Raw genomic sequence first — 144,179 nt, 5'->3', positions numbered from 1 at the left:
ACAACTGATTTCTTTCTATCAAGTATTTATCATGGCTTTTAATATGTTAATACATCTTATAACAATCAAGTGAGGTTTATATCATGCAATATTCTGCAAACTTATTTGATAATAAACTCGTTTTTTGGTGAGTATTTCTTGAAACCAGGAACTGGCTGAACTTGCTTTTGGAAATTTTCTCATTCACTGTGCTGTTTCCATTTGGTCAGGAGAACTGTCATATTTGATAGATAAAATTCGCTCTGCCAATATTCTTGACCATATAAAAATAAATGAATCAGAACCCCTACACTTAAGAACTTTATCCTCTATGAGTAGATGGGAGAGAGGGCAGACATTTACCATAAGGCTTAGCAAAAAATCATAAATATACACAGTTACCATTATTCTAAACCTCAGGTCATCTAACTACAGGCTGTGAGAGAGATCGATCTTGCATCGCCTGTTTTTGTAAATAAAATTTTGTTGGAACACAGCCATGCACATTCGTTTATGTATTGTCGCTGGCTGCTTTTGCAGAGTTGAGGAGTTGTGACAAGCCATCTGGCCCACAAAGCCTAAAATATTTATTATCTAGCAATTTACAGAAAAAGTTTGCCAACTAGAGAGATGTAAAAACTCACTTTTAGTCACTGATACTCTCACTGGAGGAAATAAATGGAGCCTTATGAAAAGTTTGCTAATTAATAGAGAATATTACGGTTTGATCAGAAATTTTGTATGTTCCATAAAACACAACCAATTACTCATGCATTCTAATAGGGTAGGATGAGCCCCTGGTCAGAAGTTAGGAAACTCACCTCCTTGTTTTCATCACGTATTGTGCTATTGGATTATAGACTCTAAATTTTCTGCTGGCTCGAATATGCTATAGTTATGTTCATTTCAGACCTACCTAGGCTAAAGCTTCTATGCATGTATTATGTCCACTTGAGTATTGAATTTTCATTTTATTGAGGGTAAATTATAAACAGTTGTGCTCTGTATGGAGCAGAATTCCAAAAATAAGAGGAAAACACTAGACTAAAATTGAGAAAGATTTAAAACCCTGCAACGTTTTTTTCTTTCTTTTATCTCATACAAAGAAAGTGATGTTTTAAAAAAAAAAAGTATTCTTAGTTCAAAGGCCAAGGAGACTTTTTTGGGGAACTTTTTTTTTTTTTTTGTATGAAGGATTAGAAGAATCTTTAACTATGTTACAGCAGTTGAAGTGCATTCATTTTTTTTTTCTTTCAAATAGCACTAAAGGATTTCTCCCCCTACCTGAAACAACCAGACTCATAATTTTTAATAATCAAAAATGCTGTTAGAATGAAACAACTGGTTTTATTTACTGAATTTACTGGCAATTGCACTGAACTGTAAATTTGTTTAAAGAAATCACTTTGGCATCACAATACTAAATCTGTGTTCTTCTATCCCTTGGTTGTTATGCTGTCACTTTTCATTTATTTTCTCTAGATTCAAAGGATCATTGTAAAAGCATGAATAATGCAACTTCATCTATGAAGGCACTTGGTTTCTTTAATTAAATTTATTTGCCTGAAGCATATGATAAGTTTTAAAATATCAGTAGTAACAGCATTCTACTTTAGGATAATCTAGTGCTTTAATTTTTCTTCTTTCACTAAACACCTCATGAAGGAGAAAGAGATTTCCTTCATATAATAAGCTCAAACTAATTTGAAGTCACTATCCAAATAGAGAATTTTTAAATATGCCTATCATGTCTTTCTGAAAGATTTATTTCAATCAGCACTTTGTTTTAAAAAGCTAAAATTTAAGGTTTAAATGTAGCATGTTACTCCTATTTTCATTTTGATTCCAATTATTATAAAATTAGAAAATACTGTTATTTCAACTGTAGCAAAATATTAATATATGGCTGATAATCTACCTATTTAATTCTAATGTCTTATTTATAAAATCCTAAGGCCTAAACTATGCTCTTTTAAAAATAGCATGAAGAGTGATATAGTTAGAGCATCCAAGATTGGAAATCTGTCTGCCTTCTCTCTATGCTTTCCTATCATGCCTTGGAAGATCACATAGACTCTCTGGGTCATTTATGTCATCTGTTAATTAAATAAATTTGATATTATCATATATTTTTAAATCCATAAGCCTCTCAGTTTTAAGGAACTTTTTCACAGTTCACTGGAGGTTCTATATTGACATAATTATGCATGCAAAATTCTGTAATTACATATCTTTCATATCCATTTTCCTATAAATGTATTTTGAATTATTCAAATTTTTACTTAATATTTTATAGCAATAGTCTCCATATGTTCATCTATAAGATATCTTTTCTCACAATAAATTTGAAATGCTGAAATATAGCTTAAATTGGCTCTTAGCCTTTTCCCCATCTCTAGGTTCACCTCAAACAAAGAATTATTAGGATAATAAATATAGCTTCTCATGATGTTTTCCTCTTAAATAGGCTGTATCAATCATTTTTCTCATTCTGCATCAAACACTTTCTATACTTGATAAAAAGATATAAATGCATAAATCCAAGAAGTTCAATATATCCCTAATAAGATAAAATGACAGGAAGTCATACCAGGCATATTATAGTACAAGTACCAAACACCAAAGATATAGATAAAAAACCGTAACAGCAGCCAGAGGAAAAAAGACACCAAATCCAAGAGAATAAACATGAGAACAAATGCTAACTTTTCATCAGTAGCAACACAAACCAGAAGGCAATGGAACATATCTCTAAAGGAGAAGAACACAGGTGCCTGGGTGGCTCAGTCAGTTAAGCATTGGACTCTTGATCTCAGCTCAAGTTGAATCTCACTGTTTCTTATCAAGCCCTGTGTTGGGCTCTGAGCTGATGGTGGGGAGCCTGCTTGGATTCTCTCTCTCCCTCTCTCTTTCTGCCCCTCCCCAGCTTATGTGTGTGCTTTCTCTCTCAAAATAAATAAATAAATTAAAAAATATTTAAAGGAGAACTGTCAATTTAACATAATCTACCCAGCAAAAAAATTCACCAAAAATGAAAATAAAACAAAAAAAATTTTTAAACAAAGGCTGAATTTGACAACTCGTTCTTCAGTTTGAAAAGAAATGGAACCAGTTAGTAAACATATATGGACAACCAGAATTGAAGAACATTAAAATGAAAAATATCTGGTTAAATATAAAAGAATTTCATTATTTTCACTAGTTTCTTTGAAAGACCTTTGAGCTTTAAAGCAAAGTTACGTTGTATTGTGGGATATATAATGGGACACCTGGGTGGCTCAATTAAGCATCGGACTTCGGCTCAGGTCACAATCTCAGGGTTCATGAGTTTAACGTGCCTCTCCCCACCCCCCCTGCCCCCAATCTGGCTCTGCATGGACAGCTGAGATCCTAGAGCCTGCTTAAGAATCTGTCTCCCTCTCTCCATGCCCCTCCCCCACTTGCACTCTGTTTCTCTCTCTCAAAAATAAACATTAAAAAAATAAACAAATACACATTATCCCTAGAGATTCATCTGAACACACACACGCACGCACGCACACACACATGCACACACACAAACTTATAAAGATGATTAGGTATGCTGCCAAGAGAAAAGTTTGAATTACCTGATCAAAATAAGAGAAACAAGGAGTATCAAGGAAACAACCAAAGAAGAAACAAACAAGATAAACAATAGTGCGACCATCCCAATAAATTGCAGTAAATATAAACGGATTAAGAAATTTAATTAACAGTCAGATATTAACACAACAAATTAAAAAGAAATAAGATTTAACTACAGACAGGTGAACAAGCATACACTTACATAAAGATACAGACTGTTTGACAATAAAAGAATAGAAAAAATGTATGCAAAGTAAATATCATGGGAAGGCTGGTATGCATACATATAAAAAGAAAGGATATAAACTTCAACTCTGGGAGTATTATCAGAATAGTGACTGCTACTTGATAATGACAAAAGGGCTAATTCACAAAAAATTCTAACAATTTTGGATGTGTGTACGTAAGACAAAACTTCAGAGAATGTAAAGCAAAACTCGATATAACTAATGAAGGAAATGGGCAAACCACAATCATGGTCAGAGAAATTAACACTTCTTTTTTATTAATTGTTGGACTGACCCCAAAATGTTAATGATATAAAAAAATAATAACATTATCAACAAACATGGCCAGAAGACATTTATAGAACACTACATCCAATATAGAATACACATATTTTTGATTGTATATAGAGCATTATCCAAGATAAACAAGATTATAGGCCATTAAATAAGTCTCAATAAACTTAAAAGATTAAATAATATACAACACATTCTCTAAAACATAATAAATATATTAATAGTAGTAAGATCTCTAAGAAAACTGAAATGACTAGAAAATAATAAATAAGTTCTGAACAATTCATAGATCAAAGAAAAAAATCACAAAACAAAATTCTAAATATTTTGAACTAAATGGCAACACACTATACACCATATCAAAATTGACAAGATGCAGCTTCACAGGTGCTTAAAAGAAAATTTGTGGTGTCAAACGCTTACATGGAAAATTTAGATAGATACACAGTTACATAGATATATAGACAAACACATGACCACCTTTGTTTTCCCACGCCTCTTTGAGAATATAATAATAAACAAAATTTCCTGCCTTCCTAGAGCTTCTTGCATAAAACAGACTAAAAGAATAAAAAAAAATGTGTATGATTAGAAAAGTGGTAAATGCTAGGATCAAAAATAATGGGGAAAAAAACAACATTGTTTAATTTAACACTTTTGGATCAATGTATACAGTAGATACTGGAAATTTTATCCCAATATAAAACACCCTTTTACTCTGGATTGCCACATGTAACTACTCACTGCATTGTTTTCATTGCTTTTTAAAAACAGTTTATATTTTATTTATTTTTCTTCCTATTTTATAATTTCATTAAAACAATATTTAAGAATTAAAAAAATAATGGATAAAGAAGATGTGGTATGTATATATATAATCATAATGAACATTATTCAGCCATGAGGAGGAAGGAAATCCTGACATTTGTGAAAACATGGATGGACCTTGAGGGCAATAAGCTAAGGGAAATAAGTGAGACAGAGAAAGACAAATACTGCATAATATCACTTATATCTGGAATTTTATAAAGCCAAACTCACAGAAACAGAGAGTAGAATGGTGGTTACCAGGAGCTGGAAGATAGGGGAAATAAGGAGATATCGGTCAAAGGGTACAAACTTTTAGTTATAACCCTTGGGGATCTAACATATAGCATGGCAATTATAGTTCATAATAATGTATTATATACTTGAAAGTGGCTAAAAGATTAGATCTTAAACATCCTTATCACAAGAAAGATATGGTAATGATGTGATGAGATAGAAATGTTAGCTAAGGCTATAGTGGTAATCACTTTGCAATATATAAATGTATCAAACTGACATCACACCTTAAATATACTCAATGTTATATATCAATTATATGTAAATAAAGCTGGAAAAATAATAAAGCCAAAATAAATAATAAACAAACACAGAAGAGGGGAAAAGATAAGGGTCTGGGAAGGATTGTTGTCTATTAAGCTTTAAATAAGGTGTCAAACAATGTTTCACTGAAAAGATCTAAAAGAATGAGGAAGGTATGCAAAATATGGGAAAGATCTTCCCAGGAGGGTAAACAGCAAAAGCCTTAAGGCAGGAGTGGCTTCAGCTGTTCAGGACAGGAAAGGGGACAATCCTCAGGACAGGTAAAACAGAAGGGAAAGTACAATCAAGTACAATCAAGGGGATAAAGGAGCCTAGAACCTGCAGGGTCTTGTGGGCCGTTCTGAATTTTTACTCTGAGTAAAAGGCAAAACCACTGGAGGCCTTTAAGTGAAGTGACATGATAGGAACTAGAATAATTTGTGTTAAGAATAAACTGTTACCAGGCTGACTGTGGTAACAGGAAGAAAGTTACCGAGTAACCAAAGTTAGAGATGGTAAGGTATTGGACCAGGGAACTGGCATAATGGAAGTGGGATGAAGTGTCTGGATGTTGGAAAAACTGTGAAGTTTAGAGACGATGATTAAAAGAGGGAATCAATGGATAGTGTGAGGAAAGTATGCTGATTTGCAGAAAGTGATTAAACATGATTATCTTGAGATGTGTTTCATGTAAAGTGGGATAACTAGGTAAGCAGTAGCTGAGAGGGAAAGTTATGGTGGGGTGTTGTCTGTTGTTTTTTTTTTTTAAGATGGGGGAAAAACATACTTGTATGCCAATGAGAAATGTTCAGTATATAGTAAAGAGTGAGATACTGATAAGCCATGAAATTGAGAGGGGCAAGGAATTCTTTGAGGAGGTGAGAGCACTGGGATACAAAAACACACATAGAGAAGATGTCCACAGACAAGCATGGAAAATTCCTCCATGGTCACGAGAGGGCATTAGCACATATGGGCATAGAGGAGGATGATGTGGATCTAGGAATCTTCTGCTCTGATGGTGCTTGTTTGTTTTGGCAAATAAGAATCAAAGGTCAGTCTCCCTGAACAATAATGGGGAAAAAAAACCTGTTGAAAATTTGAGGAGGCAAAAGCATGAAAATGCCATCTGGGAAGGCAGAAAGACTAAGCATATATTGGAAGATGATTGGGCAGCATTAATGGTCCACATGAGAACAATGGTCAGGAATTCAAAGTAAGGTTACTCAATATTCTTTTAAATTTTCTCCATGGGTACAGAAAAAAAGAGGAATCTCTAAGTAATCTCATAAAATTTTTACAAGAGGAAATGGCAATTTTGAGTATCTCCTAAGCCTGGAAAACACTATGGTCACACCATGCAAGGCCATGTCCATTCTTCCCTGATTCTTTCTACCTCTTAGCCTGACATTGGAGGTCAGAAATAGCAGCCAGCAAATTAGGAGGAGGTGATTATGGGCTGCTAAAAAACAAACAAACAAACAAAAAAAAAAAAAAAACAGATTTCCCCTGCTATCATGCCTGATGTCAGACTTTCAAAATGAAACAGACCTTACACAGGGAGAAAAGAGTAGGTTTAATTTTGAGATATTGGGAATTATGCTATTATATTAGACAGCATGAGTATTTATTCAATCAGAGCTTTTAGAATGACCAATAGAGTCTGGAAAAAACGTTGACCCTCCCAGAGCAGATCTGAAGGGATGCTGGATGAAAACCTAAAACTATAAATCATAGTTACTTAAAAAAAAAAAACAAAACTGTAGCACACATTTCGAATATTCAGTTATTTGAAAGTGATTGTCATGGGGAAAATGGTAAAGATTCTCTCCCCTGAAGATTCCTTTCCACTAGTTATTCAAGCACTCAATCAAGTAGTGCTGTGAAAGAAGTTTATAGAGGTAACAAGCCCCAAGTCAGCTGACTTTCATGTCAGCCCTTTAAAAGCATGGTGTTTCCTCTAGCTGGGAGCAGAAGAAAAAGATCAAAATATGAGAAGGACTAACTGTGTTATTGCTGGTTTGAAAAAGGAGGGACCACACAAGAAGGCATGACGGTGACTTCTAAGAGCAGAGGCAGTCCCCAGCTAACAGCACACCCACAAATGGGGAACCTCAGACCTAAGACTATAGGAAAAGAGCTATGGTTTTAAACTACTAAGTCTGTGGTAAGTGTGAAAGCTGGCTAAGTGTGCAGAAAACAAATGCAAAGGTATTTTCCTTTGTCTCACTGAAGGTAGTTGACTTGAAAGCCAGGAAAACTTTTCCTTTATAATAGTTGAAAGAGCAGCAGAATTTGGTTTTAATCTCTGCCTCACCATTAACTGCTCAACCTTACTGTGAGCCTCTTTGTCTGGGTTTCTATTTGATAAAATATGGATAATAATGTCTATCTTGCAGCATCATGGTAATAATAGATAAAAAGTAAACACTTCACACAAAGCCCTAAATACAAAATGCAAACATCGGCATTCATAATTATTAATAATATTAATGATATTATCATCTCCTTGAATAATACATTTTCTATCTCCCCTAAATATCTCTTCGAATCCAGTGTTTCAACTCAAACAGAAGCTCTGGTGTTCCACATTTGAGTCAAGGATTTCACACTCTGTGTAGTAACACTGAAATACCTTTTGTCAGTTGGTCTTTTAATACGTTCACTGCATCAATCATTCTATCATTCTACCTCAGTTATTTAATATCTTCTGAGCTCTTTGTTAATCTTAATAGTGTATTACTGACATTCATAACCAATTTAATTTAGATTTTAAATATGCCAAGGCTTCCAATGAGGATACTGATTTCTTTCTACCTGTCATTACTTTCTTTATAGCTAAAATCTCATCAGGAACTCTGCTTTGGAATTTTTTTTTAATGTTTTTCAGTTAGAAATGTACATGGCTTAACTGAATGAAACTGTCAATTGTGATGTACCTTTATTTTCTTAATGTTTAAATCCTATTTAATGTAGGGCAAAACTAGTCACAATTTCTGTGATGAGACCTTCTCCAAGATTCAATAAATCAATCATATTTCTTGATGGCTTATTTAATAAAACTGTATACAATATTCATTTATTCTTTCTCCTCATTATTCCTTATTGGATCTTTTCACAACACAACTCAGTCAAAACACTCACATGATTTGTGGACTGAAGACACAATTATTGTTCAGCGTTGACTTTACGACAGGGTATGTGGAAATGAGTATCAAAATGCAATTTTGACTGGAAAAGGAATATTTGCTGATCCACTGCAAGGAGAGTGAACATTTTAAGCCATGCTTTTGAGATTTAGGTACCTTGAATGCAATTCCACAGTCAGATTTACTGGCATGGTAACTTCTCAAATCAGATCACTAGAGCCAGGAAGAAAAATGAATTACAAGTGAAAACATCATTTTCTTAGCAACTTCACAATATAAATTTGTCTATCCAGTTAAATAGTGGATATTTGTCGATCTGTTGTTCTCTTTCATGTGCTTGCTATTACCATCAATTCTCACTCTCCCCCCTCATTCTATCTCCCCACTACATCTCTCTTTTTTTGTCCCCAGCCCCTCTCTCTGTTGCTCTATCTCCCTACTTCCTTCCTCCCCACCCCTCACTTCTTGCTCATGTTCTCACTCTCTATCCACCCTCACCCCTTTCTTTCTCTCTTCCTTCTCTTCACTTTCAGGTTCATTTCACCCTGGTAGAAAATAGGAGCCTTGCCGAGTCTCTCTGTCCCATGTTCTATCTGTATATGTCACCAACTACAGCCTGAATATATGACTTTAAATCATTTAATGGATTCATCTGTTTAGCTTCTTGACTAAAATAGTAGTAAGGACTCTTGTAAATACATCACCATGTATTGTTTTGGACCCACATCCCAAGGCTCTGAGTTACAGGCTGCAGTAGTTGTATGGAGTGTGCTCTATATTCCCAACCAGGACTGTACTAAGTTATTGTGGGATCACTTCTTTCCTGAGGTGAGCCATTACTCATGGTTTCAAAAATATCCATTCCTTCCCTAATTAAATAATTGTTGCTTAAAGAGCAGCCTCCACTCTCCAACTGAAGGCATTTTTTTCTGTAGTGTATGTTAAGAACCGTGAAGGACCTAATATTTTATCCTCCTTGCAAGGTAGCAAGTTAGCCTGCTACAGGATCCTGAATGCTGGCAGCAGACTCAGACTCCTGGGCCAGAGATAGAGGCCACATTACCACTCACAGCAAGAACAGTAGCCAGACCATCAGCATTTCTCTGAGTTTCTGAGCCCCAATTCCCACATGGCAATGCAAAGAGGGCCAGATGACACTTGTATACACAATGGATTACATTCCAAGAGAGGAACCCTGAAGTTAAGAATCCTGGTTCTTTCATCATGGTCAGTAACCACGTTTGCACTTTTTTTTTGGAAGAAGGTACTATCCCTATCTTACTAGGTTATTCATTATACAAATGCCCTTGAAAATATAGTCCAGACCAATGATAGTGTCTCTGCTCACAAGATATGCAGAAACATGAGACACCTATAGAGAATTGTCACCAAAAGTGTACTGAGATAAAAGCCAGGGAAAAGAAATAAAAGCCCACAATTTTAAGCTGTTTTTCCATATCAAGTAACTCTTCTCAAGAGGTGTTTTCTTTGGGGAAAATAATTAGATGTGCACTCAATATTTATATCATTCTAATCAAATTTCATATTTTTTGAACCACATCTCAAGTCACTACAACTTAGCATGGTTTTTGAGAAGTTTTCCAATTATTAAACTCTGGGTGCCAAACAAGGACTTAAAAATATTAGTAGATAGACATCTCAGATGTTTGACTTTATAATATAGACTATGAAGGTTTTTAGAAAATAAAATACACAGTTACTAACTTACTTCTTCAGTGTTTATTTGGCATTATGATGAGTTAGTTCTGACTCACAGAAACTGATAACAAAGTGATCCACGTTGCATACACCATGGTCATAGTCTATGAGAGAAGGCTCGTGTCCAAAAAGATAATTTATGATACCCTTGTAAATAGGCAGTCAATGTGATATAAAAACATCTAGAAAAAGATGGGTCAGAGAATGCATTTTTGAGGAACCAATAACTGATCTACATTTGAGAAATGAATAAGTACTAATCAGATAAATTTAGAGTGACTCTTTCTTTGGTCATGCAGGTCAAATGATAAACCCATCAAAGCATTCTTTGTTTCTGTTACTATTCTTTTTCATTGTTATTTCTAGCATTTCCTTTTAATTCTTTTTTACACTGCATCTCTCTACTCAAATTACCCATCTGAACTTACATGTTTCTACTTTTTCCATTACAGTCCTAAATATATTAATCATAGTTATTTTTTAAAAATTTAATGTTTATTTTTGAGAAAGAGAGAATCAGAGTGCGAGCAGGGGAGGGGCAGAAACAGAGAGAAACACAGAATCTAAAGCAGGCTCCAGTCTCCAAGCTGTCAACACAGAGCCCAATGCAGGGCTTGAACCCACAAACCGCAAGATCATGACCTGAACCAAAGTCAGACGCTTCATCAACTGAGCCACCAGGGGCCCCAAATCATAGTTATTTTAAATTCCCTGATAATTCTAAAATCTTTGCCTTATCTGAGTCTGGTTCTGATGACTGTTTTGCCTCTTCAGACTAAGGGGTTTTATTGCCTTTTGTTATGCCCTGTAATTTTGCTGAAAGCCAGCCATGATATATTGAGTAATAAGAACTTGGGTTAATAGGACTTTGGCATGAGGTGTCATGTTAATCTGGCTAAGGGTTGGGTTGTCTTTAATGTTTGCTGCAGCTATAGGTTCCAGGGGCTTCAAATTCCTCTAATGTCCTTGTTTTTCTCTCATTCGTTGTCTTGGAATTCCCCAAGAACTCCTTCTTAAATAGAGACTGGGCCTTACAACTCTTGTTAGAAAAATGTCTATTCCTGTCTTCTGCCCATTCTTAATCGAATTAGTTTTTTTTTTGAGTGTTGAGTTTTACATATTTTGGATACTAACCCTTTATCAGATATATCATTTGTAAATATCTTCTCCCATTCTATAGGTTGCCTTTTAGTTTTGTTGACTGTCTCCTTTGCTAGCCAGAAGTTTTTATTTTGATGAAGTCCCAATAGTTTATTTTTGCTTTTGTTTCCCTTCCTCAGGAGACATATCTAGAAAGAAGCTGCTACAGTCAGTATCAAAAAGGTTACTGCTTGTGCTCTTTTCTATAATTTTAATGGTTTCCTGTCTCACATTTAGGTCTTAAATCCATTTTGAATTTGCTTTTGTGTATAGTGTAAGAAAGTGGTCCAGTTTATTCTTCTGCATGTTGCTGTCCAGTTTTCCCAACACATTTGTTGAAGACTGTCTTTTTTCCATTGGATATCCTTTCCTTCCTTGTCAAAGATTAATTGACCATATAGTTGTGGGCTATAGACATATAAATTTAACAGCTGTTTACACATTGTCATGTTTGTTTCCATATTTTTTTCATATAAGTTTTTAAAAGTAAATTGCAGTTCTTATGACGTTTCACCCCTAAATGAGTATAATTCCTTCTATACTGGCAATAGTATTATCCTACTTAACAAAACTGACAATAAATAATAAACATCTAATGACCATCCTATATTCACATATTCCCAGGATCTCCAACCAATATGGCTCATTAGTTTAAATCAGTAATCAGTCATGAACTATGCTTTGTGTCTGGTCGTTGCAGCATTTAAATGCATTTTAAGCTAGAATGGACCAACTTTTTTCATGGCATCCACTGTTGAAGATAAAAGGCCAGCTGTGCTGTAGAATGTCTCACCTTTTGGATTTGCCTATTTGTGAGCTGTCAGTACAGGGCCCAATGTGGGGCTCAAACTCACAAACCTTGAGATGATGACCTGAGCTGAAGTCAGATGCTTGACCGACTGAGCCACCCAGGCGCCCCCTTGTGATGTTACATTTATTTCCCTATTGGCTACCTTTTCTGTAAACTGTAAATTAGACCTAAAAATAATAATGATTCTTGATAAGAATCATTTCAGTAAGAATACTTCATGAATAATACCACGGATCATCATGCATTGTGTTGGAAGCCATCTAAAGCCAGCAGTCCTGCCATTAGTAATGCTATCATTGGTCAGTGTGCTAAGTTGGGAACAGCCAGTACTCTCCATTGAAGTGAAGTATTCTACTTTTCCCATGGCAACCAACAAGTAATCTGTCCCTCCTTATCCTATACCAAGAGACTAAGGCCTGGAAGGGAAAACTGCCCAAGTTCCCACTTTCCCCAGCTCATCCCAAGTACAGTTGTTTAGTTCATAGTCTACTACCTTCAATTCTATTTTCATTGAAGAAGAGGACTTCTTATCTAATTCACATAAAGGTACAGGGCAGTGTAGGGCAGTGGTAGCTCTAAGAATTACATATTCTGACTTCCAATTTGGAAAAATCACCCTTTTGTGAGGTAGAAAATAAATTTGTTTGGGATTAGGTAGAAAGTACAGATTCAAGTAAAATATAATTAGGCCAAATGAAAGATGATGCAAGCCTTGAGTACAGAAGTTGTTATAAAAACTGGACAAGAGAAGGAATTTAAGAAATATTTAGATGGTAAATGGATAGACATCTCTGATTTCTGCAACCAAAAATATTTGTATTTGAATTTAACATCAAATATCTCTCCATATTTCTAATGAAACAGACAAAAGCAAAATATCGTAGAGAATAAACTAAGAGCATAATTTCTGAGTGGATCATAGATATTGTATTTGTGACACTAATTTCAGGTTTATTAATAGCTTTAACCTTACTATGAAAAGTAACCCGCATTCACTTCAAGTACAGAATGAGGCATATTCATGCAGATGTCCTTACTCATAGAAGAACCCCAAACAAAGGGCCAGAAAAAATGTGAAAGAGAAAAGTTGTACCAGACAGTTGTTAAAAATGGCAAAGAAGATTTTATTCAAGACTATTGCAATAGGGGAGAGAGCCACAACTCAACTGCCCTGAAATAAAGGCAGAATGATTTTTAAAAGTTGGGATAAGGGAGCACCCGGGTGACTCAGTCGGTTAAGCATCCGACTCCAGCTCAGGTCATGATCTCACGGTTCATGAGTTCAAGCTCCATATCAGGCTCTCTCCCATAAGCACAGAGCCCACTACAGATCCTCTGTCCTCCTCTCTCTCTGCCTCCCACCCCTGCTTACACACTCTCTCTCTCTCTCTCAAAAATAAATAAATTTAGAAAAATAAAAATAAAAGTTGGAATAAGATAATGGAAAAGTACTAGAAGACCCTGGGGAGGAGCGAGATTTGTTCAATGTCATTAGGCTGTCTGCATTTCCTACTTGTTACTTGCAGAAGTTGGGCTCCTACCCTCACACACGAAGACTGGAAGAAGTCTAGACTAGACTAGAAGTCCTATCTTTCTAAGGATTACATTGCAATAGGATATCTCCAAGGTCCTTAAGAAACACATTCCTGGCTTGTAGAAGATTTACATCTCAGTAGGGCAGAGAAATAATTTACAATTGCATGTTTTCTAAAGTAAATTCTCTGAGAAAATGGGTAGTCAAGGGCTTTTAGTTAGGAAGAAACCTGTCTAAAGTTTAGTCATGCAGAAGCAACAGTAAGACCATCTTAGTCAAAACTTACTCAAGAAATAGAGGTCAAAAGCAAAATAAGTTGCCTGGAATGAGACATTCTGAATAAAAATAATGTAATTTGCATTTCTGTGTTTAGCTGCATTAGTAAAATATCATAAAGTAAATGAAAACATACTATTTTTTATAATAATGAGAAAGACAAATGACAATAGGGGAAAAAATGATCTCCTGATTTTCAACTTAGAAATTTTGCAGCTACTAAATCACCTTGAAAGACTTTAAACATAAACAAACTACAGAAATATGCAAAGCCTAGCACGGTGTTCAAACAGGGAGACTACTGTTCCCTGTGTCTATGAGGCAGAAATAGCTATTTGACATAATCTTTTGTAATTATTGGAGTGGATTTTCTCAGTCTAATCATATGCCTTCTGTCTCTGCTCTTAGTGAGCATAGATGAATTGTAGAGTAGACTGTGACAGAGAAACAGACCAAACAACTAGATAAAGGTAGATAGCCTTCTATGAGGGAAGCCTCTGCTACTATCAAAACTAATGTAAAGTGCTACATCAAGCCACTAGCTAACTTGAGGATTTCTGTACTTCGTAATGGCAGACAATATTATGTTTTAATGTTTCATTTTAATTTCCTAAGACCGTTGTTGTGACTTAAATTGTGTCCCCTCAAGAAAAGACATGTTGCAGTCCCAACCCCTAGTGCCTTAGAATGTGACCTTATTTAGATCTTCGCAGAGGTAATCAAGTTACAGTGAGGTCATGGGGGGGGGGGGGGATGGCTAACTCAATATGACCGATGTCCTTACACAAAGGGGTAAATATGGACACAGATACAAATAGGCACAGAGAAAAGATGGTGTGAAAAGACATAGGGAGAAAACACCCATCTACAAGCCAAGCAGAGAGGTCTCGAATAGATCTTTTCCTTACAACAAACCACCCTCAGAAGGAATCAACCCTACCAATAACGTTTTCATTCCAGACTTCTAGCCTTTAGATCTCTCAGACATTAAATTTCTGTTTAAGCCACCCAAAATGTGGTACTTTTTAACAGCAGCCCTAGCAAATGAATACAAGTACTGAGACTGACAAACTGTATTTTTTTAAATTTTGAAGTTACTATTTTCTCCCTAACCTGTCACTTAAAAACCGTTTTGCTTCTCACTTCTTTTGACCTTTATGACATTTTTTATGTCTACTTACTTTGATTCAATCAGTCACTTTTTTCAAAAGAATTTTAATTTGGTTTCTAAAAATGAAACTATTATGTTTCTTGGGATTTTGTATAAATAAATATTTTACTCAATACAACTGGCTAGTTGAGTCAGAATTTTAAATCTTTTTAATTGGCTCAATAAGAACTAATACACACACACACACACGCCCCTCTAAACCTATGATATACAATAAATATGCCCAGATCCACACAAAATAATCAACTATTGTATCATAATCTACGAATGGCCTAAAACAATTCCTCTTCCAAATGTGAAAACTCTCATCATAGAGACTGATATGTGCCAATTTAAATGCATATCATCACTGAGAACCAAAGTCAGCCTGAGTATGTGGTGTACTCAGTGACTTTATAAAGAATATATACATGGGTTTAATTCATATAGTGTGTATGTGTTTTATATTTAAAACTCAAAAGAGAAAAATTATGCTTAATAAATAAATGTATAGAAATTTATTGAAAAATACAAGTTTACCTTTAAAATAGCTGTCAAAACAACCACTGCATTTTTCATAATGCAATCTATTTTTTATTCCCTATTCTGAATGTGAAAGGTTCACAAATTATTCTAGCTTGTTACCAAGACAGAAAAAAACCTCAACCCACTAGTATTAAATTATGATACTAATCAGTCCTAAGATAAAAGCCTAGAGGAATGTATTTTTAATAAAGAAAATGCTAGGCACACAAATTATTTAATATTCAAAGTCTCAAAGTTATATTTCTTTCATAAATGATACTACCTTCAGGTTTCTCTTACTTCCTAATGTTCTCAATGAACCCTAAGGATACTGTAGAAACCTAAATTTTGAAGTCTTTAAATAGATGAAAGCCAATCATAAATAATGCATTTTTGCATTTAGATAAGAGATTCTGCTTGGCTATTTCAAAGTTAAAAAAACAGGATCTATTCTGTTTAGGTGTTTTTGCAACAAATCAAACACTAATCATCATTTTGCTTGTATTTTACTATTTGCCATCAGGACTGACCTACCATAAAATGATGTACAATAATCTCTCTCAGTGACAGATTAATTGGTTTTCTCTGTGTCTCATTTTAGACTGTTTAGAGTGCCACACTGGGCTAGAAATCCTAGTATTTATTCTTGGAGAGTGCCTCCAAAGCGTTATTTTATAGAAGAGTTCTGAGAAGCTGAGGCAGTTTCTGTAAACACTTGTGACTCCCTCTTCCCAGCTCCCTCTGGGCAATAACAAAACAACCAAACCAGAAACCATGTCACAGCCTCTATCTCTAGGGAGGCAGGGCTGACCTCCCAGACCTTGGTGCCACGGAACACAGGAGGACAAGTGCCTTGCCTCAGAGCCTTAGCTTCTACTGTTCCCACCCCTGGATTTTTCCTCCCTCCAAGGTCACTTTAATCTCTCAATTCCTTCAAGTCTTTTCTCACATATCTCCTCTTCAAGGAGAACCCTAACTGCCCTATGTAATACAGTATCTCCCTGGAATTAGAGGTTCCCCTTATCCTCTTTTTCTTTTTCTGAAAGAATTTATCATTTCTAACATTGCATAGTTTTAAATTATATTTATGTTTTATCACCCTTAAACCCTGATAAACATATACTTCATGCATGAGGAAATCTTTTTCTGTTTGTTTCCTAGAATATTCTAAGTGCTAGGAATACTGTCTGACACACAGCAGACATTTACTAAATATCTGTGAGTGATGGAATAAATGAGCAGCTACGGAGGAGAATACCTGCTGCCTAGTACCTACCTTCCTTGCTGCCTGGATAAACAAGCCAACAACTCCCAACCACCCACCATCCCACCACCCCCGTGAATTATTTGAGAAGCTAGGAGTCTGCATTTGCCTGCCTGCTGTGGATTTGGAGAGAAGCTGCTGGGGTAAGCTAAATAGCTCCCAGAGCCTGCAGCGGAGCCAACTGCCCCTCAGGGAGACCAGAGAGGGTCTGGATTTCCAGTTCACTGGCTGTCAGTCCACAAGAGAAGAAGCCACTTTGCTTTCTGCTACCTACTGGTTTCCTGCTACAGGACAGAGGCCAAAAAGCCAAACTTCATGGATTCCGAAGAATCACAAAATCATGAGCCAACAAATTAAAAATGCAACTCACTAAAGGACACTCAGTTACCTAAAGGAGGAAGACCAAACTAACTGAATTATCTAGGATGAGGTAGCTCCTACTGAAATGGAACTGAAAAAAAGGCAGAAGAATGCTACTAAGCAAGACAACAAAGATGTCACAAAAAAATGTTTAAAAGCAAAACCATACAAGTGGACTATACTCATACTCTTTCAGAAAATAATAAAGAAGAAAGAGTTCCCTCTCATTTTATGAAGCCTGCATTATCTTTCTATCAAAGCGAGCAAAAAACACTATATACATAAAAACTACAGATATCCCTCATGAGCATAGATGTAAAATTTCATAACCAAATATTGGTAAATTGAATTTAATAATATGCACCACGACAAAGTCAGATTTATGTCAAGAATACAGATGTTTGTTTCTTTCTTTTTTTTTTTTTTTTTTTTGTATTTACTTATTTTGAGAGAGACAGAGCATGAGTGGGTCAGGGTCAGAGAGAGAGGGAGACGCAGAATCTAAAGTAGGCTCCAGGCTCTGACCTGTCACGGGCCTCAAATTCAGGGCCATGAGATCATGACCTGAGCTGAAGTCGGACGCTTAACTGAATGAGCCACCCATATGCCCCTCAGGAATATGGGTTAATACAACATTCCGAGAGCAATGAATGTAATTCACTGTGTTTTCAGACTGGAAAATTTTAAAAAAAGAAAAAACAAATGACCATCTCAGTAATTGTAGAAAAAGTATTTACCAAACTCCAACATCCACTCCTGCTTTTTTTTTTTAAAAAATTTTTTTTTTCAACGTTTTTTATTTTTATTTTTGGGACAGAGAGAGACAGCATGAACGGGGGAGGAGCAGAGAGAGGGAGACACAGAATCGGAAACAGGCTCCAGGCTCCGAGCCATCAGCCCAGAGCCTGACGCGGGGCTCGAACTCACGGACCGCAAGATCGTGACCTGGCTGAAGTCGGACGCTTAACCGACTGCGCCACCCAGGCGCCCCCCACTCCTGCTTTTTTAAACTTCTCATCACTCTAGAAATAGAAGGGAACTTCCGCAACCCAATCAAGAACATATATGGAAAACCAAAGCTAACATTATATTTAATGTTGAAACACTGAATGCTTACCTATAACATCAGGAACAAGGTGATGATATCTGTTCTTACTACTACTATTCATCTTAATAACAGAGGTCCTAGCCACTGCAATAAGAAAAAAAATGAAAAAGATATATAATAAATATTGGAAAGGAAGAAATAAAACTGTCTTCATTCACAGATAAGATGACCACACTTGAAGTAAAAAAAGCTATCAGCAGTAATAAGTAAGTTTAGGAAGCCAAATAGTCAAGGTTGGTATGAAAAAATTACTTTATTTCTATATATTAATCATAAAATTGGGACTGAACATAAAAATACTATACAACTTAGAGATAATCTTAAAATATGTGAAAGGACTATACACTGAAAACTATAAAATATTTTGAGAGAACTGCTAAAAGACACAAATACAGTATCACTTGAATGGAAAAATAAATTAAAATGGCAATTTTCCCCAATTTAATATATATATAGACTTACTGCAATCCCTTTCAAAATCATAGCAGGGTTTTTTTTGCAGAAATTGGCCAACTGACCCTGAAATATATATGAAAAGACAAATAACCTGGAATAGCCAAAATACTGAAGCAAAATATTGAAACAAAAATCTAGGACTTACACTTCCCAATTTCAGAATTATTATAAAGTTATTGTAATCAAAAAGTGTGGTTCTAACAAAAGAAGAAACACAAAGGATCAATGGAAGAGAACTGAGAATCCAGAAAAAACTGTTACATTCATTGTCAATTGATTTTTAGCAGAGATGTCAAGGTAATTCAATGAATAAAGAATTGTCTTTTCAACAAATGGCGCTGAGACAATTGTGTAACCACAGGAAAGAAGATTAATCTAGCCTCAACATATGCTAAAATAAACTCAAAATGGATCAAAGACTTAAATGTAAAATCTAAAACTATGTTAAAAACTGGGCAAATATGTGAATGGGGAATGGATGCTTTGCCAAGGAATATTTACAAAGAGCAAACAAGCACATGAAAATAGGTTCCACATCTTTAGTCATCAGAGAAATGAAAACTAGAACAAGGAGGTACCACTACAAGTTATAATTAAAATACCAAGTTTGGCAAGAACGTGCAGCAACTGCAATGCTCATACATTGCTGGCAGGAATGACACTATGGCCATGTTGGAAAGCAATTCGGTGATGTCTTATTAAAGTTAAACATGCATTTAACATGCAACCCCATCTATTTCGCTCCTTGGGAAAATAAAAACATCTGTCTACACAAAAAAATGATACTTCAATGGTCATAGCAACTTTATTGCTAATGAGATAAGACTGAAAACCAGCCCAAGGCTTTTGAACTGGTGAATGGGTAAACAACGTAAAATATCCATTCAGCAGAATCAATCACAAAGGAATCAATCAAAAGTAACTACTGACACAAACTACTGATATACACACGATACATGAGTATTTACAAGGATAAATCTTAAAAGCATATGCTAAGTGAAAAAAAGTCAGACTCACCAAAAAGCATATGCAGTATGATTCTAATTACATGAGATTCCAGACAAGGCAAATTTGCAATAACAGAATGAGCAGATCAGTAGTTAACTTGTTCTAGGAGTGGTAGGAAATGAATTGTGAATGGTATACTTAACTTTAAGGAGTGATGCAAATGTTCTTATATCTTTACAAATTTTTGAACTGTGTCCAAATTATAACCCATAAAAGTGGTTTTGAAAAAAATCTGAAAAAATGCAATGGGAGTATCCCTCCCTATTCAAACTCACGTTACAGAAATTATCATTATCTCAAAGTAGTGACTTGCATTCCACAAAGAGCTACTTTCCCAAAGACCAGGAGCCGAAGGGCATGGCCAGCCTGGAGAAAGGCAGCATCCCTGAGCCAAAACGCCAGCATAGGCAGCTAGATCTCTCTCTGGAATGCACTTCCCCTGCAAAATTTCCTCCCCACCAGAGCTTGTGAGGTCTTCACCCAAATACTCAAAGATCTAGGGCAGCCTTTGCTCTCTGCTCTGCCACTACCACCAAAAAATTCTCATAGACTTGTCAAAATTGGTAGGCTCCTTCAGAAAGGAAGCAGTATTTTCCTTCCTGGAGCTCCTATAAATTGTGTGTTTCTAACTATAAAACCTCTTAAATTCAATGTTGAATTATTATATTTTATTTATTTTTGCCCTCTGTTGGACTGCTCCTTGTTATGAATCCTATTTCTGGTGATTAATTTTTGTGGCCTCACAATGCTTTGATGTATTGACATTGACCCAGTAGCAGTCTGTAAGGATTCATTTTTAAATACAGCATATTTCAGCATTTTGTATGTATGTGTGATTGGTCCAGTATTCCACAATCATCTTTAGGAACTTCTTCCTATGAACCAAACTACTAGATATAACCATCTTTTCTTACAAGCTAATTAATTTCTTACTAGCTGAAGTATAAGAATCTAATGCTATTTTTGTTTGGTTTATATTAAATTTGAATTCTATTATAGATTAGGAAGGAGAAAAGTGTCTCTGTGTGTTTGTGGATCTTTATTTACAAATTATACCATATATCCATTAGATTATCAATTACTTGATTATTCATTACAAGGCCTCCTGTTAATGTGAAAACAATCATGAGTGCTCAGTCGGTTAAGTGTCCAACTTCGGCTCAGGTCATCAACTCTGTGCTGACAGTTCAGAGCCTGGAGCCTCCTTCGGATTCTGTGTCTCCTTCTCTGTTCCTCCTCCCACCCCCTACCCCCCACTGCTGTCAAAAATAAAGATTAAAAAAAAAACAAGAAAAATAAAATAAAATATCAAACCTATCCTTTCAAAGTCATATTATCAAAGACATCCATGCTTGTAGAATTCATAAGCACTAAAACAGTATACATATAAACTTTAAAAACAACTATTTATTAAAAGTTCTATGGTGATGGGATCTTTTTTCCCTATTCCTGTTTGAAGGGGTAGGTACTCCCAAAATATTAATCAGTGATAATTCAAATTATTCATACATTCAGATAATATATTTATACTTTATATATTGAAAAGCAATAAAATTGGAAATGTGTTAAATTGGTATTTTTAAAAATCAAATAATAGATTTCTGACTGCAAGTATTAGTCATGGTTGAAAATTAATCATGAATGTCACCTAGAAATAATCAATAAATGCCTCTTTGCTGCTCATAAAGAGCTTATTCTTATATATATTAGTGCTGTCTTCAAGCACTTCCAAGTGTCTAACAATATGTAGATACACTTTTATTTAGGTTTGTATTAAGAGGGATAGTTGATGTTAAAGAAAAAATATACTTCTTAGAAGTATATAGCAATTTTAGTCCACTCTCAATGGAAGGAAAAACTCTATTCGACTACAAATGTCAAATTGTAAACTAGCAACATTCAAGGTTGTTCGTGTTAGTTATCCATCAACTTCAGTTATCAGAAAATGAAGTGAATTGTTTACAGTCTCGCATTTATAACTGTGACCCAGAGACTATGTTTGATCTCACCAATAAGAATTTCAGAAGTTCAAATTTGACATCTCTAATTTCTTTGCATGTATTTTAGTACCATTTTTGTGTGGACTGTTCAGTTTCTTTTAAGAAGAAACTCTGCGTTTGATCCTTATTTATGAAAGCAGCAAAAAATTGCAGTTAATAAAAATATAAAGTTAAATACTTTTTCTATCTAAAACACTGGTCTAGGGGCGCCTGGGTGACTCAGTCGGTTAAGCAGCCGACTTCGGCTCAGGTCATGATCTCACGGTCCGTGGGTTCGAGCCCCGCATCGGGCTCTGTGCTGACAGCTCAGAGCCTGGAGCCTGCTTCAGATTCTGTGTCTCCCTCTCTCTCTGACCCTCCCCGCTCATGCTCTGTCTTTCTCTGTCTCAAAAATAAATAAACATTAAAAAATAAAAAAATAAAAAATAAATAAAACACTGGCCTAGAATTTTATGGGAAATCATAGACAATAACAAGCACTGCACCAAACATCAAGTAAATCATTGATAATTGTCAGTTCATCCCATAGAGATCATCACAGGGTTGGTATGCTGAATCTGGACCCTCTATTTCAAAGGGAAATACATGTATAAAAGGGACATTTTACAATAAAATTTCCCAGAAAAAAAAAAAAAAGAGAGAGAGAATGAACAGAAAGAAACATGCACTCAAAAGCATTTCTGTTGAATAATTTGCTGTTATTACTAGCACCTTCAGCCTATTTAATTAATAATGTTCAAACAATGTTAAATATACTCTGTAAAAAAGAAAAGAACTATTTTTTCAACCTACCTATTAATACTCATTTTGAAATTGACCCTTCACAATTTTCCTGATCTCAAGGAACCTCAACTGCTCTTATCTATACTCACTAGTGTAGAGCAATTAACATATATCCCAGCAGCTTAGATTCTGTTTGAATGTGATTATTTCAAAAGTGTCAGGGGACTGAAACCATACTCTTAGAAGACAGGCCATGACATGATAAAACAGGGTTCCTAAAACCATAGGCACTCTCACAGTTCAACTGGTTTAAACTGAGAGGCAGTTCTCCAAATACCTTTACCCTAGTTGATGCCTAGCAAGGATTTACTTATCTATTCTTTACTGTATTACTTTGACCTGGAGATTTAGCAAAGTACGTAAGAAAGATGCTTCAAAAGTGGAGGGGATAAACCAGAATAAATCCTTAGCCTTAGGAATTAGAGGGTTTTAACATAGAAATAACATAGTTCAAACATCTCTTTTTTACAGATAAACAGAATTCTAATTTAGTTATCTATTCTACATATACAGTCTATCTAATCTACCTATGTTTCTACCTGTCTATCTAGTTATCTATTGCTATGTGACAAACTACTCCAAATTTAGTAGATTTAACAATAATTTTGTATCACACCATTCCATGGGTCAGAAAATCGGGCAGGGCTTGGTTATGCATTTCTACTAACTTTTAAAAATTTTTTTTTAATGTTTATTTATTTTTGAGAGACAGAGCATGAATGGGGCAGGGGCAGAGAGAGAAAGGGGTCACAGAATCCAAAGCAGGCTCCAAGCTCTGAGCTGTAAGCGCTGAGCCTCATGTGGGGCTTGAACTCATGAGCTGTGAGATCGTGACCTGAGCCCAAGTCAGACACCTAACAGACTGCGCCACCCAGGCGTCCCATGAATTCCTACTATTATGCAAGGCATTGCCTCTATCACTCAGTAGTATTAAGCTGGTGGCTGAACTGGTCTGAGGAATCTAAGATGGATACAAGCATCTGCCTGATCATTTGACAAGGAGGTTGGAAGGCTGGAGACAGCACTACTCTTCTCTCAGGGACTCTTTTTGGGTTTTCCCCAGCAGGGTAGCCAGACTTATTATATTTACATGGAGGCTGAGGACTTCCAGAGACTGAGGTAAGAATTGCCAGTTCTGGGGCGCCTGGGTGGCTCAGTTGGTTCAGTGTCTGACCTCGGCTCAGGTCATGATCTCACAGTTCATGAGTTTGAGCCCACATAGGGCTCTGTGCTGACAGCTCAGAGTCTGGAGCCTGCTTCAGATTCTGTCTCCTCTCTCTATGCCCCTCCCCCACTCACGCTGTCTCTCTTTCAAAAATAAACATTTTTTTTTAAAAATTAAAAAAAAAATGAATTGCCAGTTCTTTTGAAGTCTAGGCTCAGAATTAAAATAACATGATTTATTGCATGATTCAAAGTTTTCATATAGAGACCTACATTTAAATGGTGGGGAAACATACCTCACCACTGATTGGAATGACTGACAAAGAATTTTTACCATTTTTAACATGCCATAGTTCCCTCTTCAGCTAAAATTATTTTTGTTTCTCCCACATGGAAAATACACTGAGCTCTTCCCAAGATCCCCCAAAGTCGTATCCCATTTCAATATTGATTTGATGTTTAATATCTCATCATCTAAATTAGATCCAGATGTAAATAGGATTCCCTGTGTAAGATTCCTTTCAATGCAAAAACTGTGAATTAAAGAAATAAAGTTATGTCTCCTTCCATGTACGCACATAACACAGAATGATAACAAAGGAATGGAGAAATACTAATAAACATTCCTTTTCAAAAAGGAGCACTAGGAGGCACATAAGTTAGTATTCTACAGAAATTTTCAAATCCATCTGGCCAAAGTCCTTAGTCCACTGGTTAGGGCCCAGTTCTCCCTAGGACTGCTTCTCTGCATGTCTTGGCTCTGATATCTGTATGTATTCTGCCTTCTGAATCATCTTTTCTTTTCCAACTCAGCCTTGCTTTGCTTCTGATGTTGCTGTAGAAAACCCCACTAAGAGTCTTAAAGACATGGTGTGCAGAAAAGAGGGTCTGAATTCTTACCAAAGGTTGTTACAGCTTTACATCTATCCCTAATGTCATACTTTACTGCTCTGGATTTTATCTTTTATCTGAAGCAACTACTTAATTTGGTAATCTTTTGCTGTGTGGAAAAACTGTTCTGAACTCCTTACATTTCGTCAAAATTCAACTTGAAAACTCAACAGCTTTTTCTTTAATATATCTGTGCTAGGCCACTAGAAACCAAGTGGCCCTATACAATTTATGCTTGGAAATATGCTTATTTTATTTTAGTAACCTCTATACCCAACATGAGGCTTGAACTCAACCCCAAGACCACCTCATTTCCCTCCTCCTCTTGAACAAACACTATAATGAGTTGATGGTATCTGTATGCATGTATTTATCCATATCCACATCTATATCTATGTTTCTATATGCAGTATTTTTTTTGTGTGCCTTGCTATTCTTTATCTTTTGCCCATTTTATATGCAAATCTTGGTTGAACATTTTTTTATTATTAATTTATGTATTCTAATTATTATTGTTAGGCATTTGTGTATCCTGCAATTAACCTTTCCTGGACTATGAACCATCGGATTACCATTTCACTTAGTTTACTGTTGTCTTTTAGAAAACAGATGTTTCCAACTTTGACATTTTGCTACTCCTGATTAGATTTTTGATCCCTGTGGTTTCTGGGCATGGTAGAAAGTAAACATATATTTTGTTTCATATGGATAACACATTCTACCATCATCATATACATACAGTTAATTGTTTACCTCACTGATCTGTAGTGCTTCATAGATGATAAAGCCAGGTTTAAAATTTGTTTGCTCTGCTCTGTCCCATTAGCCCATTTATCTATCTCTCTACACAAATGCCACAACTTTATTCTTGTGATCTGGATGGCAAACACCCTCAGCTTATTCTTTTTCTTAAATCTTCTCTTAATGATTCCTAACCCTTTCAATGACTTTGTAAGTAATATAATCACCTTGTCAATTCCATAAAAACTATGAAAGGATCTTGATTGCCACTGTATTCAGTTAATTAGGATTGAATTATCTTATACATACAGTTCAGATTTTTCAGCCATGGATATGAATACCTCTATATTTAATTCTTTAATGCTTATCAATAAAACTTTATAATTTTCCCCTAAACATTTTACACACTTTCTTCATATTTATTACTTAGTGCTTTATAGTTTACATTGCTTTTATAATGTTATCTGTTTTTGCTGTGTATACTAACATAATGGATTTATGATCTTATATATGACTATCTTGCTGAACCCACTCATTAACTCCAAATATTTCTCTCGTATGTTTCCTGGGTATACAAACACATAAGTGAGGATATTGATGATTTTGTTTCTTTTGAAATTTTAGAGCTTTTATTGTTTTTATTGTGTTCCAGCACTGCTTAGGGTCTCAAGCACAGTGTTTAATAAAAATGGCTGGAGCAGGCATTCCTGTCTTTTTCCTGATTTAAAAGAAAACACTTGTACCTATCACCATTAAGTTTGATATTTGCTGAGATTTTAGGAGACATTTTTCTAGTTAAGTCCAAATTTACTAAGAATTTTCACTTTTCTCTTAATCATAAGTAAATATTTAATTATATAAAAATATTTCCATATGTAAGATGAATATATTGCTATATTACAAAATATAATTTATATATTTCATTAATTATTTGCAAACATTTAATACATCTTAAAAGACTGCAATATGTCTAACTCATGTTTCATTTAATATACTACTAGATTTGGTTAGCTAATATAATCTAAAGTTATTTGTACATTTACTAATAAGTGAAAGTAACACCACTTCAGTTGGTTGGTAAAAGATTAAATGAGTTAACATTATAAAGTCCTTAAAACAATGTTTAGCACATAAATACTGCATGCTGCATTCTTTTCTGTTTTCATTACCAAATATATATCAACCTCTTAAAATGAGATCAATAAAATTAATGTTTTCCTACTTTCTAAAAGAATTTTAGTAGGATGTCAATAATCTATTAATTGAATATTTTAACAATGGTCCTGGTTTGGAGTTTGTTTGTTGGTTTGTGTGCTTTTTTGGATGGGGGTATATGGGTTATTATTTCAAGTTCTTATTTCTTGAAGTTCTATTCAAGTTTTCTATTTCTTCTTGTATTGTTTTTGATAAAACAAGAAAATACAGTCAAAGTACTTCTACCTGTGGAGTTTCTATTTTGTGACAAGGAGACAAAGAATACAGATGCTAAGAATAAATAGTACAAAGGTGGGGTAAAGAGTAATAAAATAATAGTGTTATTTTATATCAAGTAGAGTGAAGCTTTGTTTTTTTTTTTAATTTTTTTAATGTTTATTTATTTTTAACAGAGAGAGAGAGAGAGACAGAGCATGAGAAGGGGGGGGGGGGGGCAGAGAGAGAGGGAGACAGAATCCAAAGCAGGCTCCAGGCTCCAAGCTGTCAACACAGAGCCCAACATAGGGCTCAAACTCACAGACCGCAAGATCATGACCTGAGCCAAAGTCGAATGCTCAACAGACTGAGCCACCCAGGCGCCCCAGAGTGAAGCTTTGTTTAAATGAAGGTAAGAGTTTCCGAGGCTATTGTAACAAAGTACCACAACCTGAGTGGCTTAAACAACAAATGTGTTCTGTATCCTATTTCTAGAGGCTGTAAGTCCAAAACCAAGATGTCAGCAAGTTAGTTCCTTCTGAGGGCTGTGAGGGAAAAATCTGTTGTTTGAGGCCTCTCTCCTTGGTTTATAGACACCATCTTCATGTTCAAAGGTGCTCTCTTTATATGTATGTTTCCAAACTACCCCTTTTTATAATAATACAAATCATACTGAATTAGGGCCCATCCTAATGGGAATTTCTGTGCTGACAGCTCCTGGGTGGCTCAGTCAGGTTAAGCATGGATATATATATGACTATGATGGTCTCACAGTTCCTGAGTTTGAGCCCCACATTTGTCTCTCTGCTGTCAGCACAGAGCCCACTTCGGATACTCTCTCTCCCTCTCTCCGCTCCTCCCCCCACTCATTCCCTTTCTCTCTCTCTCTCTCTCTCTCAAAAATAAATAAACATTAAAAAAATGAATTTCTGGGGAAAAGAGTGATCCAGGCAGAGGGAATAGCCAAAGGCCATGAGATAGGAACTTACCCAGTTTTCCCAAGAAAAATGCATTTCCAGTGTGTGATGCAACGTGAAGGAGGAGAAGGGTGGAAGGATGTAGATGAGCAATGTAGCCAGGGACCAGATCAGGAGGACCCTGGAACAAGGTGCCTGGAAGACTATGGTAAGGACACAGAGTTTATTCTGTGTGATACAGGAAAACACTGAGTTTTGAGCAGATGAGTGGCATAATATGACTTTGTAGAGAATAAACAGAAATGTCAAGTGTAGAAGCAAAGTAACTTGCCATGCAGTCATCATGATAATGTAGAGGAGAGATTATGGTGGTGGCTAAGAGTAGGACAGTACTAGGACATTATCATGAGAAATGAGTCAGTACTAGATATATTTTGAAGACAGATCTCACATATTTTGCTAATAAGTTGGAATACTACTTAGGAATACTTAGGTTAGTATCTCAGGCTATAATTTTCCAGACCAAATGGGTAAGATAAATTTGAACCTTAAATTTGGAGACAGGGTCAGCAAGATGGCAGAGTAGGAGGTTCCTAGCTCACATCTTCCCACACAAACTTGCAGTGAGACAGGTCAATAATTAGACATTCTGAAGCAAGTTGTTTTCTTTAAACTCCTAGAGCTCAGATTGAATTAAACTACTTCCAGCTTCCTTTCCATTGATAGGTTGGTAGACTTCTTCTAGTCCTATTTTACTAAAGGCATAGAGTTTAGAGTATACAGTTCTCCATGCTGAGAAAATGCAAGGAGCCTTAACTGCTCCCTACTCCCAATCTATTCTACTTTCACCCTACTGAGGGGCTGTTAAGATCACAGAAGACCATGGGGGAGGGGAAGGGAGAAAAAAAAAAAAAGAGGTTAGAGAGGGAGGGAGCCAAAACATAAGAGACTCTTAAAAACTGAGAACTGAGGGTTGATGGGGGGTGGGAGGGAGGAGAGGGTGGGTGATGGGTACTGAGGAGAGCACCTATTGGAATGAGCACTGGGTGTTGTATGGAAACCAATGTGACATTAAATTTCATATTAAAATAAAATAAAATAAAATAAAATAAAATAAAATAAAATAAAATAAAATAAAATAAAATAAAATAAAATAAAATAAAATAAAATAAAATTTTCAAGGGGAACAAGGGGAAAAAAAAAAAAAGATCTCAGTCTCTTGGTCATACAGCCAACATATCGAAAGAGCCCAGCTTCACAGTTAGCTCATTACTACAGCTTACTCTTCACATTTGGTGCCAACAGATTTTTCATTATCTTATTTAAACTCAACCTACTAGCATTCCTGGTAGTTTGAAGCTAAGAGGATTTGTATAGATATATGTTCTAATAAAGAGACAGAAACATATACACAATGTTCATGATACAGTAAAATGGCATGCCCTACTTGAATTCACAATGTGACTCAATCAATTGAAAATTAATGATGCTAAATGACAGACTTGATTGGTTTCCTCATGAAAGTGCATATTCATATTGTTTCTTGGAGTCTATGCTTATGATTCTTTTGTTCAACAGGCCATGTTTCCTTTAATTTTAAAACTTTCTCTTGTTTTGACATATCAGGCTTTCATATTGAGTTATTAGTGTTTGATGTAAATAATAATACTGAGATTAAGTAAAAAATTGGTGCAATACCTTCATTTTAATACTCAAAAGTATTTTGTTTTTCTTTGGTATCAGTACACGAAATTGAAAACTGAAGTTGCTGTTAGTAAATTAAAAAAAGAAACTTTTGATAATTCGACTCTTTACATACAATCATAAGCATTAACCATAGTGGTAGTACTGACATTAGACTACTAAAAGTATACAATTCATAAATGTAAAGCTCTATAAATTTGCAAAGTAGGCATATCATTTTAACACAACTCATCAAAAAACAGAATTTCACCAGGGCCTCCAGAAACCTGCTTTTGCACACTTAGATACTTCTTCCATGGGACACCATGGGTTTAAAACTCTTTGGGTTTAAAACAGCATAGATACAGATTATATTTTTGAACTTCTACAAATACAGTCATAGAATATGTGGTTTATATTATGTTTCTGAAAATTATTCATTATTTTGTGCACAGTTTAGTTTATTTTTAATGCAGTACAGTATTACCTATCACGCTACTGATAGGCATTTCAGTTATTTCCAGTTTGGGACTATTAAAAATACTTCTTATATAAACTTTATTGTGCATGTCTTTTGATGGTCATCTATGTATACATATATTTCTTTGGGGCATATACTTTGGAATGGAATTGCTACCATGGTTTTGCCAACTACAATACCTTGTCACCATTTTTTATGTGTCACTTTTCTCTATATTTTGCATCTTTTTTATCTTTTCCAGACTTCAGTGTGAATACTCTTTATTAGCCTGCCTTCCAGTTCCCTAATCCTGTATTGTACTAAATTCTTAATACTAAATAGTTCCTTTTTCATGTGTATAATTTTTATTTGACCCTCTAATAAATTCACATTCTCTGATGAAATTCCTTATATGTTAATCTATTTTCTTTCTTTTCTTGAACATATAAATTATAGTTCTTCTTAAATTCTGGTTAGCTAATTCCAAAATCTGGGTCAATTATGGGTGCTTTGATTCTCTTTTTTATTCTCTTAATTTCAATTATATAGTCAAGTTCCTTATATACTCAGGTTTGGGGGGTGGCTTTTGTTTTCATTTTTACTAAATGCTGACTATAGCATAAAAATATAAAGAGTCTCCAGATAATATTAATTCCTTCCAAATAGGATTAATCCATCTCTCTTCTAGCAGATGTACTGGATTATTATATCATTTGATGTACTAAACAACACTCTGTGGTAGGTAATATTATCATTCCCATTTTATAGGTAAAATCATCAAGGTTTTGACTAACAAGAGTTAACCCACTACTGCCCCTGCTTATAGAGATATTCTCCCTGGTTAAGTTTAGTACTTCTTATTCAAGTTGATAATCCAACCATGTTCCTCTTGCCCCCACAATGTTAGAGAGGTTTGTAAGTGTCAAAAAATGCTAAAAGGCATGTTGCACATGGGTTATGATAAGAAACATTCATACTTGAGGCCATTTCATCACCTGGGTCCCTTCTAACCTTCCAACCTGGTCTTCTGCAATAAAAACACTAATACTGTTAATAATAACAATTAATAAGAAGTCTCTATTTTTTTAATGTTTTTTATTTATTTTTGAGACAGAGACAGAGCATGAGCTGGGGAGGGGCAGAGAGAGAGGGAGACACAGAATCCGAAGCAGGCTCCAGGCTCTGAGCTGTCAGCACAGAACCCGATGCGCGGCTGAAACTCACAAACCAAGAGATCATGACCTGAGCCAAAGTTGGACGCTTAACCGACTGAGCCACCCAGGCGCTCCAAGAAGTCTCTATTCTCCCTCTAAAATGTATTCCCTCTCCAGTTTAAATCCTGTTGCTACTGGGGCACCTGGGTGGCTCAGTAACTTAAGTGTCCTCTTTGGCTCAGGTGATGATCTCATGGTTTGTGAGTTTGAGCCCCATGTCAGGCTCTGTGCTGACAGCATGGAGCCTGAAGCCTGCTTCAGATTCTGTGTCTCCCTTTCTCTCTACCCCTCCCTCACTCACACTCTCTCTTACTCTCCCTCTCTCTCTCTCTCTCTCTCAAAAATAAAAAAGTAAACTTTTTTTTTTTTAATTTTGATGCTACTGAGCATTATCCCTCCTCTTACCTCGGGCCACTCCTTTGTACTTTCCAAAAATCAGCTCTGTAAGAAAGTATCTAAGGAGAGAATCATCATCTCGTATTTTATTTGGCAATGTCCTTTAATCTTTGCATCTACTTTAGTGTGGGTTGTGGTGGGTGGGAGTGAGAAAGGATAATGACACGAAAAAATAAAGGTGGAGAGAAATGTTCAAACTGACTCTATCAAACTACCTGGCCACAATAAATTAAGTAAATTGCCTAGAACAGTATTGTGCAGAAGAAACTGAATTTGCCTCATCCAGGTGGACCCTTTATTAAGCCTGCGCCTACCAGAAGGCTCTCCTTGATCACCAATGCTTCCCCTTCAGTATAATTAATTTTCCCTCTCCATATTCTCAAAGACTCCCAGGCTATATTTCTCCTAGCATTACTACACTGTGTTTACAACATCTAAATATGTTTCTGTCTCCCTTTGTACACCAGAAGTCACTCTAGAGGCCAACAGTAACAACTCATTTATCTATTTACTATGGTGGCTCTATTCTTGCCTTCACGAAGAAATCACTGAAAGAGAAGTTGACATTTGTTCTGTATTTTCTCTTCGCCCATTCACTCCTTAGCCCAATGCAATCTACCTATGCTGTCTCATTACACCAAAAGTCCTTGTATTAACAATACTAGCTATTATCTTATATTGTGTCAAAATAGCCCATATTACCAAGTCCCATAAGCATAGTGTGGGCTATCTAATTTAAAATCTCTGGAACAAATAACTGCTAATTACTGTCTCTTGAATTGCTCTCTTCTGTTTCCATGACACTTTTCTCCTTTGATTAACCTCCTATGCCTCTGACTATTCCTTTTCAATTTCTTCCGTGTGCTGTAATTTCTCTATTGTGTCTCTGTGTACCTGTAGTCATTTACATTCCTCATTTCATTCTGTATACTTCACCTAAGATAGCATCTGTTAGGGCCATCTGTCCCTAAAGAGAATTATACCAGTCTACCACATGGCCAATTGATCCATTGATTTCACTGATGACACCTTCCTTTATCTCTTTTCTACACAACAGGTGTGCTTACTTATCTTTTTCAGGAAAAACAACAACAACAATAACAACAAAAACTATGGCTGTTGAGGAAAATTGACTTTCTGGCAAAGTGCTATCAGGAAATCCATTTATCTGGAAAGGGAAACAACTCTATCTACATGGTAAAGATATCTGCCAGAACCACAGGGAGAAAGTCAAAAGAATGTCAATCTGTGGGGTTTCACAATTCCACAGAAGAATATTTCCTCTTGTTCTTGTATTGTCACCTATGCTTGAAGTATACATTATTGAGTGGGTTCCATAACATCTAAATCCTACTGTAGACAAAGAGAATCCATTCTTGCACATCTTCAGACACTAATTAGCATTTTGTCTAATTAAAACTGGCAAAGCGTGTTTGTACTTGTCAGTAACCTCCTTATGCCACTTTGAATTTATAGAGCATTCCCATTCCAAACTTCCTAATGTTCCTCAAAGCAGGGGGAAAAAATGACTATACTTTTATTCCTGAAAGGACCACCAAGGAATACTGAGAGTTGAGGATACACATAGTGCTAACAGGAGAATGAGAATGAATTCCTCCATTTCCTCTCAGGGTGCCACTCAGTGATCAGCTTAAACCCGGGAGCTATCCTGCACATCATATCTGATGTGCTTAAAATTCTTATTTCTTAAAAATGTTCTTGGAAAAGATGGAACTGTCCCATTCTTTGTGAATATTCTGACCCATTTAGGATGTCAACTTATGTATTAATTTCTCTATTATTTAGAAGATAAAAACTATTTAAGAGAATAAGAGAGATTGTTTAATGTGAAATCTTCAGAAATGAAAAAAGGAAAATGAAATTTCAGGAGGGTTTTAGAGGTAAAGCAATCTTCTCAGTTGCATCTTATAAGTGGAAGGAAAATGAAGGGGACAAAAAGGAAGTAGGGGGTAGTTGTGAGGAGCCTGGAGAGCAATGACAGGAGGAATGAGTCAGAATTAATCTTCCCCAATCAATTCTCACTGAGACCACATCCCTTTAAAGTCTGCACTGCCAGTCTGATCAAAAGGAGATTACAACTTTCTACAGTCTTCGCACTTAGCAAACATTACATTTTGGGGACTAGAATTATAACTTGAAATGAAATCAGCTGCTTTTATTTTCCCTTAAAAAAAATGATGGGAATAAAATTGCTTATGGACCAAAAGCCCAGTACCCAACTTTTATAACAATGACCTTAGTGCTTATGAACTTGAAATTCTGAACCTCTAGAAAATGAACTTATTAACTGCATGTAAATTACTAACAACTGGGTTGCTTAAAACGACAGAAATATATTCTCTCACAGTTCTGGATGCTGGAAATCTGAAATTAAGTTGTCAACAGGGCCATGCTCCTTCTGAAGGCTCTAGGGTAGATTCCTTTCTATCTCTTCCTAGCTTCTGGTGGTTGATGGCAATCCTTGGCATTCCTTGTCTTTACTTAAATCATTCTAATCTGCCTCCATCTTCACATGGTCTTCCTCCCTGTGTTTATTTATGTCCTCTCCTCTTCAGATAAGGACACTAGTCACTGGAGACAGGGTCCATTCTAACCCCATATGACCTCATGTTAACTAATTAACATTAACATCTGCAAAGACTCTGTTTCCAAATAGGGTCATATTCTGAGATTTCAGGTGGATATAAATTTGGGGGAAATTTTATGTATGTACAAACCGGTTTTTCTTTTTCAAAGAGATATTTTGCTATATTGGGGGGGGGGGTTCTATATTTTAATCCATGAAGAGCAGAGGGTCTTATCATAACATTAGTTATAAAAAACACAAGGCTTCAATATAACCATCTGTGATGCTAGCAGACTTCTTAGCTGTCTTCTCATCCAGTGTGTTATGTATCATCAATATTATGAGTCACATCAATAGAAAAGACTGACATCCATTATGCCTATCACTTTACTCTGTGGGATGGACTGCTATAAAGATGAAGCTCTACATTGTACTTGGCCACCTATTTTCATGTCATGTATGTCTAGAGCCCAACAGTCAACCTGAGATATTCTTTTCACCATCATTCTAAAGGTTCCTTGTCTGCTTCTTTTGTTGGATCTCCTGTTTCCTGCCCGTGTCCCTCTTTATATTCACCTTTATTGGTCAACTTCCCTACTTTTGTGGAATATATTTTCTAGTACCGTCCAAAGAAAGGGAAATAGGAAATTAAATTTTCCCTTTCTTGAATATGTAAAATAAAACTTGGTAGCTGGGCCAAGTATAGACCTGTCAGTTAAGAATCATTTATCTTCAGATATTTGAAGGCATTATATTGTTTCTTGCTTCCAGTATTGCTGTTGAAAAAACCCAGACTTTTATTGGCCTTCCAGTTTGTTATGCTTTCCCTTCCCCTCAATCTTTTTTTTTTTAATATGTTTTAATCTCTGGAAGATTTCCTCAACTTTATAACACTTACATAAGTCTTTTTCCCTGTGATCATTTTTTAAATTTTTATAATATTCTTTGAATATTCATATAATCTTTTGTTTGTTTTATAAGAAAATAGTCTCTGTGATTACTGCTAGGATATTAATGTTAATTTTTTTTTCTTTCTGCATAATATTTTTTCCCTCTGAGCATCCAGTGAGGACTGACAATTTGGAGGGAGATCTGGACAATTATTAGGAAAATGTGGATGTCAATCTTTTTGCTTCCTATTTTATGGGAAGGCAAATTTACCAGAGACAGATCTTCTCATCTCCTGTCAGAGAATAAAATTCTGGTTGTCCCCAGTCTGGGAGCCAAGTATACAGGCAAAAACCTTAGTGTGAGTGTATGTGTGTGTGTATGTATGTGTGTGTGTGTATATATATATATGTATATATATATATATATATGTAATATATGTGTGTATATGTATATTATGTATATATGTACATATATGTACATATAAATATATATATATATATATATATATATATATATATATATGATCTAATCATTCTCTTTACAATAATATACATTCACTCTCAACAGTCCAGTCCAGGAATACCTTTGTAGCAAACAAATCTCCAGAGCACTGTCAGAGTAATGGAAAAACAATCTAATTAAATGGAGGAGGTTTTCTAGGAATTTGGTTTTTAATCATCAGACCTTCTTTAACAGCATACTGTTTCACTCCTAGTTCCTGAGTTTTTTAGAATTTTTAATTTTGGCTCCTTTTTTCTACTTCCAGATTAGTGTTTCCTAAGTGGGTAGTCCTTGTTCATCTCCTTTCTAACTTCTAAAATGCTGTTGCAATTGTTTTCTCTCCTGTCTTTGTGGGCCTACATCTTTAATATAGCTTTACTGAAGTTTGAAAGGATCAACGTTAGATACATGTATTTAATCTGTCTTCAAAGCATAAAACCTCCAGGAGAAATTTTATTGAATAAAGAACAGAAAGTAAGAAGGTAATTTTCAACCCAGAAAGGTAGGCTATTATCTTGATCCAAATACTACAAAATGTGAACTTGACTCAGATCTGTAACAATGGTAGATCACTGTCTGAATGTTGTCCCAGAAGAAAGAAAGGGGTCTAGAGTACTAGAGGCTAAGATAAAAATTTAATAAGCAGTACTACCTGCCATAAATATATTATGATTATACAGGTAAGAATGACATGAAAAGAAAAAAATTATGAAAGTCATGTAATTAAAATACACCATTTTATCAGAACTAGGCAATGATTATCAGTGACTAGTAACAGCATAAAAAATGACCATCAGATTTTATGAACCTCCTGATGTAAGTGCACAAAAAGCTATATAGTAGTTTTGGCAAAATAGTGAACATAAATCTATCAAGAGTCTTAGATATAATTATCAATTTACAGGAAATACAGGGACCAGAATATGTCAAATGACATACAGGGGTGTCATCAAAAATAAAACCTTTACTGAGAAAAACTCTACAGAAGAACATTCCAACAGAACTTGTGATGACAATGGAATTGTTCTACATCTGCATTATTTAATATGGTAGCTATAAGGCTACTGAGCACTTGAAATATATTTAGCATAGCATTTTAAATTTTATTTAATTCTATGTTAAATTTTTACTTAATTTTAATTATTAAAATTGAAATAACTACATGTGGCTAGAAGCTACTATATCAGAACATACAGCTCATCAGGACATTTCTATAATAATTAGCCAAGAAAACAAGAGAGAAAAGGGGATCTTCTAGACAAGAGTCAAAATGTGTCTTCTAATTACAATGTACAAATGCTTTTGGATTCTAATTAAAAGACATTGTACAAAATTATATTACTAAACATTTGGAGAAATGTGAGCGCTTAGATGTGATAATATTAAACAGTTAGTGTTACTTTGTATAGGATAAGGAGGTTATGACTGCGTTAAAATAGTTTCCATCTGAAATATTTATGTAAACTATTTACAGACAAAATTATCCGATGACTTAGATTTGGTTCAGCATAATCCAAGGTTGGGTGGAGGTAGAGATGAAACAAGGTTGACCGTAAGTTCATTGTTAAGGCTGGTGATCAGCATGTGGAAGCACATCATACTATTCTTTTTACTCTGGAGTATGTTAGAAAATTTCCACATACTTTTATAAATTTTTTTATTGTTTGTTTTTGAGAGAGAGAGAGACAGAGTGTAAGTGGCATAAGGACAGAAACAAAGTAGACACAGAATCCCAAAGCAGGCTCCAGGCTCCGAGTTGTCAGCACAGAGCCTGACACGGGGCTCGAACTCATGAGCTGTGAGATCATGACCAGAGCCAAAGTCAGATGCTTAACCAACTGAGCCACCCAGGTGCCCCACCACACTCTTAATTTTTATTTTAACACCTACATTCCGACTCTATAGACATCCAGACTCTAATGTCAACTGTGGATGAGATCCCTAGGAAGAAGAGAGAATATAGTCAACTTTTTAGAAGAGATCTAAATGAAAAGAGAAATATTTAAAGGATATTGTATAATGTGGGAGATCTCTCATCCTTACCCTTCAGGAAATTTACAATTACTTCAAATTTACTTGAGGTTTTATTCTAACTCTAAGTGAGGAATCAATTTTCAACTTCAGAATTTTGGTCCATGTTTAAGACCAGAACATAAAGTTGAAGAAGCAATTGATACAAATAGATACAATTTTTCAAGGCATTCTTATCATACTTCATGTGAGGCTAATGAGGACTTAATTCAGGAGGGATGAGAATCTCTGCATGTGTCCCCTGTAAGTGTCTTCAGAAATAAAACCTCAAATGTGAGCACAGAGTACAAATAGAGACACTTATCTATCATTAAGATCACTTTAGGAACCCATAAGATTATAAGTATGTTTTAATAATTAGGATCAGTTATAACAGAAATAAACTAACAGAAAACTCCAAGGCTATGTATAGCAGGTATAGCCTTTCTCTTACCATTAGGTTTTTTTTTTTTTCCTCTGACCATAAAACATCTTTTTGTACATCTAAGTTTAATAAATAGTCTTTGGGGAAAAAATCCTTAAATGAATTCCCTGGGGCCATAAAGATATGTATCTATATAATAGCAGGTTTTACAATGACTTTAAAAGATCCAAATTTCTGATAAATCTCTTATAAATTTTCATGTGAATTAAAACCATTCTAGATGTTCAAAATTTGCAAGCACGAGTTCATGATTACAGAGCTACTCCTCCTATCCATAATGTTACTACTGGGATAAAGAAAAAGGAGGAAAATTAACAGGTACCATGTCTGCCAATTTGTAAATATTTTCTACTTTAATTCTCTTGTCACCTTTATTATATTTACCTTATAGTTAAAGCAAGTAGATTCAGAGAGGTTAATTCAGTTGCTCAATGTCACACACAGTTAGTGAAGGAGTAGACTTTAAACCTAGTTTGAATCAAATCCTGGTAAGCTCTCCATTATGGTACTCTGTCTTCTACTCTACCTTGCTTTTGTTTAGCTTTGACAAGCACATATGAAAAGGGGAGAGGGAGAGAGGGTGGGAGAGAGAGACAGAGAGACAGAGAGACAGAGAGAGAGAGAGAGAGAGAATTGCAGACACATTGTGTTGAAGATGATTAGCTAAAATAAAATGCAAATTATACCTGCAGATTTCAGAAAATGTGAATGCATCTGTTTGCTAGGGCTGCCATAATAAATTACTATAAACTAAGTAGCTTAAAACAATAGAAATTAGTTTTTTCATAGAAACTCCAGCAATATTAGTGTCTCTCTCTTCCTCTGCACCCACCTGTCTGGCCTCTGTCTCTTGAGCTCTACCCTTGGAGTCATTCTTCCTTTTCTTGAAAGGTAGCATATATTTGCTGCCACTGATCTCTATCAGTCCATTTCCTGCCTATAGAATCTCAGAAGTCCAGCAGCCACCCTTTATTTTATCCATATCTGTCCTCTTCTGTCCAAGCTGGCAGTGTTTCTGCTGGCATAGAAGTCTCAAAAACCTTGCCTGTCTCTCACATATATTAAAGGAATCTACACCATTAAACAAGAGGGTTCTCCACAGATCCTTCCTGGATAATCCTGTATCTATTCCTGACTTTTTTTGAGAGAAAGAGAACAAGCATACACATGAGCAAGGGAGAGGGGCAGAGGGGGAGAGAGAATCATAAGCAGGCTCTATGCTCAGCATGGAGCCCGACACAGGGTTCAATTCCATGACCCTGGTATCAGGACCTGAGTTGAAATCAAGAGTCAGATGCTCAACCGACAGAGCCACCCAGACACCCCTATACCTGAGTTCTGCTGAGAGAGCTAAGTGGATCCATGATCATACATACATCCAAGTGATCAATAAAATTATCTAGCCACACCCTTGAACCTCTCCTGAGCATGCTTTCCTAATGGTAAATAGTCTAATAGTAGCATCCTTTGCAATATGGACAGGCTAGGAACTCCTCAAAATAATCAAGTTCTGGTTCCATATTGTTTAACAGATCTTTCCTTAATTTGGCTCTTTCCTCTTACATTTTGCTAAATACAACAAGGAGAAATCAGGCCATACCTCTGACACTTTTCACGGAAATCTCTTCAGCTAAATATACCCAAGTTCACTGTTTACGAGGTCTGCTTTCCACCCAAGAAAAGAAAACAATTAGGCCAAGTTTTCTGACACTTTATGATATGGAGCACTTCTCCAGTTTCCAATAACATGTTCCTTATTTCTGTGTGAGATCTCACCAGGATCACCTTTAATGTCCACATTTCTAAGAATAGTCTTTTCAAGGAAATCTAGGCTTTTCTCTATTATATATCTCAAAATTCTTCAGCCTCTCTACCCATCATCAAGTTCTAAAACCACTTCCCATATTTTTAAATAATTTTTAAGACAGCACTCCACTTTCTGGTACCAAAATCTATCATTAGTTTCCTAGGGCTGTCATAATGAACTACCCCAAAACCTAGTGGTTTAAAACAACAGAAATTTACTCTATCACAGTTATGGAGACAAAAAGTCTAAAATCAAGGTACTAACAGGGCTACATTCCCTCCAAAATATGTAGAAGTAAATACTTCTTTGTCTCTTCCAGCTCTGGTGGCCACCAGTGATTCCTGGCATTCCTTCCCTGCCTAGTAGATACATCACTGCAATCTCTTCAACTGTCTTTATATCACCTTCTCCTCTGTGTATTCTCCCCTTGTCTGTATAATCTACCTCTGACTCACTCTTGTAAGTTACATGTGGTGTTACATTTTACGGCCATCCTTTTACATCTGATGAAAATACTGTATTCGCTAAAATAAGTTAATAAGAGTAAAGACATCTTCCCCCAAGGGAGTGGCTGTCAAACTGAAAGCAAATATGAAACTTACTAAAAACAGCTGATCCTGCAGGGAATAGTGAATTTATATCTGCATCCACTGTTTTGTCACTGTTTATAAAAGATATCAGGTACTATCATCAAGCCAATTTTTAGAGACAGATAATGTTAAAATCAAGACATGTGAAAAAGAATTGTTTTTTATAGCAGAGGGTTAGATGAACCTAAATGTATTCTGAAACTAGAGGAAATGTCTTGATAGTAAAAGAAGTTTGCCCATGCTTCCAACTTGAATCATAAAGTCAACATGTTTTTTATTTTCCTATTTATCCTGGTTTGGAGTTAATATGTAAGCACGTATACATTTTTGATTCACTCTTGTTTTCAGTAGTCTAGGTATCCAATATTTCACACTTGGCTTAATACTACCACACAGCTGAAGACTCCATCACAACTACTCTGTAATAAGGCTACTCCTCTACAGAGAGGATTTATCTACAGTGTTGGCCTTACAAGGATTATATTTGGGTCCCTGTATCAGGTTGATAATGCTCCCAGGACAACCCACCAATTCTTTAAAACTCATGAGCAACCATTGCATCCAATTGTTTTGCTAGGAATAACTGTATTATAGTACCAAAACTTTTCATTTTAGGTACAAGAATCATTTATATGTATATGAGACTTTTATTCTCCCAAAAAACACGAAGAACACTTTATTTTCTTAGTTATTAGTATAATATTTTTCTGTGTGGAGACTGATATTCATTCAGAGAGTATACTATGCCTAATTAAGCCTGAGCACCCAATGCCTGAATGTACTTAGAATACAGAGAGCTCTCTCAGAGCACAAAAGAACAGCTCATCCATGAGAGAGAAACATATTTGCTCCTGGGAAACAGTAGGGGAAGAAGACATAGAAGGCAAGATAACAATTAAAAGATGAAAGGATGCTATCAAGAATGTGAAAAGACAACCTAAAGAATGGGAGAAAATATTTGCAAACTATAGGTATACATAATATAAGATCCAATACGGATTTGTAACCATAATATATAAAAAGCACATACAACAAAAAGACAACTCAATTTAAAAATGGGCACAGGACTTGAACAAACATTTCCAAGGATTACATACAAATGGCCAACAAGCTCAACATTATTTGCCATTTGAGAAGTACAAATCAAATCAAAATTACATAATGCTTCACACTAGGATGGCTTTAATTATAAAACAAACAAACAAACAAATAAATAAAAATAGGAAATAACAAGTGTTGATAAGGATATGGAGAAATTGGAATCCGTGTATGTTGCTGATGCGAATGTATAATTATTGGTATGACTGCTGTGGAATATAGTTTGGCTGTACCTCAATAAGTTAAATATTGAATTATCATTTGATACAGAAATTCCTCTTCTAGGTATTTATCTAAAAGATTTGAAATCCAGTGTTCGAACAAAATTTGCACACAAATGTTCACAACAGTACTATTCATAATTGCCAAAAGATGGAAACAATCCCAATCCAAATGCCCATCAATTAGTAAATGGGTAAATAAAATGTGCATATGTATACATACACACATACATGTATTTATATGTGTGTGTACATATAGACACACAATAACATATACATCCAATGGAATATTATTCAGTCATAAAGAGAAATAAAATACTAAGACATGTTAGAGCATGAATAATCATTGAAAACAATAAGCTAAATGAAAGCCAGAAACAAAAGAATGATTCCATTCTGGGCAATTTCATAAGGAGAAAAAGATGATTAGTTGCCAGGGTTTAAGGAAAAAGAAAAATGGGGAGTAACTGCAAAAAAATGGGTTTAGGGCTTCTACAGGGGTAAGGAAATGTTCTGGAATCAGATAGTGGTGATGGTTGAACAACAATGTAAATGTACTAAATGACACTAATGATAAATTGTTTTTTTCAGGCTGTTATCTTTTTTTTTTTTTTTAAGTAGGTTTCATCCCCAAAAAGGGGCTTGAACTTAAACCCTGAGACAAAAAGTCTCAGGACTAAGCCAGCCACACACCCCAATGATGAATTTTATATGTATTTTATCACAATAAAAAAGAAATGAATATAAAAATAAAAGAACTAGGGAAGAGGCGCCAGGGTGGCTCAGTCAGTTGAACATCCAACTCTTAATTTCCACTCAGGTTATGATGCCAGGGTAGCAGGCTCTGCATTGAACGTGGAATCTGCTTAAGATTCTCTCTCCCTCCCTCTCTCTCTCTGCCCCTCTCCCTCGCTCACTTTCTCTTTCTCTCTCAAATTAAAAAAAAAAAAAAAAAAAGTACTAGAGAGAAAGAAGGACCAGGTAAAGAAAAATCTTGGAAATTGCTGCATGATCCATGCAATATCTTCTTTTACCATGACATTAACAATACTTTGGTCTTTTCTAAAGACTAGAAAAAATCACAAATTTACAGATGTGTTTCAATTCCTTTTAGAAACTGGTGTCAATCAGTCGGTTAAGCGTCCAACTTCGGCTTGGGTTACGATCTCGCGGTCTGTGAGTTCGAGCCCCGCGTCGGGCTCTGTGCTGACAGCTCAGAGCCTGGAGCCTGCTTCAGATTCTGTGTCTCCCCCTCTCTCTGCCCCTCCCCTGCTCATGCTGTATCTCAAAAATAAATAAAAACATTAAAAAAAAAAAAAAAAAAGAAACTGGTGTCAAGGCTTAGTTCTGTACCCTGGTTAGTAATATGTCAACATAACCAGCCTATGCAGGTGGGGTAGAAAGATATTTGATATCCATTTTTAATTTAAAGATATTGATAGGCTACTCTATCACTGTTCTAGATCTTGGGAGTTTTAAAGCAATATAACAAAAATTTTTCTTTATAGAATATAAGAAACTGCTCCCGCACACATGCTTTTCTTAAAATTATGATTAATGTTCTCCCTGCTCCTACCCCATGTGACACACAAGATGTCCCCATCTAACATGGGGAGGGGACTCCTTCTGACCAGTTCCAGGTACTTCAGCATATCAAGAGATTCATTATCATGTCAATCCTATCCCATTTAGTAACTGGGTATCTGCCACATTAGTGCCTTTCACCCATTCTAAATTCTAATTACCAGACTGGGGATAACAGACTGCCCTGGTTTGGAAGGGCTAGAGACAGATATATGAATCTTGACTTAACTAAACCTTCACAAAGACACCAAGAGAGTTTCAAAGAATGTGCACTATGAGACATGTTGTAGACTATTATAACTCAATGATATAGAAGTACTGTCAGGATTCATAAAAAAAATTCTTGGGTGCATTGTTTTTGATAAAGGTGGGAGTGAAAGAAATCTGATAACTGACTTCCTTATGAAGGTGTTTGCTCAGGTCTTCAAGTAGGTACTCAAAACACATGGAATTGGGATATCCCTAAGAGTGCCTTTTCATCAAGCCATATTGCATATAGAATTCATATTTATGGAAAATTTTTATTGATGAGACTATGTTTTCAAATAAGAGATTTTCTTAAGTCATATTATATTTTTGTTCAAAGCAAATTATTTATTTCAACTCTGTAAATGTTCACAGCTTTGGGGAATAATTTTAAATTTATCTTTCATTATATCTTATTATATCCAAGTTGCCAAAGTATTGATAACTTAAATAAAACTATTCATAACCTCAAAATAATTTGCTGAAGGATTACTTGGTTACAGAATATTTTTACTCTAGGTCTCTCTGTAGAAGAATTCATTAGTTGCTAATACTGTTAAGGCTGCATAGATTTGGAGGAAAGTATTATATGAATAGTGGTCACATGTGATTAGGTTTGCACCTGAGGGAATAATTCCATACATTAAGGTAATAGGAGAATGAGCTCACCTGCAATGCTTTGTCAGTGACGAATTTCACTCTCTGCTAAACACGAAACTTCATTTTTAAGGAGGATACAAGAAGCACATGCATGCCACATTTAGAGGTGAAACTCTTCAATCTCACACTTCACTATAAAATGTATTTCAGGTCTAATCACTGGGCACCAGAAAATAGCCCTTGCTGTTAAAGGAAGTCAGTAATTTATGTGACTCGACAATTTAAAATTGCTTAGCTTGCACCTCTGACATGAAATTTAAAAATTAGTAACGGGAGATGATATATTCCTGTCAGGAAAAAAAATAAACATTGTAACTCTAACTTATACATGACATATTCATGATGACTTTGGGCTTTTTTCTTTTTTACCTTTTTTTTTCTTCTTCAGATTTTCAAGGGAATTTATTAGTCCTTTTTCTTTTCCCCTATGCTTAAAATTTTCAAGGAAATGTAATTATGGGCTAGGATTCCATCTATTATTTTAGTAGGAATAGCAAGAAATGACTTTAGGGAACAGAATGCAGAAAAAATAAACACGTGTTTTATGTTATACCTTTTGTTAAATGATTGATTTACCTTATCTCATTACACATTTACAACAGCTTTTCAGGGTAGATGGAATAGGATTTCAAAATAGAACTATTCTTATCTCAAATTTGACTGGGGCTCTGATGGCAAAAGAGCAAAGCAACAGGTATGAGGCAAATTACTTGACCTACACAGAGTGTCTGCCACAGTTTTACAAATCTCAGTTCATCTAAATCAATAATATTCGTAGAGAGGAGTTTGGGAGGGAATTTCTTTGGAGGTAGTAAAGAGCCATGGAATCCATGTGAGAAAGAGATACTTATTCCTCATTTTAAGACAGGTAGAAGGTACCCTAAGTCTCAGAGAACTTGACTTTGTACCTTTGGACAGTGCCAGACTGATCTGTAAAAAGGTCCAAATATATGAGCTTGTGGTTACCTAGGTGTCCGAAGAGTATTGGGGGCTGAGTATAGAGGGCTACTTCCCAAAGTAGCTGCCCTGTCACTTATCAACCGTTAGTGTTCAGGGTAACTAAGTGTGGCTATTTTGACAGGAGCCAGCTAGAGCCTGTTTTGGATGACAGCAAATAAGGTACATAAACAGACAATGAGACTCCACTACCAGGGATCTCCCTCCAAATGTTCACTTATTCACTCATTTTCCATCAACAAATATTTACTGAATGTCTACTACATATTTTAGGCACAGGAAATACAATAATAAATAAAAAGGTAATCTCTGCCTTCTAAAATCTCATATTCTGTTGAAGGAAGACAGACAATAAACAAATAAGTATGTCAAACTGTGAAAAGTGCTTTGGAGAAAAATAAAGCCATGAACAAGGATAAGAGAAGTCAAGGAGAAGAAGATAGCCAGGAGCTCAGAGAGGGAGTACAGTTAGAGGTTCACAGTGAGGGAAAGTCTGAGAAGCCAAAAATGCCCAGGCAACAGTTAACTTTTAACCTCAACCAAGCTTAGAAAACACAAATACCATTTCATAAGAAGGTATTTTCTCACACCTCTCCTCTCTCCCTGGACCCACCCTAATACTGGAGGAGCAGAAGCAAACTAACAGGGAACAAATCAAATGCTGGGGGATAGGAAGAGGAAAATTAGCAGAACAGGACATCAAGAAGGTGATCACACTCGTCTTCCCTATTGTTGGTTTTTACCCTGCAGAATATTCAAAGTGTGAAAAGGGTGGTGTTTTAACCTCAAGATAAGGTTGGAATTTGGGTTATTCAACTGTGCCAACATTTTAATGAAATGAAAACAAATATTCTTTTGACTAGAAGTGCCCTCAGGACTTTTTTTTTTTTTTTTAATCAAAGAGTGACTACAAAGTCATGGGACTTGTGAGTTTTCAAGCAAGGAGAGACCAACAACTAATTCACCAAGGTCATGAATGGAAGTGGGAGGAAAATAAAAATGCTTAATGACTGTACGCTATTGAGTTCTGTTCTTTCAACTTAACAGTGCCAGTTGGCATTACCATCCATAGAGGAGAAATTGAAGCTTAGTAACTAAATTAACCTATTGAAGTTTATACAACCACGAAGTGCTGATGCCAGAAAGGAAATATGGGAAAATCAAAGCTGTAATTGACAGCTTCCACAATTGTGTGGAAGAGGCACTCTTTGGCCTCAATGCCTTCAAGAAGATCATTCAAGAATAAGTATTGCTTTGTGAAAGATTCCTTTTTCTTAAGGTTCTTTAAGGGCCATACAGATTGACGTTCAATTTAAGTTCTGTGTTGAGGAAAGGAATGTTTCTTCACTAAACGTATGGTCCTGAATGTGGCAGCATCATTCTCCCACTTCTATAAAGATGATTAGCCTATCTTCTCTTTTGCTCACTCATTTACCCAACCTGATCATAACTCATTAGCATTGTATGGTTTAGTTCTAAACTAATATTAATATTGGCATAGTGCTTAGATTTACAATGTACTTTCATGCAAATAATTATTTGATCTCACAATAACTCCAAGAAGAACAATTATTATTACGATTACTTTATCCTAGTACTAGAAAATAAAACTGAAGCTAAAAGAGCCTGAGTGAATTGCTCAAGAGTCACAACGCTACTGTGAGACCTTGAACATGACTCTTCTGGCTCATAGTTTAATGTTCTTAAGGGAGACTTAAGAAGATTAAAGAAAGCACTTTTACTGTAATAGATAAAAGGAAATTAAATTAACCATTTGTTTTGGGAACAGACATGCCAAATAATTTGCAGTTTTCACCACTTTTAGATTTAATATCTGCTATAGTCTTTTCTTCCTTTTGCTATACAAATGTCTTCTGGGACTCTCCACTGAGAGCAGTTGTTTGTTTGAAGGTTTTGATTAAATTGTCTTTGGGCTGTCCTCATTTCTAAGTCAGAAAAAAGCTGAACATTCTCTAGTTAACTTTTACAGCATATTCCCAATGTTTCACATGTGGTGGGAAAATTCAGTTGCTTATTTTTATTTCTTAAAGGAAAATAAGGCTTTGTCTACAAAATTCTAACAAGTGATAAATATTAAAAACAATTCTGTCAATGAATTTCACACAATCATGTTAAAATTTTCCTGTTTTTAAAAAATTTACATATATTTGAAATGTGTTAATAGATCTAATATGCATCATTCAAATATTCATCAAGTATAATTAATATGATGAGCTTCAAGACTGTAATGCTATTGAAATATCATAAGAATCTATTATCTATAAATGTAGAATCATTTATTCATTTGAATAACTGCTCTTCACTCAAGTTATATTTAATGCCTCCAAGTAGAAGCCATTTGCTATATCAGATTACTGCTATAGAGTATTCAAAAAGCCTACAAATGTGTATTTTTATAAAATTGAACATAAAACATTAAAATGGTAAATCCGTAATGATTAATTTATACATGTTTATTTACTTACTTACACATTGAAAATATTTTAGTGCATATGTCCTTGAAAGGCAAATATATTCCATCAGTTGACCAGAAGAGTGTTCAAGGACAACAGTGCTTTCTGTGTAACAAAAAAAAGTTACATATTACTAAATTCAGATTAATACTTTACAAAGGATTTTATAATTTGTTAAGTATGCTCAAGTGCTCAGAATCTTTTCCCAATAAACCTCTGTAAAAAGAAAATCAACCCAGGGCTTTCTCTCTATCATAGCTTCTTAACATGTTTAATAAAAACATTCTAGATTTGAAGAGGAATTTGAGATTACTTTATCTTATACATGAGAAATATAAATGGTTAGGAAGATAGTTACAGAACCTGATATTCTGACCTTTAGGCAATTATGCTAAATGCCTCTGTAACATCATGTGAGGCCGTTTAAATATGTCATTGCTCAGTGCTGGTTATAATTCAGCAGCAGTAACACACCAATGTACCTTTGACTATAACACTGAAGATTCCTTTTGGAGAGGGACATCAATGCAAAATTTCCATTTTTTTTTTTTTTTTTGGAGTGAATCAGTGTAAATAAAAATGCTCTAGTGCCTAAAATATGGTACTAACCAACTTTGTTTAATTTTTATAGGTATAGGTTAGTTTAGGTATAGAAAATTTATGTAGGTTTCTCCAAACCCCATGCTAAGATTAACATTTTAAAAATAAACACAGGAGTAGAATCATTGACTTAATAGCTATGGAGAAACCCAAAATATTACCCCTAGAAAGCCAGTATTCTACAAGACAACTGGGTCTTTCAGTAGGTTAAACATCTGACTTCGGCTCAGGTCACAATCTAGTGATTGGTGGGTTTGGGCCCTGCAGGTGACTCCGTGCTGACAGCTCCCAGCCTGGAGCCCCCTTTGGATTCTGTTTCTCATGCTCTCTCTCTGCCCCTCCCCAACTTGCACTCTGTCTCTCTCTCAAAAATAAATAAAAACATAAAAATAGGAAGGCCAATATTTTGCAATCCTATTTGGGCAAATATGTGTGCATGCATATGTATGTGTAAATGTGTGTGCTTTAGACTTCCCTGTCAACCATTTAATTAGCTAACAGTGGAATTTATTGTCAGGTAAAGAAACTATTATTTTTTAAAATTCATGAGTACACAAATGTCCTATTAAATTTTCAAAACCTGTAATTAAATCAGAGAAGGTAAGGTGGCTCCAGTAGGCCCTACAAATTATATGGAATCCAGTCAACAGTAATGACCACACATAGATCTAGCAACATGAATACAATTCTCCAACGTTATTGCTGCCAAGTTAGATAAATTTACAAATGATTCATCATTCATCATGTCTAAGAGCTACTTATTCCTGAGTTAAATAAACAAATATAAGTTGATAGGTCATTATTCAAAAAAAAAAAAAACAAAACACCAGTCATCCCACTTTGCTGAAACCCATTTTATATTCCTCTGGAAATGACATTTGTATAATATAAGCTAAAATTATGTTACTCTCTCAAATGACTCAGAACAACAATAAAACAACAGCAAAGTCTTCATTTATATTAAAGACATTTAAATCTCATAAAGATATGAGAAACAATTTAATGAACTATTCTTTTTCATCACATACATATCTTCTGATCATCTCCTATTCACTATATTGGTGAAGTAGGGATCTCATTCACTAAATAATACTAGATACCCAAACATTTAATACCCAAACATACAAATACCCAAAACTGGTCAGACAAACTTGACAGTAGTTTATCAAATATATTCACACACACTTCACAGTAGTTTGCCAGTCAAATATATTCACAGTCTAGGGGAGAAGGACACTGCATGCCATGCAAGGCCACATGGAGTTTACAGTTGGGAACAGATCGAACAGGGATGTGGACGTAGGTGCTGGCGTAACAAAAGGATAAGGTGTGCCTGGTTCCTTTGGGAGGATGTGATTGATTTGTTTGAGTAATTCCACAAGCTGGAAAAGTCAGGACCAGGTAGGGCACAGCTGGTAAGGGAACTAGCCAGGCGAGGAGCCTTTCCTGTTGGAGAGGGGGTAGTGGGAACGTGTATTTGCCAAGAGTAGGGAAGTTCATGGTTAGGCTTTTGGGGCCCTGTGAGATTCTAAGATGTCACAGCAGCACTTGGAATTTTAGACTTTACAATACAGTGTGTTTACTATCAGTTTAAAGGTGTTGGCTTTTCAATGGGTCGCTGAAACTAGATATTAAAAAGATACATGGAATGAGAATAGCCCTATTTTTTCCTGCAGTAATCCTTAATGGAGAATTCTTAAGCTTGATACATCAGATAGATCTAAAACGAAATCAAGTGGTGCTACTTTGGCACCAAGATATCAAATATAGATTTCCATTTGAATTGAGAAACCTAAATGCTCATGTGGAAAGCTGCATTTATTGATACTACAGTAATCCTTGTAATACTATTATTATTCCTTCATTTTGTTTATTCTAATGAAACTTTCTATCTGCATACTTCTAAGAATCATGCCTCCAAGAAAATAAGATGTTACTTAAAAAGGTAGGTGATAGGTATAACAAACATAATTACTGAGCTTTGCTAATTTTTTTTTGAAGATTATTTATTTTGAGAGAGAGAGAAAGAGCAGAAAAGGGACAGAGAAATCCCCAGCAGGCTCCGTGTTGTCAGCACAGAGACCTACACAGGGCTCAGTCTCACGAACCATGAGATCATGACCTGACCTGAAATCAAGAGTAAAACACTCAACTGACTGAGCCACCCAGGCACCCTGAGTTTTGCTCACTTTAATCACAAAAAAAAAAAGCCATTGGGGAAAAATTTTCAAATATTATACTTAAGAGCAACTTAAAATTATGCAATATCTCAGTATCCAGAGCGAATGATATTAGTACAGTTAGCAAGAACACTAAAGCTATTCCAGTTATTTGCTTTCATAAAAAATACGGAAACTTTATATCCTACTGTTGATATATCACACACAGGTCAAAATATATGCAACTATTTTAAATAAATGTATGTGTTTACCTGTGTATAGACTTATAAACAAAAAGACATTATGTTTTACAATAATAATAATATGTTCCAACTTCTGTGATACAGCTCATATTGACAACGAGCAGAGATAATACAAGCTAAGGCTAAACTCATGTGATGGGATTAATTCCATTAATTTCTGCTTTATTTTCCTGGTTGGACATCTTAGACTCTTGCGACCTTACTAAAGTTCAGACTAGGTGCAATGTGGAAGAAGTCAGGTTAAGTGAAACACTGATTTGATGAAATCTGGTCTATAGAGCTCACACTTGCCATGCAAGCAGAAAACATTAAGTGTTCTATATTGGAAATGGGAGAATATTTTAATTCCCATTCTCTGCAGGCATTCATTTTTCATTTTTATTACTCTTTGGATTAACATTCAGATTTGAGTTTTCCACGTTTGTTTTGATATGTTCAAAACATTGTCTAAATAAATAAACATATCATAGGTGGTGATATATCACCAGTAACATATTAAGTACATATTATATTTGTTTTCTAATCATCTTTCACAAATTTTAAATTTTATCATATTCTTTATGTAGCAATAAAGCCATTTCCATTGCAAACTTGTAACAATAATGGATGGCAACCTTCAGGGGATACATTTCTGAGAAATTTATTTCCCCTCATGTTGCTCAGCCACCCAAGGAATGAATTTGTTTCCGTGACAGATAAGGACTACACTGATCATTTTTAAAATGGTCTTGGGGCACCACAAATCAATAACAGAAAAAGAAAATGCAAGATAATAATATTTCTTTTCATTAGGTTGATAGATAGCATTCCAGATTTATGTATCGAAATTGTCTCCTTAACAGTTATTAAATAACCTTAAGCATATATCTTGGCTGTGAGAGTCCTGTTTTATGGTGAATAGTCAAGACAAAGATAAATTCTTTTGGTTGCAATGTGGTTACTTTACAGAAATATAATAACAAAATATATATATAAGAAATTTAAAAGAATATATTTACCACAAAGCATAACATTCTACATTAAAATCTAAAACAGCCACATATAACTTTAAATCATTTTTTTAGTATAAAATAGATATGCAATAAGATATTCCCTAAGAATGTTTTGTTGTTGTCGTTTTGTCTGTTTTGTTTTTTAAACTCATTTAAATGATATGTACTAATAATTGTGTTCTACAAAGTTATCATGGAAGAAGATACACATTTCATAGGCTATTTTAAATTCGGCAATGTTGAAATTTTTGTTGCAAAAGTATGCATTTAAAAGTAATTTCAGACAAACTGAAATTATAGCATTTTAAAGGGATTTTTTTCCTGAATGCTCTCATTTTTCTCTAACAGTGTTATATATGCCTGAATTACATGTAACAAATGGAAAAATGCTTCTTTTAGATAAATTTCCACAACATTCCTTTAGAAATGATTTTTATGTTTTTCTTATGTAAAGAACTCTTTATATTCTATCCTACCACTCAAATATGAAACTGGAATATCTTTTGAAGTGTTACTTTTGCAAAACTTACCAATGACTTTGTTGAAAAGTGAAAAATTTAAGTAATTCAGTGAAGAAAAAAATCCTATTTGATGTAAAACTCCATTTGACTGTCTAAATTTTTCACCCTTCATTGGTTTTGGTAGATGCATGCAAATATCTATCCGCACTCTTATGAATAGTTTGACACAGTCCTCATGAAATATGTCAAATCAACATCATTTGTACAGTTTGATAATAATGTATGATTTCATATGTAAAATGTATTTCCCATTTCACTCCTCAAAATATATGTGCAGAACAACCCAGTGAAGGTGGCAGGTTGCTAATAGTGTGTGACAGGATTCTCCCATGATCTTAAGTATGTATCATCCATATGGCAGAGTACTGGAAAATGCCTTATTAATTTGAGTTCTGATGATAATTTGTATCTCTACATATTAGAAATTAATAATCCAAGATGAAATTAAGAAAAATTCCATTTACAAGACTATCAAAAAGAATTAAACACTTGGAAATAAGTTTCACAAAGGAGGTTCAAGACTTACACAGGGAAAACAACAAAACAATATTGAAAGAAATTTTTAAAAACTTAAGTGAATAAAAAGATCTAACTTAATTAACTGGTACACTTAATTTTGTTAAGAGGGCAGTGGTACCCAAGATGCTCAAGAAATTCAATGATTCTTTTATCAAAAATCCAACTGCCGTCTTGCAGATATGGAAAAGCTAACCCTAAAATCCATATGGAATTGCAAAAGATGCTGAATAATTAAACAATCTTTAAAAGAGTGAACAAAGTTAAAGTACTCACAATTCTATATTTCAACAGTCATTATAAAGTTACTGTAATCAAAGACATAGCATACTGGCATAAGGATAAACACATAGATTAATGGAATACAATTGATAATTCAGAAATAAACCCATAGGGAGAGGAAGATGGCAGTGGAGTAGGAAAACCTTGGGCTTGCCTTGTCCCATGAATACAGTTAGGTAACTATCAAACCATCCTAAATACCTCAGAAATAAATATAAAGACCAGTGAACAAGGTTGCCTGGGTGACTCAGAGGGTTAAGTGTCCAACTTTGCCTCAGGTCATGATCTCACAGTTCATGAATTCGAGCCTTGCATCAAGTTCTGTGCTGGCAGTGCGGAGCCTGCTTGAGATTCTCTCTTCCTCCCTCTCTCTCTCTTTCTGCCCCTCCCCCACTTGTACTCTCACTCTCTCAAAATAAATAAATCAACTTAAAAAAAAAAAAAAAAAAAAAGACTGGCAGAATAAACTCCTCAATTAAAGTTAGAGAAGAAGCCACACTGAAGAAGGTAGGAAGTGCAGAGACACAGCTCAGAAAAGAAACATCATGGCCACTATGGTGCGGGGAGGTGGGGGGGACCATGGTCACAGAGAAGGGCAACAGACAGACAGGCAAGCACATAGGGGAATGCATAGGGAAAATGACTCCTCATAGCAATTGGCTTGGCATGCAAAAGGACCCAAATTTCATGAGTTCTTACAATCAGAGGAGTTTAAATCCTTAAGTTACAAAGGTCAGCATTCTTGGCTCTGAGAAAGCTCCAATGAATCAGGACTGCTCTTGAACAGAAGGCAGATCAAACACCATGGACATACAGTGTGGAAACAGCAATCTGAAGAGCACCTGAGGCCCACAGTGCAGAGGTTAACTGCTCATCTCTGAGCATGTCCTAGAGAGGCAGCTTTCATGGGGTGGCCCTTCTGGGAACAAAGGAACTGGCCAGTACTATTTCCTTCCTCTGTCCCTCAGCATAAATGCAGAGTGACCTGCAGGAACAGGCACAGCACCAACACTCCCAACTTAACTTGCTTACACCAAGCTCCACCCCACTGTACTCTGTAAAAACAGCCCTTCCCAGTCAAGTTTGCCTCAGTCCCAGCACAGCAGGTCCCCTCCCCCAGACGATGGGCCCAAAATCCTACCAACACCATGTCTCCCTCCTGAGGAGTTTTGCTAGGCCTTGGTTTCATTTGTGGTGGCAACAGCTCTCATTTCACAAGCAGACCAGAGCATACCCAGTTAAAACATACCACAAATAAGCCAGAGATCAAACACTGCCCACAACAGTCAAAGGGCGCCTCTTCAGATGATTGGCCTGAAGGACAAAGCATCCAGGACACAACAGCAGAGCACACACAGCACATATCAGAGATGCTCTGAGAAGCACCAGCTTGGGTAATGGGGGACACTACACTGCAGGGCCATTACCTTCAAGACAGGAGATGTAGCTGACTTTCCTAACACACAGAAACAGGGAGAGAATCAGACAAAATGAGAAAACAGAGGAATTTGTCCCAAATGCAAGAACAAAACAAAGCCATAGCCAAAGATCTAAGTGAAATATATATAAATAAGCTGTCTCATAGATTATTTAAAGCAATGATCATAATGATACTCACTGGACTTGGGGAAAGAGTGAAGAACATCAGTGAGACCATTAACAAAGAGATAAGGAATAACTTAGCAGAGACAAAAGGCTCAATAAACAAAATGAGAAACATGCTTGACAGAATAAACAGCAAGCTGGAAGAAGTTAAGGAATGAAATAATGACCAAGTAATGGAAAGTAATCAAGAGAGAAAAAAATTTTGCACAATGAGAACAAACTTGGGGAACAGTGACTCAACCAAATGTAATAACATTCATATTGCAGGAGTCTCAGAAGAAGAGAAAGAAAGGGGAACAGAGAATTTATTTGAAGAAATACCTGAAAACTTACTTAATCAGAGGAAGGAAACAGATATTCAGATCCAGGAGGCATACAGAACCTCCAACAAAATCAATAAAAGCAGATCCACACCAAGACATATTGTAAGTAAAATGGCAAAATATAGTGATAAAGAAAAAACATTAAAAGCAGCATGACAAAAGAAAACAATTTCATAAAAAGGAAACCCCATAAGGGTATCAGCAGACTTTTCAGCAGAAACTTTCCAAGACAGAAAGGAGTGACATGATATATTCAAAGTTCTGAGTGGGAAAAACATGCAGCCAAGAATATTGGGTGAGGCTATCATTCAGAAAAGAAGGAGAGATAAAGAGTTTTTTCCAGGCTAACAAAAAAATTAAGGCGTAGTGACCACTAAACCAGTCCTGTAAGAAACATTAAAGGAAGACTCTTTTGAGTGGAAAAGAAAAACCAAAAATGACAGAATGAAGGTAGGAAACACAAAGGCAGTAAAAATTAATATTTCTATAAAAAAATCAGTCAAGGAACTCACAAAATAAAGGGATGTAAAATATTACACGTTTACCTAAAATATGGGAAAGAGAGACATAAAGAATGGGTCAAACTTAAATAACCATCAACTTAATATGCAGAAGATGGTATATACAAGCCCAGTGGTAACCACAAATCAAAACCATGAATAAATATCAAAGAATAAAGAGAAAAATACAAATGTATCACTAAAGAAAGCCAGCATACTATGAAATAAAGACAAGGATCAGAGAAAATCTTCAGAAACAACCAGAAAAAAAAGGTAATAAAATAGCAATAAACACGTATCTGTCAATAATTAATTTTAATGTAAATGTATTAAAAGCTCCAATCAAATGACTCAGGGTGACAGAATGGATAAAAAACAAGACCCATCTATATACTGCCTACCAGAGACTCATTTTAGACCCAAACACACCCACAGATGGAAAGTGATGGGATGGAGAAACATCTATCATGCAAATGGATTTCAAAAGAAAGTCAGAATAGCAAAATTTATTTCTAACAAAGTGGACTTCAAATCAAGACTGTAACAAGACATAAAGAAGAACACCATATAATAATAAAGGGGACAACCCAAGAAGATATAGCAATTGTAAATATCTATCTACCCAACATAGGAGAGCCCAAATACATAAAACAGTTGATAAGAAAGAGAGAAATAATAATAATAATAATACAATAATAATAGGAGACTTTAACCCTCACTGACATCAATGGATAGACCATCTAAACAAAATCAACAAGGAAACAATGGCTACAAGTAACACACTGGACCAGATGGATTTAACAGATATATTCAGAAGATTCCATCCTAAGACAGCAGAATACAAATTCTCCTTTTTTTCCCCCCTTAGTTTATTTATTTATTTTGAGAGAGAGAGAGAGAGAGAAAGAGAGAGGGAGAGAACAAGCAGAGAAGAAGCTGTGAGAGAGGGGAACAGAGGATCTGAAGCAGGCCCCCTGTCTACAACAGACAACCCAATGCAGGGCTTGAACCCATGAACCAAGAGATCATGACCTGAGCTGAAGTCAGATGCTCAACTGACTGAGCCACTCAGATGCCTCAAAACACACATTCTTTTTAAGTGCACATGGAACATTCCCTAGAATGGATCACATATTAGGCCACAAAACAAACTCCAACAAATTCAAAAAGATCAAAGCCATACCATGCATCTTTTCTGACCAAACACTATATAACTAGGAATCAACCACAAGAAAAAACCTGGAAAGACCACAAATACATGGAGGTTAAATAACATGTTACTAAACAGTGAACAAGTCAACCAGGAAATAAAAGAGGAAATAAAAAGTACTGGCAACAAATGAAAATGAAAACACAAAAGTTCAAAAATCTTTGGGATACAGCAAAAGTGGTTCTAAGAGGGAAGTTTACAGCAGTAGAGGCACACTTCAAAAAGGAAGAAAAATGTCAAATAACGTAATCTTACACCAAAAGGGGATAGGAAAAAAAAAAAAAAAAAAAAACTAAAACCAGCAGAAGGAAGGAAATAATAAAGAGTAGAACAGAAATAAGTGCTAAAGAAACTTAAAAGAAACAAACAAACAAACAAAAAAAAAAAAAACAGGAGAAAAAATTAGAAAAAAAACAATAGAACAAATCAATGAAACAAGGAGCTGGTTCATTGAAAAAATCAGTAACATTTATAAGCCTCTAGCCAGATTATCAAGAAGAGAAAAGAGAGAAAGGACCCAAATAAATAAACAAATAAAAGAGAACACAATCACCACCAGAGAAATATTAATAATTATAGGAGAATATTATGAAACACTATATGCCAAAAAATTGGACTACCTAGAAGAAATGAATAAATTTCTAGAAACACATAACCCATAAAAGTGAAACAGGGAGAAATAGAAAATTTGAACAGATTGATTACCAGCAAAGAGATTGAATCAGTAATCAAAAAACTCCCAACAAACAGAAGTCCAGAGCCAGCTGGCTTCACAGGAGATTTCTACCAAATATTTAAATAAGAGTTAATACCTATTCTTCTTAAACTTTTCCAAAAAATATAAGAGGAAAGAAAACTTCCAAATTCATTCTATGAGGCCAGAATTACCCCAATACCAAAACCAGATAAAACCAACCAAAAAAAAAAAAAAAAAAAAAGAGATACACAGGCTATTACCTCTAATGAACATAGATGCAAAAACCCTCAACAATATACTAGCAATCCAAATCCAACGCTACATTAAAAAATCATTCCCCAATCAAATGGGATTTATTCCTGGGTTGCATAGGTGGTTTGATATTCACAAATTAATCAATGTGGCACATCACAACAGTAAGAGATAAAGGATTAAGAACCATATAACCATTTCAATAGACAAAGAAAAAACTTGACAAAGTACAACATCCATTTATGATAAAAACCCCAAACAAAGTAGGTTTACAGGGAGCATTCCTCAACATAATAAAAACTATCTATGAAAAACCCACAACTAACATCCTCAGTGGGGAAAAAGTGAGAGCCTTTCACCTTAAGGTCACTTTTATTCAACATAATACCAGAAGTCCTAGCCACGGCAATCAGACAAAAAGAAACAAAAGGCCTCCAAATCTGCAAGGAAGAAATCGAACTTTCACTCTATGCAGATGGCATGATACTATATATAGAAAACCCAAAGACTCCACCAAAAAAATGTTAGAACTGGTTAATGAATTCAGTAAAGTCATAGGATGCAAAATCAATTTATAGAAATTTGTTCCATTTCTGTACACCAGTAATGAAGCACCAACAGAAAGAGAAATTAAGAAAACAATCCCATTTACAATTGAACCAAAAATAGTACAATACATAGTAACAAACCTAACCAAAGAAGAGAAAGGCCTGTACTCTAAAAACTAAAACACTGATGAAAGAAATTGGAGACAACACAAAGCAATGGAAAGACATTCCATCATCATGATAGGAAGAGCAAATACTGCTACAGTATCTATACTACCCAAAGCAATCTACACACTTATTGTAATCCCTATCAAAATATCAACAACATTTTTCACACAACTAGAACAAATAATCCTAAACTTTATATGGAACTACAAAAGACCTCAAACAGACAAGCAATCTTGAAAAAGAAAAGAAAAGCTGGAGGCATCACTACAAAACCGTAGTAATCAAAACGGTATAGTGCTAGCACAAAAATGGACAGAGATCAATGGAACAGAACAGAAAACCCAGAAATTAACCCAAAATTATATGGTCAATTCATCTTTGACAAAGCAGGAAAGAATATTCAATGGGAAAAAGACAGCCTCTTCAATAAATGTTGCTGGGAAAACTGGACAGCAACATGCAAAAGAATGAAACTGGACCACTTTCTTACACCATACACACAAATAAATTCAAAATGGATGAAAGAAAATGTGAGACTTAACACCATAAAAATCCTAGAAAAGACCACAGGCAGTAATTTCTCTGACACTGGCTGTAGCAACCATTTTCTATATAAGTCCCATGAGGCAAGGGAAACAAAAGCAAAAATAACCTATTGGGACTTCATCAAAATAAAAAGCTTCTCCAGAGTGAAGGAAACAATCAACAAAATAAAAAGCAACCTATGGAATGGGAGAAGCTTTTTGCAAATGACATATCTGATAAAGGCTTAGTATCCAAAATATATAAAGAACTTACAAAATTCAACATCCAAAAAACAAATAATCCAATTAAAAAATGGGCAGAAGACATGAATAGACATTTCTCTAAAGATTTACAGATGACCAGTAGACACATGAAAGGATGCTCATCATCACTTATCATCAGGGAAATGCAAATCAAAATTACAGTGAGATATCACCTCACACCTGTCAAAATGGTTAAAAACAACAACATAAGAAACAACAGGTGTTGGTGAGAATGTGGAGAAAAAGCAACCCTTTTGCCCTCATGGTAGGAATGCAAATCAGTGCACTGTGGAAAACATTATGGAGGTTCCTCAAAAAGTTCTAAAAGTAGAACTACTCTATGAGCTATCAAGCACACTACTGTGTATTTACCCAAAGAATTTACAGTGTATTTACAAAACATTAATTCAAAGAAATACATGACCCCTATGTTTACAGCAGCATTATTTACAACTGCCAAAATACAGAAGCAGCCCAAGTGTCCATCATTGATGAATGGATAAAGAAGATATGGTGTATATATACATATAATGGAATATTTAATATTTTCAGTCATAAAAAGAATGAAATATTCCCATTTGCAATGGCATGGATGGAGCTAGAGAGTAAAATGCTAAGTAAATGCTAAGAAATAAGCCAATCAGAGAAAGACAAGTATCATATGACTTCACTCATATGTGGAATTTTAGAAACAAAACAAATGAGCAACTGGGGGGTAGGGGGGGGTTGAGGGAGGGGGGGAGGGGGAGAGAGGAAGAGAGAGAGAGAGAGAGAGAGAGAGAGAGAGAGAGAGAGAGAGAGAGAGAGGGAGAGACACGGAGAGGGAGAGGGACAGGGACACCAAGAAAGAGATTCAACCACAGAAAACAAACTGATAGTTACCATAGGGGGAGGTGGGTAGGGAGAAGGAGGAAATAGGTGATAGGGATTAAGGAGTATATGTGTGTTGATGGGTGCCAGGTGATTAAAATTAAAACTAAAACTAATAATAATAGTAAAATAAACCCATAATCTATGGTCAACTCATATTTGGACAAGACACCAATACCATTCAATGGGATTAAGAGCAGCCTCTACAACAAATGCTGAGAATACTGTATATCCACATGCAAACTTTTATCTCCTATCATACACAAAAGTTTATACAAAATGAGTAAAACACCTAAATGTAAGAGTTATAATTATGCAAATATTACAAGAAAATATAAGGATAAATCTTCATGACTTTGGATTTGGCTAGTGGTACTTAGATATAACACCAAAAACACAAGCAAACAAAAGAAAAAATAGATAAATTGAACTTAGTCAAATCAATATTAAATCGTCTTATGCCTCTAAGGACATCAACAACAGAGTGAAAAGAAAATCCACAACATGGGATAAAAACATTTGTAAATACTATATCTCATAAGGGTCTAGTATCCAGAATATATAAAGGATTGACAGCTCGACAACTAAAAGACAGTCTAATTTTAAGTTGGGCAAAGGATTTGAATAGATATTTCTTCAAAGGAAAGAGACGAGCAATGAGATGCCCAATGTCATAAGTCATTAGGGAAGTGCAAATCAAAACCCATGACAGACCGTATCACACCTACTCATATAGCTATAATTCTTTTTTAAAAAAGATAAACCAGTGTTGATGAAGGTGTGGAGAAACTGGAATTTATACATATTGCCAGTAGAAATGTAAAATCGTGCAGCTGCTTTGGAAAACAGTCTGGCATTTCTTCAAAAAGTTAAATATAGAATTACCATGTGACCCACCAATTTCACTCTTAAGTTCTTACCAAAGGGAAACAAAAACATGTTCAAACAAAAAATTAAATACAAATGCTTACAGCAGCAATATTCATAAGAGCTAAAAAGTGAAAGTAATTCACCATCCATCATTTGATCAAGAGACATGTAATGTATCCATACAATGGAATATTATTAAGTCATAAAAAAGAAAGAAGTTGTGACACAGCTACAAATTGGATGAACCTAGAAAATATTACACTAAGTGAAAGAAACTAGACACAAAAAGTCTGTGATTCATTTTACATGAAAAATAGAGAATAAGCAAATCCATACAGATGGAAAGCAGATTAGTCATTTCCATGGACTAGAAGGAGGAGAAGAGAATAACTTTCAGTGAGTAGATTTCTTTGGGAGGAGGCAAAAATATTCTTGAAGGAGACAGTAGTGATAGTTGCACAATACTGTGAATGCAATAAAACCACTGAATTGTGTGTTTTTAGATGATTAAAATGGTGAAACTTATGTGACATAAATTTTACTTCAGTTAAAAAAAAAATGGAGTGAAGCAGTGACAAATACAGCAGCATGGATGAACCTAAAACAGGTAATACTATATGAAGGAATCCTGATATATAAGAGTATATATTATATAATCCCATTAAATGAAGTTCTAAAATACTCAAAACAAACACATGATGACAGAAATCATATCAACGGTTCATTTGGAAGAAGAAACAACCGGTAAAGCACAAAGGAAATATTTTGGGGTAATGAAAATGTTCTGTATCTTGAGAAAGTTACAGATTATACATTTTTATGCATTTGTCAAAGGAGAACACAGTGTGATCAAGAAATATGCATTTCATTGAACAATCAGATCTTCTATAACACTTGTTTTAATAACATGAAACTTGTTCCAACATGATTGATATATTAGGGAATAATAGGAATGGAATTTTGTGTTTGTTTATGCATGATTTAGTACATGAAAAACACTCACTGAATGCAAAAAAGAGCAGACAATTTAACAGCGCCAAATAGTGCACAAAACACCCATACCTCAAACCTCTACCACCTGCTTTAGCTCACCACATGTTACAAGCCATTCCCATCCATATCCTATTTTAACACAATCCATTGCACTGAGTTGAACAGTGTCCTTCAAAAAGTCATGTCTACCTAGGTCCTGTAAATATGACCTTATTTGTAGATAGTCTCTGCAGATGTAATCAAGTCAAGATGAGGTCATACTAGATTAGGGTAAACCCTAACTCCAATATGCCTCATGTCCTTATAAGAGGGAGATATGGACACAAAGAAACAGAGTACACAAGGGAGAAGGCTTAGCGAAGACAGTGGCAGAGACTGGAGCGACTGTATTTACAAACCAAGGAATACCAAGGATTGCCAGGAACCACCAGCAACTGGAAGAGGTAAGAATTCTTCCCCAGAACCATTAGAGGGAGCATGTATGTACCTGCCAACACCTCACTTGCAGACTTGTAGCTCCCAAAACTATGAGAGAATAAATTTCTGTTTAAAGACACCCAGTTTGTGGTAATTTGTTACAGCAGCCCTAGGAAAGTAACAGCTACCACTTCAAAATAACTCATAAGCGGGGCACCTGGGTGGCTCAGTCGGTTGGGCGGCCCACTTCGGCTCAGGTCATGATCTCGCTGTCTGTGAGTTTGAGCCCCGCGTCGGGCTCTGTGCTGACCATGCAGAGCCTGGAGCCTGTTTCGGATTCTGTGTCTCCCTCTCTCTCTGACCCTCCCCCGTTCATGCTCTGTCTCTGTCTCAAAAATAAATAAACGTTAAAAAAAAAATTAAAAAAAAAAAATAACTCATAAGCTAAAACCCTTCTGAAGCCCATTTCTACAGGGAAACATTAGGTCTTTTTCAAATTAATGTATATTATTTTTTCATATCCATTTAACATGTGTGAAACTGTGCTACCATTTTTACTAGTCCCTATTGTTCTCCATTTCACCAGCAAATGACACTATGCATGTATTGTGCCCCAAAACACATTTTTCCCCATAAGCACTGCATTTCTTTGCTGAGCAATTTTCCATAGCATAGTGTTTTTTAGGAACACATGTGTCACAATATAGCAGAATTGACGCTATGTAAATTTTACCTCAATAAAAAAAAATAAGAATGCAATGTTTGGGTATCATTTAGAGCTCTAAATTCATATAATATGAAATAAAAATGATTAAAATCAATAATCAAAATATCTGTTTCAAAAGGTTACAGATTATTTTAACTTTGACTTACAATTTCTACAGCATAAATTTATCCACTGTAACTGTTTAATTCAATAAATTCAATTAAATTCAATTAAATTCAATTAAATTTTGTAACCATCACCACAGTTTAGTTTTAAAACACCGTTATCACCCTAAGAGTTTTCTCATGTATACTTGCAGGCACTCCTCATTTCTATCAGTAGCCCCAGGCAATATGATGTATGTACAGTATGATGTAACTGTATTCTATATATGGCATATAATATTAGGATGTTTAATCTATTGTTGTATTTATATTCTATAATTTTCATATATTATATAATTACAATCATATATATATGTGTGTATATATATATATATATTTATATTTGTCATTGTTCTTCACAAGATAGATACCTCTCTGTAAGGTATTCTTTTTGTTTTCTTAACATTACAACCACCTACCAGGTTTCCATTAGCATGTAACTTCAATTATATTATCAAATAAGGCCGGGCAGACAGCTTCTTAGTAACACTCAGTTATTAAGAAATCAAGTTGCCTTGATTATGTGTATTTCCTAAGTTTTCATCTATACAACTCATTGTCTAAGTTACTTCCTCTACAAATAGCTAATTGCCCATTTTCTGGTATCACTATCAGAAATTAACACTGTTTCCAAATTCTGAAAGTATCTTCTCAGTTCAAAACCTTCAGCTATTACTTATCCCTAACCTTTAGGTCAAACTAATACCTAGGTTGCCTACACTCTGACTCCTCCTCACTTCTCAACTACATCAATATAGATTCTATTTCTTCTACTCAACTGAAATCTAAACTCCGCAAAATAGCTCCTGTTTTCTAAATGTAATTAGTGTACACTACTCAGCCTTCATCATACCTGATGGCTTGGAAGCTTTTTATACCATTGACCTCTTTCTTGTTTTCATTACTTGTTTAGTACTTGTGCAAAACCAGCTTCCATAACATGTCCTCTCCTAGTCTTCCTCCTCTCTCTTTAGTTGCTTTTCATCCTTACTGTGGCATATTGTTCTTTGCCTGTCATTTAAATGAAGATGTTCTTCAAAGGACTGTTTTTTAATGCAAATCATGCCATCCTGGCTAACAAGATAAATAGAGGAGCTAACTTGAGCAGAGTTCCCAGATAGGCTTTTACTGTGGTTCAAAGTGATGTGAAAATCATTTGTATAAGAGTTATGTATGTGAGTTATTCGGCACACTATTTCCAATTTATTCAGTGGCACTGAACACGCTACTTAATTTTTTTTGGTTATGGTTTCTCTATCTTCCAAATTAGTATATATATTTTCTTTTTACCTTACTAAAATGCTAGAATATTTCCAAGCTGTTTGCAAATTGTTTTTTTAAAGCCTTTGAGGATGTGTTATGTAAGCAACCAATAAATGAAAACGTTACTGAAGTCATAGTTCGCAAATATTTTTTCAATCTCTAATGTCATTATATGACATTATAATTTGGCAATGCTCACAGCTGTAAAGTGCACTTCTAGTTTTAAATTTACAGGCATTTCCCTAAAGTATTTTTTTCACTTTATAGTTTGAATCATATCAGATGCTAACAAACATACACATCCTCTCTCAACAAAGGTTGTCCTGGCCTGTGATCATGAATCATCTTTATTTTGGGCTATTAAAAACCAATACATCCTAACTAAAGAAATTCACTAAAATAAGTTGTAATGTCATCTTTTTTCTACTATTTAACCCCTAATCATTAGCTAGATATATTTCCAGGCCTGCATACACAGACATACTCCCAAAGACATATTCTTCTGTTGTCGAGAGATCTCTCCTTATTGAGTTCTTGAAGAAGACATGTATCATAGTTTTATAATCTCAGAGAAAGAACTCTAGGAACTTATCTGTAGTGGCAGAATTGCAAAACAGTATTGGCTCTACAGTCAGATGATCTGCATTAGATCTCAGTCTCTTTTACTTAGTACTTGTGTGAATTAGGCAAGTTATTTAACTATGCCCAGTTTTCTTATCTGTGGATTGGGTAATAATACCTATAAGAATTCCTTACATGAAATAAGAATATATGTATAACTAAGTGGTGTTTAATATATATTTAACACTCACTAAAGTTAGCTACTACAACTATTATCTACTCCAACTCTCAACTCCTACATGAGCCCATGCCATTTGGCTCACACGTGGCCATTTCATTAGCAAGATCCCACCAGCTCATACAGAACTGCAGATGGCTACTTATATTTAGGAGAACCAATTCTCTTTAGACAATCCCTTTGATACGGTTTTCACCACAACACTCAGGATTAGTATGTATGCTTCCATATCTAATTTTAGTGTCATCAGTTATTTTACATCAAGTACGTGAGCACAGAATAGGAAGAAGAGAAGAATATTCTTCAATATCCCTCCAGGAAATATATTACAGCTGCCAAGAAAAAAAGCAAGATTGTACTGGCTAACTGCAGGCAAATTTTGTTTTTCTGAAATTTGTATTTTCTTTGTTGAAATAATAGGGACAGTAAGCATATATAAAATGACAAACATGTTTGCTCTGAAATCGGTTTCTTTTTCTTCCCGATTCATTCCACTCAGCAATTATTTAAGACTCATTCAGTAGGGTTCATATTGAATTAAATGTTTATAATGTATTTTTGCTTTTCAAGAAAGGCTAAATCATTTCATTCCATAATTTCAGATATAGAAATAAGGTTCTTTTTAGGAAAAATAAGGATAAAATACATTAAATTCTGTAACTCTAACTACTGAAATATGAATCCAAATAACAAAAATGTATACGCTTTCTACCCATTAGAGTTAGACAATCTCTGTAAATCTATTTCTTTCCTTTTCTATGCTTCACTTAAGAAGTATACTTAGTGCACCTAAACGAGAGTTTTATTTCATTTTGGGTTGGGCAAAACCAAAAAGTGTAATATAAAAATGAAGAAAAATTTTTGTATTATATTCACCTATTATTGTCTCTGTTGCTCTACAGGCTTAACATTCTCCAGTAGTAATGAATTCTTTTATAAAGTCAGGAATTATAATGAGCTGCTTTTTGTTAACCAGTATAGTCTTTCCAGTTGAATCCCACATAGTAAAACCAATGAACATTTACCTTGACTTAGAAGAGAGGAAATTTGTTGACTGTTTTCTAAAATAGAAATTAATACTTCTATTTGAGGAATATTAAATAAACAGTATTATATGCTTTTTCATAATATAATTGTTTTATTTAAATTACCCCAATATACAGTTTTTCATTGTTCTTGTTTATACAGAATAAAAAAGGTAACTGATTATATGTGTTCCTTTCAAATAAATAAATAAATTCTATGAAAGGCTTACAGAACAAATGGTATTCATCCAGATACAGAAAAGGCTGACCTACCTGTCACTCCATTCTTTATTATAGACTACAACAAGAAGCCACATGGAAAAAAAATGTAATTTATACCAGACTAAAAATAAAAGCATTCTACTGAACATACTCATCAGAGTGCAGACAATTTGAAATATGTACTCTTTTTGTATTTTGCACCTATTCTTAAATACTTGTGCTACAAGCTAAAGCCTTTTTAAATTCCCTTTAATAATATAAATACATACACTGTCTCTTTCTTTTAAAAGAACTTAAAATGCAAATGATTAACAAAAGAAGGAAAACAAAGATAAAGCATTACTATCAGTAACCATAAATTTTGATAAAGGAACCCAATACTTAGTTTCTCTCTCCTTTGGGCCTATAGTACATTCTTCCAATTTGCAGCAACCTATTGATGTTACATGCACACACTTTGTCACTAACTGAAGAAGAGAGGGTTAATCAGATGTTTCTTTATCCTCTAAAAGTTCAGGTATAGGCTTCACGCATTTCTTATTTCTAAAGACCTTCCCAAATGCCCTTGGGACTCACACTTTCCCTCCAGGAATGTCTACAGGAGTCCCCATATTGCTTTCCCTAAGATTTAAACTGCAGGGGCCAACAGTTTTATTGATTCTGATGGCTCAGTGAACATGCACCTTTGTCATCCTTCTCTGGGAAAATAACATGGATCCTTCAGAATCCAGTTAAAGTACTATAGTTTCTAGGAAAGTCTACCTGACTCTCCTATAATCACCCCCCACCCAATTCCCTTAAATTTTTCTGAACCCCTCTAGCAACATTTTGTGTCAATCAGTTTACGAAATCCTATGTAAAACTGTATTTTATAATTTTAAGTATATATGTAGCCTCTCCAAGCCTTATATTCTACAGGGCACCTAGTATGTTTGCCCATAACAGATGCTTAAAAATACTACTTGATGTACTGACTCAATCCCTGCTTTTGACTGGTGTTTTCATCTCTCATTGTTGAATTTGTTGTCCTTTCAGCCTCATAAAACATATGATACCTTGCTCAAAATATGGCAGGATGGCCAAGTATTATATGATGAAACCCAAAAGAATTCAATATAAAGCAATCTCCCCAAAACATCATCATCTTTGATTACCCTTCAGAAAACAGAATCTAGTCCTTCATCATGGTGAAGCTGAACATCCAAAAGTAGGCTCCTAGAAAAGCCACATGTGTTTATCACATGGGAGAATTAGACCATTAAACTAAGACGAGAATGCTGGAGAGTACAGGAATATTTGTCAACAAACATTTTCTCAGTAACTAAAATGTAGTGCAACAATTGAGAGTACACACAAACACACACACACAAAATTCAATACAGCAGTTGCAAATCAATGGAGCAAGAACATTCAGTGCTACATTCTTATCTTCCTCTGTGTCTATCTTGGTCTTCTAAACAAGCTGCTGTTTTCTGGTTTCTTCTAATGTACATAAGAAATGCTAAGATTATTAAATTTATGTTAATGTCTTTAATACAGCAAGGAAATTACTTGCATTTGGAAAGGGAGAATTTAGTCCAAGCAATAAATGACTAATGATAGATTTTGTTTCATCAACTGGAATCCACAAGGGAAAGACTAAATACTGAACATCACTGCGAGCACAGTGTGCTATACATGGTTCAATTTTATCTCCCTTCATGCTAACTTCTACTCTCACCCCGTACTTGAGTCACTCAGCCACATCCAACATATCTCCCCACTTTTTTATTCCTACCCTTCTCTGATTTATCTTTAAAGAAAAAGATCGGACTACATCACAACTTTGATTAAGCTAAGCACCACCTCTATACTAGCAACAAAGCATGGTTTCTCACCATACTTACAATAAAATTCAGATTCCTTATGGCCTATGAGCAATTCCATGATCCTGCCCCTCCCTCCCTTTCTGTCATCATTTGAGTCTTATTAACCCCTTAGTTCCATTCCAAAGGCCTTCCTTCTGTCCTTGATCATACCATTTATCCTATGTTGGGTTTTTTCACTTGCTATTTGGGGTGATGGGCAAAATCAGCTCAGATTTCATTTCTTTGGAGAAATCTTTGTTTCTCAACCTTAAGTCTTCCTATCCTCCAGGCCAGTCACCTGCTTTACTTTCTCCATAGCACAGAGTAATATTTGAAATTTGCTTTTCATTATTTGTGGTTATCGCCTTTAAAATAGATCTCCCTGACCTGTTCTCTCTCTAGAGCCCAGAACAACTCTGGCACAGAGCAGGTTCTTGGTGTATATTGGCTAAATAAAGAACGACTAGGAGCAGAAGCAACAGTTTCTCAGTTCTGAGTCACTTAAGTGCCAAAGAAAAGAACAAGGGGCTGAATTTAAAACAGGGACAAGGAGGGAAAAGTTAATTTCACCTGTGGAGCTAAAGAGGTTTCCGACACTCTTCCAAGATTCAGAAACCACTGTTATTATCTGGCCCTTACACATTGAAACAAAAGTGTCAGTGAAAAACCCAAGACAGTTGGGTTTTTATATAAACAAATATAACGCAGTGAATGTATAAATCCTAGGACAGTTTCAGTTGTTAAACTGATATAAAAGGAAGAATCTCTGGGAATAATAGACAATTCTTTTTACTGTAACATTTTTAAATATAATGTGAGTATGTACATGTCATTTTCATTAAACAGCAAACTACTTATGTCTTAATGTATCATAAAATTTAACCTCCAACTATGAGTAATTCACCTTCAAATATGCACACTTGTGGAGGCTTAACAAGTAAGTATTTCAGTAACCTCTAGTATTGAATAGTCACCTGCCCTGTATTTTCCTGCATTTAATGACTTTACTTCTCTTGTTTCCTAATAAGACAACTAAGTCTCTGGCTACGTTTCTTCCTCTCTGTCCTAGACAAGCTCTTATTGTTATGCCCTCACAGCCAGGCCATCCTTATCTATTTGCCTGTGACTGAACCCATGTAACTTTGCTGGCCTCCTAAAGCCCTCTCTTCTGATCTAGTCCTTGAGATCCTTCTCTGCCTTCAAATCAATCTTTGGTTTAATCTTCAGGTTAGCTGGGTGATCAACAGCTCAGGTAAAGCCTATTTCCTTTCCATTTTCTTCCTACATATGAGGATTTTTCAGCTTCTGTGTTCAAGATGGTAAGCAAAGTACTTTTATCTTGGTGCCACATTTAATCTTTTGCTTAATTTAGAAACAATTTCACTCTGCAAACAAATCTTGCATATTTATGAACATGAGCAGGTTAAACGGTCATCTTTTATCTGTAATTCTGTAATGGAGTCAAATTATATTTTCAAGGAAACAGAAATCTTCCATAGAGCATATTTATACAACTCTAAACATCCTGCAAAATTTGTAGTGTAAGTGAAGCTTTCTCTGTTTCATCTTTTATTCTCTCTAGAAAAGGAGTTTATGTTTTTAGTAGTTGGGGAGATTTTAAATTTAACTGATGTAAGAGGATCATTCCAGTTTACCATAAAAACAACCCCAGTGACCTTTTTCATGTTCTGTCACAAGCGGGAGTGACAGATGGACAGGTGGTCCTGCACTGAGTACTGCAGTGTGTGTGTCTACAGTATAGAGAACGGACTTCGTTATGAAACATTCAAACAACCTCAGAGAGTAAAGGCTTTGAACTTTTCATCTGAAACTATTTTTTAAAGAGGAAAAATGGAGTCATTTATATAATTTTAACATAGCAGTATCCAAGAATCAGTACATGTGGATTATATTCTCAATGCAAAAAAAAAAAAAAAATTATAAGTAGTCCACATTACAGTTGGGTCCAAATAGTACTTTACTCCAATACTAGTCAAAATGCTAGGAACAATTACTATATTTTACTTAAAGCATTCCTTCAAAGGAGCATTTTATAAAGTACTAGGCTAAAGTGTTCACATCATCCCTTCAAGAAGGTAACAATGCCAATAACTTATTATTGTTGTTAACAGTCATTACTATTGTCATTTTTCTTCACAATCATAAGTAATATGGGTTGTTTCTTTTCACCCTTCATAAAATGCTTAAAAACGAGCCACACAAGAGAAAGTGGTGTACTCAAAATCTTTAAGAACTCATCACTTGGATGCAACAGTGAGAAAAGGTGAGAGAGGAAATATGAAAAAAAGAGGCAAATACAGAGGATTGTGAAAAGAGTGAAAAAAATATTTTTAAATACCAGTAATAATTTGGATACAGGCAGAGAAAGAAACAAATCACATGTATGTCAAGAAAAAAAAAAGAGAGAGACCATTTTCAGTTTATGAGTAAAAGGCACAAGGGGCATCCAAGTGGCTCAGCTGGTTAAGCGTCTGACTTCGGCTCAGGTCATGATCTGTTTGTGAGTTTGAGCCCTGTGTGGGGCTCTGCACTGACAAAGTGGAGCGGGCTTTGGATTCTCTATCTCCCTCTCTCTCTGCCTCTCCCCAGCTCACATGCTCTCACTCTCTCTCAAAAATAAACATTAAAAAAAAAAAAATCAGTTCCCTTTATTGAAAAAAAAAAAAAAAAGGCACAAGACATATATAATCCTAGCACCTTTTCCTTCTGTAGTCATTTTGTCTTCTAGGATAGAACCTGGAAACCTAGAGTCTGTCATGTCCAAAAACCAAAAGGCCTTGGCTATCCCAAAGATGTACATGCTACACAATTTCATGCAACCCTCAAGCTCCAAAAACATGATATCAACAATAGATTCCAAACACGGTAATTCTCAGCCTAATCAGGGACCACTCTGTGTATCAGGCTTGAAATCTTACCATTATTTTTTATTAGGCAATCTTGATTAAAAAAAAAGGGGGGGGGCATGAAATTTCAAAGGAGCCTAGAAATGACTGAACAAAATGGGACAGACAAGAACCAGGTGAAATAAGAGCAATGCCTGGGGAGAGAAGACACAGGAGGCCAGTCGCATTTCAGCATGATGAAAGGGTGCTCTGCAGAACTGGAAGCCACTTGACGCTGAACGTTCGCTGTGAAAAAGAACAGTAGGGGACTATAATCAAGTTCTATCTATTTCATGTTTTACCGACAGAGTAGTTCTGTAGTACAAAAACAAAGTGTATGGAAGAACGAGGCAGAGTTCATAAAGTAACCCTGTTACTTTCTACAACATTCAGACATGAGCCTCTCCCTCCAGAAGTTTCTTATATTGTCCTATTGCCTTGAAAGTGCAAATAATGACAATATAAAATGCTGAAACTTATCTTTACATATTAATACTTTGTTCAGCAAGTAGTTATTAAACACCTAAATATCTACTCTGTGCCAGACAGTGAAGATAGAAAAAATGACTATAGTGTAGTCTCTGTCCTTACAAAATACAAAATCCAGTGAGGAGATTAAGGAAGGCAACAGTACCTACACAGCCCGTCATGTGACAGGTGGGTTCTGGGGCCCTGGGGAATGAAACACCCAAGACAGTCGTCAACTCATGCTAGAGAACCAGTAAACATTTCCTAGAGAAGACTATGCATGAGATGATTCTTAAAGAATCAATAAAAGTTACAGTGGTAGAGAAAGGAGAGGAGCACTGAACAGCAGGAGCATGATGCACTTGGAAAGTATAAGTAATGGTGCTTTATATGGAGAAGTGCCAGCAGTTGGGACCAGAGCAATTAGCCGTGGGGCTGAATTGAAAAGAATTTTTAGGCTAACCAGCAAAACTGGCCTTTCCCCTAAAAGGTACTGGAAATCACTGTAGATTTTTTAAAATCAATTTTGAGGTATAATTTGTGTATAATAAAGTATACTCACTTGAAGTATATAATTCAATGAGTTATGATAGACATGTAAAGCTGAATAAAAACCACTATAATTACAATCACAACATTTCTATCATCATCCAAATTTCTTTGAATCCTTTTGTAATTCATCCCTCCTTCCAAACCCAGCCCTAGGCAACCATCCATCTACTCCTCCTTATTGCTACAGATGAGTTGGATTTGTGGGTGAGGACCAAGTGGTTGTTTCCATTTCATGCTAATGTAAATAAAGTTGCTATAAAAATACCTGGGAGTGGAATATCTGGCTTATGTGGTAGGTATATGTTTAAGCTCTTAAGAAACCAAGTTTTCCAAAGTGGCCCTATGAGTTTACATCCATACCAGACATGTATGAGAATTCCTGTTGCTCTACATTATCTTGTAGAATCTACAATTCTTCTTGAATTTCATTTTCCTCATGGTGTCTTTCAAAAAACAAAACTTTTTAATTTTAATAATATCCAATTCATCCTCTTTTTTATGGTTCATGTTTTTGTGCCCCATCCAAGAAATCTTAGACATGAAAGAGTTAACATAACTCTAGGACAAAATTTTAAGTGTATATTTTTATCTGTTCCATGTGCATGTTAACTGTTTATCCTTTTTACTGACTGGGATAGAAAAGAATGCATAACGTTAACTTTTACCGATATTAATTTGCTCAAGTAATAGATGCCACGTCTAATGCAGCATGTGTGATCAGGGCTACAACTTGGTTAAACTTACAGTTAAGACTACGGTCATTCTTTAATATCCTTTTGGTTTCTGCAAGAGCCAGACTGATAAATTAAATGGAAATACAATAGGTAATACCACCTCTGCATTCTTGAGATTCTTAAAGATGGCACCAATTTTTGCTAATCCCTCTTCCACACACATATAAGCAGGATGAGGTACTGTGTTTTATTAATTCTCAGCACCTTGAAGGGAGGGAAGCCTTTGTCACTACTACTTTTACTTCCTTACTGATCAAGGACTCTAAGTAGCAGTTAGAGTTACTCTAACGGCCAATTATGTTAGTACCATTTGTATATTCAGAGACCAGGGGAATGATTATTGGTTGGGTAAATGGACCCAGTAGACCTACTATAAACCAGATTGGGCCAGGACTCCCATTTACTACACTGTCTCCATAAGTTTCCACTCTAACAGTGGTCAATGATGCCCCTCCAGTTTTCAGATATCTGTGTCAACTTCAACTGTGTCTGATAGTCCTCAAAATGTCTAGGTATTCCTTTTCCCCCCAGTATACATTTACCCAAGAAAACAGCTATAGGTCCTTCCTGGGAAGCATTATTACAATATATATTTGCCAGTGGTTTTACAGGGTCCTTCCTTCTGTGGACTGCCAGCTCATTAGTCAGTGGTTTCTGGATCTGAAAACTGTCTCAGGCACCTGGGAAAAGGATCATGGCTTTTTATTAGGGAAACCATCCTCAGCTCATGTATTCTTGCTATGTTTAAATTATTCATCAGTATTAAAAAAGACTATTTAACAGTACCCTTGTTAGCTGCCTACCTATTTTGCCCATAGGGATATCATGTTCATTCAAGAAGTTTGGGAAGTTTTAGCAATTACTTTGTCAAATATTTTTTTTCTGATCCTTTCTCTTTCTCGTTTCATTCTATAATCTGATTAATTATATTTTAAATTTAATGAAATTATTCAACAGTTCTCTGAAACTCTTCCATTTTTTAATGTATTTGATCTCTCATCTTTAGGGTTTATTTTCCTCAAATTCACTGACTCTATCATATTTATTGTGCTATTAAATCCATGCACTAATTTCTTAAACTTTCAGATATATTTTTCCCTATAATTCCCTTTTTGTGTTTTTTTTTAATTTTCCATTCATCTTCTGAGATAACCTATCTTTTATTTCATTACTTAATTCGCCATACTTATAATAGCTACTTAAAGGTCTTGTCTAAGAAATAAAGATATGGATCACCCAGCAGTTCACCTCAACTGATTGTTTTTCCCCCTGAAATGATCACATTTTCCTAGTTCTTCATATTTTAAGCAAAAAATGGATTTTATTCTTAGCATCACAAAATTGTATTTTGGAGTCTCTAGATTTTGTAATATCGTTCTGAAGAATGTTCGTGTTTTTGACTTAGCAGAAAATACGGGAAATTAATTTGGTTAGATACAAATTCCAACTCCATTTCACCTGCAGTAGATGGAAATTCAAATCTCAGTTAAGTCCTTTCATTTTTAGCATTGTTGAGTCTATCCTTACATGTGTGGTCTAGGTCAGCCCAACCTTTAGGTGGAGTTCACACATTACTATAGGTACCTAGAGTTTTTGACAAAGAAATGCAGTGTTTGGTGTTTCTCTCTCTCCTTTGGCCTTATCTTGCTTTCTTCTACCTTGCAGTGACCTGTTAATGCTATAAAGCACTTACTTTGTCAGTAACTAAAGAGGAGAGGGTTAATCAGATGCTTCTAGCATTCTCTGTCTGGAAGTCCAGGTATAGGCATCATGTATTTGTTATTTCTAAAGAGCTTCCCAAATGCCCTTGCGACTCATATTTTCCCTACAGGAATGTCTACAGTAATCCCAATACCATTTTCCCTCTGATTTAAGCTGCAGGCACCAAAAGTTTTATTGATTCTGATAGCTCACTGGACATGCATCTTTTCCATCCTTCCGTGAGAAAATAAAATGAATCTTTCAGAATCCAGTTAAAGTGCTGCAATTTCTATGAAAGTCTACCTGAATCTCTTATAATCACCCCTGGACTCCCTTGAATTTCTCTGAACCCTTCTAGCAACACTTTGTATCACCCAATGTATAAAATCGTAGGTACCATTATCTTTTATAATTTTGTTAAGTATGAGTTTCTGCACATACCTAGGGCTTCCATTTTCTGGCTCTCTCTTCTTCCCTTAAGCTGTAGCTACCACAGGCTCCTCTATTCCTCTGGTCATAAAGCCAGCAGGTTTTCTATGGCAATTTAAGCTGCCCTACACCGAGACATGAACTTCATCCCCGGACTAAAACCACAAAAACATGGAACCTATCATTTGCCATTCCCTGTTCCACATTTTACTCCCTTCCCAAAAAATCTACAGGCTGAGTTTAAGGTATCTGTGGAATATCCAGTTAGAGATATCAAGTATGAAAACAGGCCAAAACTGGAAAGTTATCCAAAATCTGGATTGGTTACCCCAAACTGCAGATAAACTATTCAAAACTACATTCTCCTTTCCTATCTTGATCATAGAAGAAAAAAGCTTAAAAATTAATTTTATGATCCACCGTAAGGTTATAGATAGTGACATTTCATCAGAAATATATCTGAACACACGCTTGGTGGGATTTTTAGTGACTATTTTGCCTTCTAATAAAGAAAATACAGATTCAACTGTTTATCACTTCCTCCACGTTCCCTTTCTGGAACATGGATGTGATGCCAGGAGACAAAGCAGCCTTTGCATGACCAGGAAGCAACAAGCAGTAGGACAAAAGCGAATACACTAGCAGTTCTGGAGCAAAAAGACAGACAGAACTTGGATCACTAATGATTAGAAGGACTTCTGCAAAAGCCATGGACTATCTCTGGACTTATTATTCAGTATGTGACAAAAAGTATGTCCTATTTTCTTCAGCTGTTTATCAGACTTTCTGTTCATTACCACTGATACTTTCCTAATTAATACAATGAAAATAAAGAAAACAACTCAAGAAAGAGATCTAGGCAGGAGACAGGTCAACAGGGCACACCAAGCAGCTGAAGCTCTGGTTTTAAATGAGATCAAGTGAAAATACTATACAGTAAAAGGAAAACAGGGCTGAGAATCAAGCATTGCAGAACCCTCTCACTTAAGAGGAACTGGTAAAGGAAAGCAGCAGCTGAAAAAAGACATACAACCATAAAGAATTAAAAAGAGAAAGTGATGACCTAGAAACCGAAAGAAGAAAAAGCAGGTATCAGTGTTCAAATGCTACAAAGTAGGGCTAACCAAGCACAGGGAAGTGTCCATTAGGTTTGGCGGTATCAAAGTAGAGCATTTTAGTGTAACAGGAATCAGGTTCTAATAAACCTGGTTTGTGGATAATCTGTTTCTCAGCCACTGACTAAACTGCACCCACCACCCCAGTTAAGTGTACCTTTCAGGCTGGCTGTTGGTCCCAGGGCAGATCATGAAAGGCAACATAGATGGATCCTTGCTTCAAGTCAAAATACAACTCAAAGTGCAAACTCTATTGACAGAAGAACAATAGGACCTTTCTTAATATCAAAGGCAGCATATTTTATATCCCTTGAAAATAAAAATAAGAGCTTAAGTTTAGAGTGACCTACCAAGTGGGCAACGGAGTGGATATTCCTGACCCTTTCACTTAAAAAAAGAAAAAAAAAAGCAAGATTCTAAGGTTCAATATCTGCCTGGTTCCCTGCAGCTGTGACACAGGTCTCAAATATGCTTTGAAGATAAGAGGCACTTGAGTCAGTAATACAGGTGCAGGAAAGGAGGAAGGGATAAAATGGAAAAATTGAAATACAGTGAAGGAAGAAACTTATTAAGTGTTCCTTTCTTCTATGTAATCAATAATCTGAAAATATTAGCATAGGGAGGATTTAAAGACATAAATTCTATAGAAAAAGTTATAAAAAGGAAGTACAGATGTAAAGAGTGACTGAAAGAGAGGCCGACCAACCTTCAATGTCTAACTTAGCACTGAGGGGTCTTCATCACTGCAGGAAACATTCCTTTTTTCTTTCTATTGCTATAGAATTGGTAAGAACGACTTGAAAAGGCATGCGAGAATTTAAAACTGTTTCTTTCTTTCTTTATTCCTGTCTTTTAGAGAATTCTTTAAACCTAAAGAAGATGTATGGAAAACCCACAAAGCAATTAGAAAAAGTGAAAAGACGGTTAGCAACAATTAAAATCCTTTCTGCTTCATTAACTTTTCATTGTTAAATGTTGTCACTGATTAATGCCAGGCTGAGACGTTGAATACATCTCTCAAATAGCACGTGTATCAAGAAATGAATCAAAGAAAAAAGCAATACAAGAGAACTCACAGAATAAGCTTGTTAACAACATGACATGCGGTAAAGGCTCAAATTAAAAGTGTACATCTCTATTGTGAGCATTTTGTGCTCACAAAACTATGTATGTGGGGTTACGTGCAATCTTAACATTTCCCAAAACATTCCTCACCAATGTAAACAACACAGGTGAAAAGGATTAGTGACATGATTTGCAAGGCCCAGTGCAAAATGAAAATGTGGGGCCCCTTGCGTAGTAAGTAGGAAAAAACAGTTCCTCTAAAAGTACTAAAATATGTTTTTTATATATTTCCTTTTGTCTGCAGTCTCTCAACTTTTCATGGTATTTATTATTTGCTATTTACCATAATTCTAAATTTTTTAAATTACAACTTTAAATTGAATTAATTTTACCATTCACTTTATATTTTGCAATGTCACAGTAAAGGAAAACATGAGAGGATTTAACTCCTATGTGGCACCACAAAATAATGTAATTCATACACCTTAGCTTGTGTATGTAGATGTGTTTCATTCTCACCAGAACAGCAGAAACATTCCACAACACTAACTCAACTGGTTTTACTTCTTTAATTTTTAATACTTTTAATTGTGGTAAAATAAGCATAACAGAAAATTTACCATCTTAGCTGTTAAATGTATAGTTCAGTGGTCTTGGTACATTAACACTGTTGTACAACCATCACCACCCCTTTTATTTCATGTCTCTAATGTGCATACATTCTACACTGTTTACCTTTGGCTGACTGATGTGTAAGGAAGTACCGAAAGGGGGGGGGGGGGAACGGAAGTCCTATTTTTCCTTTCTTTTTATTATTTTCAGTGCACATGGCTGGCTAATGCGAAGAAGTAACACAGGTAAGAAAAGTATGCTAGAATTCCTTAACTGTTTATGTTTTTTTAGAAGGCCATCACTGTATTCTTTCTGTGTTAGAAACAAGTTGTTTCTACCCGACCGGGCCCACCACTCACTCAGCCTAGTCTTAATCAGTCCCAAGTATCAGGGGATTCTGTGCTGTAGGTAATTAGGCGGCAAGAAGCTGCGGACATGCGTATTAAGTATATTTCGTTCCTCTCCTCCTGTGCTCCATTTTCCCACTGGCCTTCACTTAATGAAACACAGGTAGAAGACAAAACCGTTCAGCATTTCAAGATGGCAACAGTAGGACATTCACCTAAGCGCGAGGCTTTCTGAGAACGAGGCCTTAGTGGCTCCTGGTGACTGCACAGGCCCCACGCACAGGAGGCTTGAGCTGCAGATTGGGGAGACTGAAAAGGATGAGTCCTGGCACTTACAGTGCACTTTACCGTTTACAAAACATATTCTTACCCTTTTCTTCATCTGTCCCGTTACTTCCACCTGCAGAGAGCTGGTGCTACCGCTGTCAAATTAAACAAGAAAGCCATTAAAGCGTCAGGCCGAGACGCCAGGGGTGTGGACAGAAACAAAAAGCTAAGGCAACAACCAATCACAAACAGCCCACACAACAACCAATCACAAACAGCCTACCATAAACAGAACGCTAAGGACCAACCAATTGCAAACAGCCAACTAGGCTTTTGGTGGTAGCCAGGGGAGGAGTTTCTTTGTTTCCTTGCTTCCTTTAGGGGCCTTTTCCTTGCCTCCTATCCACCTTCTCCTAATCGCTCACTGTGTGGCGCTGCCCCATTCAAGTCTGTGTTTAAATTTCTTTAAAAACTATTTTAGGGGCGCCTAGGTGGCTCAGTCGGTTGAGCGTCCGACTTCGGCTCAGGTCATGATCTCTCGGTCTGTGAGTTCGAGCCCTGCGTCAGGCTCTGGGCTGATGGCTCAGAGCCTGGAGCCTGCTTCCGATTCTGTGTCTCCCTCTCTCTCTGCCCCTCCCCCGTTCATGCTCTGTCTCTCTCTGTCTCAAAAATAAATAAATGCTAAAAGAAAAAAAAATTTTTAATAAAAAAATAAAAACTATTTTAATGTTTCAGTTCATCTTTCAACACCAATTATGTGCTGGAGAGATGCCTGGCTAGCCCACCGTGGCTAACTAGGGGCATAATGTGGAATAGAAACCAGGCATCCTGATCCCCAGTTAGGCACTGGTCTTAAATTTCCTCTCCACTCTGAGAAGAGCCACTACACTGCAAATGGAGCAACTACATTTGTCTGTCCTTGGGATGCATTTTCTGCGTAAAACCAGAGACACCAAAAAGCCATTGAGAAATGGATGTAGTTACAGAAGAGTTCAAAGGACAATCAGGAAGAGTGACCCAGTGAAATCTCCCTGCAGGGCAGAGGTTTTGAGGAAAAGTTCGAAATGAATATTGGGTAAAGACAAAGCCTATGTGGAGAAGAAATGTTCTCTCCAAAAGAGCAAGTGAGCAGAGAAACTAATCTGGAAAGGTCATGATTTGCACGCCTCCATGAAGAGTGTCAGCTGAAGATGCCATGTTTGCCATAAACTAATTTAATCTTCCAACCCATCTGCTTAAAGCTCTTTCCTCCTGCATCCCTCAGATAGCTAAATCAGTGGTCTCTTCCTAAACTCTTGTGTTCTGATAGCCACACAACTCATAGATACAATTAATGCAGCCAAATATATGTATGACATGTTTCTAAACTCATGGTTTTAGTTTGGTTGCCTTTTTTTCTTTTAATGTGTATTTACTTTGAGAGAGAGAGACACAGAACCCGAAGAAGGCTCCAGGCTCTGAGTTGTCAGCACAGAGCCAGATGCCCACCAACCTTGAGATCATGACCTGAGCTGAAGTTGGATGCTTAACTGACTGAGCCACCCAGGCACCCCAGTTTAGTTGCTTTGCTTTTTAATAAGACAATTTAATAAAACAAATAACCAAGGGCGCCTGGGTGGCTCAGTCGGTTGAGCGTCCGACTTCAGCTCACAGTTCTTGGGTCTGAGCCCCGCGTCAGGCTCTGTGCTGATGGATCAGGGCCTAAAGCCTGCTTCAGATTCTGTGTCTCCCTCTCTCTCTGCTCCTCCCCTGCTCACACTCTGTCTCTCTCTCAAAAATAAATAAAGATTAAAAAAGTAATAATAAAAAAAATTTTTTAAAGCAACCAAAAAATTTACTGAAAATACTAACATAGATAATATATAAATTAGAATAAGATTTAAATACTCCAAAGATATATATCTAATTTTCTCCATAACTCTACCTGTTAAAATCATGTATTAGTTACTACTTCACCTAACTTTATTTTCTGCCACCCAACTAGAATAGAACCACCCTTTTTAACTCATCAAATATCTTGATTGCTCAGTGTTTCTTAGACTTGGCTTTTCTACAGAAACTACAACCAACTCTGCATCGAAAGCCATTTTAAGGGATTTAATTTGAGGACATTCTTTCAAGCAGGAAAGACTGCCTATTTACCAATGAAAGAAATCCTCTCATTCAATATTCTCACAAGTGCTTACCTGGACATAACTACCAACATCTCACTCACCTTGAAAGAAAGTATACAACATCAGCATAAGCAGCACAAAACCCTGTGATTATGCTTTCCCTAGTTGAAAAGAAAATCATAACCACTTCATTACCTACTCTATGTTTCTTTTTTCCCCAGCCTAAAATTTTCCTTAAAAAACCCAATTTCATTTGCTACTTCTACTTTATGACATTAGAAACACAGTAACACTTTTTTGTCAAAACATAATATTTTTAAGATAATAGAAAATAACTTGGTAAAGTAGTTTCTTCACCCAGTGACCTGTCTCACGATAAGATGTTACCTGGCAGGGATAGAGGTTGAGATAAAACAGTGGAGAGCCCAGTGACAAGGTAGGGTTGTTAGATACCAGCTCCTTGGGGATATCATCTTTCCTCTTCAATCCCTCTTTCCCCAAAACCTAACCCAGTGCCTGTTTTGCTATTTTAATAAAAGAGCTTTACATTTTTCACTATTTGACTCTGAAAATGAAATGTTGAAACTGATTAGGTAAATTAATCCAGGGTTTAAGACAGATAGGTAAGAGTTTATTCAGTCATTGCTCCTGGTGTGAATTTAAGCATGACATTGTTTTTAGTGGCTCTGCTTTTCAAAAAGCAGATTGTAGAAGAGCTCAAATATGCAGATTCTTCACCTGAGCCACTCAAGCAGGTAGCCAGATGATCCATTTGTCACCAGGGTACACAGGAAGATAAGTGGATTGCCAGAAGCAAAACAGCCTTCTTTATCCTGTGATGCCCCATTTTTTTTTTCAGATACTTAGGGACACAGGTTGTATCTCTCAATCTGTTTATAACCACACAACTATAAATAACATGATCTCCCTCAGGCATCTTGTGAACAATAAAAAGAAGTTTCCAAGAATAATAATACTAAAAGTCAATGAACTATATTAATACAGTATAAAAACAAAGTTGTTCGCTGGCAATTTGGTGGCGTAAGATAGAGGTTCATTGAAAATTCTTAACTAGGAGAGATTTTTATGTTACCCCAGGATATCTCCTCTATCTTCCTCTGAATATTGAGTTTTAAATGAATAAAGGCAATTTTATAAAAATCCTATAAAACAGAGACATAACCTTCCCCGTCCAAGAGGAAAAATTTAAATGAAACAAAATGCATCGATAATAACCTACGGATAATTTTGGCCAACGGTAAAATAATCTCAGCCCTGGAGTAGAAATTTACCATATTCAATGCAATTTTTCACAAAATGCATCCACAGATCACTTGCAAAATTCAGATTCCTATGTTCCAAACAAATCTACTAAATCATCCTTGAAAATGGGGAGAACTGCATATTTGACAAGGTTCTCAAGTGATTCTTTAGTATACTAAAGTTTGAGAACCACTAGTCTAGAGTTGTTCGTTATTTTCCAGAGAGCATTTCTAGACTGCATGGTAAAATAGTGTATTATACATACCCACCCAAAATGTATAATAACAAACTCACTCAAGGAGAGTCATCTACACAGGGACTTGTCTTCATTTGGTTTCTTTTTATTGTAAAATACATCGACTCTCCCTGTTGCCCAGTTGATTGTCAAAGCATTTGAATATTATTTAATAAACCATTTCAAAATGCTATACTTTTTAATCTTTTCAAAGAAATTAACACTGGAATTTCTGTTATACTATTCATATCAAGTTCAATTACAGAATTTCTGTGGAGTGGTTAATTGAAGGATGTTCAGTTTATCTCTCCATATTGATATTCCAAAATTATCCCTGAGTCAAACCAAACTACCAGGCAGCAGACATACTTGTCCCTGATAGGACAATTGAATGAGCTACTTTAGCAAACCTACACTTTGATTGCTGTGGTGTGTTAGCAGCAAGCTTTCTCTAATATCCATTGGGAAGACACAGTTGAGGACTTTTTTTGAGCACATCACAGTATATGTCCATTAGGAAGACCCATGGTTTGCTTACCAAGGACAACAATAGCTCTTCCCTAACCATAAATGATCTTGTACTTCTCTTTGCTTCGGCTACTTGGATTAGTAGTATGAAGTATCTAATATCACAAATTTCATGGAAAACTTAATTCTAGCTGATACTATTTCCCTTTTTTAAAAATGTTCCCTTCCTTTTCTTTTGAAACTGTTTTCTTTACCTACCTTTTTTTTTTGCTTTTTTATTTTTATTTTTCTTCACTTATTTTAATTTTCACCTTGCCTGTCATGTTTTTTCTCTGAAGCTTCTTGAATCATTTTGGAACAACAAAGGACATTAATAAGCCAATAAGCCTTAACTAAACTAATGACCAAGAGTTGCATAGTTATAACTATTCAAAATGCCACTAGATATAACTCCTATTATACAAATTTTATCTTTCAACCCTCTATGTAAAATCTCTAATACACAAATTCAACATTTAACATTACACTTACAATAAGAAAAAAAATAATCATTAGGACTTGACTAAGAATAGGATGGGCAATCATGGGGACATAGTGAGTTCTCTATTACAGGACGTAATCAAGCAAAAGCTAAGTGGCTACTTAGTAAGCACATTGTAGAAGAGTTTTATGTCAAATAACACATTGCATGACAAATATCTGGAGTCTCTTCCAACTCTGATATTCTTAAATCTATTGCTTAAAAAAATTACATAATGTTATCAGGGGGAAAAAAAGTCAGCAGAAGAATTAAAAGAAACATGCATTTCTCAGTAAGAGTATTTTTTTTAAGTTTATTTATTTATTTTGAGAGAGAGAGAGTCTGTGTGCAACGTGTGAGGGAGGGGCAGAGAGAGAGGGGGAGAAAGAGAATCCCAAGCAGGCTACACGCTATCAGTGCAGAGCCTGATGTGGGGCTTGAACTCATGAAAGTGAGATTATGACCTGAGCCAAAACCAAGAGTCGATGCTTAATTGACCAGGTTAAGCCCCAGTAAAGAGCCACCCGCGTGCCCCAGAAAAGAGTATTTCTAAATACATTACCAGGAAAAAAGTTATATTCCTAGAAATGGACTGAATAAAAATTTTCCATATTGTATCTTTTTTGCAAACATTAGCAGGCGTGCATTGCATGCCTGGGTCCCCAGTTTCTATCTCAAATTGTATCAATGAACAAGCTAAAATTAAGTCTGAGGGGGATTTAAGGACTTAAGTTCAGCTTTTGCTTCATATTTCTTCTGACAAAACTGTTTTTAGAAGTAGAATCTTCAGTGCCAGGAAATCAATTAATTTTAAAAATTGCCAACGTTGCCAATAACCAGTAATATGAATGTAACCCTTTTGCACTGAAGGTGTGGAGAAATTAAATGACCAAACACATTCTGCTAAATCCAGCCTAGAGAGAATGTTGTTTCCCTGCAGTGAGGCTCTTTGAAATGAGGGATGGAAACAGTAATGAAGGAAAAGGCATCTGAGTAATCGTACAAAGCCTTCCAAGTGGCATTCAGCCCAGAAGACACTTTTGTTCTGTCTAAAGGCAAAAAAAATCTATGAAGACCCATGTGACCCCAGCATTTCAGGGCACGATGGGGCTGTCTCCAAAAGAGAGCCCTTCTGTTAAGGCAAGGTTTATGCAAATTGGTAATAACAGTTACAAATAAAAATGATGATCAAGATAATGAATATTATTATTGAATTCAAGAACAGCGTGCAATGTAAAATTAAACACAGAGATATTGTAAACACTGAGATTGAGAACTTCATGCCATTTATATACTAATTTAACACTGACTAGGACCAGACCAGATGGGGGCACAGAGAGAGGTTTTACTGTTTTGAGTCTCTCTTTCTGATCTAGAGTAGTGGTCAGCAAACCACAGGCTATGAGCCATAGCTGGTCTACCATGTAATTTTGTATTAAAAAAAAGAAAAAAAAGGTTTTATTAGAACACAACCACACCATCCTCTATGTCCTGTCCATGGTTTTTTTACACTACAGCAGCAGCATTGAGTATATCAGGGATGATATAACTGGCAAAGACTGATGGCATCTGATCTAAATTATAGTCAAGTTTTCATGCATGTCTGTGCATGCTTCCTTTTGAACTACATTTTTAATAATTCTTTATGAAAGAATTTGCAGGAGGGAAGATTGCTCACTTTTGTATCACTGGCAGTACCTTAACTTACCTCTCTTTCTTGAGTGATACTTTTCAGTGTTAAAATCATTCAACATTTTTAAAAAAATTTTTTAATGTTTATTTATTTTTGAGAGAGAAAGAGAGACAGAGCATGAGTGGGAGAGGGTCAAAGAGAGGGAGACACAGAATCCAAAGCAGGCTCCAGGCTCTGAGCTGTCAGCACAGAGCCCCATGCAGGGCTCGAGCCCATGGACCACAAGATCATGACCTGAACCAAAGTCAGACACTTAACTGACTGAGCCACACATTCAGCATTTTTTAAAAAAAAATTTTACTGCTTATTTATTTTTGAGAGAGAGAGAGAGAGAGAAAGTGCAAGCAGGGAAGGGGCAGAGGGAGAGGGAGACACAGATTCCAAAGCAGGCTCCAGGCGAGTTATCAGCCTAGACAGAGCCCAATGCAGGGCTTGAACTCACAAACAGTGAGATCACGACCTGAGTTGAAGTCAGGCACTCAACCAACTGAGCCACCCAGGCACCCCAGCATTTTTAAAAAGCATTTACTCCTCCTTTAGCTCTTAGCATTGCGGATAAGAAGCCTGCTTCAAGTGTAGTTGCTGTGTAAATAATTTGTCTTTCCTCCCTACTTGTTCTTGAAATTTCATTCTCATCCTTGGTATTTTCAGTTTGGGGATAACATTTTGGTGTGGTTTTAAGACTACCTATCCTGATGGACAATGACTAAGCACTTTCAACTTTAGTTTATAGGTCTTCTTTGTGTTGAAAAATTTGCAGCCATTACTTTTTTTTTGCATACTGATTTTTTATTCCCTTCTTTTCTCTTCCTTAATCTGTCTTAATCTTCCTTAACTGTTATCCTATCTCCCCTGTTCCATAGGTTCTCCTTTACATTTCTTCATCTCAGCATCACACTATGTTAAATTCAAGGCACCTCACAATCATTTTTGGATTCATTGAATTCTCTCTTTAGTGGTGTACAGATTAAAGACTATATTTTTTCACTTCAGGATTTTGAATTAGTTAATTGTCAAATACATCTTTTCTTGTTTTTTTTTGTTTGTTTGTTTAGTTGGTTGGTTTTTGGATTTTGTTTGTTTTTGTCTGTTTTGCTTTCAGGTGTTCGTTCCTTTTTATAAATATTAGCTCCTTTATCATACTTCTGAATTTACTACTCAAATACTTCAAAGCCATTTTTAGATCTTTTATTTTCATTTTGTGAGCATACATGTTTTCCTCATTAGTTCAGTTGGGAGCAGTCTTCCTCTACCTGACTTATATATTTCAGAGTATTGCGTTGTCAGTTCATCCTTAGAAGGGATTTTGTCATTGTCATTGTTGCTGTTCTTGCTGTTGCTGTTGTCATTTTTCTTCCCTCTCTTCACATCCATTCTTTTCTAGGAATTTGGGAGTTTCCCTTACCCGACATTCCTACCTCACTCTCCCATGCAGAAATAGATCTAATGCTGGCAACTTGGAGCTCCTGACCAATAGCAACCTCAAGAATATTCAGCCCCTGCCACAGAAGTAGCCATATCTTTTCTCTATTTCCATAAACATTCAACTTCATATAAGCCATTAGCTAGGCAATTATCATCACACCTTTCTTTCAGGCTTTTCTGAGAACCAGGTTTCATTCCATGAACTAGCTCTAGCCCTTTCTCTTACTTGAGATACACTTGAATACTGTCAATCCACAGGAGATAAATTTTTCCCAATTCCAGGACCCAGAGTCCCACCTTGCTTAATGCTTGTGTTTTTTTTTTTCCATTTCTAGTGTATAGAAATATATATCTTCTTTCAAGCACTGATATATCTTTCTATTTCAATTTTAAGTGTTTGTTTTGTTATTGCTATGTTTTTGTTGCCAAGAGGAGGGATTCAAACCATAAACTTTACTCTTCCGTGTTGAAAAGATAGAAGAGTGAGCATTGAAATTAGAGAGACAATCAGACTGGCAAAATTAGGTTCTAGAGTTATGATCCAGAAATTCTATTCCTAGGTTTACACCCAACAGAAATTCCTACCCATATATTTACCAAAGACATGTACCAAAATATCCATAGACATACTATTCATAATAGCTTCAGACTGGAAGCCACCTAAATGTTCATCGACAGTACAACAGATAAATAAATCATGATACAGTCACACAGTGGAACCTTTTATAATAATGAGAATGAATAATCTGCAAGTGGTCATAATAATATGAATAAACTTCACAAGTAAAATGGTAAGAGAAAGAAGACAGACCAAAACAAGTACTTGCTATAGAATTCCATTTATATCAGTATCAGAATAAACCTGTCAGGGTAGCTGGTGCCCTTGTTAGGGAGTTATGACTGGAAATGACACAAAAAAGGCCTTTCAGGATGTTAGCAATGTTTCTGATTCCAAGTACTAATTCCACAGATGTGTTTAGTTAAGGACATTCATCAAGTTGTGTACTTGTGTGATATGTTACAAAATATATTATGCTACTGTGAAAAAAATTTCAAAACATGATAAACGTATCACATTCATGGTTTTTCAAACCCTACTTCTAAATCCCTATGGATCCATGGACCTCAGGGCTAGTTCTTGCTTCCAATTAATTGTAGTTTTGGTTTGTTTGTTTGTTTTCTCTCAAAAGGAATTTTCCACACTTGCAGCTGTAAAGTAAGAAGAATTTAATCTTCAGCAGAGCAACCAATTATATAACTGTAAAAATTTTTTTAACTTCCTTAATCAATAGTATAGACTTGCAAAGAGATTGTTAAAATTACATTTACAGAGAACTTTAAAAATTGAATAGAACTTAAAATTCCTGAAATATTATTGTCTTTATGTCATTCTAACCCTTGATTCTAAGTCTGGTCAGAGCATCTTCCTTCCATAGTTTTTAACCAGTCTCGTCATTTAACCCAGGAAGAAAAGGAGAAGGAACCTCATGGCATTACTTATTGGTCCAATGCCACCAATCCATTGATCAGAGTCCACTGAAAACTGGATTGCTACCTCACTCACAATTACCCTGCTTGGTTTCCTAGCCTTCCTTTGTAAAAACTTGCCACTCTTTTATAGCAAATCAATATCTTCATGCTACAACTTGTGTCAATTACCTGCTCCAGCAGGCAGCTAGAATCTTGGATTCTGACTGAGGTTTCTAAGATAAGTGTTGCATCCATCATTTCCTCTCATTGATATATCTTTTGGTTTTACAAATCCACAACAGCCCCAAAACCAGATGTTCCTACTGAAGTATTGATTTTGGTATATAAACTATCAAACTGCATCTAATTTTGTCCAATAATCTGAATTATTCTGCTACTGTGCCTATTTTTACTACAAGCCTATCTTTGAAAAATAAACAAACCATCAAAAAAAATTGTTATGTCCCCAAGAACTACCAATCAGTTATCTTCATGCTGATAACATACTATGTTATCAGAACGCAGTGAGCACACTCAATCACTTACCCTAAGCCAATACAGTCCTTTTGGGTTACATTCCAAAGTCCAAGAGGAAAATGTAAAACCATAATCCATAAACCAGAAACGCAAAGAAAAATACTCCTATACAGCCAATCTCAGCTTTCCTTAGCCAGGAACATTCTGAATCTTTCTCCTCAATTTTTTGATTCCAAGCCAAGAATCATCTGATTTAATGTGAGTCACATTTTTTTTTCAAGCCTGGGTTTAGGCTGTCATTTATATTTAGTTAGTCCCTAGAATATACACACACAGGCCATCTATTCATCATCAAACCCAATATTACTTGGCATTAGGAGTCTGACAAATTTTCAGTCCTAATCTGAGCCCTACCTTATATAAGAGCCATCTGTTTTGAAAGGCCTTGTTCAGGGTAAGAAGTTCATGATCACTGCAGACATTCTCATGATCACTGCAGACATAAGTAATTGATTACGACATTCTCACTGGGCTTGAATTTGGCTTCACAATACATCCCTGTAGAGCAATTCAAGTAGCCACTACTAACTGACGAGAGTTTTCATGAGAGATAAAATGTGTTCAAGTTCAAACTTAAAGCCTACACAAGTTTTAGTTTAATTAACTACAGCCTACTCTACCATAAAAACATAGGGGAAAGTTGGACTTCTACAGAAAGCAATAAATTAATCAGATAGTTTAATGTGATTGACAGATTTTCCTTTTCCCTCTAACCTCTCACATTTCTAATTCTTTACATGGTCCTAGTTCTTATCACATATACATCATTTGAGATCTATTTTATGAATTTATTAAACCTCTCTTTACTTTATAATTTGCTTTCTTAATTAACTCTTTGGCATCCTGTCACACTTGGTGGGGACACGCAGGGTATTATTTTTCTAGGAGACAGGAGATCAAGTCTACCTGGACAGTGATCTTCTGAGGAATTTGGCTATACCATATCTGGCAGCATATCATTAGCAATCCATTCTACCCAATGCTTCCTTTTATTATCACACTTCCTACATGTTTCTGTAACTTTCTGGTTCACTGCTATCCACTCCCTCTATCCAATGATTCCCACTTATACTATCTTAAAAACATAAAGCAACTCTGCTTTATAGACAGAAATAAATTTAATAGAAGAAATAGAATATACACAGAAGTCTACATCTTCTCACTTATTTTTCAAATTAATGAACTATTACTTATGTCCCTTTGTCTTCACTTTTTTCACAAGACCACTTAATAAAATGTATTATTTTCTTTTTTTATTCTGTGCACTTAATTATTAATACTTTCACTAACTATAAATGTCTTACTTGCACTAATTTCCTTCTCAACAAGATATTTTTGTCATCACTGGTTTAGGTATTCAGCAGATAGTTCCTGAAATAAGTAATTTTTTGAGGATAAATCCAAATCTCATGCTAGAAAAAATAATAATTCTCTTTGATTAAAAAACAAACAAACAGGGGCGCCTGGGTGGCTCAGTCGGTTAAGCAGCCGACTTCAGCTCAGGTCATGATCTCGCGGTCCATGAGTTCGAGCCCCGCGTCAGGCTCTGGGCAGACAGCTCAGAGCCTGGAGCCTGTTTCAGATTCTGTGTCTCCCTCTCTCTGACCCTCCCCCATTCATGCTTTGTCTCTCTGTCTCAAAAATAAATAAACGTTAAAAAAAATTAAAAAAACAAACAAACAAACAAATGAACTTGTAATGGATGTTAGACAGGGACTCTGTCCTAAAAGCCAAAATATAAAACAAAACAGAACACCAGCAGGAAACTCATGCTTTGAATATGTTAGTCTCTACCTGTGACAAGAAACCAAGCTTCTCCCTGGGGATTTTATACTCTTCCCTCAAAAATCATGTGACAATGAGGGAGCAGTACATCATAGTATGAGGAGAGCTTTGCTCATTTTCCTCTCATTACCTGAGAGGCTGAGATGGGTCAGAGGGAAATGAAGACCTATGAAACCTGGCAGTGAGCACAAGCACCATTCAAGTGCTACGTTGTCCAGAGAGTGTCTTGGATAAGCTAGAAGAGGCTATGGAAGGGTCTTTGACTTCTCTTACCTACAAACTGATGCTTTGAAGTGCAAATTAAAACTGAGAAAACTGTCACTCAGAGAGACTGCTGATAGCCTTTAGGTGGCTGAACTAATCTCACGCCAAGATAGAAGAATGAATTTCAAAGTAATTTGCAAAGTAAAATATGAAATATAACTTTGAGGGACCCAGAATGATGTCCTTTATTAATTTGCTATATGGACTCAGAATATGTAGTAAAATTCTGCAATACCATTCTCTATAATGAGCTTTGCCTTTGCAGCCCAGAATAATTTTCAGTGCAAAGTCACTGATAAAGCCAAAGTATATATTTCCTACAGTTTGGGACATCATAGATAGGCTTTCCAATTATTTTTAGTTTCAATTAGATTGGTGAATTTCCCTGTAACTCATCTGAGTCTAATCATATAATTATGTTCCATTTAATTGAAAATGAGTAGCTAAAAATGTTTGGATTTAAAAAAAAAAAAATAGTAAGCCTCAGATGATGAAAGTTCTCTCAAATATTCCAAAGAAGACTTCCAATATCATTATTCTCTGGATCATAGACCTTGGTCCAAAGATTATACAAAATGTTGAAGTAAAGTAAGCAATATGCAAAGAACAATTGAGTGTAACTTACTAAGTACAGCTTAGTGGTTAGAAACCTAAAATTTAGTGTTCAATTTCCAGCCTTAGGATAAAACCAGATAGCATTTCTAAGGCTCAGTGTCTGCAAAATGTAAATAATAATGGTAACTGCCTCCGTTGGGAGTAGGTCTCCATCCCAACATCCTTCTAATGGGCCTTCCTCCTCTGGAGACACTAGCGCTAGTCTGCATTCAACATGTGTTCCATCAATTATATGCTTGCATGTTTGAAAGTAAAAGATGAGGCAAAAGCCACCTTCTTCCTGATCTGGGCTCTGGGCATGGAGATGCAGATTTTGTCTTCCTCTGCAGTCCTATTTCAGTGTATAGCTTGAGCTTATGAAGGTCAGGAGGCACCTGTGGGAGGGCTACAGTTAGAATACACATTCCAGTGTACAATCACTAGCTTCACATATTTTGACTGGGAATTTGCTTCATTGGTGACTTACTGAGGTGGTTTCTTGACCTCTGGATTGCAGCTACGGCCATGTCACCTCACAGTTTTTTAACTAGTAGACACCATGGTAGCCTCTGATTGTAGCAAAAGTAGGAAAGCAACTCTCAAGTGCTTTTTAGCCATTTGTGTATCTTTTACAAACAGCCAAGTTTTTGTCCTTTTGTTTTAGTGGGTTGTTTGCCTTTTTTCTCTCTATATTGAGATATGATTAACATGCATTGCTCTTATGCGTTCAGCTTAATGACTTTCGATCCATGTATCCACCTGGGTAGCCACCAATCCACTTAAGATATGAAACATTTTCATTATGATAGAAAATTCCTATTTTCTAAATCTACACTACCTCAAAGGCAAGCACTTTCTGATTTCTAATGCGTTATTTTCAAGTTTTGCTTATTCTTGGACTCTATAAAAATGGTAAAATGTACATTATATTCTTATGTGTCTGGCTTCCTTCACATGATTAATCCATATTGAATTCATCCATGTTGGTGCCTAAAACATCAGATTGTTCTTCTTTCTTAAAAAAATTTAGTCCTGAGGAGTATTCCTTTTTTATAAGCATACCATGGTTAGCTTATCCATTCTCTTATAAATGGACTTTGGGTTGTTTCAACTCAGGCTATTGTGAATGAAGTTTCTATAAGCTTCCTTGTACAATTCTTTTGTAGAAATATGTTTTCATTTCCCTTGGGTCAATATCTAGGGTAAAATTGCAGTCATTGAATTGAATATATTGGATGTTTCTAAGAAATGGCCAATTTTCGAAGTCAGTTGAACATTTTGTACTCTCACCACCAATGCATGACAACTCTATTTCTCCAAATAGGTGGAAATATTTAGTGTTGTCAGTCTTCTCAATTTTACTCATCTTGTGTTGTGAAATAGTGTAACGTTGTTGTTTTAATTTACATTTTCATTTGCTTATTGGCTACTCATTTGTATTTTTGTGAAATGGCTGTTCAAGTATTTTCTCAATCTTTAACTGAGTTGTTAATTTTTTATCGCTGGTTTTAATAGGGGTTTATATAGTGTGTCTAAAAAGTCTTCCTCAAATATATGTGCTAAGAATGTATTTATCCTAGACTATAACTTTCTATCAATCACTTACTGTGTTTTAAATCAGAAATTATAATGTTTACAGGAATCCATTTATCAGTGTTTTTCTTTTACTGTAAGTTTGTATTCTGACCAAGTAAACATTTCACAAAATCTTGAAGATATTGTTTATTTTTTGAAATACTTTATTGTTCTAGGTTTTATTTCATGCCTATGATTAATCTCAAATTAATTTTTGTTAATTGGAGTCAGGATCCAATTTTTTCACAAATTCAACCAATTGTTTAGCAACATTTACTTAAAAAAAATAAAAGGCAATGGATTGCTGTGGTGGTTTGTTGAAAATCAGTTGTTCATTTGTGTTGAGGTCAATTTCTAGACTCTTTTTGTTTGTCTGAACTATTTGTGTCTCCATTATACCAGCACTACCCTATCTTGACTATATTGTAGCTTTACAGTAAGTATTGAATCAGGTGATGAAAATCCTCCACATTTATTGTTTTTCAGTATCGTTACGGCTGTTCCAGAAAGAATTTTTTATAAATCTTGGAAATAGCTTGACTACTCTTTCAAAAGATTCTGCTGGAATTTGGAGTGGATTAGACCAAACCCCTGGATTTATTTGGAGTATGGTCTTTATTCTTTCTTACAAGTTTACCTTACACTTCCATCTGGCACTACAGTTGACTCTTCCTTGAACAATATGGGATATAACTGTGCAGGTCCACTTATACATGGATTTTTTTTCTATATACTACAGTATTTTAAGCATATTTCTCTTCCTTATGATTTTCTTTTTTTAAGTTTATTTATTTATTTTAAGAGAGACACAGAGAGAGAGAGAGAGAGAGAGAGAGAGAGAGATTGAGAGCATGAGCAGGAGAGGGGCAGAGACAGAGGGAGAGAGAGAATTCCAAGCAGGCTCCACACTGTCAGCTATCCAGTACCACTTCCTGCTTTCTGGATTTGGGCATTTTCTTTTAATCTTGCTGCCCAATACAATATTGAATATATGTAGTGAGAGTGTACTTATCCTAAGTCTCTACCTTAGGGAGAAAGTCTTCATTATGTCACCAGTAAGTATGATGTTAACCATAGATTTGTTGCAAATACCCTTTATCATAGTAAGGAAGTTTTCCTTTACTCCTAATTTGAAGAGATAGTTTATCATAAGGGGATATTGACTTTTGTCAGATGTGCAGTCTGAATTTTATTAAGATGATGGTTTATCTGTTTTTTACTATCAATTGAAAAAATTAAGTTTTTGGATTTGTTATAATTTACTTAAAGCAAAAGTCACATTTTTTTGGTGTAAAGTTCTATGAGTATTTACACGTGCATAGACTCTCATAACTACAACCAGAGACAGAAAACAGAAACCTTTCCTACACCTCAAAGAATTCTCTCATGTATTCCATTTGTATTTAGAACCTGTTCTTATCTGAACTCCTGGCAACCACTCACCTGTTCTATCTTCCTATATTATTGTCTTTTCCAAAATGTCAAATAAATGAAAGTATGCGGTATGCAACATTTTAATATTGGGTTCCTTAATTTAGCATAATGCATTAGTGATTCATCCATGCTGTTATTGTTTAGTTGTATTCCATTAGAGTGATTTGGTTTTGAATAATAAACTAACCTTGAATTTTTGAGAGGAAACCTCATTGGTCATAGTATAATTTTGTTAACTTTTATTATATATTGTTAGATTGATTTGATATGTTTCATTACCAAATGTTGTATCTCTACAAGGTACATTATTCTCTAAATTTATTTTCTTATAATGGCATTGTTAGGTTTTGATATCATTGATATCTTGGGTATATAAAACAATTGAAGAAGTTATCTTTCTTTTATTTTCTGAAATAATTCTTGCAGTTACAAAATTAATTATTGTAATTGATATATGGCTATTTAAAATTTTTTGCTTCTTGGGGCGCCTGGGTGGCTCAGTCGGTTAAGCGGCCGACTTCGGCTCAGGTCATGATCTCGCGCTCCGTGAGTTCAAGCCCCGCGTGGGGCTCTGTGCTGACAGCTCAGAGCCCGGAGCCTGTTTCAGATTCTGTGTCTCCCTCTCTCTGACCCTCCCCCGTTCATGCTCTGTCTCTCTCTGTCTCAAAAAATAAATAAACGTTAAAAAAAATAAAAAAATAAATAAAAATAAAAAAAATAAAATAAAATTTTTTGCTTCTTGATTAGTTTTAGTATGTGTGATTTTCAAAGATTTGTTTATTTCACACTGGTTGTCAAATTTGTACTCATTTATAATTCTGTACAACCTACAGTGATATCCCTCTTTCATTTCTAATATCAAAAATTTATTTTGTTTTTGTTTCCTTATCAGTCTTCAAGATTATCAATTTTAATAATCTCTGCAAAAAACAATCTTGACTAATTTTTCCTTGTGTCTGTTCATTTCCCTATACAGTATCCTTCAGCTGTATTTCATAAATATTGACATATTGTTTTTTTGTTATCATTCAGTTCTTGGTATTTTGTTTCTTCTTTTGATATCAACATTAACCCATAGGTTGTTGAGAATTGTGTTATTTTCCCCTCAAATACTATGGGATTGGTGCATACCTTAAATTTTTTTAATAAGTTTATTTATTTGAGAGAGAGAGAGAGAAAACAGGGGAGGGGCAGAGAGAGGAGAGAGAGAGAATCCCAAGCAGGCTCCACACTGCCAGTGCAGAGCCTGATGCAGGGTTTGAACTCACAAACTGAGATCATGAAGCCAAAATCAAGAGTCGAATGCTTAACCGACTAAGCCACCCAGGTGCCTGCATATCTTAAATTCATAATTTAATTATATTGTGGCAAACCAACCTATCCTGAATGATTTTAATCCTTTTTAAATTAGTAAGATTTATTTCATAGTCAATTAAATGGCCCATAAGTGGCACTGGCTTGTGTTGGCAACCATCACGTATTCAGTTGTTGGGATGTAATTCTGATTACATCAAGTTGTCTGATACTGTTCATATCTTTTACACTTACTATTTTTTGTCTATTTATTCTATAAATTACTGAAGGAAGAGTATTAGAATTTCTACACATTATAATCTATTTCTCCCTTTGCTTCATGCCTGTTTTGGCTTCATGTATTTTGAAGCCCTTTTATCTGTACTTTGACATTCTGCCTTGCTGATAAAATGATCCTTTTATCATTATGTAATACTTGTTTATCATTAACAATACTCTTTGTATTGAAGTCTACCCTGTCTGATAATAATGTATATGTATCAGTTTTCTCGTGTTCACTTCTTGCATGGTATATAATTTATCATCCTATTACTTTCAACCTACTTTGTCCTTAGCTATATTGTGCACCTACTGTAGACAGCATGCAACTTGACTATGCTTTTATTATCCATTCTGGTAATCTCTGCCTTCTAATTGCAGTTTTCTTTATTTAAATTGAAATTTAGCACAGATATGGTTGGGCTTATGTCTAACATTTTGCTATTTGTCTTCTATTTATGCTATGCTTTTAGCTCTCCTTCCTGTCCTTTTTTTTCTAGGGTTATTCAAATTATAGACTATTCCATTTATTTCTCTTAGATGAATTTTAGCTGTGTAAGCATTAATATGTACTGAGATAAGAAAATACAAACATGGAATGGGAAAATGTGAGAATGAACCCTGTGTTGTTGGATTTGATTTGTAAATATCAGTGTAAACTAATAACTGTTTTAAAAATATACTTCCAAACTCTTCCATTGAAGGGCTCAGAAGAAATGTCACCCAAAGCAATGAGTACATATAATGCCCAGATATCAAGTTTTAAATGTCACTTCCACCTAAAATTTGAGTTTGATACCAGGAAAGTAAAAGGTGAGTCTGAACCATTTTGTTGCATCAGAAATCAAAGATGTGTTCAAGTACTAAATGAGACACATTAAAAGAATACAGTAGATTACCTGAAAGGACTTCCACTAGTAAAATTTAAGACAAATTAAACATAAGAAAAGAGTGGCTTATAACACATTGACAAAGAAAGAAAGAAAGAAAGAAAGAAAGAAAGAAGAAAAGAAGGAAGGAAGGAAGGAAGGATGAAAGAAAGAAAGAAAGAAAGAAGAAAGGAAGGAAGAAAGAATACCTCCAGGGAGATACTTTTTGAGAAAAATAAGAGACTATGAATAAGGGAGAGATCTTCCTTACAGAATAAGAGAAATGGAAAAAAATTCACAGTTTTGCAACTAACAACATAATAAATAATTTTACAAATTTCATGAACAAATGCCAGAATCAGAACAAAAGGAGAAAGATGTATTCATATTTGGAGATTTCAATACCTTTGTTTCATCAATTGATAGAACAAGTAGAAAAAAAGCCAGTGAAGATATAAAAGATCTGAACAACACCATCAATCAATTTGACTAATTGCAAATTATAGAACACAATAACAACTAAACAATATACATCTATTTCAAGTGCACAAGGAATATTCACGAAGATACCATATGCTCAGCCAGAAGGTAAGTCTTCATAATTATCAAATAATGATATTAAATTACATTCATTTGCAATAAGATATCCAAAACTCCTCAAATATTTGCATATCAAACAAATATTTCTAAGTAACATGTGGATCAAAGAACAACTTACAGCATAAGTTAGAAAATATTTTCAACTCAATAATAATAAAAATACAACATATCTAAATTTGTGGAAAGCTGGGAAAGTAGTGATTAGAGGGAAATATATAACTTTCAAGGCTTAGATTAGAAAAGAAAGGTATAAGTAGAACTAAGCCCTCACTTTAAAAGCTGCAGGGAAAAAATAAAACTGAGCAAATAAAGCCCATAAATGTAGAAGGAAGAAATTATAAATATAAAAACAGAAATGAAATAGAAATAGAGAGGAAGGGGCACCTGGGTGGATCAGTCAGTTGAGCATCCAGCTCTTAATTTTGGCTCAGGTCATGATCCTAGGGTCGTGAGATTGAGCCCCATGTCGGCTCTGCATTGACAGTGTGGAGCCTGCTTGGGATTCTCTCTCTGCCTCTCTTTCTGCCCCTCCCCTGCTAACACATTTGCTCTCTGTCAAAATAAATAAATAAACACTTAAAAATAAAAGAAAAGAAATCGAGAGGAAATACTCTCAACTGACAACCCCCTTCTATTTAGCTGGAATTTCTATTTTCTCATTCGTTTGTTCACACAACCTGTGTTTATTTTGCAACTACTCTGAGCTTGATGCCAAGTGAGATGCTGTGGAAAAGCTGTGATTACAGTCCCTTTCCTCATTGTTCTTAGGAAAATAATTATATAAATAATAAAATTTTGTATTTTTATCCATTCTATATAGAACTTCAGGATGCAGTGAGATTGTAACAGAGGACTGGAGCATCTCAGGTGGATTATAGACTACACAGAGGGAAAGAGCACATACATCACCCCAAATGTTAAACTGATTTTTAGTACTGCTCAAAGGTTATAGAATCTTAGCTGAAGTGAGGTGACCATACAGAGAAGGAAAAGATACAACAGAGTTTCTTGAGACCTGCCCATTTCTTGCTTCCTCCACTAAGTCCTTAGTGGAGATGGCTAATAGTCATTATTACTGAGCACAAATATTCTAATCTGGTTCCTTTGAGGCAAATGATAAGAGTGTAATTCTGGGAAGAATTTAAGTGTGCAATGCACTGTATGCTCTTCCCCCTACCATGATGATCAGGAAAGTTAAGATGGAGCCTTTGTCAGACGTAGGCCCTAACAGAGAAGACATATAGCAGAGATTGAAGCTAACTCACAAGGGACAAGTGGCATAAGCAAGAAATAAATCTTCGTTGTTTCAAGCAAGGAAAATCTTGGGCATGCTTGTTAGTGCAACATAACCTAGCCTATCCTGACTAATACATGGTCAGGAAGCTGATGGTATCCCTGGGTCTTGCCAGAACCAGTAAGATTAATAACATGCTGTGATACAGCAATTAAAAAAAATTTTTCTTACATTTATTTTTTGAGAGAGAGAGAGAGCACAAGTGAGGGAGAGGCAGAGAGAGAAGGAAACACAGAATCTGAAGCAGGCTCCAGGCTCTGAGCTGTCAGCACAGAGCCTGATGTGGGGCTTGAACCCACAAACCGTGAGATCATGACCTGAGCCCAAGTCAGATGCCCAACTGACTGAGCCACCCAGGTGCTCCTGTGATACAGCAATTTGAATAAAAGGAGATGACATTACTATTTAGATTTACATTGGCAAACTACATTACCCTGCCAGAAAAAGGGGACATTCAGCTGTTAGGTGACCCTGCACCATTTTTTTCTGCCTCAAATTATCCAGACATTCTTAAAGCTCATTTCTGCCCAGAGGCTTAATCTAGTCTGTTCCAGTCAGGGATAGTACAGAGGTCATTAAGGCTCCACTGAGAAAGTTAATATGATTCTAATGTGTTCAGAAATTCATTTGTTTTACCATGAGAAGAACAATTTCTCTTGACAACTATGCACAATCTCCTATATAGTATGAGTTTAACAACTGTTGGTATGTTATTAGATCATCTGTGTTCTTACAAAGGTAACTCATAGGAAATAATAACTTAGGTGAACCATAAGTGTATTTTAAGAATGTTACATAATAGCTTTTTTAAAGAGTTAAAAGTATAAGTAATGGAATACCAAACCATGGTCAATGGGCTTAAGTAATTAACCACATCAATAATTAGATATCCCTAGTGAGGTGAAACTAATGATTGCATTTCGGGATCTATCATATCACAAAGGAGTATAATTCCTGCTTATGTGGCACTAGTCTGGTATCAGTGAAATAATTTAACTTTCTAATGACCTTTTCATTCAGATTTGATTAATTCCATATCATGGCATTAGCTCATGCAGTGAGCCTTAATGCCATGGTAGATAATATAATTACCCAGCAGAATCAAGGCCTATAAGCACTCAGAATTGCAGTAGAAAATGTCATCATCTGAAAGTGCTTTGGCTTTGGGACAGATATAGGACAAAATTATCTATTATCCATATAGCAATCTAATATCTAGGTATCAGAGGGTATTAAAATGTACTTATATTCTCCATAACTTCAAATTATCCAAGGTTATTAGTAATAATACTCCAATGCAAACAATTTGATTGCTTTTCAAAAATATAAATTTGTTTTTCTTTCTTCTCACTTATGCACTGGGTTCAGCTTTTGGCTGCTTCCCCAGAATACGCTGGTTATATGCTACCTCCAGGGATGCTCTAGGTTGATAAAAACTCGGGCATACTGAGTTGCCAAACATTTTAAGAAGCCATCAATCTATTATTGGAAAAAATTAACAGTGCTTAAACAAAAAGGTGTTGGATATTTGCAAAGAATTCCAGAACAGGAAAAAATATCTAGCAATTTATAAGAGAAAACATTTCCAAGAGAAAATTAAATGCCATTCTGTTTTTCAGGTAATATATGGAAAAGTTCATTTTCAAGGAGCTTGAGTCAGATTGAGAATAGTAAAGCTCTTCAAGCAAAATGCTACCTCAAATAATTCAGTAAATAATTCTATATTACATTAGCACCTTAAGTTTACAAATTATTTTCACATTTGATCCTTATGATGGTTCTAAGGAGAGTAGTATCATGCTCCTTTCATGGAGGAGGACACTGAGGGCAGAGCATAGCACAAGTAACTGAGGTCGTTAACTAGTAAATGTCACTGTCAGAGTGGTGTGAACAAGAAAGCCTAGGCCTTGGCCAGAATATACCTAAGATCCCATCCCAACTACAATCTGTGCCAGCTGTGCATCATTGCTACTCTTTCCAGATTCTTCTGGACCTCATTCTCTGTTTCTACAAATAAAAAACAATACCTATTTTAAGGAATTGTTATAGAATTAAATAATAGAATAAACAAAAATTTCAGAAGTTGCCAATAGTATACTGACAAATATTAACCAACCAGCTCTGTGAAGAAAAAAAGTATGCATGTGTATATGTACATAAGTCTATTATAAATGCTATTTTCATAAAGGATGTGCAAGCAAACAATTAACAAATAATAATAAAATACACAATACTGGGGCGCCTGGGTGGCGCAGTCCGTTAAGCGTCCGACTTCAGCTCAGGTCACGATCTCACGGTCCGTGAGTTCGAGCCCGCGTCGGGCTCTGGGCTGATGGCTCAGAGTCTGGAGTCTGCTTCCGATTCTGTGTCTCCTCTCTCTGCCCCTCCCCCCTTCATGCTCTGTCTCTCTCTGTCTCAAAAATAAATAAACATTAAAAAAAAAATTAAAAAAAAAGAAGAAAAAAATACACAATACTTATTGCTATAAATTCTACATAGTCAGTTGATGCTAACAGAGAGCTTCCAATATTTTCCAAACTCTTATAACGGTAGCCAAATTATAGCTGCAATTCACCAAGGATTTGACGAATGTAATTGGATTCCAATCTGCTACTTCTTTCCCCAATAAATGCATCATCAATAAATCTGATATGTGACATGAATGCCAGTTGATATTTCTGTTTAATGAGTTAGGAGGAAAGTGAAACAAGCAAGATGTGTGTCAGAACCTCACTTGCTCATCAGTGATGTGAATGGCATCTTTACTGCCTCAGGCAAAGTTTTCAAATGATAAATGAGTATTTCCTCAATTTTATACTACCCATAATATAACTGCATGACACATTTTCAACTTTAATCTACATTATTAACATTTCTTATGATCAGACAATCAACAAAACAATAAGTCAGTATCTACCTTGTGGCATTTGCCAAACATGGCTAATATCAGCCACCAATATGATGTCACCGAGAGTTGAGGAGAGATGTGAAGTAAGTACTGTTATGTTGGAACTCCACCATAGGTACAATAAATATAAATAGCCTCCTCAAGAATATAGATAATGGTGAAATGTAGAAAAATGATTTGGAAGTAATGGGCTGTGTGAATTTATTATCTTTGTTTAATATTTCACGTAAGTGTAGGTTTACACAATTTAATTTTTAATAATGGATGTTTTTAACAACTGGCTTGAAAATTTCTTGAAAATGTAACCATGTGCTCTCAGGTATGCCAGTACTCACTGGCTTCCAGGCAATACTGGAACACACCACAGGTTGGAACGCAATTAGCATTCTTGTTTTTTCCTTTTTTTTTTTCCATTTTGTCTTATTAACCTGCTACCATTCTCCTTTTATCAGTTAAAGGCTCTCCCCAGACCAACTGAGCATTTCTGCCTGTGGCATCTAAGAACTTTGGGGAATTATCATGATAGCTGCTCTTAATTAAGTCAGTTTCGAAAATTTCCAAACATGCCTAGTTTCCCTTAACAGTCATTATGCAGCTAACATATAAAATTAGCGGAAAATGTTTTGAATCTATTTTTATAATCTGTCTGTTTTGAGGGGAATAACAAAAAAAAAAAAGAGAAAAGAAAAGATTACTTTTTTGTTGTTCTTTATAGAGCAAAACTATGGAAAGCAGCAACCTGTGTTAGTATCTTTTCTCTTCCCAAGATGCTCACTCTCTAGTCTAAGGGACTCTCTATCCTAAGAATCCATTGCTGACCCAACCAATAAGAATCCTGGCCAGAGGCAGAGTATTAGCAAAGACTCAAAGCTCCTTGAGGACACGGCATACTACTATGTAGCAAGGTTTCCTTTAGGTAAGACACAACCAAGTCATATTTCTGGCCCTCGTTGTTATTCCTCTCCCTCACACATATTCTCCCCTAGAGGTTGATGTAAGCTCACCTTAATTCCTGCTACCAACTGTCCTAGAGGTTTACTGGGGTGTGTGATGCAGTATATGATATTTATTCATCCTCACCGTCTTCATTACTCCCACACCATGTGGGAACCAGCCCTGAGTAAAGCTGGGACAAGTTTTACCCACTAATCACGTTACAGTTCTGATGGGATGAACATCTACCTAGCATTGCTTTACTTTTCTTTCTTTCTTCTCTAATTTTGTGGGGGGTGGGTAGGGAGGGAGGTTATAAAATATTATACAAGCATCTCCTCTCTCATTCCATACAAAAGCCTCCTCTTGTTTCCTTTATCTCCAAATCAATAGCATTCAAGTATTTGTTCAGAAGTCACATGTTTTATAATCCCACAATAAAAAGAGCTTCTCCCAGCCTCAGGGAAATGAGATGAAGTGCACTTTCTTCATTTCATCAATGCTCATTTCAAATGCTACTGATGCAGATTTTCAGGTTAGACTAAAAAATAATTCGATATGAACTGTTCCCACTCCCTATGGGGCTATTTGTTAGATTCGGTTTTGTGTCATAAAAGAACCTGTTTAGTGGGTTCCAGTATCAGCCCTTCTGCTTAATAGTTTTATGACCTTAGACTTATTGCAACCTCTTGTGTCCTCTAGAAAATGAACATAAGTGATACATTCTGACTTAGCTGATCAAATGGTTTGGGAACCAGTTAAAAAATATACATTAAAATGTTTCATAAATGGAAGGATACAATGCAAACAAAACATGTTATTGTGGTTGATGCTTAACTTTTCAGCTCTAGCATAATTACACCCAGTTTTCTAGAGATAGACACCCTTAGGTTTTGATGAGGAACCTTATTGCCCTGAGGAGTCTCAGTAAGATACTGGAGTGTTTCCAGGAATAGTCACATCTTGCCATGAGCCAGCCACTCATTTTGAGAGAATCCAGAAAGAGAGAGATGTATGGATAAAAAAAAGCAGAGCTGGCAAGGTGACATTCTTACTATGTGGGATTATTTATCCAAACCCACAGCAGGACTCTGGGGGCTGCATTTTAAGAAGCAAATCCCTCTTGCCAAGAGTAGAATATTTGCTTCTGATAATGGACCTGGTATAATTGTGGAGAACTGCACTGATCAGAAGAGTCAGCAGACTCTATTTGCCGTGACTCATTCTGACCATTGCTTTAGTAACACTGGTCTAGTAGTTCTTAGAACTCCACGGTGCAGTTACCACAAATAACCCTTGACCAAGTCTTTCATCTTAACCATCATGCTAGAGTGTGTTCTGAGACCCTCTGTTTAAAAGGCATCTGAAGAAAAATTATTCTCTAATAGGAGTGAGGAAGAAACATTTTTTCTAAAGTACCTTTTTAGGGAAGAGAAGTTTAAAAACTCCTCTTAAGTAAGTTCTTCTTGTTGTTATTCTCTGAGGGGTCTCTAAAATTGACCAGCCTGTGTGTTTAAATAGAAAAAAATGCCAAAATGCAGACAGAAGATTTTTAATATGCAGATCAGCACGTTTCCTAAGCCATGCTGCCTTTCTGTCTATCTGAGCAGGACTTCCAATGGTCTCTCATCTTTCGAAGCCATAAAACCCAGTAAGTAGACACTCTAATAAAGATTTAGGCCTCTCTTATCAACACATAACTGTTAGCAAGTAATGATGAATTAGGAAATATTAACAATAGATGATCCTTAACTATAAATTTCTTGACAGGTGCGAGTTTGAACATTTTATTCTTAAATGTGTTCCAGGGCTTAAAATGTGCCTTTAGAGTTACAATAAAACCTGAGGGTTTTTTTTTTCCTTCCAGTTTCAATATCAATTCAATTCTTCCTGCCTGCAGTCTCATTCTTAGGTCTTTAAAATAAGAGCTTGAAAAGAAAATAAACCACAAAGAAGGGCATTCTCAATATGCAATAAGCAACAAAGATAAAAAGGGATGGGTAATCCTTAAGTGGAAAAGCATCATAGTAAGAAATGCTCAAAGAGGATTTCTTTCACTCATAAATAGGTCGCATTCATAGGGATTTGCACTAACACAAGCACATCAAAAAGACCGTACTTAATCTCTTCTTGGATTTGACATTTAGAATCAAGTCTTCTACCCCCAAACCATAGACCTCCCAAGATATAAAAAGTCGTCACATTTTCTAATACACTTGCAAATTCATTTCTGATCAGAGTATTTGCTTATGGAAGTGGTAGATATTTGTGACTAATATAAGCAGACTAAAGTTCTTCCCTAACCTTGGTCTTTGACCCTCTGATTTCAATGAAATCCAATCAATCAGAGTAGAAATTGATTAGTAATGCAGCACCAAAATTTTTATTCTATGTAATATTTATAATATATTACAGTGGTGTTGTATATTTTATTTTCTTGGAAATCTTCCCAGGGTTATAAAATTTGTATAGGGCCTAGACCTATATGCTATAAAATGAAAACATAATCATTGACCTTTTATAGAATACATAGAACACCATCATCATAGCATGCAACATGACAGAAGTGATCTCTTAACATTTGTGACTTCATACCCCAAATTGTTAGCTTATGGAAGCACAGATTTTGTTTGATTTGAATTCGTAATATTGAGGCTTACCAGAATTTTTTGTGCACAATAGATACAGGATGACTAAGGAAAAGGTTTTGTTGTAAAAATATGGGGAAAAAGTGGATCTTCAAAATGAGCTGTCATCCACAAGAAGATACATTTCATCAAAAGAAAAATCTAGTAATGGTAGCTGGTAGTAGAGAGCATGCACCACATGGAAAACAACTATTATCTTAAAAGATTGTGCCATAAACCATGAATGTGTTTCAGCCATTGGGCATGTTTGCACGTGTACAGTCTGCTTAGAACAGACAATCCATCCCGGCTCCAATAAATTCAGGGTATAGAATCAAATCATTGAGGTAAAATGTACTGATAAAAATCTATGCTATTAAGTAAGTTTTCTTTGGTTTTAAGAAACTTGCTCTCAAAATGTAAGAAACTAAAAGTCAAGAGAAAGGGTTAGTGAACCTTCTCTGTAGTGAAAATAAAATGTTTTGAACACTTTGATCATTCAGAATATCTATACTAGTTATAAGACAGATTAAAGAACTTTAAACTCTCCCTGGTGACAAAGTCTGACTAGCAAAACTGGGAGTTACCTTGTCTTTGACAATGCAAGCTTTGGGTTATTTTTTAGGAAAAATAAATAAAGCAAATATTGGGGGGAAAAAAGAACCTCTAGTGATCCATGTGTTAATACACGAGAAAAAGATTTTTGAGGGACTGAAGTCCCAGCAGGGGAAACAAAAGATTCAACTTCCCGCAAGGAAAGAGGTAAGACAACCCCCCTTCCCCACTGCCTTAAACCATACAAAGAACTATTCTCTACCCAGATTAGAGTGCTTATTTGTACATTTCAGCAGCAGTCTCAGTACCTGGGAACAAATGGCAGAACATTATTTCACTTTTCTGAACAGAACCTAACAATTTAAACAGCAGGAGTTCAAGTGTTTTATCAACAGCATGCTACTATCTGCTCTAAAAAAAAAAAAAAAAAAAGAAAGAAAGAAAGAAAAGAAAAAAGTAAACCCACAAAAACAAAACCCCTTAAGGAATGCAGTGTGAATGTTTAGTGAACTATGTGTTTGTAATAGAAAAGGTGTCACAGTGTGCAACAAAATGGCAGTCATTCAGAATTGCAGTGAAATTATCTTTCTGCTTTTCTGAGCTTCCAAATATGCCCTGTAGTCTATTCTTCCTCCCACACAAGGTGCAGGAGGAATATGCTGTCTGGAAAATAACCACTTTATTTGGGTTGCTTAGTCTGGACCTTGTAGATTACACCACTGGTCATCATCCAGGAGAAACATAACGACTCATCATCTCTCAATGTCATCAAACCACAAGCACCTTTGCTCATTGTAAGCCCTACTCTCACTGCTGAATTAAGGTAGTTTTTGCATCCCAGGGGAAAACTCAGAGTTCACATAGCCATCCCAAATTTCACAGAGATGGAATGGAATAATAAAATATATAGAACAAATTTGGGGATTCTATTTAAAGCCCATGTTAATGCTCAGTACACAGAAATCTTAGCTATTACAATAATTGTGAATAACTTCAGAGATTCCCATAAACTTATGCTGTGTTAAAATCTGCTTTGACCACTCATTCTAAGTTAATACTTTTATTTCATCCTATAAACTGATTTATTATTTTATACATGCTTATGTTTTCAATAAATGTACCAGAATATATAGAATATTTGGGTGTTCTAAACAGGAATCAGCTCCTCACCTGTAGGAACTCATTGCCAACCTGAAAGCCAAAATATTGGTACTTAATATATTAAGAAGTAATATATTACTTACCAAGCAATGCAAGAATTTTCAATAGGCAGAACAAAGTCAAAATCTAGATGAATGGTTAAGTAAATAAATGCTACAAGTTCAGAGTTAGGAAAAAAGTTGGCATAAGCTACAATAAGAAATGAATGATAGTTAATGTTTGGATGGATAGGGGTAAAATAAGAAGGCATTTTCAATGTGGGCCAAGTGAAAATGAACCTTGGAAATTTTTCTTGTGTATGGGAACACAAAGGTGACAAAACTGATTACAAGTGGTAGTGTATAGAGATGTCCTTGGAATTAAGATTTGAAAAGTAAATTGGATTTAGATTTTAAAGTGACCTGCATTTCATCTTAAGATATGCATTTCACCATTATTAAGTTGCATCCAACCTTTGTCTGACATTACTTGAAGTAGTTTATAAAGATGCAGCTAACCAAGAAAAATAACCTAATTTACACATCAGGAAAAATGAGTCAATATTAAAATTATAATTTGAAATAGTGAGGTGTTCCTAGGAAGGAAGTTAATGGTCTTTAAGAAGCATACTATAATGAGTTATATATTTATTAAAATAGATAGACAAGATATATTTTCACACACTAAAAAGGAAAGTCAGGTAACAGATTGAGTAATATAAGGCACAAACTAACCAAATGCAGTAGCAAATGCTCAGAAAATCACAACTGATACTAAGACCAAAGACCTAACAAAAAAAGTTAGTGAATAATATGATAAACAACATCCTTAACAACACAGCAAAAAGTTGAGACAATGACTTTTCAAAAAATCCCTTAACATAGGTCAATGATACATAGGTCAGTGATCAATGTTAAAACAGAGTAATGTCTGAGGAATGACTGTGCGGATATGTTTTTGCCTTGATTGACTGACTTAATGCAAAATATATGAGGTTAAAAGTTATGAGACACTTCTAAGTAGGACACCTATGTGTTTAAAGGCAGACATCTGCTCTAAGATTTCCTCCAGGCCCCCTTTTTGTAGCAAAAATACAGAACCTTTGGAATGGTTTCATCTACTAGCACGTGGGCAGGACATTGTCCTCAAAATTTCTCTTTTAACCTTAGCTCTGTAAAAGACATCCATTCTCAACAAAAGTATGTTTTTCTTCCCTGAGTTACCAACAAAGTCTTGGAGACACATGAGTTTTAAGGTATATGCAGGGTTGTAGAAAGCATCCATCAGAACTTGGAAAGCTTTAGCATGGAAAGATAGGCATCTGGCTGTCAAAAGTACTATTTGCTTTTAAATTTGTGATGGAGATTTGCATTTACTTCATCCCCCATGCATAATTTGAAGGTCTTTCTGGTGAAAGTGGCAGTCCTTCCTGAAGAAGGTGCTACTGCAAATGGCAATGAGGGAAATAGGTCATGAATTAATAATCTTGTTTGGAGGAAGTTTCATGACACCTGCCAACACTCTACGCAAAGAAAGCTTTTCTCAGTCCAGCATTTTCATGACTGGTGAATTAACTCATATATTTTACAAAAGAAGTGCTCCATACTATAATCATTTCTGTCTTCTGACATCTGCTCTATGCATATCTTTGTCAATTTAAGATATGCCACTTGTCAGTTATAAGTAAATCAGAGTATATAAAAATATAAAAATACTACTTTACCTTAGGAAGATGTAAAGCACCTTAGCAGAAACTGACAAAAGTCATCAAATACATAAATCGTAACCTTTACCCTAAAATTGACAATCTAAAACTTCTCACCACAAAGCTTGTTGGACAATATTAAATGGAGTAAGAAATCCAATTTGCCTGAATTGTGATATATATTTTGTTAATCTTGTAGGATGTTTTGAATATTATAAAATGTTATTTTAGCTATTAACTATTTTATAGTGATATATACCTTATTTTATACTTTTATATTTTATGTCTTTATATTTTATTTTTAAAAGATTTGCATGTTTATCTAAAAATCATGAAAAGGTATAAATCCTTCAATACCATGAATAATACTCTCTGATAAATGTTACATGTGGTTACCTTTTACAGTACCATAGAAAATTGAAATAAAATTATTTAATGAAATAAATAACAATTCTTTGAAATAATAATATGCTATGTTATTTAGGGCAATCTTATGTAAGGACCAAAATGGAATATGGTCTATTGCTCAAATAGTTAAATAATTTTGTAAGTATCAGTAGTGTCTTTGCCACATCATAGTTTTGCTATAATAGCATACCTTTGAAACAGCTTTCCTAAAAAATATAAAATAAAACTGTGATTATGAAAACGGGCTATGAATAGTGTTATTGTGGAATCACTCAAATTAATAAGTGGTTCATTATTTTTTAGCTACACTTTTCCTGGACATACTTAGGTTCATTTCTGTACTTATAGTGTATTGTTATAGTTCTGATAATCATCTAATGGAAACTATAACATACAAATATATTTGACTCAGAGAGCTTTTTCTTTTGTTCGGTTTCCTTTTTTGCAAAAACAGAGGATGTACTTTCTCTCACATGCCTACTAAAGGTATCTTTTATTTAAGTGTGTGTGTGTGTGTGTGTGTGTGTGTGTGTGTATAGAAGTCAAGCTGTAATGTGTCAGGTAAATGATTTCTAAAATGGACCAAATAGTAAATTTACCTCCTACACTACCATTATAATTTGTACAGAAAATTCTTGCCTTGTCCTTAGCCCTATGATTGCTAAATACTTGGAAAAAAAACAATACCAAAGAGAGGAAGCATGAAATCAAAGAGCTTTGGACTAATGAGAAGAAAGTTGTTGGGTTTTTTTTTAAGTTTATTTATTTATTTATTTTTGAGAGAGAGACATAGAGAGTGAGCAGGAGAGGGGCACAGAGAAAGGGAGAGAGAGAATGTCAAGTAGGCTCCATGCTGTTAGCAGGGAGACTGATGTAAGGCTTGAACTCACAAACCATGAGATCACGACTTGAGCCAAAACCAAGAGTTGGACGCTTAACCAACTAAGCCACCCAGGCACCCCAAAAGTTTTAAAGTAATTACGAGAACTTAACAATAATATACCTGTGTCCCAAAGAATAATGTTTGTCATCTCTTATTAGACTCTTCTTATAATCTTAATTTATTTATTGTTAACAACCAGACATATATTTTTTATGTGAAAATACTCTATGAGGAACTGCAGGTTCTAGAAAGTATAGTTTGCATAAAAATATTCAGAAGATGTGGGTTATTATAAAGTCAATATACTTCTATACTGTGGAATATTATGCAGCAATTAAACTTTTATAATATGAATATTACTTATAATGTATTATAAAATAAAGAGAACCATAAGTACAGTGCTATTTCACTTTCTATAAATAGATACATCCACACACATACATGATGAAGGTTAAGGAAAAAAATTAAGCAGCTATTATCACTGAGTGGTAGGAGTGGGAGGCACCTTAGTTTTTAATCACACTTATTCTTTTCTATATTCTCCATGTTCTCAGCAATTAACACATGCTAATTATTAGTGAAACTTTTAATGCAGAGTGTTAACATACAATCCAAACAGCAAGAAATATTTCAGATAAATAACACCCAGGTAGAAGGTGTAGTCCTTCAACCTTTATATTCCTATACGTGATAAATTTAAACAAATCCTTATCAATAGTTATGCTAAAAATAAATTAACAACAGTTCTTCTGCATAAGATGGCTAAGCACACTCCACCCTACCTCTCACACTGACAACAGTTATAAAAATGGACAGAATGCATAAAGCAGCTATTTGAAGACACTGGAAAATAAATAGCAGGCACATTAGGTAAGAAAATGAACATTTAAATAACCACCAGATCCTGCACTGATTTGACCATTTTTTTTTTCCCTTTGGACTTCTACCATTTGGCCCTGAATGCTGCACAGTTGTAGAAGTGGGTGGCAGAGAGGGATAATTAAAGCCTCAGCTTTCCGGGCAGAGGACTGAGAAAGGAAGTCCCAGGAAACCTAAAAGTACCAGGGAGATCATAGAGAACAGGACAAAGGGCGGGGGGTGGGGGGGTGGGTAGGGAACGTATAAAGTTGTTTATAAATTCCTGGACCCATCACCAAGTTGTGCACGTGTAAATAGAATGCTAATAAGGATATCAAAGCTACTGAGAGCTTTATGAGCTAACTCATAAAGTACTGACTAGGTCCCAAACTAGTTTCTGGGTGTACACACAGGGGACAGATCCAAACAGCAGTACAAAGATTATGAAACCTGAACTGAAATTGGAACTGCAACCCACAAAAGGTATGTTGGAACTTTCAGCATAAACCTAACCAGGTTGACTGCCTGCTAAAAGCAAAAAAAAAAAAAAAAAAAGTTAACATTTTCCTTGGGATTTAAAATAAACCAGGAGCTTTATAGCATAACATCCAAAATGTGCAAGATAGAGGCCAAAATTGCTCTCTGTGTGGAGACCTAGGAAAATTTCCACTTGCAGGAGAAACGACAACCAACAGATTCCAACAACAAAATGACACAGCTGTTGAAAATATCTGAAAAGACTTTAAAGCAGTTATTTTACAAATGCTCCAATGATCAGGGACACTCCAGAAACAAATGTAAAATTGAAATTTTTGGCAAAGAAATAGAAGACATAAAGAAGAAACAAATGGAAGTTTTATAACTGAAATATACAATAACCAAAACAAAAAATTCACTGGAAGAGAGGCTCAATAACAAAATGAAGACGACAGAGAAAAGAGTTAATAAACTTGAAAATATGTCAATAGGAATTATCCAATCGGAACAACAATCTGTTAACAGAAAATACATATACCAGGATCAGCAACTATTTTCTATTCTATAAAAAAAAATTGAAATGGATAGTGAAATAAAACTTATTACATAATATTAACAAAAATATAGAATATCTAAGAATAAATTAATAATAAAAACACAGCACCTCTATGAATAAAACCATAAATCTAATGGAGAAAGATAAACAAGACCAGAACATGGAAATGTATGCCATGATTTTGGATCTGATGATCAATGTCTTAAAATTGCCAGTTCTCCACAAAATTAAAAGCAATTATAATACAAATGTCATTACTATTCCTCAATGATTTTTTTAAACAGACAGATTAGGTAGAAAAATCTTAGTTTATGTGGAACGTAAATACTAGCAAAAAGCCAAGAGAAGTATTGAAAAAAAAATCCAAAAAAAAAATCCACACACACAGATGTGCTTTACCAAATACCAAAACATACTCCACAGCCACTTTAATCAAAATAATATGGTACTAATGTAGGAAAAGCATAAAAAGCAATGGGAAAAAACCCTAGAAAATCCAGAAATAGACCCAGGTATATATATATTTAATATATGACAATTTGGTAGTTAACTCAATGGGAAAATGATTATTAGATGTTGGTAAAAGTTATAATGCATTTGGAGGAAAATAAAAGGAATAAAAATTTATATATTAAAAACAGTAAATATCCTAAAAGGGGATCAAGTACATGAAATTAGTATTCCCACTGGAAGAGATCGTTGAACTTATTATTAAACTCAGAACTTATTAAAAATAACAACATAAGTCAATATATAAAATTTTAAAACTTCTGTCTAACCACATATAGTTACTATAAACAATGAATGAGAGCTATAGAGATTGAGTGATATTAAAAAAAAAAGAAATTGAATGATATTCATGAACTATTTATGTAGCCATAGGAGGATCTACAGAAAATTGCATAAAATAAAATCCCATTTGTACATCAATGATTAAAGTCCTATGTGTGCATATGTACATATATCCATGTATACCAAATGTCTACATGAAAGTGCATGAGAGTGAGAAGCACGTGCAGGATTCGTGGTACATATTTAACATGAGCCGCTGAAGTGTGAGATGAGAGTTCTTGTGACTGAAAAGAAAAAGGGGGAATTATGGGATAAAGATTTAAAATTGTACAAATATATTCTACTTTTTTTTTTTTGACAGGAAGCAGGATTTATTGGTGGGCATGAATGGGGAAGGGCACTGCTGAGGTTCTCATGAGTGCAGAGCCCGCCATTTGTCCAAGGGGCCACAATTAGGGATGTATTTGACCCCACAGCCGTCTGGGATGAGCCGCTTTTCAGCCACCATGTCTTCAAATTCGTCCGCGTTAAACTTAGTAAAGCCCCACTTCTTGGAAATGTGGATCTTCTGGCAGCCAGGGAACTTGAACTTGGCCCTAGTAGGGCCTCAATCACATACTCCTTGTTCTACAAGTTGGTACGGATGGACATGATGACTTGGCCAATGTGGACCCTGGCCACTGTGCCCTGGGGCTTTCCAAAGGCACCCCGCGTACCTGTCTGGAGCCTAGATTGGAGAAAGCATGAGGCCAACCCTCAATGTCCACTGGAACAAAACTGTCTTCAAGGTCCCTTAGAGCAACCCGTACAACCAACAGGCTGCATACACTACCAAGGAGGCTGCTGTTCGCAGCCATTGCACACTGGGCCCCATGGGGAAAGAGCACAGTCGGCTTAAGCTGTAGATATATTCTACTTTTAAAAAGCATGTATACTAGGGTATATTTATTGCAAATTAAGAATATTATTTGATGGGGATGGGGGAGCCTGCATGGCTCAGTTGGTTAAGCAACCAACTCTTTGATTTTAGCTCAGGTCATGACCTCACAGTTCGTGGGATGGAGCCCTGCGTCAGGCTCCGCACTGACAGCATGGGGCCTGCTTGGGATTCTCTCTCTCCCTCTCTCTCTGCCTTTTCTCTACTCATACTCTCTCTCAAAATAAATAAGTAATCTTAATAAGTAAGTAAAAATTAAAAAAAAATTTTTTAAAGAATACTCTTTGGTGGGATGATGGTCTTCAAATGATTTGTTTCAACAGAGAATTTTAAGGTCAGATCTTTTTTAACTATGAAGAGCCCAGACATATTCTTCAGGTTCAGTCCAGAGTAGAAATTTAAGCAACGTCTGTTTTTAAGTCTCACCCAGATCCTCACTGTAGAATATCTGTCACTGACAAATTAACAATGAAAAGGTAATTAAAAAAATTTTTTTTTACATTTATTTATTTTTGAGAGACAGAGAGACAGAGCACAAGCAGGGGAGGGGCAGAGAGAAAGGGAGACATAGAATCCAAAGTAGGCTCCAGGCTGTGAGCTGTCAGTACAGAGCCTGATGCGGAACTTGAACCCATGAACCACGAGGTCATGACCTGAGCCGAAGTCAAACGCTTAACCGACTGAGCCACCCAGGTGCCCCTGAAAAGGTAATTTTAATGTATCTCTTTCTTATAAATTTATGGAGAGTTGGAATTTTCTTATATATTTTTAATCCTTCCAAAAAAAACAGCTGAGTTGTATGCAAATAAAGAGGCACTAAAGCATATTTAAACTGGACATATTTTCTCTATCACTTCTCTTTAATACTAAGACTCTTATTAAGTGCTTTAGGCAATAGCCACCATTAAGGCCAAATATAGTAATAGTAATGTCAACACTGCTACATAATGACCCTGTCTGAGAAGACACTTTGGAGTGCGAAATGTCTAATTACTCTAGCCCATTAGGCACAATTACTATATTCCTTCCCCTGAAATGTCCTATCACATTGTTTATAATTCGTCTGTAATTTCTAATTTTTTTAATGTTTATTTATTTTTGAAAGAGAGAGACAGAGCATGAGCGGGGGAGGGGCAGAGAGAGAGAGGGAGACACTGAATCCTTAGCAGGCTCCAGTCTCCGAGCTGGCAGCACAGAGTCTGATGAGGGGCTCGAACCCACGGACTGCAAGATCATGACCTGAGCTGAAGTCGTATGCTTAACCGACTGAGCCACCCAGGTGCCCCTGGTCTGTAATTTCTAGAGAAGGTAGATGTCCTGTTGTTAAGAAGAGGAAGAAAGATGTCATGAGAGATGTAAGAGCTGCTGAGTTCCTGCTCCATACAGTCACCTTGAGAAATTTCTATGTTTTATCTGAGCTACTCTGCCTAAGAACTCTCTGAGGAGAGAAAAAAGAGAAAACTCTCTTCTTTTCCTTAGATGAGGACCCTAGGATCATAGAATTTAAGAAAAATATTTAAGTTTATAGTGAGTGGCAAGGTTGGAATCTAATTTCAATACGTTCTTCATTTCTATTACCCACTGCTATCTCTACAACCAGAAAAGGTAAAATCTGAATTATGTAAGAATGTCAGCATATGTCTTAAAGTGAATTCTTCATTTGTTTCTTTGTTTGATTTGAGGGTGCATTTGTTTTAACAATCATACCTCAGAGCATGCCTAAAAAGAACTAGAAATAGAATAGCACTCAAAGTTAGATGAAGGGATTTTTTAATTCTTTAGGAGAGGATCAGTGTGTTTGGTTGGATGAGATAGTTAGCAAGACTATAGAAGCAAGACTTTTTGCTCTTGTCACAATTTAAGTATGTTTTGAAAAAGGACATATTGCTACCAAGTTCAAGTCTTAGAAATACAACTAGAGTCATCAGTTCCAAGGAACTTCCATTTTATTTTTTTTTAATTTTTTTTAATGTTTATTTATTTTTCAGACAGAGAGAGACAGAGCATGAACAGGGGAGGGGCAGAGAGAGAGGGAGACACAGAATCAGAAGCAGGCTCCAGGCTCTGGGCCATCAGCCCAGAGCCCGACGCGGGGCTCGAACTCACGGACCGCGAGATCGTGACCTGAGCTGAAGTCGGACGCTTAATCGACTGAGCCACCCAGGCGCCCCGAATCTTCCATTTTAGAAGGATGTCCACAGTGCTCCCCCACCAATAACACCTTCTTGGCTTTTCACCTTGCCCCCATAGTGCTGGGAACACAAAAATATCAGTATCATATTCTACTTGCACAAAGCCTGTAGTGATTAATTAATGAGATCTCCATTTTTCCTTTAAAAATGAGTATTTAGATGCCAGAATAAATTTGTGGGATCTCAGATATGGCAAAGTTTTCAATAGCATTTATAAGGGAGAGAAAACAAAAGTAGGGTGTCTACCAGTCTTATGGTTGAAGAAAATGGCACAGAAAAAGCTGGAGAATGAATACCCAAAAATTAATTCAGGATAACCATGGGCAATAAGATTTAAAATTATCTTGAAGGTAGGACAAAGAAAAGCCCTTTCTCTGTTAAACATGTGGATCATGGCTTAATGAATCAGAGCCACTAGTAATGATTTTTAAAAAGGTATTTACCACAGGGATCTAACTTCATGCCATTATAGGGGCTGAAGAAACATTCTTGGTTCAGCTATTTCTTCCACTTTTAGTGCTGATTTTGTAGTCACAGTGCAGAATGTCAAGAAGGAAATATAGATGAAACCAGGGAAAGAAGGAATCGTTGAAACCTGCAAGGAACACCCGTGTCCTGTATCTGTCTCTCCTCATCAACATCATGCAAGATATACAGGAAGAGTTGGCCTTTGCTATAGAATCATACCAGCACCTGACCAAGGATTAAAGGAAACTGAAAAAAGAAATCCATGGAAGCAGTAGAACATATGGGTCCAGCTGGTACCCATGTTAGCAAAGTGAACCACCAGAGATACTCAGGAACATGCACAAAGAGCAGTAAGACTTGGCCTACATTAAATTTTAGTGAGCAAGCATAACTACTGCTTCTTTCACTTCTGACTTCCAAATATTACACAGATTTTTCTTGTGGCCAACTCTAATCAAAAACATACAAGGAAAGACATTCTTAGAAACATTGTTCAGCTTAACCAAGTTGTTACATTACAAAGTCACCACAGTCCATCCCTGGTCACCATGGTATCCATATACATTTCTTTAAGCCATACTCAAATTGCAAATAAAGACAGGAGCAAAGTCTTGCTCTGTCCACTGTGCTACTATCCCATGTACAACAAAAACCATACTAAACATCTCCCTAGAACAGGATTAAAAAAACAAACAAAAACTTACCCATCTTTGAGTGAAAATGATGTTTATTCATTTTTCTAGATGACTTATAGTCTACTTTTGAAATAATGTAAATTAAATGCTAAGAGAAAATGTAACTGTTATTAAGACATTTTATGTTAGATGGCAAAAAAATAGGGGGAGGTAAAAATTTTATTAATACTTATGTAAATGTGTTTATTTCAAAATATGGGAAAATGTAATACTCATAACTATTACAGATCTTATTTTAGCAATTTATCCTATGGTCCTAGTATTTATAATGACCTTCTTCAACTACCCATCCCATATACCCTTACCCTCAGCAAGCACCACAGCTGGATAAACTTTCTTGCCTGGAGTGGCAAGAAGGGTGACCGGAACCTTAATTCCTAAAGAGAGTGTGTTGTTAGTGGTTCTATGTTTATTGGGTTGTTGTACATTAATCAAAGTACATGGAAATATTGAGAAATACCCTATGGGCATTTCAATGCTCTGGCATTTCAATTTCAGACATATTCGTCCTTCATCCCTGTATTAGTTATTCATTGCTGTTTGCTAAATTACCTCAAACTTGAGCAGCTTAAAATAATGAGCCTCTATTATCTCACATAGTTTCTGAGAGGTGGGAATCTACGAGAGGTTTAGCTAAATGATTCTCTGTCTCACGGTCACTCATGAAGTCTCAGTCACAATGGCTGCGGCTTTTATCTGAGTGTTTCCCTGAGGGAGCCACCAAGAGAGGAAGGAAAGGCAAGCAATATGGGTGTCAAAATTGTTCTGTAACCTAATCAGGGAAGTAACATCTAACGCTTTCACTAAAGCCAGTCACAAAATCCAGCCCACATTCAAAGAGAGGAAATTATACAGGGTAGGAATATACAGAGGTGAGAATCATTGGATGGAATCTTATAGGCTTACCACAGCATAGCACAGAATTAGGTTGTCTGAAAAATATAATAGAAAACATATTTTTAATGCCAAATGGTACCTCTTTGCATTGTTATAATTGATAGCACAGTAGAACCTTGGATTGCAAGTAACTTGCTCTGCGAGTGTTCCTCAAGACGAACAAACATTTCTAATAAATTTTAACTTGAAAAATGAGTGATGCCTTGCAATACCAGCAGAACCTGATGCTGAACATCACATGTTCACAAGTGAGCCAATAGTTCTTCTCTCTCTTTCTCACTGCAGGATTGTGGGTGATCATCAACGCAATCCCTCAAAAGGAGGCAAAAGCAAGTGTCATTGGATAGGCTCCTTGTTAAAGTTTCACAAAAAAAAAAAAAAAAAAGACTCCACTGAGCCAATAGATAGCAGTGATTCTGTTAGTGATAGCAAAAGCCATCCTACACAATAACCCTCCTGTCTCTTGTCTCCCTCACACCAGCCAGGAAGGTTTTCAGAGGTAAATGCAAGTTAATTTGTTTTTTTCTTTATATTTTTATTTTTTCTTTGTTATTTTGTATTAAAGTATTATAATCATTTTTATATGAATATTTTTGGGTTGTGGAACAAATCATCTGAGTTTCCATTATTTCTTATGGGGAAATTCGCTTTGATATACAAGTGCTTTGGAATACAAGCATGTTTCCAGAACAAATTATGCTCACAAAGCATGGTATTACTGTAAAACAATTGAAATTAAAAGAATGTCATCTAATTAGAACCATCTTACTTATCTAATATCAGTTCATCTTCATGGTGTTCCCAAATCTGTGACTCCATTTAAAGATTGAATGGATTTTAAAAATGTGTTAAAACAATTAATGGAAAACATGGATTATGTGCCATTCCTTCTGCCTGTGGTTGTATGTAGAATTTTTAAATAGGGGTATTCTATATATATTTTATTTTATTAAATAAGTCAAACTCATCTTACCACTTTTCTTTAAAAAGACTGATAAATCTGAAAAAGGCATTGGACAACAACTAGTTCAACCTCTTGATTGTAGAAGTAAGGAACATCAAAAGTTACTCAAACTTTCATGGCTATTTCATGGGCCTAGGAGGGGACATGCTAGAACTGACTTGAATGAGCTTGCAGGGGTTACTTGTGCACTTTCCTTCCTAACTCAACTTTCCTTCCTAACTCAACTTTCAGTGACATCATGTTGCTGGCTTGAAATTGGCCACAGTGGGAGTATTTACACCATGGAAATCCACAAACATTACAAATCCATGTTTTTCTTTTTCCAGTAAGACAAATTAGTAAACATTCCCCCAGCACAACACTAGGCTTTCTGATCCCTGGTAGTTCTCTGTTCGCCACACTGGTTGTGTATCTTTACCATGAAGAACAAAGCTGCTGAAATAATTATCTTGTATAATGTTTTGTCCTCCTTAACCTGACCTGGACTTTGTACATAATGTTTCTTTGGAAGTTATGTTCAGTCAAATGCACTGTTAATGTAATGAAGGTTTATATACCCATAGTAATTACTGGGTCCTCATGATCTGTAGAAAAGATGAATTCCCATTTTCTCTATTCCAAATTGTTTGCCACAAGAAAGCAATTAACCTTATTTAATGCCTACATACGGTGGCTGTATTTTTAACACTGCTACACAGTATTAACCATACTCATGGCTTTTCATGTGATCTATGTAACAATTAAATTTAAAAACCTCATTTCTTCATGTTATGCATATTATAGGAAGTTCTCTTAATTTAACAATCTCTTGTGAGGTCAACAAATATAAACAATATAAAACATAAGCCCCAATGTTAATTAAAAATAATTTATTTTAAAAAGTTTTCATATTATTTCTCTATTCTACCATAATTTTCATATTCTTATTTCTTGACCTTTATTATCATCTTTAATTACTACATAATATTATCATACGGTCTTTTCTTTTTTTTAAAATTTTTTTTAACGTTTTATTTATTTTTGAGACAGGGAGAGACAGAGCATGAACAGGGGAGGGTCAGAGAGAGGGAGACACAGAATCTGAAACAGACTCCAGGCTCTGAGCTGTCAGCCCAGAGCCCGACGCGGGGCTGGAACTCACGGACTGCGAGATCACGACCTGAGCCGAAGTCGGCCACTTAACCGACTGAGCCACCCAGGCGCCCCTCATATGGTCTTTTCTAATTAGTAACAGTAACAAGTAAACCAAATCTGTCATTCTGAAATCAGTAAAAATTGTGAATTGCAAAGTTTCACCTCTGAGTTTGTCTGTTTATGTAAGAGTTTCAATAAAACTGTTTATATATCAAATATAATTTTGGTAGATATTTGGTAACATAATTATTCTTTAAAAACTTGTATTATTGGGGTGCCTGGCTGGCTCAGTCAGTAGAGCAGGTGATTCCTGATCTCAGTGTTGTGAGCTCGAGCCTCATGCTGGGTGTAGAGATTACTTAAATATAAAATCTTTAAAAAAACAAAACTTGCATTACTGTAATTAATCATCATATGCTAGTTACCACCCAGAATTCTTCCTATATAGTGAAATGCAAACGTAAGCCTGCTGGGGTTTTTTCTTCAAAATCTATCCAGAAACTGACTCACCATCTGCACAGCTATCTCATTCCGGCATCATCTCTTACTTAGATCATGGCAAGTATCCTTGTCTTAGTCCATTTGGGCTGCTATGGCAAAATACCACAGACTGGATAGCTTATAAACAACAGAAATTTGTTTCTCATAGTTCTGGAGGCTAGAGAGTCCAAGAGCGAAGTGACAGCATGGCTGTATTCTGGTGAGGGCCTGCTTCCTGGTTCATACCTGGCACCTTCTCCCTGTGTCCTCAGATGGTAGATAGGCGGAGGGACCTCTGTGGGGTCTCAGTTATAAGGCAATAGTCCCATTTATCAAGGCTCTACCTTCGTGACTTAAGCAGCACTCAAAGTGCCCATCTCCTAATACTATCAATTGGGGGGTAGGATTTCAACATATAGACTTTGGAGACACAGACATTCAGACCATGGGAGTTTTCTAAGTAGACTTCCTGTTTCTATTCTGACCTCCCTACAATCAATTCTTCACACAACAGACAGAGTCATCAGTTAAAAGCTATGTGAGTTTTGCTGAATCCCACAACATCCCATCTCACTCAGAGTGAAGCCCGAACACCCAAGTCCATATAATGGCTACAACCCTTATGTGATCTGACCTGTTTTTTTTCTCTGACCTCATCTCCTCTTTCTCCCTGGCTTTATGTGCTCCAGGCACACTGTCCTCCCTGGGTTGTTTTGTTTGTTTTTCCAAAAGCTGCAGTCATGCTTGCATCCCAGGATCTCTCCATTAGTCACTTCCCTCTGTCTGGAGTGCTTTTCTTTCTGATACTTGCATACCTCACTCTTTCACCTCCTTCAAGTTTTTGCTTAAATGTCCTATTCCCAGTGAAATGTTGCTTATTACCATATCTAAACATGCAGCCTGCCCTAATCTCTGGCCTTATGCACTCATTTTTCCAGAATACAATTTACTAACTTACTTTAATTTCACTAATATTAATGTTTATGGTCTGTTAGCCCAAGCCATACTAGAATGTGTGCATGTGTGTGTATAAAGTCTGAATTTAGTATTTTCAAAGACAGGAAGAAAAAAATAAAGGAATGAAGGAAAGTAAACCAAAAAGGGAATAGTAAAATGCAAAAAAGGTAGTGAACATAGAAATTGGTAAGCAAGTTGGTAAATCTATTTAGTTGCAGACTTTAAAAACATATTAGTAATGATGATTAATAGGAAGGGATAAATCTAACAGATCTGATCATGATAACATGAAAATAATAGAAAGAGAATAGTGTTTTTATATTTTTACCCCTTGCCTTATTATGTGATATCAAAAAACTAGATGTGGTCTAACATATAGGGATATTTATAAGGAAGAAAAGACATCATTAGGCAAAAACTAACATAAGCAAAAAAACTGACAAATCTAAAACATAGTTAGAAATTTTGCAGCTAGCTACCTCAGAAACTAAACATCAAACAGACAAATCGGTAATAAGATTGGTGAAAATATAAAAAATGAAATGATCAAGCTCTATTTTATGAACATGTAGACAGCCCTCATGGAAGAGAAAGAAAATAAATTCTTTCCATCTCAAATAATGCCTACATACAAAATAATATCTTATATAAACTATTTTCTCTCACCACAACATTATAGAGTCAGAATGGGACACACACACACACACACACACACACACACACACACATACTAAAAATACACTTCTGAATAATCAAATCCCTAAAGAATGCATTATAATGAAAGTTATAAACTAGAAATGCAAAACAATGAAAGCAATAGAGATTAAAATGTATAAATGCCTCTGAAGCAGTACATAGAAAGAATATTTACCTTTTGGTGTACATATCATAAATCAGGACACAAAATTAATGAGCTAAGTGTTCACATCAAGAAATTAGAGACAGAACAACAGAAAAAGCCCACAGTATAAGGGGTTTATGATGGTGAGAGCAGAAACTATTTTTTTAGGGGCGCCTGGGTGGCTCAGTCAGTTGAGCACCTGACTTACGCTCACGTTGTGATCTCACAGTTCACTAGTTTGGGCCCCGCATCAAGCTCTGTGCTGACAGCTCAGAGCCTGGAGTCTGCTTCATATTCTGTGTCTCCCTCTCTCTCTTCCACTTCCCCGCTTGTGCTCTGTCTCTCTCTCAAAAAATAAATAAACATTTAAAAAAAAAGAAACTTTTTTAAACAGGAAGAATAGAGAATATTAACAAAATCAAAAAGCTTTAAAAATAATAAAAGATATATAAGGCAAGATTGACTAACAGAATTAAGAAGAGATGGTAATTTTCAAGTTTTGTGATGTTGAAGGGGATATAACTATAGAGATTTTACCACATCAAAATAAAATACTATGGAAAAAACTATGCAAATTGGAAACTGTATTAAAAGGACAATTTTCAGGAACGGCATTAACAAAACTGACTCAAGAATAAATAAAGGTAAGAATCGAACTATAACTATTAAAAAACTGATGCAGCAGCAAAATTCTATCAATTACAAAAGGATGAGGTCCTGATAGAGTTAAAGAATTTTACCACCTTATATAAACTCATTTGGTTTTAGTATATTCACTGTTGTGCACCATCACCACTATCTAATTCTAGAACATTTCCATCACCTTAAAAGAAAACATGTGCATGTTAGCAGTCAGTCCCATTTCCCCCTCTCCTCATCCCCTGACAACTACTACATAATGCTTGTTTTTAAATTATAATGATTAACATAAGTGAGAATGTTCACATAGTTAGACTTGAATAAATTCAATTTGCATTGGAAGGCAAAGAAGTGTTTCCTTTACTGCTCTACTATTTCATGTTAACTTTAAATAGGAATCAACATGAAATTTTTTCTATTAAAAAGAATAACTTATTTCTCAAGTGAATTTCTCTCCTGGTAGTAGCATAATTAACATTTTTAATAGACATGTTTTGAAGTTTAGTTCCTGATGAGTCAGTGAAATATAAATTCATAATGCCAGCTTGTACCATGCTGCATTTTTAAGATTGTAGAAATGTATATGCATTTGTATATCATACGTTATTGAATTGAGTCAACATTATTTAAGTCTATTGAGTTATTATGACAGTATGCAAACCTCTTTAAATTGGCTAATGTATAAGCAGAATTTATACTGCTTCAGCATAACCTAGTCTATTGCTTCTGTTGGGCAAGGAAGAAATTTGAACCTCCTTCCATGGAGTGTCCCAGTCTCCAAACCTGCACCTTTCCTGGGCCTGAGACCAGCATCACCTTCCCCAAGAAACCTCACCTGATCACTTTTGCACACAGACCTTCCCTTTTTGGAATCCCTCTTCAGCACTTATTCATTTTAGACACCTCATGGAACACTGTGTTATAGTTTAATTGTGTGAACAAAGGCAATGAGAGTCATTGGATATTTTTAGATCTAACAGATCTTTTGCATCCAAGTGTTTCAGCACTAGAGTCCCTGCAGAAGCAAGGCACTCATCGCGGTGATGCTACCATGACTCCAATCATCTTGTTAACTCCTGGTGCAAATCATATAGGGCAGTTTCCTACAGAGTGCTAATATCCTCTATGGTGAGGATTCATGTTCCCCCAACAAAATCACTTTTCTTTCTTGCTTTATTTTTAAAAATAACGGTGCTTACTTCAGAGACTAACTTATTGTTCACTCTATAATTTGAGAGGAAAAAAAGGGATTGCTTTTTTTCTCCAAGAGGAAGTTGGGTGTACAGACTTTTTCACAAACTGAGCATTGATTTCTTTATGAAAATACCCTAAAATACACTACACCCTGAGGGATTTCTAAAGCAAGGGTCTCTCTTTCTAGAAGTTCTTAACCTAATTGGAAAAGCAAGCCATATAAGACTCATTTGTAAACAATATGCCTTATTTTTTAGTACACGTTTATAAATTCATATATACCTATTAAAACAACTGACAGTTGTCAGGAATTGGCGCTGGAAAATCAGAAATGAATGATATAGTCATATTTGGTATGGAATGTAGAAAGAAGTTTTACTGAAACAAAATTTCAGGCACTAGAGATACAGGCTAAAAATGGAAATAGAGAAGAATGAAAGATGAAGGAAAAAACTAGGTTGGTATGTCTCCTGCATTGCCCAAGCAAACTGGGGGGAAAACTGTTCTATCTTATAGGATTAATAGGAAATGAATGCAGTCTTTTTCAAAGTTCTCACTTTCCGATGGCTGGAAAAAATATATCCCATATTCAAGAAAAACAAAACTACAATCATGATACTGCCTATCCATATAAGCTAAATGACTCTTCAAGCAATTGATTGACCCTTTTCATCTCTTCCTAAATCCTGTGAGGGCAAGGAATATATTGTGTTCACTCACAAGTAGTAGATGCTGAAAAATGAACAATATTTGATGAAGGAATTTTATGAACGAGTGATTAGGTTCACTGATACTAGTTCTTAGCTCGATACTTGGTCAATGCAAGTAATACTGTCAACTTTGGAAAATCAGCTTGAGTTGCAACAGAGCCGACATCTTCCATACAACTTCCCCTGTTTGTCTCAGGGTCACATTTTATGAAATTTATTCTTACCTAATAAAAGAATACAACTGGTAACTTTTTTTTCTTTTCTTTATCAACTTTGTTAGTTCTCATCAGAAAAGACTACCAGAAAGCGGTAAAGAAGTGAAACAGTGCAACGTTTTGGGGGTTTTTGTCAGTGGAGATTTCAATAAATCACATCTTCTGGTTGAAATGTCAAAGCAATGATTGTTAGGTCCTGGGTTGAAAATTTCCAATCAGGATCTATTACTATCTCAAGGAAAAATTTAAACAAAGGTCTTTTTCAGTAAAGAAAGATTACTGTTGATGCTCTTTGCTGTTAATAATGGTCTCATTTTCATTCCATGCAAATGAACTAAGAATCTTAAATGACTTACTTTCTCAACAATTAACTTCTCATCCAAGTCTCAAACATCATTTTTATGGCAGCATTTTGTCTGACTCAGTTAAACCATTCAATTTTTGCCTTGCAGTTAATTGATTGTAAGTATTCAGCCTTGAAAAAAAATTGCTATATAAGCAAACATTGTGATACATTCTTTTCAACAATATTAACAATAAGTTAACTCATGTAGACAGATTCTGATCCCTTATTATAGCACTTTTTTTCCCTCAATGAAGGATTAAGACATGAACTTAAAAACTGATAAAACAGCTTCATTCAGTATACGTATCTATGGAGAACCTGAGAGAGTTATTTTCAATTTGATTACTTGTCTGACTAAAAAATATTGTTTAAAGATAATATTTTGGGGGCAACTGGGCGGCTCAGTCAGTTAAGCGTCCAACTTCGGCTCAGGTCACGATCTTGCCTTCGTGGGTGTGAGCACCGCGTCGGGCTTTGTGCTGACAGCTCAAAGCCTGGAGCCTGCTTTGGATTCTGTGTCTCCCTCTCTCTCTGCCCCTCCCCTGTTCATGCTCTGTCTGTCTGTCTCTCTCAAGAATAAATAAACATTCAAAAAATTTTAAAGGTAATATTTTTAAAAGAAGTCATTTTATACAATTTACCATCTTGCCCCCTTAATAAACAAACTGCTATGAAGAGATTGCCTTGTGATTTCCATACTGGCTTGTCATGGATAATGGTAGCGGCAGGTGCCTGTGCAGGGCACAATGTTTTGTCTGTCATGATTTGGCTCCATCTGTGCCTATATCTCTCTAGATCACATTTTTTCCTAGATAGTATAATGGTTTATAAAAATCACACATTAGTTGATGAAATGTGTTCGCAAGTTTTTTGGTTTATCATTATACATGGTGCAAATTAACACGTCTTCATGGACATATTTTAAAAGCAAGATATTTGACTATAGGAAGCTAATTTTTTCAACAAACAAATTGTGTCAGTTCTCATATAGTTCATTTTCTCCATGAGCTTCCTTCCTGTATTTCATGTCCTTCATTCTTCCCTGTTTTTCTTTCCTGTATATCACCTAAAGACTGGCGACTTTGGTATATTTGGTTTTGTGTATTATCTGGTCCTGTTTACTTTGCTCTGTTCCTAATAGCACTAAGTCTGTCCGTAATACACACACACACACACACACACACACACACAAACACATATTTTTCCATCACTATCTATACATTAAAAGTTTCTATGCTTCAGATTTTTGAGATGAAAATGGGAAGTTCACCAACATGGAAAAGTGATATTCTTACAATTTTGTTTTGAATGCACCATGTGACATAATATTAAAAGAGAATAAAAATGTGATGTTTTCCAAATCTTTGAGAAAAACTCACAGCACAGAAATATGACTTTTCTGCAGCTGTGCACATCTTTACTCATCAGTATGCTAATAGTCTCCAACTTGACGAGTATTATAGAAAAGAGATGATCCAGGACATGGAAGAGGTAGCCTTAAGGCATTCAAGTCATATTTAACTAAGAGCCAAATCTTCCATTTCCTAACATGGAAAAAGTGTATTTCTGTGTCTATTTTATGTTTCTATCCACAGCTGACTACCTGGATATAGTTATTCCATAAGAACTCTTTAATACAGTAAAATAGGATGTGCTCTCTTCAAGGTAGCTTGCTTTATCATTTTCCACTGTGGTAGATGAGCATATATAGGAGGAAAGAGGAAAAGAACATATTCCCATGACTTAACTTTTGGAAAACAAAATTTAAACTTTGTGTGGCAACATGGAAACATTTTTGGTTCATAAAAGTACTGCAGCTTTCTTTACAACCCTCAATTCTATGTCCCCATTTTTCCTTCTTTTCCACTTCTCCACCCTGCCACTGACTTTCACTACTTCACTGGTATATATCTATGTCCTTGAAATTTTATTGCTGTAGGGTGAAAGTATTATCAATGCAACAACCACCTGATAAACCAAACACAGGACTTATGCTCACCTACATAAAACATAGTATCTGATGAGATTTGTCTAAAATTAACTTGTGTTCTCCAACTTTGTCGATCAGTATCTATTAGGGATAATCTTACATAAAAATCTAACTCAGAAAACTACAGAACACTGGAGTAAGATTGTGTTGCAGGTTAAGATCCATAGGAAGCACATGCTGAGATAGAGATTGGCATTTAGAAAATTTATTGAGCAGTGCTCTTGGGATCAACATGTGTGGAAGACAAGGGAAGCAGAGAGAAGTATTGGAATGAAATGCAGTCTCAACAATGGTTAAAGCTAAATGCTACAAAGTGCTTTAAAGGTAGGATGGTCCTTCAAAGTTTTCTCACCTTATCATGAGAAAGCCAACGTTCTAAAATATATTATATGTGAGATATATATTATATATATAACTCACCTTTCTTATACTCTCACATCAACTAGTCATTGGATGTAGTCTACCCCTGAGAAAGGCGTGTGACTCTGCAGGAGCAGCTCCACCAACCAAGGGCTAGTTCCAGAGAAGGATGACAACTGAGGATTGTAGCAATTAGTGTAACAAGCTAGGAATCTGAATAGCATAGCACATCTGTTGCTGATTATCATTTTCCTCTCCAAGTCATGAAACGTCCATTGACCCTATCAAACAGACATATCACAAAGTAGATGCTCTACTATAGAAGGAAATGAAAATTTGCCCAAGTATAAAGAGTAGTATTTCTTAATAATACATATTGGAATATATAGCCTTGCTTGATTTTCGTTTTATATGCATTTACATTTAAAAGCTTATTTATTAACAAATTAAAACAATCTTTTGAAACTCTTCCATGTTCTAGGCACCATGCTAGTGATTTCTTATCATGGGGTTAGCTACTGCCACACATTGTATAGATGAAGAAAGAACTCTATGGGAAGTTAAGTATACTGCCACACAGTTCAGAGAGGGCTGATTTGCTTCTAACTCCAGAGCTATGTGTTTTCTACTATTCTGCACTGTAACTTGGGTTAAACGGAAATGCATCTATAATATAATTTTATAATTTATTAACCTTAAAATTCCAGATCCTTTGTCTATCCGACTTATAAATCACAGTGGATACTGTCCTTTTTTTTTTAATACTTGTTTTTAATGTTTATTTATTTTTTAAGAGACAGAAAGAGTGAGAGTGGGGGAGGGACAGAGGAAGAGGGAGACACAGAATCTGAGGCAGGCTTCAGGCTCTGAGCTGTCAGCCCAGAGCCTGATGCGGGGCTAGAACCCACCCGTGAGATCATGACCTGAGCTTAAGTCGGATGCTTAACCGACTGAGCCACCCAGGCGCCCCACAGTGGACAACTTAGTAACTTAGTAACTCAAAAACTCATCTAGAAATTTTGGCCAATTTCCTCAAGTATAAAATGGGAATAAAAAAACATTTTCTTTACCCATGCAAATAGTTTATGATGAACAAATGAGATAATACTTCAATGACTTGAAAACTGTAGAGTGCTAAAAAATAGTTTTACATAATACACGATTATTATAAAACAATTACATATTACAAAATACATAATATTATTATGATTACCTCTTTTATACTGATTCATACTAATAGCATTTGGCAAATAAGCTCAATGTGGTACAATTTTGAAAAAGCATATGCCCTCATATGCCTGCTCATTTGATAATATTTAGCTATGATCTTCACCTTCAGGCTTAAACAAAATCCGATAATATTAATATTCAGTAGAAAAAAGAAAGGCCATATTTTTATTCTAATGAAACAAAATGATTTTTTTAATAATAATGTTACTAGTTATACCAATCTTATAAAGGTACACCTTGCTTTATAAAAAATTCGGCATTGGATGTTTAAGAACAGTTTAGTTCATGCTTTCTACGACTCTTTCACCCTTTTAGGCTTCCGTGTTCATAGAACTAATATCCAAATGGGGAGGAGAGTATAAGATGAAACACTGGCTGGGAAAGGTTCCTATAACTCTACCAACACCAGGTTGCTCAGCAAAGGCTAATTTGGAGAATGAGGCCTAAGCCCAGCCTCAGTTGAATCTTCTTGCTCCTATATGCCAACAGAGCAATACATCCAGAATTGATATATCCAATAAACTCATTGGAAATGGGGCTGAACTCAGAAATACAATGGCAACCTGATTCATCAGATACTCAAAGGATGTGGTAAGGAGACCATGAGTCACGTGAGCCCTGGCCTTTAAGATACAGCTATCCCCACGAATAAAACACAACTTAGTACAACTCCACCAAAATGAATAACTGTCAAGTGGGTGAAGAGAGAAGCCAAAATCGATACAGTAGATGTTTTTCTATTCTCTGAAGGAAATCAAAAGTCACACTAGAAAAATTGCACATCTCATACAGACATACACACACATACTTCCTAACATGTAGACAGATTCTCTGATGAATTCTTTAGTAAATGAAGACATAATTCCCTACATTAAAGAAAAATGCTTAAAGGAGACATAAAACAAAATGATTGCATGATTCAATGTGGTGAAGATGACAAATATACTGAAATGTATCTACAGATTTGGCACAGTCTTAATTAAAGTCCTCGGGATCTTTGTCAACTTTAAAAACATATTCTGAAATTTTTATGGAGAAGCAAAGATCAAAAGAGCCAAAATATACTTTCAAAAATAAGAACAATAAGGAATACTTGCTCTGTTAGGTGTAATAATTAAGACAGTGTGGCTATTGGCACAGCAAGGGAAAAATAAATCAGTGTAACAGAATAGAGAGTCTAGAAATAAACCCATGCATATGTAAATATTTGTTAAATGTAGCATTGCAGATTAGCAAGGAAAAATCAGGCTTTTTTAAGGAAATGCTACAGGTTATTTTTGCATACATATGGAAAAAATTAATTAAATCTCTACCTTACCCCATCCATAAAAATTAATTTCAGATAAATTATAAAACTAAATGCAAATAAAAAAACTAAAATACTTATAGAAGATATACAAATGAATATTTTCATTACTTTGTGGCAGGGAGGAAATTTTAAGACCAAAAATCTAAATTTACCACTTTAAAAGTAAAAATTCCTGTTCATCAAAAACACCATCCAGAGAAATAACAGAAACTGCAAAACTGTAGAGAATATATTTGCATGCTATTTAACTGAAAATGGACTAGTATCCAAGATATGTATAATGTCTAAAATCAATAGGCATACTGTTTAGGGACCCAATAAAAAATATGCAGAATATCTTAATAGATACTACAAAAAGAGGAAATTTATAAAAAGATGACTTATCTCACAAGTTATTAGAAAAAAAAAATGGGAATGAAATCAATTTCACATTTAGTCTGATTGAATACATCCAGAAGCCTATTCCAATTCTTATGAGCTGTAGGTGTGAGTGTCATTTAGAACAATCTCTTTGGGAAATCATTTGATGTCACCCAGTAAATTTTAAAATGTGCATAGCCTATGATCCTGCAGGATTATACCTCCTCCTAGGTGTAATCATAGAGAACCTCATGCACATGTGCACCCAAAGACATGTAAAAGTATCCACTGTTTCATTCTTTGTTAATAGTTTCACACTAGAAACAATCCAAATACCCATGAAAAGTAGAGTGAGAAAATAAATAATGGCATATCATAGAATGCTATACAACATTGAAAATGAATACAGTACTTCTAAGTACAGCAAATATGTTGAATGAATGATGAAACAAGTCATGGAAGGATATAGACAGTATGATTCACTTAGATGGTCTATTTCAAAAATAGACAAAACCGAGTTATCTTGTTTAGGTAACATGAGTGGTTAAACTGTAAGAAAAAGCAAGGAAATAATTATTAGAAAGTAAAGGTGATTTCCCTACCCCTCCCCCAAAGTAAGGAGATGTGTTTAAGAAGAAATATATGCGGGATGGCTGATATGTTCTGTGTCTTATGGTGTTTTTTGTTCTAATTCATTTACCAGGTAATTGCAAACTTTTGTTTAATTTTATTCATTTTCTCAAAAAATGAAAGTTGAGAATTTACTATATGCATGGCACAATTTTGGTATTAGTTTATATATTTTATTTATTTACTTATTTATTAATTACCACACATAATACTATATATATTATTCTAAGTTAACTTCTTTCTTTGAATGATCTCTTGAGCCATGCTTTCTTTTATTTTTAATTTTTTTGTTCTTTTGTTTTAATTTCTTTAATTTTTTTTTATTTTTGAAAAAGAGAGAGAGAGACACAGAGTATGATCAAGGGAGGAGCAGAGGGAAAAGGAGACACAGAATCTGAAGCAGTTCCTGGTTCTAAGCTGTCAGCACAGAGCCCTACATGGCGCTTGAACTCACAAAACATGAGATCATGACCTGAGCTGAAGCCCAATGCTTAACCGACTGAGCTACCCAGATGCCCCTTGAGTTGTGCTTTCTAATAAAAGAATCAAACTGCCAAAGTTGAGGATATTAAAAAAAAGAGGTCCATTTTAGCTGGGATAATTGTTTTATAGAAAAGATGGCATTGGAAGTACACTTGGAAAGGTATGAAGCAGGTTGATAGGAGGGAAAGAGCTATGTAGCAGGCACAAGAAGAGATATGTTCAATGACTGACAGACTATTTGACTGGATCATACACTTTAATTATTGGAATAATTCGGAGTTAAATCCAGAAAGGTCAAACGGTCCCTTCCCTGCCCACACACTGTCATCCCCCTACCATCAATTAGGGCAACTCTTACTCATTCTTCAAATCTCTGCTTCCTAGTACACCTTAGGGAATCCCTCCTTTATCTCTGAATTAGGGTAAACTCACTGCTGCAACATATAGACATAATAACTCAAAATACAATAAATGTTTATTTTTTGCAATGGGTGAAGATTTTTGTCAGACAGCCTTCCTCCACAATTATTCAGGAAGTCATGACTATCCAAGACCATGTGGCTTGCATGGTAATTCTTGGTTTTTCTCTACCCCAAAAGTCACAAGAAATAAAAGATCATGGAGATGCTGTGTGGTGGAACAATTTTATGGTCCTGAAAACAGATCCTGTCTACTTACATTCTTATGGCCAGAGCTTACTCCCATGTTTACATACATCTATAAGAGAAGGGAGAAATGTAGTCTGTGTGTGTGCGTGTGTGTGTGTGTGTGTGTGTGTGTGTATGTGTGTGTGTGTGTGTATACACACACACACACATACATACAGTGGATAGCATATATGTATGCATAGATGAAAAAGAGGAAAACTTAGGTTTTGGTGAAGAGTTAGCAATTTCTTCCAAATACCTTTAAAAGAGTGATAGGGGGCCCCGGTGGCTTAGTCAGTTGAGCATCTAACTTCGGCTCAGCTCATGATCTCATGGTTCGTGGGTTCGAGCCCTACATTGGGCTCTACGCTGACAGCTCAGAGCCTGGAGCCTGCTTCAGATTCCGTGTCTCCCTCTCTCTCTGCCCCTTCCCCACTCATGCTCTGTTTCTTTCTTTCTTTGAAAAATAAATGTTAAAAAAATTAAATAAATAAATAAAACAGTGACAGAAAATTTGAAAAGAAAGAGGGCAATTTGTCTGGCTAGTCCTAAAGAAAAGACAGGTAGTGTCAAAACACTATTATGAGAGAAAACAAGTTTGAAAGCCAGATTCAGTATTAGAGATGAGCTGGATCACCGAATAATAATGATATTCAATTAATAAAGAAAATTTAATTAAATCTAAACATATCCGTTTATTAACATCAAAAATATTTAAAGCCAATATTAACAGAACTAAAATAATTTCAAAAAGAAATTGACAAATCATTATGGGAGTTTCAAACATGCCTCTTTATATAATCAAAATTTTAAAAGCCAATGGGGAAAAAAGATGAGATCAGAGAAGACTGAAATAGAAACAGAAATCTTGATCTAATAACCACATATAGAACTCTGCACTTAATAGTTAGATAATTAATTTATAAAAATGAACCATGTTGGTTATATAGAAAAATGCATATGCAAAAAATCATTAATCTGTATCATTGAGGGTTATATACTTATGGTATTAACTTAAGGCATACTAAAGAAAAAACACTGACATATAAAAGGCCACAAATTGAGTCTAATTCATCTCAAAAGAACAGAATCATGCATTTTATTTTATATAGTATCCTATGATCATAATGTATTTACATAGAAATGAACAACAATCTGATTTTAAAAATAAAACACACCCTAAGTTCCAGTAATTGCAGTACTGGGTATTTACCTAAAGAATACAAAAATGCTAATTCAAAGGGATACATGCACCTCTATGCTTATTGAAATATTGTTTACAATAGCCAAGTTATGGAAGCAGCATATACACACACATATATGATAGGGAGAGAGAGAGAGAGAAAGGGAATATTATTCAGTTATAAAAAAGAATGAAATTTTGCTATTTGCAACAACATAGATGGATCTAGGGAGTATAACACTAAGTGAAATAAGTCAGGGAAAGACAAATTCCATATGATTTAACTTCTATGTGGAAGAAAAAAAAAACAAAAGAATGAAGGGAAAAAAGAGAAAAACAAACCAAGAAATAGACCCTTAGCTACAGAGAATGAACTGATGATTACTAGAGGGAAGATGAGTGGGAGGATGGGTGAAATAGGTGAAAGGGATTGAGAGTACACTTATCTCGATGAGCACTGAGTAATGTATAGAATTGTTGAATCACTGTATTGTGCATCTGAAACTAATATAACACTGTGTATTGACTATACTAAATTAAAAAAAAAATAAAACAGAACAAAAACAAACATACAATTAAACATTACATTCTAAACCAATTATGTTCCAGTTCCTTCGTGGTACCTCTTAGTTATATCAACCTGCAAGAAACATGTCAGAATCTGTTAGCATGACCCCAGTCTTCTTACTTACTTCATACTCATTTCCTTATTATTCACAGACCTGTATTGCTAATTTGGATATTGCTAATCTGATATTGCTAATAGCAGGTATTTTCACTTAGCATAAAGTAGATCTGGGCACAATGGCAGCAAGTTTTCTTCACATCCAATGTTCTCGGGAATTCCTCCTCCTTTTCCTTCTGTTTGCTTTTTCTCCCAGAATACATTTTTGTACATGAAGCATTTATTTTGGACAGAGGGTGACATGCAAAGCAGTGCATGTCACTCACATGCTCATTGACAGATTCCAGCAGCATGGCCCTCTGCCATGTGTTGATTTACCTAGCACTTTATTTATTGACCATCCTTGGCCTCAAACATGCGTTTACTGAAAACTCCTTGGCTGTTAGTTGATATTTTGCACTACAGGGTTATTACACATTACTAGAAGTCCACGTGACTCCTAGTATTTTTCCTATACTGGCGCTTACTTACTTGAGCACTGGGATAGCTGAGGGTCCTACATAAGGGCAATATCTTAACAGGCTCTTGCAGACACTTGAAAACTAGAAAAAATGTTGAATGATACACATTTTTAAAATTCTACTTAAGTCATTAAAATTTCCTGGGGCAATTGTCCAGAAATTAACATAATCTACATTAAATAGCATCATGTTAAACATTTACTTGGTAATGTCTTCCTCAGTGCAAGGTGGTTCTACTATGTATTAATTCAATAATTTCCATCCTCCTCACCAGCTAAAGCTTCAGGTACCCACTGGCAAAGTGCTAGGTAGTACTTGTCCAAACCCAGAGGTGTGAGGGTTTTATGTGTAGTTCTCCAAGTTCAAAACCACAAAAATAATTAATAGTTGATTTTAGGCCCATTTAGCTACCTGTTCTGTTATAAAGACAAAATATCTAATTTGATTGTAAAATCAATGGGATACATTCATATTTGAAGAGCATTTCCCAAAACAGAAAGGTATTCTAAACTTAAATATTACCAAGCACTTTTGATCTATAAATTAGAATATATTTATAATATAATACCGTACTGTACATTTTTTCAATGCCAACTATAAGATCAGGACACAATCAAATTGAATAGAGGATACAACTATGGAAGAATTCCTTTTCTACCACATTGCGCCCCTGGGTCATGACATACAAACAGCTTTACTTTGAAGCAATGTGAAGCAGAAAAAAAGAGACAATAGTTTTAGCATAATAATTTACTGGAGATTGACTTGGAGGTGATAATACTTGTCCAAGTCAATGTGTTGGATGTTTGTAATGTTTGATCTTGATGCCTGTCCAGTGATGTGCATTCTCATCTCTCCACCTGCAACAAAGCCACACTCTCTCTAGCTCAATTAGGAAAAAAGTTATATGTTAGGGTCAGAATAAAACTCCTAGTCCAAGAAAAGTTTAAACCCTTGAGGTAGGTAAAGAGATCAGAAGGAATCCCAGGGGAGAAGTGTCTTGAGGCACCTGAGGAGAGACAGCCCCTGCAGCACCTCTAAACTCTGTGTCCACCATGCTTGATAAAGAATTAGGAGGAATGCAGCAGATAAATAACCCTAGATAAGGATTGTAGCCTGTGCGTGAATAAATAACACTGTTGCACAGTCTCTTAATTCCATGTGTGCATCTCTTCTAATAGATAGTATTCTGCCTTTGCAAGAGTGAGAGATTATACAACTCCAACCTCTTTCTCTCTTCCTCTGTGGGGCAAAAGTTTCTCTACGTATTTCACAATGTCACTTTAGTCTCAGCAATTGTTAAAATGTGATCAAATTTATGAATATGGTGATTCTTTTTCAGAAAATGAGGCAGTTACTTTAATTACTTCTAACTTATTTTGAGTTTCAAGCAGACTGATCTGTGTAAAATATGTGCCTGTAAATATGTACCATAGTGACAAGATTATTAGATGAAGAGTCATAAGACTCAGCTTCATTCTTGATGCTGACACTTACTTGATCAAGTGAATTTTAGCTTCACTGTCTTCTGAAAACTAGAAAACAGCAAAATAGCACCTATACTGTCTAGAACTTTATGTTAATGTGAGATCAAATGAGGTAATGTGTACTGAATGGATTTTAAAGTATGAAATCATACACTAAAGAAAAGGATTAAAGGGCAATGTAGAGTCTGCTCCACATGGAATTCTTTAAACATAATTTTTCATTTAATGAATATTTAATGTATCCCACATGTATGGCTATTGTCAGCCCTGAAAAAGGGTGAAGGTGCATGGAGGGAAAGGGAAGGGTAAATTATATATAAAAAGCACCATGGTCCTTAGCTCAAAGAGCTTTTAATACTATGGAAATCAAGATACATTAAAAAAAATTGAAAGCAAAATAACAATTTAAAGAAGCATAGGATTAGATGGTGAGAAACAGGGAGAGATAATTAGTGCTAAAAATGGTCTTTGGAGAGAGGCCATTAAGCTAGTGCTGGAAACCCCAAGCCCCTCCAGGCCTTTAATCCTTTAATTAGCATTCCCTGTACATTAATGCATTTTCAACTTTAAAGGCTGCATTTTTTTACACAAGAAATACTTGAATATATTTTCACAACTCAGTAATCTCAGAGTACAAAACTAAAATCCCACATTGTGTCTCCACCTGCTCCCTAGCCCTGGCAAACTCTAATCTCAATCCCATTTCTTTCCCCATCAAATACCACTGTTAATAGTTTGGTGGTGTGTATCTTAGAATTTTTTGTGCATACACACATACACACAAATTTGTAACACCAAGGGTATTATAATGTATAGACTATTCTAAAACTTGCTGTTTTTTACTTAACAGAATGTCTTAGCAACACCGCTATGACAATGCATGTAGATTTATCTTGTTCTTTGAAAGTGATCATTTGTATCAATAACTCATATACTATTTGTTCTATTATAATCATTTCTATGTTTCTACTTTTCCAGTCTTATAAACCATGAAGTACCACTATCTGAGGGCTCATAGGATGTTTGATCCATCAGCATGGGATGCCATGTGACATCAGGACTCACTCTACAAAAATGAAGTATAGGAATGGGCATAAGACCAGGGGGCATACTGAGTGTTTACCTACTGTACTATCCAGAAGCCACTGGCCAGAGAGAGGTTTGAAACAGTCTCTTGAACATTCTGTGAGGATACAGGCTGGTGTTTCTGTACGCAGTATATACACTGAGTCAAAGACATTCATATATCTTGTAACTTAGGTAGGAGGAATACATGGGTCTGGCAACCAAATGATAAACACCAGGGGAATTTTACTTCCTAGCCCTGCAATAACTTTGAGTTTTGCAGAATTAGATGTCCTCATCCCCAAAAGAGGCATACTTCTGCTAAAGGATATAAAGAGAGTCTCATTGATCAATAACCTGGTGTTGGTCTTTTAAACTCTTCACATTTGAGGCCAGCAAGTAAGGAAAGAGTCACCACCATGGCAGGAGTTACTGACCTTGATCATTAGGAGGTGACAGGGCTACTATTATGCAATGGGCTTAGAGGTGAATATGTGCGATATACAGGGAATCCACTGGGGTACCTCTTGTATCTCTCTTGCTCAATTGTGGTGGTAAATAAAAAAGTGCACGTGCCCCTGGCAACCACCAATCTACTCTCTGTTTCTGTAGATTCAAATTTTATTTTTAGATTCTACATATATCATACAGTGGAATACAGTATATACATACAAATCATACAGTATGTCTTTCGGTCTGACTTATTTCACCTAACATAATGCCCTCAAGTTTTATCCATGTTGTCACAAATGGCAGGATTTCCTTCTTTCTCATGGCTGAATAATATTCCACCATATATATGTATGTTTATTTATGTATATGTATATATGAATTTTTTTCTTATCCATTGATCCATTGATGGACACTTAGATTGTTTCCATGTCTTGGCTATTATAAATAATGCTACAATGAACATGGGGGTACAGATATCTTTTCAAACTAGTGTCTCCATTTCCTTCAGATATACAACAGTCTCCCCTTATCTGCAGAAGATACATTCCAAGACCTCCAGTGGATTCCTGAAACAATGGATGGTAGCAAACCCTACATGTGTTATGCCTTTCTTCCTATATGTGTATGTCATTACAAAGTTTAATTTATAAATCTGGCACAGTAAAAGATAAAGGAGAATCATCTGTTTCTGATTGTATTGGACCCTAGGTAAGCAAAACAATGAAAACCAAAAAGTGCATAAGGGTAGATTACTCTATACCCAGTAGTGGGGCTGTTGACTTTTAATGTACCTGTTGGCCATTTGTATACTTTCTTTGAAAAAAAAAAAAAAAAAAAGTCTGCTCTGGTCCTTTGCATTTTTAATTGGATTATTTGGTGCTGGGTATTGAGTTTTTTCAGTCACTTACATATTTTGGGATATTAATATAAGATATAGAGTTTGCAAATATTTTATTCCATTCCATAGGTTGCCCTTTTGTTTTCTGGATTGTTTCTTTTGCTGTGCAGAATTTTTTTACTTTTATGTATTCTCACTTGTTTTGTTTTGTTTGCTTTTATTGATTGTACTTTTGGTGTCATGTCCAAAATGTCATTGCAAAAACCCATTATCAAAGAGCTTTCTCCCTATGTTTTTTTTTTCCCTAGGATTTTTATTATTTCTGTTCTTACATTTACGTATTTATTCCATTTTGAGTTAATTTTCATAATTAAATGTGAGCTAGAGGTTCAGTTTCATTCTTTTGAATGTGAATATCCAGTTTTCCCAGCACTATTGGCTGAAAGACTATCCCTTACACATTGTATATTCTTGGCTTCTTTGTGGGAAATTATTTAACCATAAATTCATGGATTTATTTCTGGGTTGTCATTTCTGTTCTATTGCTCTGCATGTCTGTTCTTATGCCAGTACCACACTTTCTTGATTACTATAGCTTTGTTAATATACTTTGAAATCAGGAAGTGTGTAGACTCTAATTTTTATCTTCTTTCTTAAGATTATTTTAGCATTTCAGGGTCTTTTGTGGTTTCATAACAATTTTAGTTTTTTTTTTCTATTTCTGTAAAAAATCCCACTGGAACTTTGATAAGTACTGCTTTGAATCTATAGATAGCTTTGGGAGGTTAGACATTGTAACAATTTTAATTCTTCCAATTCACAAAAATAAGATATCTTTCCTTTTATTTGTGTTGTCTTCAATTTATTTCATTATGTCTTATAATTTTCAGTGTATAGATCTTTTACCACCTTCACTAAATTTACTCCTAATTATTTTATTGCTTTTGATGCTATTGTAAATGGAATTTTTTCTATTTCATTTTCATAGTTTGTTGCCTGTGTATATAAATGCAACTGATTTTTGTATGTTGATTTTGTATCTTGCAACTTTACTGAATTCATTAATTAGTTCTAAAAGCTTCTTTTTTAAAAAAAAAAGTTTCATTTATTTATTTATTTGGAGACAGAGTGCAAGTGGGGAAGGGGCAGAGAGAGGGGGACAGAGGATCCAAACGGCGCTGCACTGACCACAGGGAGCCCAATGTGGGTTTGAACCCATGAACCATGAGAGCATGACCTAAGCTGAAGCCAGACGCTCAACAGACTGAGCCACCTAGGCACCCCTATCTGTAATAGTTTCTTGGTGCGGTCTTCAGGGTTTATTTGTATAAGATCAGGTCACCTGCAAACAGAGACAATTTTACTTCTTCTTTTTCACTGTGGAAAATTTCCTTTTATTTTGGCCAAGACTTCCAGTACTATGATGAATAGGAGTGGTGCCTTTATCTTGTTTCTGATCTCAGAGGAAAAGCTTTCAACATTTCACTGTTGAATATGATGTTAGGTGTGGGTTTGTCATATATAGCCATTTTTATTTTGAAGTGCATTCCTTCTTTGCCAAAGCTATTGAGTTTTTATCACAAAACGATGTTAAATTTGTCAAATGCTTTTTATTGCATCTACTAAGATAATCATATAATTTTTCTCTCTCATACTATTAATGTTATATATCACATGTATGGACTGGCATACATTGAACCATCCTTACATTCCATGGGTGAATCCCACTTGATCATGGGAAATGACTCTTTTATTGTGCCACTGAATTCGGTTTGCTAGTATTGAGAATTTTTATACCTATATTCATTAGAAATACTGGCCTAAAGTTCTCTTGTAATGTCTTTTTCTGGCTTTGGTGTCAGAGAAATGCTGGCCTCATAAAGTGAGTTTGAGACTATTCCTTCCTCTTCAATTTTTTGTAAGATTTTGAGAAGAACTGAAATTTATTCTTTAAATGTTTGGTGGAATTCCCTATGAAACCATCTGGTCTTGGGCTTTTCTTTGTTTATTACTTATTTTATCTCTCTAGTAGTCATTGGTCTTTCCAGATTTTCTATTTCTTCATAATTCAGTCTTGTTAGTTTGTATGTTTCTAGGAATGTATTCATTCTAGGTTGTCAATTTTGTTGGCACACAATTGTTAACAATTGTCTCATAATCCTTTGGATATTCATTTTCTTAATGGTGTTTTTCAATGAACAGATGTTTTAATTTTTATGAAGTATAATTTATCATACCTTAATTTCTTTCTGTGTCCTAAAGTCTTTGCTTATCCTCAGGGATCAAAGATATTTTCCGATATTTTCTGGAAGATTTATAATTTGGGATTTTGTACTTGGTCTATGATCTACTTTGAATATTATTTTTTCTATATTCACATAAATATCCAGTCGTCCCCACATAATTTATTGGAAATAGTTTTCTTTCCACCTTTTTCAAAATCACTTTGTCAACTTTATCAGGATCAATGGTCTTATAAGTATAGATCTGTTTCTGAACACTCTGTCCTCTTCTCTTATTCTATTTTTCTGTCTCTATGCCAACATCACACTATTTTTAATATTATAGCTATAGAATTTCTTAAAATCAGTGTGAATCTAGCATTGTTGTTTAAAAAAATCTAACATTGTTGTGGATTTGGCAGTCATTTTGTTTTTCCATGTACATTTTAGTGTTATATGTCAATTTATAGATACTAAGACAAGTTTGTTGAAAATTGTATTGCATTGAATCCAGGGTACTGAGAATATTTGGGAGAGGAGTTGGCCCAGGAATTAAAATATGCACCTTAACTTCTCACAGATACTTAAAGTTTTTGCATTATATTACATTTTATCATTTCATATTACAATATATCCATTTAGCAGCCCACCATCCTTTATGCTGTTATAGTAATATATATTATTTCTACATATATTGTAAACTCCATAACATAGTGCTAGAATTTTTGGTTTAAATGGCCACATATTTTTAGAAACATTAGGACCAGAAAAAATATATAAATAAATGGAGTTTTGTATAGGTTAATGTACTTTAACACTTCCAGTCCTTTTCACTTCTTTCTGTAGAATCCAAGCTTCCATCTGGAGTCATTTTACTTTACCCTGAACAACTTTCTTTAACATTTCTTATAGGGCAGTCTGCTGGCAACAAAACGTCTGGGTTATTTTTCTGTTAATGTTTGCATTTCACCTTCAGTTTCAGAGGACATTTTTGCTAGGTATGGAATTCTGGGTTGAGAGCTTTTTAATTTTCCTTCATCTTTTTCAAATTGTCATTCTAGTGTCCCCTGGTTCATTCTTTCTCATGAGAAACTATTCATCACTTCTATTACTGTTCCTCTGTATGTACCATATTGTTTCCTCTGGCTGATTCTGAGAATTTTTTTCTTTCTCTTTGGTGCTCAGCAGATTGCTTACTGATGTACCTGGGTGTAGTTTTCTTTGTAATTTTTTCTGCTTAGCATATATTTAGTTATACTTGCTCTATAGATTTGTCATTTCATCAAATTTGGAAAATTTGTGGACATGACTTCTATAAATATTTATCTTCCCTATTTTATATCTCCTTTCCCTCCTCTCTATCCAGCCACTCTGGTCTTCTTGATCTTTGTCCTATGACACTAGAATGATTGTGTTATTTTGCCTCAATTGTGGTTGTTCCAACACCATTCATCCTGAGGAGGGCTTTAAAGTGGAAATTTTACTCAGTGCAGTTCTTTTGATTCAAGAGTCAACTCTGCTCCAGTTTCTGCATCTCTTTGGTTCTTTGTAGTCCCTTCAAGTTATTATGTGGGTTTCTTTCTCCAGCGTTTGCAATAGTGGTCTATGGGAGACAGTGGTAGAAGCTCTCCTGCCACTATCTGAAGAGAGACCTCTCCATCTAAACTTATATGAATGTCTTCATTTTTCCCTTCACTCAGCCAAAAAGAATCTGCTTTTAGTTTTTCAAATATGTTAACTTCCCCTTCTGTCCTCAGACTCCTTGCAATTATTCCATCTCATTAGAGAGCTTCCTTTCCTTACCAACACACATGCACACACACCCACACCTGGTTTAGACCCATATGTTCTTTTGAACTTGGGTTAATGATTGTATACATTATAATGAAGCATTCTCTTATCTCTTGGACTAGACAAGTTCTTCCTGGTGTCTCCCTATAGTTTTCTCACACAATTCTTATCACAGTTTATAATTTTAATTTATCTGTGATTACTTGATTAATATTTGTCTTCACCATTAGAACTTAAATTCCAATGATTTGTGCTCACCCATCTGTACACAGATGAACCTTGTATGTTTTACTAACCATTATTTAAGAAGTGCAGAGCAAGTATTTCATACATAGTGTGTGTTCTCAAAATATTAATTTAAGTAGTTCATTCATTCATTCATTCATTAATCAACTGTATTGCATTTTGACTGTTTCTAATTAAAGACCTCATGGGTACCTTAAACATCATATGCCTCAAACAGAATACATTTTTCTTCTACCAGTCTTCACCTATCTTCTTTTATTTCTAATAAAAATTAATTATAACTTTATATATCCCAGTGCCCAAAGTAGAAACCTCAGATAATTTTTAGAGCTTTCCTCTTCTCTCATAAACACCTTTCACAAATATACTTCCTTGGGATGTCTCATTAGTCAAAAATTCTATCACCTTCTTCCCCTTATCTAACTGCCCTAGTTAAAGGCCTTATTTTTTTGTGGATTATTTCTACAGGTTTCTACCAAGGTCTACTGGTTTTAGTCTTTCCCCTAACCATTCCGCCTTTACTATTTATCCCTACTGTCCCAACAGATGGATATTTCTAAAATAAAAACTGACCAGGTCCTCAATTAAAATCTTTCTAAGCATCTCATTTTTATAGAAGAAAGTACAAGAACTTTACCATAGCCTATTTTTTTTTCACCAGGCCCCAAAGTTACATATGTGGTAAATTCACAAATTTAGGCACTACAACCCAAGGAAGACCTCAACTACTTTACCTTATGTGGGTTATTAGATCTTTCCTACACAGTCCCAGCCTGCTGTATAGCCTGAGCTCTGTGCTCAGTGTTCTGTCCATTCACAGGTATTCTTAGACCCTCCGTTCCCTCTTACTGGGGCATTAGCAATTTATGGACTCCTCCACACTCTATATGAAGTATGAGGAGCCGAGGTATCTCCCTCAGGGCTATCTGTCTTGCCACCTCTTGCTGCCAAAGATTCTCTACAGCCCTGACAAGATTTTGGAATTGGCCCCAAGCCAAATACTGGGCTTCTCCCAGGGTCAGAAGGCTGAAGGCTATGTCTTCAAAGTAGCCCATGAAACAGATCTTCCCAGGAGACTCCATATTTATCTGCATGTTTTATAGGCCCCTGACCCTATAAATCAGTTTTGAACTTGTAGTGGATTGAACCTGGCACCTGATCTTCCTTGCCTTCCTGTTTCCCTTCTTGGCCTACTCTCTGGAAGGCAATAGGAGCAGGCTTTCCACTTCCTTTCACTTCTGAAGCTAACATTCTTTTGTCCACTTACCTATCAGACAGAGTGAAGGTGGGTAAAATGTCTTAGCTATAACTGAAGATCCGAAAATATTATCCCTATTACTCTAAATTTATAGTTTTACATTTTATTTCTAGTCATGTCCTCTTCTCACCACCTCTAGGCAGAATTAATTGCTACCACATCTCCCACAGCACCCTATTCATATTTTTATTTTATCATTTAGCACATTACAATTATGATTAGCTTCATGTTTGCCTTTCCCACTAGACGGTGACATCCTCAAGGACAGGGACTAAATCTTACTCAACTCTTTATTTCCCCAAAACATACAACAGTGCCTGGCACAGAATAGATGTCCAGTGATGTCCAACAATAGATGTCCAACAAATGAGCAAACCTGCTGGGAGGTGAGACTTCATATGAAGGAATAATGAATGGAACACAGAGGTGGAAAGGAAAATTGTAAGCAGCTCATGTAGTGCTCTGATTTTGGACCATAATCCTGTAACAGGCATCAATTTTATCTCAGATAATTAATGTTTTTGAAGATTTTCAATGAGTGATGAATGTGTTTTTAATAATAAAAATATCACTAGAGATCTGCTGTACATAATGTATCTATAGATAAAAATATTGTATTGTTCCCTTAAAAATTTAAGAAGATAGATCTCATGTTAAATATTCTTAACACCGCTAAAAAAAAAAAAAAAAAAAGAAAATAGTGCAGCAAAAGAACATTTATTTTGTAATAAACCCATATCTGTTACTTACAATAAATAAATAAACGTTCAGCATTGAAA

The 144,179-nt window shown here is 35.5% G+C and overlaps 1 non-coding gene across 1 annotated transcript; it reads right to left on the bottom strand.

Moving 5' to 3' along the window:
• Positions 1-112,808: 112,808 nt before the first annotated feature.
• On the bottom strand, positions 112,809-112,938 carry LOC122214682. Its single transcript, XR_006200057.1, has one exon. It is a non-coding gene; the product is annotated as a small nucleolar RNA SNORA70 (small nucleolar RNA).
• Between the last annotated feature and the right edge of the window lie 31,241 nt (positions 112,939-144,179).

This window comes from Panthera leo, chromosome A2 (genome assembly GCF_018350215.1).
Source record: "Panthera leo isolate Ple1 chromosome A2, P.leo_Ple1_pat1.1, whole genome shotgun sequence".
Classification (NCBI taxonomy): Eukaryota; Metazoa; Chordata; class Mammalia; order Carnivora; family Felidae; genus Panthera; species Panthera leo.
This window is presented reverse-complemented; position numbering and strand designations above follow the sequence as displayed.